Below are 143,863 nucleotides of genomic sequence, written 5' to 3'. Positions count from 1 at the left end.
ATACGTGCGCCATTGCTACTTAAAGTAGCAATGGCGCACGTATATGCGGTGCGCCACTGTAAGTTGAGAATCTATTTATAATCCAGTTTACAAATTAGTAGTGGCCCATCACTATACTAGTGCGCCACTGCTACTTTTTTAGTAGTGGAGCACCATTTTTTGGTGCGCCACTGCTAGTTAGCAGTGGCGCACTACTTTTGTGGTGCGCCACTCACACCCTTCTTACGGCTAGGCCTTTTCCTAGTAGTGTTGAAACGATGAGGACGATACTAGCAGGTCGGTCCTACATGTCATCCTCTATGAAAAATAAAAGTTTCCTTTGATGGATTTATTTTTTACCCCTAATTAATTTCTGGCTATTTCCTTTTTTTTTTTGAATCCCCTGCCGCCTTGGAAACGTTGACGATGCCGCTGCCTCATGGGTTCCGCATGTCATCCTATCTAAAGGATAAATGTTTCTTTTCTTGGATTTTTGACCCCCTGATTTTTGGCTAATTACGTTTTCTTTCGATCATGTGCCGCCTTGGAAACGATGAGACCGCTCCCGCAAAATGGTCCCACATGTCAACCTCAATGACCAATAAACAACTCCTTTCTTGGAGTTATTTTTCACACCTAATTTTTCCTATTTCCTTTTTTTTCTTTCGATCCCCTGCCGTCTTTGAAACTTAGAGGACGTTGCTGGCTTATGGGTCCCTGATGTCTACGGGTGCTTCTATTCTTGTAGACAGTGTTGGGCCTCCAAGAGCAGAGGTTTGTAGAACAGCAGCAAGTTTCCCTTAAGTGGATTACCCAAGGTTTATCGAACTCAGGGAGGAAGAGGTCAAAGATATCCCTCTCAAGCAACCCCGCAACCACAAAGCAAGAAGTCTCTTGTGTCCCCAACACACCTAATAGGTGCACTAGTTCGGCGAAGAGATAGTGAAATACAAGTGGTATGAATGAATATGAGCAAGTAGTACGGCGCCGTAAAAGCGCTTGCCGGCGTGCGCTTGATGGTAGTAATATTGCAGGAAGTAAACATGCAGTAGAACAGTAAACAAGCAGCGATTTCAGTATTTAGGAACAAGGCCTAGGGATCATACTTTCACTAGTGGACACTCTCAACATTGATCACATAACAGAATAAATAGATAAATGCTATACTCTACACCCTCTTGTTGGATGATGAACACCACTAATTGTGTAGGATTACACGAACCCTCAATGCCGGAGTTAACAAGCTCCACAATATTCAATGTTCATATTTAAATAACCTTAGAGTGCATAACAGATCAACATAACCAAACCAAGTACTAACATAGCATGCACACTGTCACCTTCACACTACGAAAGAAGGAATAGATCACATCAATACTATCATAGCAATATTTAACTTCATAATCTACAAGAGATCACAATCATAGCCTACGCCAAGTACTACAGGATGCACACACTGTCACCATTACACCGTGCAGGAGGAATAAACTACTTTAATAACATCACTAGAGTAGCACACAGATATATTGTGATACAAAACACATTGCAATCATAAAGAGATATAAATAAGCACTTCACTATGCCATTCATAATAGTGAATAAGTATTCTGTGAAATATAGCCTAAGAGACCCACACGGTGCACACACTCGTCACCTTTACACACGTGGGACAAGGAGTCTCCGGAGATCACATAAGTAAAACCCACTTGACTAGCATAATGACATCTAGATTACAAGCATCATCATATGAATCTCAATCATGTAAGGCAGCTCATGAGATTATTGTATTGAAGCACATAGGAGAGAGATTAACCACATAGCTACCGGTACAGCCCCGAGCCTCGATGGAGAACTACTCCCTCCTCATGGGAGACAGCAGCGGTGATGAAGATGGCGGCGGTGTCGATGGAGGAGCCTTCCGGGGGCACTTCCCCGTCCCGGCGGCATGCCGGAATAGAGACTCCTGTCCTCCAGATCTTGGCTTCGCGATGGCGGCGGCTCTGGAAGGTTTTCTCTGGTTTCGTCGATCGTGATAGGGTTTTCGCGACGGATACCTTAAGTAGGCGGAAGGGCAAGGTCGGTGGAGTCCTGGTGGGACCACACACTAGGCCGGCGCGGCCAGGGCTTGGGCCGCGCCGCCCTCATCGTGTCCCCACCTCGTGGCCCCACTTCGTTTCCCCTTCGGACTTCCGGAAGCTTCGTGGAAAAATAGGACCCCGGGCGTTGATTTCGTCCAATTCCGAGAATATTTCCTTACTAGGATTTCGAAACCAAAAACAGCTGAAAACGAAGAATCGGCCCTTCGGCATCTCGTCAATAGGTTAGTTCCGGAAAACGCATAATAATGACATAAAGTATGCATAAAACATGTAGATATCATCAATAATGTGGCATGGAACATAAGAAATTATCGATACGTCGGAGACGTATCAGTCCCACATGCCAGCCTCTATGAACAATAAACCTTTCCTTCGTTGGATTTATATTTGAGCCCTAATTTCTGGCTATTTGCCTTTTCCTTTGATCCCCTGCCGCCTTTAAAGCGATGAGGACGTTGCTGGCAGGTCGGTCCCACATGCCATCCTCTATGAAGAATAAATGTTTCCTTTGTTGGATTTATTTTTTACACCTAATTTATGGCTATTTCCTTTTGCTTTTGATCCCCTGCCGCCTTGCAAACATTGAGGATGCTGCTCCCTCATGGGTCCCACATGTTAGCCTGTATGAATAATAAAAGTTACCTTTCTTGGATTTATTTTTGAAATGATGAGGACGCTGTAGGCAGGTCGGACCCACATGTCATCCTCTCTGAAGAATAAAAGTTTCCTTTGTTGGATTTATTTTTGACACCTAATTTCTGGCTATTTGCCTTTTTCGATCCCCTGCTGCCTTTGAAACATAGAGGACGCTGCTGGCTCATGGGTCCCACATGTCAGACTCTATGAACAATAATATTTCTTTTCTTGGATTTTTTTTACCCCAGGATTTCTGGCTATTTGCCTTTTTCTTTCGATCCCCGACCGCCTTTGAAACGATGAGGACGCTGCTGGTGGCAAGGGATTAACTTGTCAATGCCTATGGATTATAAACTTAGGGTTTCGTGGAAAGTAGAGGGCAAGTAGATCTCGAGGGTTTCAGCCGAAAAGTTACTCGACTAAAGATTACGGTGGTTCTGTTGACAATGGATTCGATCCTTTCTTTCTCCCTCGGCTCCCATTTATATAGGAGGTGGAGCCAAGGATTTCCGTGTCGTACAAGATACAAATTACAAGAGGCTTATGGGCCTTTCCTATCTTGCTATCGTATTCCTATTATATCTCGATTTTCCTTGTACAGAGTTCTTTGGGCTTCCGAGCTTCTCGATCTTCGGGTCCATGGGCTTCTCGTCCTTTAAAGATAACCTGGGTACCTTATACGGCATGCCTATTAGGCATACCTATGTCAGTAGCCGCCGAGATTTTGTTTGAATCATAGAGTCGAGTAAAATCTCCATCATAAAACCGCAATATATTTTTACCATAATAATTATTTTACTCAATATCTATCTTAATTATAGGGATATTGGTAAATGAGGTTCGTTCGTCTAACAGATCAGGTACCAGTTAATTGCTCTTGTGGCAAACCCACATAAACCTACTTCAAGCTCGAGTCCCTGGACTCGAACCTGGGATACTGGCGTAATTCGAGATGTGCTGCTTAAGGACTTACCATTATCGAACTCCAGTTTCTTTTTATCGAGTACCCAACGCGTCCGTCAGGATTTTTCTTCACATCTGTTGATGTGGTTAAAGTGGGAGAGCGCATTCAGGTGCGATGCCACTCCACACAGGACGGATCCTGGGGTCTTACCTTCGCACTCTTTTTTCAAGTAACGGCATTCAAAGTTATAATCGCGGCGGACGCGCTCTGAGAATATTTTGTCTAGTACCTTTATTCGGCTGATGGAATACTTCATTCCTTCAAGATGATATATTTATGTCGAATAATATCTTGATCTCCCGATGGGAGTACATGACGAGTTATGTTTAACTCGAAGATGTACGGTAATTTCTTCGAGTGCAACTTTTCTATATTGTCTTTGCATACTTTTCTCTTCCTCTCTCTTTTTTTTTTATATATATCGGGTGCGCGACCAGCGCTCTCGATGGGAGTAGCCCCCGAGGCTACAGCCGATTGTTTGCACTTGGTTGTAGGCTCAACTTTTGATATCCAATCATCGAAACTTGTTGTTTCCTCTCTCTATTTATTTCATCGGGTGCGCGACCAGCGCTCCCGATGGGAGTAGCCCCCGAGGCTACAGCCGAGTGTTTGCACTTGGTTCTAGGCTCATCTTCTGTTATCTTGTCACTCTATATTTTCATTTTTACCTCTTATCAGAAACTTTGTTCAATGTCTCGGATAAGAGTAGCCCCCGAGCATGTGAATAGGTGCTTGCATCTGGACATACGCTCCCGAACTTTCTTTTGAGTAAGTATCACTTCGGCTTCCAAAGTTTTCTTCCCATTATATTCTGCCGGACCTCTCAAACTTTTCTTCAACTCTATACTTCCACATCTTCCGAAGTTTTCCCGCTATGATGTTGCTGATGGGAATAACCATGTTTCACCACCTTGGGAAGACACGGGTCCTGACCATGCACTGTTTCGTGGGCCCAAGAACTCTGCACTTCCTCCACGTCGCATAGGTGGCCCATGCACGTTCTCCGGAATTTTCGGCATGCACGCGATAACTTCCCTCAGTAAAAATTAAAGCGATAAGACCATTTTGCCCTTGGGACACGTGTAGGGTTCTGAGCTCACCATATTTCATCCAATGGTTGGACGCATCGTTTTCCTCCTATATATTGAATCTTTGTCCCTCACTTTATCCCCTTCGCTGCGCCGCCCGAATCATCTCTCTCTCTTCGCCATTTTTCCTCCTCGAGCTCCTTGCATACACATCCTTCTCCCTCCTCGTTTCTCCACCAAGTTTCCACCATGGGTCAGCTGACAAGGTATCGACTTGTCAATGCCTACGGATTGTAGACTAGGGTTTTCATGGAAGTAGAGGGCAAGTAGATATCGAGGGTTCAGTTGGAAAAGTACTCGACTGCTAGAAAACTAGGGTTACGTTGACAATGAATCGATCCTCTCTTTCTCCCTCGACTCCCCCTTATATAGGAGGTGGAGCCGAGGGTTACGTGATGTACAAGTTACAAAGACCGAGAGACTCAAACCATCGCTTAACTGGGCTTCCGGGCTTCATAAACTTCGGGTCATGGGCCTCCACTAAACCCCGAGTACCATCTTCGGTAGGCCCATTGGGGATGCCTATGTCATCAGCGCTCGAAGAAGTGCAAGAACCGCGCCCGGAACACCGAGGAACGCGTGGAGAAGGCCCAAATCTCAGGATGGGAAAGGTCGAAGTTGTCCACACATGACAAGAAGATGTTGAAGAAGATGGGCATGCTCAAGAAAGATGCCCGGAGATGAGAGCTCTCCCCATCCTCCGATCGGTTTTCGGGTAACTTTTGTTGACTTCCTTATTCGCGGCCTCTCTACTCCTATTCATGAATTTCTCCGCGGCCTCCTGTTCATCTATGGGATTCAGCTACACCAGCTGACCCCAAACTCTCTTCTACACATCTCTATATTTATCACCCTCCTTGAATATTTCCTAGGAATCCACCCTCACTGGAGCCTATGGAAACGCATATTCTACCTCCGGTGCAACAACTCAAGGAATGTCACCTACAATGTGGGTGGTGTTTGCATCTGCGTTCGCCCGGAGGCTGGATATTTCGATGTGAAGTTCGTCGACTCCATCCAAGGTTGGCGCAAAAAGTGGCTGTATATCAAGGATGAGTCTACTGCTGACCAAGAATATGGGATTGCCCCCTTTGTCACTTCCGAAGATATTCAGAGGCGTCAATCTTGGGATGCAGAAGCTTCTCCCGAAGAAAAAGCGATCACCGATGCCCTTATCGCGCGCATGCAAGGGCTTCAGAACACAGACGGAGCGAAACTGTCGGGTGTGCAAATCATTCCACACTTCCTGCACATCCGCATCCAACCTCTCCATGTCCGAAAAAATCCTATGTGGATGTATTCGGGTCCCAAAGATTCCAACAAGATTTCTGCCGAGCTTCCTTTGAAGGACTTGGAGAAACTTGTCCAACGCTTCACGTCGCTAAGCAGGAACGACGACGTCCCTTCTTCATGTCGCGTGGAGCCGTTCAGTGGTGACCACGCCCTTCCTGAAGTAAGTATCTTTCTTCGAGTTGTATTTACTACTTTTAACCATCTGTCTGTGCTTTCTTGTCTTGATGTCTATATTTTCCCTTATCGTTCTTTTTCTGCAGAAACACCAAATTCTTTCCTATCGCCCTCCTTTGCCTGAAGGAGGTGAGGTGGATGGGCGAACTATTGTTCGTGATGACTCGCAAGAGTCTTCTGTTCTTGAGAATGAACCCGCAGAATCTCAAAAAACTGCGGGTTCCTCTGACGAAGATTTGGACTCGGAGCAAACCTCTGAGTCTTCTGAGTCCGCTTCTCTTCCTCCTGCTGCTTCTCCAGAGAAGCGAAAGAGAAAAAGGAATGACGATGAAGAGGATTCCGGCTCCTCCAAACCTACCGCAACAGCTGCCGAAGAATCTTCTCCTGAGGATGAAGAAACTTTTGACCCCTACGCCATGAATGGCACCGGTAGCTCATAAGTCGATCTTTCTTGAAGTTGTCCTTTGTTTTTTCTTTTTTCTGATGTTCTATATTTTATCTTTGTGTTATACTGACAGAGCTGACGATGAAGAGGAGGAACCCGAAGCTCATGGGCCAGCGAATACTAGCACTTCCAATACGTTGGTCCTCTCTGAGGATCTTCGTGCTGAGCGAGAAACGTCGCCTCCCCCACAAGCTGATCTAGAAGCACTAGTTCCAGTGCCCAGCCCCCAAGTGCCGAACAAAAAGAAAGCAAAGATTGGGGCTGGTAAAGACCAAGAGATTGCTACCGGGAGTATGCCGAATCCTCTTTTTGACAATGTAAGTTAATTGTCCCTACTTAGTCTGATCAAACGACCTTCCACTACTGTCTTATATTTTATTTTTGTCGCCTTTTGCAGCCTTTGATAAGGGAATTCGTCGACTTTGGCTCCCGATTTGTCCGGTATCGAGATGAAGCCGCGACTTCTAGAGGTGCAGTTTTAACATTGTTTGCATGTTCGTGTGTTCTTGTATTGCTTTTGCATTTTCCCTTACTTTTTTCCTTTCAGAGTCTCTGTGCCGCACCGAAGAATGCGCCAATGACCTAGAATCCAACTCAGAGCCAGCGAGGAGGCGCGGAAGAAAGCTGAAAAGGACGCTTCGTGTGTCGAAGATTTGCGCGATAGGCTTAAAGCCGCTGAAGATGCTCTGAGCGATAAGGAGGTCAAGCAAGTTGAGCGCGAGAATACCATAGTCAAGCGCTTTGAGACGCATTCTCGCAGATTCTCAAGTACTTCTATCCTCTCTTTTGCCTTCCCCTTTTTTCTGGTAGTAGCTTTTCTCCTTTGGTGTTGATAAAGTCTTGTTTTTCTTCAGCAGGGAAGATGGGTTATCATTACACTCTGAGCCAAGAATCAGACGACCGTCTTCTTGACACTCTCGACATTCTTGAGCTAAACTACGACTTGGCATGGAAATGCTTGACTTATGCACGGGATGCACTGAAGCGCATCTTCCCCTACTTCTTCCCGAGGGAAACTCAACCCCAGATTTTCTCTCAGCTAACCCATCACTTTTTGGCGGATGAAGATCCAGCCTTGGTCTATCTCCAGGCAAGCCTGAAGATCAGAGTCGAGGGGACCATCGCTCTGGTGGCGGCCACTGGCCAAGAAGTTGATTGGGTGAAAGCTGCTGCTCCCCAAGGTTTAAACTCGAAGAGGTGGACGACCTTCGTGAAGGGCGCCAAGCTCTACTCGAAAAAACTCATCTCCTTCCTCGACCGACTTGTACTTCCTTTGTTTTTCCATTGTTATTCTTCTATAGATAGTGACACTAAGAAGGTCATCGGCTTCCGCCAGTACCGCTAAAACGGAGGTCAAGTAGACCGACTTGTACTTCCTTTGTTTTTCTTCTGTAGATAGTGACACCTTTTGCTGCTCCTAATCTCTTTGCGTGGGCTTCCTTTGAACCACCTTTTGTAAAGACTCACCTCTGTAATGTTGTTTGAATGAATGAAAAGCTATGCTTTGCCAGATAATTGATGTCGATATTTTCTTGTCTTTCAGTTAATTTTTGACAACTATTCTGGTGCTGGTCCTTTCGTTGCTTCTCCTGCTACTTCTCATTCTGCAAGAGTGCTTGTCGATGTTTCCTTGGTTGGTTCCTCGTGTCATGGTCCGATCCAGCAAGAACTTATTGAATTACAACAACAATTGCAGTCGATGAAAAAACAAACTAAACTTGCTCTGGAACAATCGTGAAAATCTTTGGATCGGGAACAGGCAGCTCTTCGTCAGGCAAAAGAATTATTTGAGCTTATAGAAATTGCGACTGCCGATGCTGCTGCAACTTCTCGACGCGAAAATTATATGTTCGATCTTATGACTGACGCAAGCCAGGATATGGCTGGTATGTGCTTCATATTGTGGTACCTTCTCTTTATGGCTTTGTTTAGTTCCTTGTCATGCTGTTAATTTATCTGTATCCTTCCTTCCAGGCGTGTTTGTTGATGCTGTTGCCGAAGAACAAAGGGTGAGCTACCGAGTCGATAATCTTCTTCGTCTTGCCAGAGCCAACGATGTTGACTTTTGGGGAGATGGCAATCGGTGTCGCTGCATTGTTCTATTCCAAGATCGTGCCACCCAAGTTCGAGATTTTCTTGACTTCTACAACAGTACCTTGGCCATGGTGTATAATGTCATGTTTCCTCAGAATCCTCAACCCGATAATCTACCTGAACTTATGAGTAAATTATGAAGGACAATCCCTATGGATCCTATTTTTTATGTACCCCTGGACACTTGCTACTGGTGGCTGTTTGATGCTTAATTAGTTTTTATGTGAGGCACTTGATGCTTAATTAGTTTTTATGTGAGGCACTTGATGCCTAACCCTAACACTTGCTACTGGTGGCTGTTTGATACCCTCCAGCATATATAATTTCCAACCAAAAATATCTTGTGAGGCACTTGGTGCTTAATTAGTTTTTATGTATTCAAAAATAAGAAGCAAATATAATACAGAACAGTAACTAGGTGCATTAGAAATACACATTAGAAATACACTAGGTACCTTATCATTTTATTTCATTTAGAAACTAAACCTAAGCATCTGCAAGCAAGCCTCTGCAAACCTAAGCCCCTAATTTCATCGATTTGGACTACAAATCAGAGAACAAATTGAAACCAGAGAAATAACAGTAGCATAAATGCAGTAGCATAGCAGTAGCATTTCAAACAATGCAGTAGCATAGCAGTAGCATTTTCATTTCATTTTCATTTATAGCAGAAGTAGCATAGCAATTTATGGCAGCATTTTTGCATTTCATTCTTGTTAAGAGCATGAGCATGAGCAAGCATTTTTGCATTTCATTCTTGTTATGAGCATGAGCATGCAACACCTACTGCCAGCAATTCATTTTGTATATCAACTAAATCAACTATAGCAACCTAGCTACCTAGGTACTGCAAGTTTATATAGCAAAACCTAGCTACTGCAAGTTTATTTCTATAGCAACCTCTAGCAAACAAACTTCCTTATTTTCTACTGCTAGCAGTTAACCTCCTTATTTGCTACTGCTAGCAAACAAACTTCCTTTTTGTTTGAAAGTAGGGGCCTAGCATATCATTCACCTACATAAATTATCCCCTGCACTACAACTTTATTTCAGTAAATAAACTCTACAATTCATTCCCAGAACTGAAAACATAAGCTCATATATTTCAATGAACCAGTGAATGAACCAGAGAATGCAATTAATAAACTCTAAAGTGTTCATCTCATCATTTTTTTTAAATGAACCAGAGAATGAACCCTAAACTAAACCAGTAGCTACTGCATCAACCCATCTTTAGCATTTAAAGAATGAACCAAAGAATGCAATTAATAAACTCTAAAGTGTTCATTTTATCATTTTTTAAATGAACCAGTAGCATTTCATTAGGCATTTAAATGAACCAGTAGCATTTCATTTTTTTAATGAACCGGTAGCATCTAAATGAGTAGCATTTCAACCAGTAGCATTTTCAAGGCAGTAGCTACTGCATCAAGGAAAATTCCTATGAACCCTAAACAAGTAGCTACTGCATCAAGGCAGTATCATTAGGCATTTTCAACCATAGCATTTCATTTAGGCATTTCCTATGAACCCTAAAACCAATAGGCATGTAACCAGGGCATCAAATTCAATTTGCTACATAGGCATCAAATTTCATTTGGGCATCAACCAGTTCATCGTGTGGCATCAAATTTCATTTGGGCAACCTAGCATCTACCAAGAACAGCACACCGTGGGAGTAGAGAGGGGATCGAAGAGGGAGGGGAAGAGGGAAGGGGAGAGGGAAGCTTACCGTGGTTGGCGCGCGGGGCAGGTGGTGGGGGTTGGTGGAGGGGATGGTGGAGGACGGTGGCGCCGACGTCCCTGGCCTGCTACGCGCGCTCCTGTCGGCGACTGCTCCTCTCGACGACAGTGGCCCGCGCGCGACGCCTCCTCCTCTTGGCGATGGTGTCGACATCTCCTCCTCTCGGCGGTGACGCCCTGCTCCTCCTCGCGGCGGCGTTCTCCTCTTCTCGCGGCAGCTCGGCGGCACGGGGGCGGGTGCAGGGTGGCGGCGCGGTTAGCTAGGTTTCGTTGGTTTGGGAATGGGGAAGAAGGAGAAAGAGTCGCGCGTGCGGTTAAGTCCGTAGTATAGCCGGACCCATCTTATTGCCGGCGCACCACCTGTTTGGTTCGCCGGGGACAATTATACCCCCCCGAACCAAACAGGTGGTGCGCCGGCAATAAGATGGGTCCGGTTATACCTGGGACTTGTCCCCCAGCCCCTGGCTGGCCATTTCCTTTTCTATTTTTATTTTTATTTTCTTCATTTCTTTATTTCTTTTCACTTTCTTTTATGTTTCTTTTCTTTTCCCACAAATCCTATACTATTTTATTTCCTTCTCTTTTCAAGATAATAACCAAGCAATATGAGTTATGCATTACAAAAAATATGAGTTATACATGCATAAAATATTGACCAACACAATTAATATTAGTTATACATAAAATATTGGCCAACACCATATGAGTTATGTATTACACAAAATATGAGTTATACATTGCAAATAAAGTTTTACATCATCGATCGAGAAGAGTGTTTCACTTTCTTCTTGCTTTTCTTGCTCGTCGTTGAATAATTTAGCCCCATGTCGTGACTTCTTATTTTGAAGGGTCGACCCGACCTCGCATCGTGGTCCTCGCTTCTTCTTGTGGTGTATGTTGTGTCTTCGTCCTTGGATTCTTCCATCATTGGGTCTCCGACCTGTCCTTCGAAGTCTTCCTCGTTGGCGACTCCATCCATTCCGACGATGGTCCTCTTGCCTCTCCTCACGATAACACGGCTAGGCCTGGATGGGTCGGTTATGAAGAAGCATTGGTGCACGTGTTCTGCCAATACCCATGGCTCATTCTGCGCGGTGGCGTTCGTGGACTTTGATTTGTTGGCTTCGGGTAGAAACATGGTGGTGAAATACCGGTCTTCTTTTGTGACGCTCTTAGCCCATCTGATACGAAACATCGGCACTTTCTCCCCGCACGTAGCTAAGCTCCCAGATTTCCTCGATCCTTCCGTAGTATCTAGTCTTTACGTCACCCGTATAGGAATCCATCGTTACCCCTAAGTTCTGGTAAACGATGTTCTTGTCTTTTTCTTCCGTGTAGAATGTGTACCCATTGATATCGTACGCTTGGTAAGTCATGATGTTGGGCGCGGGGCCATGTGACAAGGTGAATACTAGTTTATCCTCGTCACAATCCATTGGTGGGGGATTAGCATCAATGTGGTCTTTGAACCAGCGCACGAAAGAGGAGTTGTGCTCTCTGAATATTTCTGCTTCCGTCATCGGCTTGCCACTGTTCTCTATCATGGTTTTGTGCTCTTTTAACCAAGGATCGATCAAGTCAATGTGTTGTAGCGCTACTAAGTTGGCCCTGTCAAAGTCGGAAGTCCGACCAGACATGTGCACGTGCGGTTCCTTCCTTCCATTTTTGTGGCCTACTCCCTCGAAACTGCAGAGGTGCTTGTTTTGAGGCAAACCAACAGGGTCCTCGATGTCTAGATAATTCGTGCAGAAAGAGATGCACTCTTCGGTGAGCCAGCCCTAGACGATGCTTCCATCCGGATGTGACATGTTATGAACGTATCCTTTAATGACCCCATTCATTCTTTCAAACGGCATTATGTTGTGTAGGAATGCCGGCCCTAGATTAATGATATCATCCATGATATGGACCAACAGATGGACCATCACGTCAAAGAATGCAGGCGGGAAGTACATCTCAAGCTCACATAGGATCACCACGATCTCTTCCTGGAGCCTTGCAAGTTTCTTCACGCTTATCGATTTCCGAGTTATGACGTCGAAGAAGTTACAGAGCCCAGTCAGCGTAGCACGGACATGGTCATCCATTATACCACGGATTGCAACCAGAAGAATCTGCGTCATCATCACGTGATAGTCATGAGACTTCATGCCGCTGAAGTTTCGTTTCTTGGGGTCCATGTATCTTCTTATTAGCCCGGAGTAACCGAAGGGCACTCTGACTCCTAGATTGCAATTGAAAAATTGATCGACCTCAGCCGGACTAAAAGTGAAGCAGGAGGGAGGCAGTAATAGTCTGGTTGTTTAATCCTTTTGAGCTTCAGACCGCCGTCCGTCTCCTCCTCCGACTGTCCATCTTGGGTCGGCGGTATCTGAAGCTCTTCCCTGATGCCCAAAACTTTCAGGTCGTGTCTTGCTTTCGGCCCATCTTTGGTACTGTCGGGGGTGCTCCTCGACAATGCCCTCCGATTGGGGCTTAGGGTTGACGGAATCCTGTAGGCTGATACGAACCATCGGTTAACGGACAAGCGGGAAGAGCAATTTACCCAGGTTCAGGGCCCTCGATGAGGTAACACCCCTACGTCCTGCCTGTCTGATCTTGATTATGAAAATATCGGGTTACAATGGGGTGCCAAAGGTTTCGGCTATGATCTCGTCGAGAGGCTAAGTGCTACGGAGACCTAGCTCTAGACTTCTGGTGGCTAAAGTTGCTAAGATTGATTGTGTCCCTCGGCAGCCCCTCTCTTGGCCTTTATATATGAGACCAGGTCTCAAGAGATCTGTCCGGGTACGACTAGGTTTACAAAATACCTAGCTCTAAACTTTCCTTGTTCGGCTCCTCTTCGTCTTGTTCTTCAAGGAATCCTCTTCGGCACCGTCCTAGTAGCCCACCTTGCCATCGGGTATCTTCATGGGCCTCCAGTTGGGCCGCACAGGATAGGGCAATGTCGGTTACCCGAAGGGTAATGCCCACGTCAGTAGTCCCCGAGTGTCTAGCCGAAGATTTTTCGGGTAGAGACTAAAGCATGCCTCCACCAAGCATTATTCTCTCTTGATTGCTCTTCTCCATCTTGTAACAGCATCATCTTCTTTTATCGGGTGCGCGTCCAGCGCTCCTGATGGTAGTAGCCCCCGAGTCTAGGTGCGGATGCTTGCGATCCGTACGTAGACTCAAGTTGTACTACTCGAATGTCTTCTTCTGCCGAAGTTTTTCTACAGGTCTTCATAGATCACCCGATACATTTTAATCAGGGCTTGTAGTTTTCAACAAGGTTTGAACGCGTAAAGGATATTGAGTAACGTGTCCAGCTTTGCTGGTTAACTGCCGATGGCAAAACAACGTTACCCTACACAGAATCAAGTCTCCGGGCATGATCCTGAAATGTAAAAAAGGTTTTTTCGGGTGCGTGTCCAGCGCTCCCGATGGGAGTAGCCCCCGAGTCTGGGCACGAGCGCTTGTGATCGGGTGCAGACTCGAGCTGAGGATACCGTTCTTTTGTTCAAATACTTCTCCACGCCCTTCTTTCTAGAAAAATCTTCGAGTCTTCTTTTATCGGGTGCGCGTCCAGCGCTCCCGATGGGAGTAGCCCCCGAGTCTAGGTGCGGATGCTTGCAATCCGTGCGTAGACTCAAGTTGACCACTCGACAGTTTCATTTCTTCGACTCCTCAGTCAAACTTTTATGATGTCAGTGATGACTTCACCACTATCGCTGCTCTGACATGACAGGACACGACCTGTTGGGCCCATCTTATTTCTGTGTGGTCCTATTTTTAAGAAATGACCGCTTCACGTGTGCGGTTACCAAAGCGTCTCCTCGATTCCCGTGATTTGTTGGTGAAAAAGAGACTCTTTCAATAAATTTGGGACGCGTGCCCGTTCGATCCTTAGCTTTACATCTTATAATCTCTCGTTGCAAATCTTCTCCTCTTCACACTCCATCATTGCATCTTTTTCTTCCTCATTCATCTCCTGCACTCAAAACTACTGCGCCGCCGCCGCCGAATCTAGATCTCTCGTGAATCTGCAAGATGGGGAAGAAGAAGATCTCCACCCTTGCTACTAGTGCTGCGAGCAGCGGCGCCGCCGGCAAATCTTCTCCAAACCCTCCGAAAATAAAGCGCCTCCCACGCTCCTCCTCTAGCTCCGTCGCCACCAGCGCCATCGAGTTCTATTGCTGGATCCATGCTCGGCGATTGGCCTGCTTCCACCACCACGAAGCGTGATGAGAAGAAGGCTAAAAGCCTCGGATATATTCCTTCTGAAGAGGGGAATGTTATTCTACCAGGTGCGATTTCATGGCCCAATCCCCCTGCTGGCTTTACCGTGATGTTCTTATCTTTTTTGCATCGAGGTCTTTCGCTTCCTGCCCACAAATTCCTTCAGCATCTTCTCTGAGTTTACGAGATCCAACTATGGCAGTTAACTCCTAATTCAATCCTCCATCCTGCTATCTTTATTACTCTATGCGAATCATTCCTGGGCATCGAGCCACACTTTGGCCTATGGAAGAAAATCTTCTTCGTGAAAAGGTACAATAGCAGTGGCGGTTCCTTCGTCATCGGCGGAGTTGGTTTCATTGCTCGTAAAGAAGTTAATTACTTCAATTTCCCGATGAGGGAGTCTGTGCAAGGATGGAGGCTAAAGTGGTTCTATATTAGAGATTCTCCAACAGCCGAACTCCAGCTTCCTCGTTTTTCCGATGTCCTTGAAGCCAAGCCTAAACAATCTTGGAAAAATACCCTTTCTCCCGACAAAAAACTAGCAGTCAATAGGTTATTTGCCAGATTCCTTCGGATCAAGGAAGCCGATGGTCAAACCATGATAGGCACAGAGGTAGCCTCTGTGTTCTTGAGACGTAGAGTTCAGCCGATCATGGCCAGAGCCCACCCGATGTGGTTGTATTCGGGTCCCAGGGACGAGACTAGGATAAATGCTGCCGAATTATCCGAAAAAGAGCTACTTGACGAAGTTCGTCGTCTTACTCACTTCAGCCAGGAAGATTCGATCCCTCTCACATCTTCCCATGTACCTTTTGACGTTGATCACCCACCAACCGAGGTAATTTCTTTCTTTCACACTCTCATTGTGTTGTTTTTCTTGATAATCACGACTGCCATTGTGCTTACTTGTTTTACCTTCAACAGAATCTCATAAATCCTGATTACTTGCAAGACCTGCCGAACGATACTTCCGAGAGAGGAGACTCCTCAGTCCCCGTGGGATCTCATACTGAGGGAAATGCAAGTTCGGAAGCCGAACATGCTGACCCAATAAACCCTGAAGCCATCCTTATTGATCCCAAATCTGCAGCCAACGATATTAGCGACACAGCGGGATCAATGCACGATGACGACGCTGATCACGCTGCCTTTGTTGATGCAGCTGCGGAGGAGGCCGAGGCGCTGCCTTCGAAGAGGTCATCCGGCGGCTTTGCCGATGATGATGATCTTTGGGATCTGTAAGTCCTTGCTTTTTCTTCAAAACCTACGTTTTTGCCTTTGTTATCCTCTGTTTTGACTCTGTCAACTATTTACTTCTGTAGTGGAGAAGACATCATCGAGCCTCCACCCAAAAAGTCTAAAATCGGCGCTGCCCCGTCGGATCTTGCAGCTTTCGAGGCTTCGGCCCCTACTACAATCCCCGCAGCCCAAATATCGACTGCGTCTTCCCTTTCTAAGGGGAAAAATATCCCTTCAGCTGCTGCTTCCGCAAATCCTCCTTCAGGAAAACCCGTAAGTCTTTTCTTTCTTTGAATCCAATAGCTCTTCAGATAAACCTTGAGTATTCAGCCAATAAAACTTTTCCTTTAAGGACTTGCAAGTCGTTATATCTTCCTTGGAATCTTTCGCCTCCCAATACGCTTCTTTGGAGGTCGACAAGGCTCAGCTGCAGAAGGAGGTCGAGTCCTCCTCCTCGAAATTGGAAGGCGCAATTAAAATTGCTGCCGAAGCTCGTGCAGAAATTGACGCTTTGAAAGGGGAACTGGGGGAGCTAAAGAGGAGGCTGAAGGACGAAGAAACAGCCAGGCTCACTGCCGAAGCTCGGGCGATGGAGAAGGATGATCTTCTCCGCCAATCCTCTCTGGCTTTGCTCAGTAATCCTCTTTTTGTGCCCTTCTCGATTATTGCTTTTGCAAACATTGATTCTTTTGTTAATGCCTTTCTTCACACCTCATCCTTCTCAGGAGCTGCTGATATCCCTACTGAGGCTCTGGACGAGGTTCCGAACAATTCTCCGTCGAACACTCTGTCAATGACGCTTGCGTCTCATCAGCTTGTTCAGGACCTTCTTCAGAAGGGCAAGGGAGCCATGGCGCGGATCCATTTGATGATTTTCCCCAAGATTAGTCAAGATAAGACTTTGGGGTAGCTGTTCGACGCGTTTGCCGTCAACACCAAGGAGGTTATCGAGGTATTCAAACGTACTTCGCGTACCTATGGTGCCCTCCTAGCCTTCCAACTTATGATGGGTCATGGCTTCAAAGCTAATATTGAAGAGATGTCCAAGGAGCTTCCGAGGGGACCCGACGGAAAATTCGTCGATCTGAGTACCTTTAAAGCTTCGGCTCTTACATGTGCTCGCCAGCTCCTTGAGTTAGTCGAGGCAAAGAAATCATCAACAGGTCCTAGTTTATCAAACCAAACCCAAGCCCCCTGAGCCTTGTAATTTTGCTTGATCAAAACGATGTCTTGTCATAAAACTTTACGCGGTTGTAATGAACTTTATGATGGCAATGTTGCCAGCATATCCTTGCTATAATATTTGTATTCCTACGCTCCCGATGGGAGTAATTTCCAATGTTGACTCCATGTAATCCATCGCGCCTTTGAACGACATTTTGCAGGTTTACCCTGTGCCTACTTTTGTCGATGACTCCTCGGGTGCTGTCCCTGAAAGTGATCGACTCCAACGCATGAAGGACCGGATCACGCAGATGGAGAAAGATATGCGCATCACTTATGCCTTAGCTGCCATTATCAATAAGAAAAATGAGATTGCCGCAGATGCTGAGCGCTACGCGCTTACTGAACTGTACAAGGCTACCGAAAGTTTGAACTGTAAGTGCCCTGGCTCTCTTTCTCTTTGCTGTTTCATGAAAAGCACTTTCTCATCTTCTGCCGGTTCCTTTGCTAGTCGTAGCTCTGAACAAGGCTGAGGAAAGCAAGCGTATACATGAGCGTGTATACGCACTGACCCAGCTATCAACAGCAGACGAAGTTTTCTGGAGGGAACAGTCGAAGGCTTCGACTGTCGCGAAGTTCCAAGACTGGGTCCAACAGGTGCATCGATTCTTCGACAAGTGCTACAAGGGGCTGAGAGTAATATGGAAGATGATGTTTCCTTTGAACGCAGTCCCTCCCACGCTGTTGACTTTAATGTCAGAATTCAGCAATGCCAAGAAGATCCGAGACTTGGTGCAAGCTCAAGTTTTTGCGGGAGCTAGATTTACACTTGCCCCCGTTCTTGCTTGTTATCCTTCTGCAAACCTGATGTCCATCGCAAATGCAGTTGGTGATTTTCTTGCTGATCTATGAGCGCACGACTCCAGCAGTCAGAGGACTCCTTCTGCGTTGACGTTGTAGTGGACGCTGCCAAACGTCATCTCCATGTTCCCTCGCGGATCTGAAAAGGTCGAGCGAGACGAGTCGCTGTGCGGAGTGAACTCGTAGGAGCCGAATCGAATCGGACTTCCCAAGATCGGTGATGATGATGATGGCGTCGATGAAGCTGTCGACGACATGACTGGATCTGCCGATGACGGATCTTGTGCCGACAGGGTTCCCACAGACGGCGCCAATTGTCGGGGGTGCTCCTCGACAATGCCCTCCGATTGGGGCTTAGGGTTGACGGAATCCTGTAGGCTGATACGAACCATCGGTTAATAGACAAGCGGGGAGAGCAATTTACCCAGGTTCAGGGCCCTCGATGAGGTAACACCCCTACGTCCTGCCTGTCTGATCTTGATTATGAAAATATCGGGTTACAATGGGGTGCCAAAGGTTTCGGCTATGATCTCGTCGAGAGGCTAAGTGCTACGGCGACCTAGCTCTAGACTTCTGGTGGCTAAAGTTGCTAAGATTGATTGTGTCCCTCGGCAGCCCCTCTCCTGGCCTTTATATAGGAGACCAGGTCTCAAGAGATCTGTCCGGGTACGACTAGGTTTACAAAAGACCTAGCTCTAAACTTTCCTTGTTCGGCTCCTCTTCGTCTTGTTATTCAAGGAATCCTCTTCGGCACCGTCCTAGTAGCCCACCTTGACATCGGGTATCTTCATGGGCCTCCAGTTGGGCCGCACAGGATAGGGCAATGTCGGTTACCCGAAGGGTAATGCCCACGTCAGGTACGGTCCGGCATGTTGAGAAGAGTGCCAAGCAAGCTCTCGCACACGTTCTTTGTGATATGCATGACATCAAGGCAGTGAGGTGTATCGAGAATTTTCCAGTACGGCATGTCCCAAAACACGGACCTCCTTTTCCATACACCAATGAGCGGTGTCGTTGCCGTTTTCTTCTTCTCTCCAGGCTTTTGATGAATCTTTCCTGGCGCAGGGCACTCCTTCCAACCTTTCAGTAATGTATCGATCTCTTCGCCGCTCTTCTTACGTGGAGGTCCTCGGGGTTCATTTGTACAATCGAACAGATCTCCACGCTTTCTCCATGGGTCAGTCTTGTGTAGCCACCTTCGATGCCCCATGTAAACGGTTTTCGAAGAGCCGGGATCCTTACCAAGCTGCAAAACCAGCCTCTCTTCCATGCACCTAACACATGCCTTGTGTCCATGGCACACCTGGCACGAAATATAACTGTCCGAGGTAGTCCTGCACCGTCATGATCAACGCGGCTCTCAAAAGGAAATATTCTTCCTCGACGGTGTCCCATGTATCTACCCCTTCCTCCGCCCACAACGTTTCAAGCTCCTCCTTTAATAGTTCGAGATACATGTTGATATCGTTTCCTGGCTGTGTTGGCCCTTGAATTAGCATACTCATTTGTATGTAATTCCTCTTCATGCACAGCCAGGGCGGGAGGTTGTAGATCCATACAAACATGGGCCATGTGCTATGTGTGCTGCTCTGGTTTCCGAACGGATTGAATCCGTCTGTGCTCGCACCCAACCTGATGTTTCTGGGATCTACCCCGAAACTTCCGAATTCATTGTCTAATGCTTTCCACTGGCTTGCATCCGAAGGGTGTGTCAGCACTGGGTGTTCAATCCGCTCTACATCATTCAGCACTACTTCCTTTCTTTCAGCGTGCCAGCGCAGGAGCTTTGCTTCCTTGCAGTCCGCGTAGAACCGTTGCAGCCGGGGGGCGAGCGGGAAGTACCACACAACTTTCCGAGGAGCTTTCTTCTTCCCTTTCTTGTACCGTTCAACGTCACACACATGACATTTGGTCTTGTCCACGTGCTCCTTACGATACATGATACAGTCGTTGATGCATGCGTGATACTTTTCGTGGGGTAAGTCGAGAGGCCACGTGATTCTCTTGGCCTCGGCTAGACTACCAGGACACGTGTTCCCGGCAGGAAGGAGATCTTTCAAGTATTCCAGAATGTCGTCAACGCTTGTGTCCATCCATCCGTGTTCCGCCTTCATCTGCAGCACATCGAGTGCTAGTCTCAAGCGGGACTCCTCCAACCCGCGACCTGACTCGTACAACGGAGTATTCGAGCTTGTCTCCAGTTGCTCAAGCTTTGATCTTGAAGATGAGGGTCCCGCACGACTGAAGCTAGCGGCACCTCTTCGTCGTCGTCAAGGTTATTGTCCGCGTCTTCAACATTTTTGTTCATCATGATACTGATCTGCATCGTCGTGTGCGACAAACTCTTCATCGTCATCAATATCATGATGCCCTCCTTCTTGCCGGCCATTACCACATGCTGTCATCGCCCCATTGACCTCCGCGCCGTCATCACTCATCCATTGAGTGTGTCCATACATGAAACCATTAGTGAGCAGGTCCCCTGCAATTTGCCTGAATAGGGGTCAAACCATTTCCCTAGTTTGCATCTTCGACACGGACACAATACCTCCGTGAGGTTATTTTCATACATGTCGATGATCGCGTGTTTCAGATATCTCATCACGACGCTTTCACTCATCTTGATAACCATTATCGCCTGCACGGTAAGATTATATAATTGATTAGAACCATGCATTCGTCGGTAGTTGATGCGGGCTAAGCCCTAGGGTGCGCCCAATCTTCATGGTTTGACCCGGGTGAGTGTGATTGCGGAGGGGGATTCGTGGGGAAGTGGATGAACGCGAAGAACATGATACAAACACACGCACACAACACAATCGATTATCCTCGTTGGCCCAAACCACCAACTCGATAGAGGTTGCGAGAAAAGACCTTCCGGTAGAAGTCACACAAAGAGATCGACGAATCGAACCCGAGAGATCTAGAAGGGTGAAAAGACCGGAAGGTTGATAGAAGTGCAAGCAAAAGACCAAACGGTAGAAGTGCAAGCAAAAGACCAACAATCGGTAGAAGTCACCAAAGAGATCAAACGGATTCAACACGGAGGGATACAATAGATGGTTAATCTAAGGTGGGGGTTTCCCAAATCCACAAAGGGATAATAGAGGCATAAGCCAATTCATCTAAACATCATCTCTCCCTCATGAAGGTGGGGGTAGGTGCCTATCTGGCTGAGGCTCGAAAGGGCGGAAGTTCCGGCGGGGGCGGTAGTTCCGGCCATGAGGGGCGGAAGTTCCGGTCGCAGTTCTTCAGTGCGAGCATCTTCAGTCTTGGATGGAATCTGGGCGGAAGTTCCGGCGGTGGTGGGCAGAAGTTCCGGCCTGGAGCGTCCAGCTCCTCTTTCTCCTTCTCTTCCATGCTTCCGTGACATCGGTCTTGCGTCCTCGGGTCTCCATGGCATCCTCTCTTCCCTCCGTACTTGTCGTCGAGTTCCTATCATCAAGATATGACGGAGTATGAAGTAGTATATCGTCCCAAATAGGCGATTCGAGGCACGCGTAAAGGAGAATATTCACCTTTGTGTGCCGTCTTGGCGATGAAGCACATGATGCAGTGAAGACCGAAGGTCGCCCCGTATCATCTCCCCCCACTTGAAAAAGAGTCGTCCTCGACGATAACTCATCATGAACGTGTAGAGGAGGTAGATTACACCAACGCTTGAATGTCTACTTGAAAGTCATGTACCCTATCAATAGCACAAGAGAAACAAGAGAACGCTCAAAGCGTAGCCAATGTTCAATGGGTTTCGCAATATGTCCCAAGTATAAGGAGGTCACCTTAGCATAATGTCGGTGTGCTCTCATTGAGAGATCCTGTGTAGTAGATGTATGGGGTTGAACCCATTCGTTGACACTCATCCATATGTCACTTTTACCTTCACACAACAAAGACCAAGCAAAGTATGTTTGTGTGTGATATTGGAGCATATCATCGATGACATGTCCTTTCATGTTCACAACACCGTTAGCACAACACAAATTTATGAAGAATAATGCATGTGCAAGGTCAATGTGTAAGAACTCCGTATGAACTTCTTCCAAATGTGGAAACACAAAAACTCCAAATTGTGAGACGACCATGGTGTCCATCTCTTGTAGAAACCCATTTTAATTGTTGCACTCAAGGCATCAGAAAGAGAAATTGTTCAACATCCTTGAAGCAACAAGTGGAGAATTTGGCCAAAATGCATAAGTGGAAGTGTCCAAAATATCATCAACATGTGTGCACACAAACCATTGGAAAGAGAAATTGGTCCTCATATTTGGTGCCACACAAGACATATCATCCAAAAAGTTCACTAAGAAAACATTTGCACAACCGTGCTTGCCAACAAACCAAATGAAAGAGAAATTGGTCAACTTGTTTGAGGCAACACCAACGGTAAGAATCACATCATCATGCTTTCAAAAGAACCATGATAAAGAGAAATTGTTCGGCATGTTCAATGCAGAGCATGGGAAAGGTATTAGAGCCGGGTTCGATCTTGAACTTACTTGTATTATGCTCTCAAGAGCTCTCTTTGTCAACTCGTGCTCAATCGAGGTTGACATTGGCATTCTTGTACCTACACACACAATAGGCAAAGCAAAGAACGTGTGTGCATGGTATATTAACACATCATCCATCATGATGGTCCATTTCTTTTGCACATCACCATTAGCGTTAAGAAAGCATCATAATAGATATGGTGAATATGCGGGGTAAACACATGAACATGCTCATCATGGACATAGGCAAAGTCTCCAAAATTTGAGAGAGCTATGGGGGCAATCTCATTTACAAGCATATTAACATTATTGCAAACCAAGCATTGGAAAGAGCAAGTATTCAACATTTTGGTTGCATTAATGGGAGAGTATTGCAAGCATGTTACACAAAACATGTTCAAGATTTTATCATTGTTGTCGACAAACCTAGAGAAAGAGCAATTGTTCATCAAGGGTGTCACAACACAAGCATTAGCATCATCATTGCAAGCAATACATGGGAAAGAGCAATTGTTCGATATATTGCAAGCAATAGGAGAGAAATTTAAAATCTCAGAGCATGGCATGACTATATTGTCACAAGAAAGTAATTCCACATGATCAACAATGTTATCAAGCAAAGCATCACATGGAGGAATGAACGAAGCATATGACATAGCAATTGTATCATCAAGATCATGCATGCACTCATAAGTCATCATGTCCACTAGTGGGATCATGGCATCATCAACACCTATATTGTTACCTTTGTAGTCCGACTCATTTGAAGTAGGCGTTGTGGAAGTGGTAGGCTCCATGTGGCCTCCATGTTCATCTTCAAGCAAGCATGGTGTGATAGCATCATCTTCATGCACCATGTACATCTTCTTGTCCGTGATCGGCGTCTCGTCATCCATGGAACCTATTGCAACATGAGAAAACACACTAGAGGTAGAGGTTAAGTTGTTAGAATGTTAAATAGCCTCCATGGACCTATCAACTACCTCTCTCAACTCACTCGGTGTATCACTCATGTCCTCCAAATGGAAGCACTCAAACTCACATATGGGGTGGGAGTCACTCAACTCACTATCACTCACACTCAAGTGGGCTAAGTGGCTCTCATGCTCACATGGGATTGGTACCATCTCATCATTCAAGCATATAGGAGTAGGCTCGATTTTCTCATCTCCATGCGCCTCCATTGGTGAAGGGATCATCCCATGCTCACCATTCTCAACTCTATTCGCCTCCTTGGTTGAAGGGAAAATCCCATGCTCAACCTTCTCAACTCCATCGCCTCCCATGTTGACACCATTTGATGGCGCTATGGTGTTGTTGAGAGCTAGGCTCGAATCAACGTCACTCTTGACTTGGCCTTCTCACGCTCCATCTTGAAGTGTGGACTTCATAGTCGTCCTCTTCGCCATTTCCTTGCACCATTCTTTGAACACGATGGTATCTTGAAGTGTCTTGTTGGCGAATTCGGCATCCAATTGGGCAAAGTAGAGCTTGTGGGCTTGTGGTGTGGTTGCATTCCCATGTCATGTCCTTGTTGGATGTGCACACATCACAATGGAGATTGGGGCATTCCCAAAGATGATGACCGTCTTGTGTGCAACGAACGCATTGGGAGCTACGTGGTCTTGGTGGACAAATCATTGTCATGTTGGCATAAAGTTGTGTCGACCGTCCTTCATCTTGAAGTGTAGACTCCATGGTCTTCATCTTGGGGCTTGAGCTTCTTGTAGGCGCCATTGTGGTGGTGGCGGTAGGAGGGGGAAGCACCATGATAGGTGATTCCTCTTTCTTTGCACTTGCCACCATCTTCCTTGTTGATGCAGCGTCTTGTCTCGCACCATTGGAGATCTTCTCATGTGTAGGCGGTCTTGGAGATGCCATTTTGGTGGTGGCGCTAGGCTTTGTGGACACCATATGGTTGGTGTTGTTGTTCTTTGTAGCCTTGGCCACTTCATGTCGAGGCTCTCATCTTCTTGCATCATCACCATGTCTTGGGGGGTGTCGTCGAAGATCCTTGGGAGGTGTTGGTCGATGGCGAACATGAGGTGACTTGTGTCGGCGACGGTCATGTGGTGATGTATGTCGATGGTGGTCATGAGCTGGTGATGGTCGACGATGATCATGAGGCGACGTGTGTTGATGACGATCCTCGGCATGCCTAGATGATGGTTCATGTGGCTTGGCACTTTGCTTGTGGTGCCTTCTTGAGCTCGGAGGAGAGTGTCGATGGCGATCATGGCGGGGACGCTCTTGTTGTTCCAAAGGACGAGCTCGATGTAGATGATCATGTGCGTAAGCACTCTCATGGTGGCGCCGTCTTGAAGGTCCGCTACCTTCATAAGTAGTTCCATTGGCCAAGATGGGGAACTTGTAGGCACCGGTCTTGTGCAAGGTGGTGTCGAAGCTAGGTTCCACCATGGTGTCGATGTCATAGTCGAGGTAGTGCTCGGTGCGGTGCTCCATCATGGTTTCGTAGTCGTAGTCAAGGTAGTGCTCGGTGCGGTGCTCCATCAGGGTGTCGTAGTCGTAGTCGAGGTAGTGCTCCACCATGTCGTCGATGTTGTAGTCGAGCTCGGAGTGGTGGTCCTCCATGTTGTCCATGCTTGGCGAGCCATGGTCGGTGTCGAGATGCTCGATGTCGGTCGTGCCGACAATGCTTGCGGAGCCATAGTCGGTGTCGAGCTCCACATGGTCCTCCATATCCGCGGTGCTTGCGGAGCTATCACCCTCATAGTACTCCATGTCGTCCTCCGTAGGCTCATCCTCACTATACATGTTAGTCTCTAGGATTGGTGTATTTATGGTGGAAAGAGAACTACCAAAAGGTCAAAACTAGCAACAAAATCGAGAAAATGGTTCAAGTTAGAGAATAACCGATATGTACTCACACACGCACTCAAAGCACACGCAAATGGCTAAGAACTCTATATGGTGGTAGGTGAGGAAGTGGATAGCAAACGAAAAGAACCAAAGAAAATGTCTATTGTCAAATGTGGGTAAGATCCAAAGTCAAATGTCAAAAGCGGTGATCTATGTCAAGGAAACACGGAAACACACACAAGGAAGAACAATGGGGTTAGCGCGACCAAGGAAGTGAGCAAGTAACAAGATGGTCCTAACGAAGACTATTAGCTCGGTGTCACGCCAACACAAGAGAGACCGTAGCTCGGTTGCATATGAGAGAAGCAACTAGGTTTGCACAAGATGTCACTCTTCTCTTTTCTCTCTTAGTGCTTACAAGCTTTGCACTCCTTTGTATCGGTGGACACACACTCCTTTTTCTATTTCTTTTTCTCTTTTTTTCTCTATGCTTAGAAGCTTTATTTTTCTCTATGTCACACTTTTTCTTCTTTTGTGTATCTTTCTCACCGAGCTTGCTTCGGAGCTTTGCTCAACACAACGCACACACACACCCTCTCACGGTCGTGACACTTGTGCAATGCTTCGCAACACTCGGAAAGCCACTCTCAATGGGATAGGTACACAAAGAAAGAAATGGGGCTACAAGGGGTGGGGCAAGTTATACCTATTGATGTTAGGCGGTGTCAAGCACACAAACTTGCGATGATCGAGGTGGTGTCGATGATGGTGTCGAAGTTGCGCCGGAATCCGGGGTGCCAAAGGTGTCGTCGCGGTGTTGATGTAGGCGCGGAAGCGGATTAGACAACCAATGCACTCCACTGTTACCCTCCAAAACCCCCCGACGGGCGTTGGTTAAGCAACACGAAGAGCCGGGAAGCTCCCAGGGCCCCTTAGTGGATCCCTGGCACCTCGCGTCGTCCCGCAAATCTTCTGGCCAACGTCCTGGCGGTTGCTAGGGCGTGCCACCTGACCTAGACCCGATCAGGAGGGTGTTAGTGCTTCGATTTGTTCCTGCATGGTAGACACGTACACATTAAATACGAGCCCTATCGGCTCTCAGGTTTCCCTGTGGATCGGCTCAAGGAGCCGATCGCCCCATGTTTCACGTTGGATTTACAATGGCATGGGGATCCTGCTTGATCAGGACAAAGCTAAAGCGATCCACGACAGTTTAGGGTTTTCACCGCATAATCGGAACGTCCTACGTGCGATCGGGCCTAGCAGCTACGAGAGACGATGCAAACTACCCCTACGAGAGGCCTAAAAACCAACATAACGTTGATCCCCGGAACATCCCTCGTAGGGACGGTAAACAGCATCTAACGCACTACCGGATCCTCCGACCCCAGCATAAGGCCTAACTATGCAGATATTAAACTAATCCTTGCGGAGCAAGGAGCAACTATGACGGATCGGATCTACTAAGTAACGAACAAGCAAGATGATGCCCTTACGTCTGGGTAGACGTAAGGGCAGCTAGGTGTCGAGGGACGGCATTGCCACGCAGATATGCACGTGAAAGCATCAATGCAAGCCCCTAAACACCTAAGGATAAATAGTACTTGCTCGCCATCAACAAGGCTTCAAGCACGAGCAAGTACAAGGTTAACGAATAACGTGTATCGCCTAGATCGCTAGATGCGATCTAGGCAGCATGGTGCTTACCCGGGAGAAACCCTCGAAGAGAAGGGGTGGCGATGCGCCTGATTTGTGTTGGTTGAATGATGATTGTCCTCCTTTTCTGATAACCCTAGATACATATTTATAGTCCAAGGGACTTTCTAATTGAGGCATGCACTAAACCATGCACGGGCCAGACTCTATCTCTTTAATCTAAATTACACCACGATCTAATATGTTACAGATACATGGGCAACTTGGCCCAAACTCTCAGCGCAAGGCCGCTTCGAAGATGCTCCACATGTACGTCCTTCAAGCCCATCTCCACTTACGGCCCACCTCCTGATTTGGCCAAAATCGGGTGGTAACACATGCCCCCTGGTTTTGATAATGATAATTGCAAAACCATCTGTATCCTTTGAAGGGTCATGTCGTGGCAGAACCGTCGCAATTTTCTTCATGATGACGTCTTGCCTCCTCGCCTTCTCTGCACGACTTGACGGTTCTGGCACCACGTCCTCGGGAACTGCTTAGGCATTAAACCATATATTCCCCCTTTTATTCGGCCACTTCCTGTAGTCCTCTTCCTCATCCTCCTTGCACTAGCACTTCCAAAAACCCTCCTGTGCCACCATGTCTTCCTCTTCATCGGATCTTTCGCGCAGCTCCTCCCCTTCCGCGAGCCGACGCCGGAGTGGAACCCGGAGGGAGCCCATGCGGCCAACATCCGCCGCGTCATCGAGGCCGGGGACGAACCAAGCCACGACTTCTCTATCTGGTCAGAGGACGACCAGTCCCTGACCGACGGGGAGAGCGACCTCCGCTTCCTCGCCAATGAGGAAGCGGTGAAGGAAAGCGACGACGACCACCTTCCCCGGGACGGGGCCCCTCCTCCGAGGAGGAGGAGAAGGAGGAGGAGGAAGAAGATGACAGCTCCTCCGATGAGCCGCCGGCCAAGCGCCACCGCCCTTGGCCCGGAACCTCGGCGACTTCGACGATGATGACGACGACGCCGACGAGGAGGACGAAGACAACGAGGGTCCTCGCCGGTGGTCGCTACAGCAGCGACGACGAGCCGGCTGGGAGCAGTGCCGACGACGGCGATGATGACGACGACGACGAGGGCAGCAATGGCCCCTAGATAGGACCTTAGCCAGCAGTAGTAGACGGGGCAATGTACCCCCTAGGATCTCCTTTTGAGAGCAATCAGCTCTTTATGTAAGAAATCTAGTTTATCAATGAAGAATTCCCCCAACTTGATTTTGTCGACCTTCTTCATGGTAATTTAGCCGATTGCCCTTCATACTGAGCCTGCCGACTGTCAATTTGGTCGGTGCTTAATGAGCCGATGGCAGTGCATCGGACTCTCATGACAAATTCAAAGTAGATCCATCCGGACCTCCAACTCCCGGTCGAGCCACAATCGCGCAAACCCCAGAACCTGGAAATACAGATCCAACTGACCGAAATGTTGGACTTTAACGGCATCCTCATCTTCCAGATCCTCTTTGCCTTCAGGAGATCTTAGGACCGTCGTTAGAACAATTCCGCTGCTGAAGCTAATACTTTTGCGGGACAGGCACTATTCGTCCATAACTGTCCTTGTGACGCTTCATTTCTTTGCAGCCACAACTGGTCCAGAGCCCATCAACGATCGTTGGTTCCTTTCTAAGTTCCTCCCATCAACTCCAGCAATTCCCTTCTGCAATAATTCACCCTCTCTCGACGAGTTGTGATGCAGAGCAAGCCGATTTCAACCAAATCGGCTCCATAAAACAAGGAACCTTAAGGGCAAGCTGCCCCCCGAGCCTCAGTCAAGGCGAGGATAAAAGTGGACCAGCTGATGGGGCCATCATTGGCTTCCCAACTGTAGTGCTGTGTTAGCTGAATTCCACAGAATCGGCTCTCCGGATCATCGATGTTTCAGAGCGAGCTGCCCCCCGAGCTACTCCAGCTTTTCATTAAAACAAGGCAAGAACGCTTACGCTCAAGGAGCCAGCACCGGAAAGGTTTTGGAAAGATCAGCAGCTCCCTTGAATCAAGAAACCTCAATGTAGTGGCCTTTCGACCCCTCCCAGCTCCATTCCCGCGCCTTGCTGCTTTGATTGGTTCATCATCTTGAGCAAACTGATGCAGCTTCTGGTGAGAATGGTCCAGCTCCAGGAGATCATTGGATGATCATCGGCTGTTCTCATGATCCCAACCTGATCCGTAGGCTTGCGCAGGCACTGCTGATCTGGTGATGACTGCTCCATAAGGCCTCCGCTTGTAACCACTGTATCCCTTGAGTCGACGGCCATGCGTCGGCTTTGCCCCATGAGACACCTCAAACAGGATCATGACTCTTACCAGCCAACCCAGCGGGCTGGCAATCTGGTTTTGGGCATGTGTCTACAATAGATCCCTGGGCTTGTCACTCAGTTGACTTGTATGCGGAAACTGATATTTTGGCGACATCAGCACCATTCCTCAGACAAGCTGTGATGCAGGGCCAACCGATTCCGAAAAAATCGGCTTCCTATAGCGAAGGATCCTTCAGGGCAAACTCCTCCCCGAGCTTCTTCCGTCCAAGTCCTGCGCCTTGCTGATCATATTGGCTCATCATCTTTGGCAGGCTGATGCAGCTCCCGGTGAGGATGTTTTCCTGATGCTCTCCCCCATTTTGGTCGTAACATGTCGTAGCCGATCGCTTCATCATCGATCGTCCTCCCGGTCTCGTAAGAGACATGCTCCTTCGTCGGGCTCACCCTTAACCTGAACTGCATGTTTGTGCTGCTCCTGTTATTGATCAGGGTCGCGATCCCTTAAACTTACCCCACCCGATATTGCCAACACATGATCCGCTTGGAGGTTTGCTAACGGAGCCACCAACAATTCTGCTGAGGAGAGCCGCCGTCGGCTTTTAATTCTTAAGTCGATGTCTACGCATCGGCTGTGCTCAAAATTTTTGGATTTTCCATTTTTTACACCTTGAGCTGCTGGGCATTTGGTATGCATCCTCAGCTTCGTATCCTCCTGTCTCATCCATCTATGTGCCCCCCGAGCCGATTCTGTCAAGTAATTGATGGTATCGGCTCTTCATGCATCTGTTGGATCAATGCTGAACACAGACAAGGTATTTTGAGGATAATTTTGGCCGATTGCGGGAATCGGCCTCCTTTTCCGTTGCAAGGCTTTGGCGATGATTTTCAACTTCTCGGGTTTCCACTATAGCCACGTGGCATGTTGGAGATGAGATCCTCTACTTTTCATTTTTTGAGGGCCGATCTCGGGGATCGGCCTTGCCACGTATGTCCAATGTCTTGGACCTGCTACTCCGTTAGGCCGGTGGATAAAACCAACCTTACCCCATTTTTCGAGGCTTCGATACGCTCACAACCCTCTAAACTGATTCCAGAGAGCGGCTCTTGGTCATCTGCTTCCCACACGCTCATGGCAGCTAATGATATCTCGATTGAGTCATCCGCCTGAACGACTTCCACCTCATCTCCATCCCACCGTATGATGCATTGGTGCATTGTAGACGGGATGCAACAGCTTAGCATGAATCCAGTCCCTTCCCAATAGGACGACGTAATTGCTCTTGCTCGTCAACGATGAAGAACGCAATGAGGTATGGTCTTCCGGCCTACGGTAAGTTCTACATTCGAACACCTTTCGCTTCGACGCCCGGCCGTTGAAGTCGCTTAATGTGATGTTGGTCTTGATCGGATCGTCGCTCGGAATGTCCCAAACGACGTAGCATGGAATACGGCATTATGTTGACTGCCGCTCCGGTATCAACCAACATCTTGCTGACAGGCTGCCCATTGATGTAACCCCTCAAGTATAGGGCTTTCAGATGCCTGTAGCTTCTATCTCGTGGCTTTTCAAAGATAACCGGTCGTGGACCGCAGTCGAATTGAGCCACTGAAACTTCCTCGTCGCTTGGAGCACGAAACTCCGACGGGAGTATGAATACCATGTTCGCATCAGCCGATGTCTCTGCATCGGCATCAGCCGATGCCTGTGCATCGGCTTTCGCCTGTTTTGGGCACCATACTTTCTTTGGCGGGCGCGCCTTTGTCTCCAACGTTTGCTGGATTTTCGCGGCCAGATCGGGCCGTGCTCTTCTCAAAGTATACAGGTACTGTGCCTCGGCTTCTTCCAAGTTTCGCAGCCGTTGCACCCTACGCTTCTGAGAATGGCTGAGTCCATCAGGGCACCACCTCGGTCAGTGATACCTATCTTCTTCTCCATCTGACTCCTCGAAGTCTTCTTCTTGAGAGGACTCAGCTCGTTTGTTATGTGGTGGGAGGGGTCCCAGACGCTTGAACACTGAAACTTCGTTCGTCCTTCTCCTTTGCTGTGTGCATTCTGGGCAGTTCTCGATTGTTGGCAATCGGCTCATTCCTGAGTCTCAGCAATGTTTGAAGAAGGGACAGTTCCAGTGCTTATCCACGCTGTCTTGCTCCCTTGACCTCCCACTGGCGCGACGTTCGTACCCGTCGTTGTTGCCGTCATTCTGACGATACCTCCTGTTCCCCGCATCAGACCGACGATATCTTTCATCGTCTTCGTCGTAGCGCCGACGTCGGTCGTACTGCTGCTCATATTTGTTGAGGAGATGCACGGATAGGGGGCGCTGACACTGTGTGCTTCTCACCTCCTCCTCGGTTAGGTACCGTCTGTCATCATCTTGGGGCCGGTCGCATGGAACGGCCTCTTCTTTATCTTTGCCACGAGAGTGGCTACTCTCTGCTTTGTCCGCGCTGTGGCAGCTTCACCAGCCTGGCCATGTTGACATTAAAGGAGAACCCTGGCTCCCTTATGGAGTGGCTGAGATCTACTGTGTTGACGCCATGCGACGGACACGTGTTTCCTTTGAGCTTGATGTTGTGAGAACGGGTCGTCTCAAAGGAGCCGATGAGTTCGGCTTCACGGATGGCCTTCAGCTCATCGTATTTCTTCTTGTGCTCCGCAGGGAGATCCTTGTAGGTGATATGTTCCTCTGCCATCTCGGATGTCGGTGTTGACGTGGATGTTGCAGAAGAGTGTCGATGTGGATGTCAACGTGGATGTCCCACCGGGCGTGCCAGAATGTGTTACCCTCCAAAACCCCCCGACGGGCGTTGGTTAAGCAACACGAAGAGCCGGGAAGCTCCCAGGGCCGCTTAGTGGATCCCTGGCACCTCGCGTCGTCCCGCAAATCTTCCGGCCAACGTCCCGGCGGTTGCTAGGGCGTGCCACCCGACCTAGACCCGATCGGGAGGGTGTTAGTGCTTCGATTTGTTCCCGCATGGTAGACACGTACACATTAAATACGAGCCCTATCGGCTCTCGGGTTTCTCTCGTGGATCGGCTCAAGGAGCCGATCGCCCCATGTTTCACGTTGGATTTACAATGGCATGGGGATCCCGCTTGATCGAGACAAAGCTAAAGCGATCCACGACAGCTTAGGGTTTTCACCGCATAATCGGAACGTCCTACGTGCGATCGGGCCTAGCAGCCTACGAGAGACGATGCAAACTACCCCTACGAGAGGCCTAAAACCAACATAACGTTGATCCCCGAACATCCCTCGTAGGGACGGTAAACGGCATCTAACGCACTACCGGATCCTCCGACCCCAAGCATAAGGCCTAACTATGCGGATATTAAACTAATCCTTGCGGAGCAAGGAGCAACTATGACGGATCGGATCTACTAAGTAACGAACAAGCAAGATGCTGCCCTTACGTCTGGGTAGACGTAAGGGCAGCTAGGTGTCGAGGGACGGCATTGCCACGCAGATATGCACGTGAAAGCATCAATGCAAGCCCCTAAACACCTAAGGATAAATAGTACTCGCTCGCCATCAACAAGGCTTCAACACGAGCAAGTACAAGGTTAACGAATAAACGTGTCATCGCCTAGATCGCTAGATGCGATCTAGGCAAGCATGGTGCTTACCCGGGAGAAACCCTCGAAGAGAAGGGGTGGCGATGCGCCTGATTTGTGTTGGTTGAACGATGATTGTCCTCCTTTTCCGATAACCCTAGATACATATTTATAGTCCAAGGGACTTTCTAATTGAGGCATGCACTAAACCGTGCACGGGCCAGACTCTATCTCTTTAATCTAAATTACACCACGATCTAATATGTTACAGATACATGGGCAACTTGGCCCAAACTCTCAGCGCAAGGCCGCTTCGAAGATGCTCCACATGTACGTCCTTCAAGCCCATCTCCACTTACGGCCCACCTCCTGATTTGGCCAAAATCGGGTGGTAACATCCACAAGGAAATCCGAACACAAAAGTCAATGCCCGAAAAGTTGGGTCAAAACGAGCGATCGAAGTGGTCAAAATTTGAGGTCAAACGGCTCCGGAAAGTTGTCAAAAGTTGGGTCAAAGTTGGGGGTCAAAAGTTGCTGAAATTTGGGTCAAAAAGTGGTCCGGTGGAAGTTCCGGTCAAGTTCCGCCAAGTTCCGTAAATAAACAGCGTGTATCCAGGGGTTACTGCGAGCCAAACTGCTGTTTCCGGAAGTTGGGCGGAAGTTGGGCGGAAGTTCCGCTGGACCGGAAGTTCCGGTGGTTACGCCCGGAAGTTCCGGAGGTTGGGACCGGAAGTTCCGGTGGTTGGGACCGGAAGTTCCGGAAATACCAAAATTTCTGGATCTGGATCTGAATCTGGGCGAAGAACAGCACGAACTCGGGCGGAAAAATGAGGCGAAAATCGTCGGATTCGAGGGGTAAACGGTGGAATTGGACGGTGAAAATTGGAGGGATGATAGATCAACACCAATAACACAAGATCTGTGGACCAAAACCACAAAAAACACAACAAATTCTGAGATCCAAATTTGAGCTATTTTTTGGGGAAAATTTTTTGGGGAAATTTTTGGGCAAAATTGGTGGAATCGGAGGTTCAAATCCGTGGCAACCTTTGCTCTGATACCATATGATGCGGGCTAAGCCCTAGGGTGTGCCCAATCTTCACGGTTTGACCCGGGTGAGTGTGATTGCGGAGGGGGATTCGCGGGGAAGTGGATGAACGCGAAGAACATGATACAAACACACGCACACAACACAATCGGTTATCCTCGTTGGCCCGAACCACCAACTCGATAGAGGTTGCGAGAAAAGACCTTCCGGTAGAAGTCCCGCAAAGAGATCGACGAATCGATCCCGAGAGATCTAGAAGGGTGAAAAGACCGGAAGGTTGATAGAAGTGCAAGCAAAAGACCAAACGGTAGAAGTGCAAGCAAAAGACCAACAATCGGTAGAAGTCACCAAAGAGATCAAACGGATTCAACACGTAGGGATACAATAGATGGTTAATCTAAGGTGGGGGTTTCCCAAATCCACAAAGGGATAATAGAGGCATAAGCCAATTCATCTAAACATCATCTCTCCCTCATGAAGGTGGGGGTAGGTGACTATTTATAGGTAGGGGGCCGAAGGGGTAAGTTACAAGCCAAAAGGGGCTGAGATCTGGCTGAGGCTCGAAAGGGCGGAACTTCCGGTCGCTGAGGGCGGAAGTTCCGGTGGGGGCGGAAGTTCCGGCCATGAGGGGCGGAAGTTCCGGTCGCAGTTCTTCAGTGCGAGCATCTTCAGTCTTGGATGGAATCTGGGCGGAAGTTCCGGCGGTGGTGGGCGGAAGTTCCGGCCTGGAGCGTCCAGCTCCTCTTTCTCCTTCTCTTCCATGCTTCCGTGACATCGGCCTTGCGTCCTCGGGTCTCCATGGCATCCTCTCTTCCCTCCGTACTTGTCGTCGAGTTCCTATCATCAAGATATGATGGAGTATGAAGTAGTATATCGTCCCAAATAGGCGATTCGAGGCACGCGTAAAGGAGAAGATTCACCTTTGCGTGCCGTCTAGGCGATGAAGCACATGATGCGGTGAAGACCGAAGGTCGCCCCGTATCAGTAGTTTTCACGGAAAATTTTGGCATGCCCTTCCTACACGGTAGGACATAGGAGCGCCAGAAATGTGCCGAAACGGAAACTTAACGAATCAAAATTTCGGCGCAACGTTGGCAACTCATTTTCGACACCAACACACAAGACAAACACAACATATATGCCACACATGAGCTTTGCTTCAAATGGCCAATATACGTCAATTTCATTCCTCGATTTGTTCATTAATCACCTATTTGTTTGATATATTCGTCGACGAGATCGAGATGTCGCGCCGCGACCACGGCGTATGGATAGATCTAGATCTAGATTGAGCGGTCAATGCGGGATGGATAGATCTAGATCTACATAGGGATGTGAAAGATGCATGTAGGAAGGGAAGATTTGCTCAAAAAATATTGTTTTGTTTGGTCAAATTGGTCAAATTTGGGGTAGAAATGGGCAAAAAATAGCTGGGTTGGGAGAAGGCTCGGGTTTGTGTGGGAGGAGTGGAGTAATGGTAGTGGGGGGAGTGGTTGTTGGGCAGAAATAAGTTCCCAGGTTACTGCCGGCGCACCAGGACCTGGGTGCGCTGGCAGTATTAATTAAGCCGACCCGGCTTTATTTCGTGCGGGCCAGGCCCAGGACGTACTACCGGCGCACCGGGCCAGGGGCGTGCCGGCAATAGAGAAATTCCACCGACGCGCCCCTGGGCCGGTGCGCTGGCAGTACTTCCTGGGCCTGGCCCGGATGGGGGGAGCCACGGCCTCAACTTATCGCCGGCGCGTCAACCTGCCTAGTGCGCCAGCTGTGAGGCATCATCGCCGGCGCGGCGACATACTGGTGCGCCGGCACCACTTGCCACCGGCGCACCAGAAATGTGGTGCGCCGACAATGTATTCTCCATCTATAGACGTTTTCCTAGTAGTGTCATGGACTTCCCAATAAGGTAGCTCCCAAAATATAGATTTCTTCTTCCACATAGTGTTGGAGATATGCCCAAGAGGCAATAATAAAGTGGTTATTATATATCTTTGTGTTTATGATAAATGTTTGCATACCATGCTATAATTGTATTAACCGAAACATTGATACATGTGTGTTATGTAAACAACAAGGAGTCCCTAGTAAGCCTCTTGTATAACTAGCTTGTTGATTAATAGATGATCATGGTTTCGTGATCATGAACATTGGATGTTATTAATAACAAGGTTATGTAATTAGATGAATGATATAATGGACACACACCTAAATAAGCGTAGCATAAGATCACGTCATTAAGTTCATTTGCTATAAGCTTTCAATACATAGTTACCTAGTCCTTCGACCATGAGATCATATAAATCACTTATGCCGGAAGGGTACTTTAATTACATCAAACGCCACTGCGTAAATGGGTGGTTATAAAGGTGAGATTAGGTATTCGGAAAGTATGAGTTGAGGCATATGGATCAACAGTGGGATTTGTCCATCCCGATGACGGATAGATATACTCTGGGCCCTCTCGGTGGAATGTCATCTGATTAGCTTGCAAGCATGTGAATGGTTCACAAGAGATGATATGCCACGATACGAGTAAAGAGTACTTGTCAGTGACGAGGTTGAACAAGGTATCGTGATACCGATTATCGAACCTCGGACAAGTAAAATATCGCGTGACAAAAGGAATCGGTATCGTATGTAAATGGTTCAATCGATCACTAAGTTATCGTTGAATGTGTGGGAGCCATTATGGATCTCCAGATCCCGCTATTGGTTATTGGTCGGAGAGGAGTCTCAACCATGTCTGCATAGTTCACGAACCGTAGGGTGACACACTTAAGGTTTGATGTCGTTTTAAGTAGATATGGAATATGGAATGGAGCTCGAATGTCGTTCGGAGTCTCGGATGGGATCCAAGACATTACTTGGAGGTTCGGAATGGTCCGGAGAATAAGATTCATATATGGGAAGTCATTTTCTGGGGTTCGAAAAAAGTCCGGTGTTTTGACCGGAGCTTCTAGAAGGTTTTGGAAGGACCGGAATAGTCCGAAATATTATGGAAGGTTCCGGAAGTGTTCGAGACGACCCGGGCTTTCTATAGAAGTTCGCAGGGTTCCATAATAGGTGCAACCACGTTGCCTTAAGGGAAAAAGAGTCTTTCCTTAATGCAATTTCGGAATTGGCAAAAGAGTCCGAATAGGAGTAGGTTTTTGGAACCGGAAACCTGTCGGAACTCAGTCAAACATGGGGGCAGGTTTATGGACGACCCAAGGGGCTTGGCCACCTATTTAAGGGGACCAAGGGGCACCCCAAAGACACCACAAGTCGCAGCCCAAGTTCCCTCTCCCAAACCCTAGCCTCTCCCCTCCTCCTCCTTCTCCCGCAGCGCTTACGACGAAGCCCTGCCGGAGATCTCCACCACCACCGTCACCACGCCGTCGTGCTGGCGGGATTCCGAGGAGGATCTACTACATCCGCTGCCCGCTGGAACGGAGAGAAGGACGTCGTCATCAACACCGAACATTTGACCGAGTACGGAGGTGCTACCCGACTGTGGCACCGTCAAGATCTTCTACGCGCTTTCGAAAGCGGCAAGTGATCGACTACAGCAACAACGAGATCTAATCTCGTAGGCTTTGGAAATCTTCGAGGGTTAGTCTCATGATCTTCTTGTTGCTACCATCTTCTAGATTGGATCTTCGCTTGTTATTCGTTCTTGCGGTAGGAAATTTTTTGTTTTGTATGCTACGAATCCCATCAGTGGTATCAGAGCTGTGTCTATGCATAGATTGGTTGCACGAGTAGAACACAATGGTTTTGTGGGCGTTGATGCTTTGTTTTCTTTAGTTCGTGTACTTTGCATCTTGCGGCATGGTGGGATGAAGCGGCCCGGGCTAACTTTACATGACCGCGTTCATGAGACTTGCTCCACGCTCGACATGCAACTTGTATTGCATAAGTGCCTTTGCGGGTGTCTGTCTCTCCCACCATAGTGAAGATTCAATTTACTCTTTCTATTGACAACACTAGTATCACCGTTGTGGTTCATGTTCGTAGGTAGATTGGATCTTACTCGAAAAACCTAAACCACGTAAAATATGCAAACCAAATTAGAGGCGCCTAACTTGTTTTGCAGGGTTTGGTGATGTGATATGGCCATGATGTGCTGATGAATATGTATGAGATGATCATTATTGTATTGTGGCAACCGGCAGGAGCCTTATGGTTTTCTTTATATTTCATGTTGTAGTATTATTTCAAAGTAGTTGTAATAGTTGCTACACACGGTGAACAACCAAGAAGACGGCGCCATGGACCTTGACGCTACGCCGACGATGATGGAGATCATGTCCGTGCTTTGGAGATGAAGATCAAAGGCGCAAAGACTAAAGGGCCATATCATATCACATATGAATTGCATGTGATGTTAATCCTTTATGCATCTTATTTTGCTTAGAACGCGACGCGAGCATTATAAGATGATCCCTCACATTAATATCAAGATAATAAAGTGTTCTCTCCTCGTATGCACCGTTGCTACAGTTCGTCGTTTCGAAGCATCTCGTGATGATCGGATGTGATAGACTCTACGTTCACATACAACGGGTGTAAGTCATGTTTGCACACGCGGAATACTTGGGTTTGCTTGACGAGCCTAGCATGTACAGACATGGCCTCGGGACAACGGAAACCGAAAGGTTGAACACGAGTCATATGGATGATATGATCAACATGTCGATGTTCACCATTGAAGCTACATCATCTCACGTGATGATCGGTTTTGGTGTAGTGGATGTGGATCGTGTACCACTTAACAACTATGAGGGATGTTGTATTAAGTGGGAGTTCATTAGTAATTAGATTAAAACATGAACTAATTATCATGAACATAGTCTCGAATAGTATTTTGAATTAAATTTGTAGAATTGGCATCCGTTATCTACCATGCGCTAGTCTTGTAATTGAGATAGAAATACTGTTAAGTCTGACAAGAAACTTTACGGACTGGTACCGTATTGTTAAAGAATCAAGAAATGATTCAGTCCTATTGCAAACTTTTAGTCACATTGCTGATTCAAAGAACAATGGTTTCAATTAGTACCTAGAATCATCTTGTCTCCGTGAAACTTGAAGTTCAAATCTGTTTGAAAAGTAAGGAGCTGAAAATTTTGTTTTCAGAAATAAGCGATGTATGAGATATATGTGATATCTAAGACCTTGTTTCAAGGTGATAGAATATAATTTGGTGAGACTACATAAACTCATAAGTTTTATGGGAATGTATGAAGGTTGAAGACGCCAGGCGTCCCAATCCTCCAACTAATGGGGCACTAACGATATTCACATATCCATGAATTGATCGCCCTTAGTATGCACCGTTGCTAAGACTCGTCGTTTCGAAGCATCTCGTGATGATCGGGTGTTATAGATTCTACGTGTGCATACAACGGGTGCAAGTCAGATTTGCACATGCGAATACTAAGGTTAAACTTTACGAGCCTAGCATGTACGTGACATGGTCTCGGAAAGTCGTCATGATATGATGGATAAAATTATGAGTGAAATTGTTCATCATATTACAAAGTTACTAATAGTGAAATCTGGAACACTTGTCATATGATGATCAACTTCAAAGTAAGAACCTCAAGGTTATTGGTATTTGAACAATGGACCTAGAAGTTATTGAAGGTGAAGTGTTTTCTGAGAATGAGGAAAACTAAAAGAGAAACTACAAAAGATATTTTGGCAGAAAGAAAGAAAAGACTAGAAAGTCTAGCTCAGGTGTATATAAATGATATAATGTTATGAATGTATTCCTAGTTTGGTCACACAATGAAATTCTTGGATATCTGTACCATATTGGTTGGTATGAAGTGTCATACAAAACAACGCAATACAAGAATACAATGGCCTAAGTGACTGACAAGGAATATGATAGGAATGCACGTCTGGAACAAAAATAAAGTGTTATTATGTTCATCGTTGGCATTCTATCTAGCCCTTAGAATTTATAATAAAGAACTTAATAATTGTTATTTTGCTCTAGTCAAATGAAAACAATGAGTTGTTCAAATTATGACATTACTCCATGTACGATGGATAAGTTATTATAGATCTTAATGGTGAAACACACATGCATAACACTGACGCTAAAATGCCATAAGGCAAATGATTTGAATTCCACTTATCTGTGGAACCGCCATTTAGGTCATGTTAGAAAGGAACGCATGAAGGAACTCCATGCAAATGGATTTTTGGAGTCATTCGATTTTTGAATCGTCTGGCGCTTGCAAATCTTTTCTAAAGAGAATGACTGAAATACCGTTCATAGGCCAAGAGTTGAACGGGCAACTAACTTAGTGGAAACATATATGATGATGTATGTGGTTCACTAGGCATAGTTGTGTGCGGGAGATTCTTCTACTTCATGAAAACTTCCAACAATGAATTGAGTATATATATATATATATATTCGATAAGGAAGAAGTTTGAAACATTTGAATGGATTCAAATAAATTTCAGCATGAAGTGGAAATCATCGTAATAGAAAAGTCAAATATCTATGATTGGATCATGGGGAAAATATTTGAATTATGAGTTTTAGCGAACATCTAAGAGAGTTATGAAATTGTTCTACAACTCACGTTTCTTGGAGTATCATAGTGATGATATAGTATCCGAGAGACGTATCCAAACCTTGTTGGGTTAATGATGAGATAAAATAAAATGATGCCATTATATTTTTGTGGATTATGCTTTAGAGACTACCGCTTTTACACTAAATAGAGCATCATCATGATCCGTTGAAAATGACACCATACAAGTTATGGCATGGGTATAAACCCTAATAGCCCTTTCTTAAAATTTTGGTATAAGTAAATAAGTTTACAACCAAAACCGGATGAATGTCTTTGTTGTTATCCCAGAATTGGGAATTCTTTCCACTATAAAGTGAAAGACAAAAGTGTTTGTTAATGTTACTTGCTTATTTCCAAGAGATTGTTTTCTAGCGAAGTATTTGAGTGGGAGGACAATAGAACTTGATAAGGTTTATGAACCTGAGCATAATGATCAGAGTAGCGCAGCATCGGAAATGGTTCCGGAAGCGGTCACGACGATCATAGCTCCCATGACTACAAAGTGTTTTAGCCATGGAGATCGAAGTACCTATTGAACCTTGTAGGTATGGTTTACTTTGTGATCAAATAAATGATTTGTGGACAAAGGATTGATTTTGAACAATGATAAACCAACTACATACAAAGAAGTTATGATGGGCCCTGACTCCATTAAAATGGCTATGCGCCATGAAATCCAAGATAGATGAATACTTTTTGAAAGTAAATAGATCTATAAAATTGATGGACTTGGATGGAATATCCTTGAAGAAGCACGACTTGTCGAAAAGTTGTTTACGACAAAGTTCAAAGAGTTGACTACGATAAGATTAGATCTTCCGTAGCAATGCTTATAGTCTATGTGGATTATTCTAGTAATCGCTACATATTTCTTTTATGAGATATGATAGTAGGATGGCAGAAATACATTCACCAGAAGTATGTATGAAGGATGTATACTAGATACAAACCAAAGAGTTTTGCTAGTCCGTGAAATACTACATAAGTATACAAACTTCAATTGGATGAAGTGAGTATCGCGGAGTTGGAATCTTCACCGGATGAAATAGTCAAAGAGTTTTTGATTTCATCAGAAACGATGAAGATGCTTGCATTTGCAAGAAATTAAGTGGGAGCGCTGAGACATATTTATAATACTTTATGTAGATGACATATCGTTGATTATAAATGATGTAATTATATACTTGATGTGAATAAAAAGTATCATTGAGAATTAACTTCAAATGAAAGAATATGGACTGAAACATATTTAGTGTCAAGATCTATGAAGATAGATTGAAACACATAATAAGTTTAAGTCAAAGTACATATAATGAGTATTGCAGTAGTTCAATATAAAAATATTAAGAAGGTGTTCTTTTTCATGTGAAGGTTTAACAAGACTTGAGTGTATTTGACACTCAATAAGTAAAAATACATGAGTGATTTTAGATCACGATTAATATGTACACAATCAGATATCCTGTGCTCTAAAGTGTTATGAGCATGTACCAGAATGATTCATGTGATGATCATTGGACGACAGTAAGAATATCCTTGAGTACTTTAGAAGAACCAAGGATATATATAATTTTGTAGGGGGTAATGACAAACAAATCGCTGTAAAGTGTTGCACCGATATTAGTTTGGTCACATATAAAAATGAATTTCAAATCTCAATTAGGCTAAGTGTTGTTTAAAAGGTAGCACAATGCTAGATTTAGAAGAGTTCTAAATATTGTGACGGATTCTACAAACGAAGGCAGAGTATGTCATTGTTTTGACAATGAGTGAGGATGTTTAAGTCGAGGAGTTCTTTGAGAACTTGGTGTAGTTCCGATAGTGTCAGAACTTTGAAGCTATATTGTGTGTGACAATATTAGTGACATATTTCAGACCGTGGAATTAAGGTTCCACCAGAAGACCGAACATATACGATTAATGCCGACTCATTTGGAAAATGAGTGATGCGTTGAGACGAAAATGAATTGCAAAATACATACATTTCTGAGCGTGTCAGATCCGTTGACTAAAACTTCTCCCGTGAGCAAAACACGATAAAGCACCAGAAGGCCAGGGTGTTATATCTTTACAAATGTAAACTAGATTATTGACTCTAGTGCAAGTGGGAGACTGTTGGAGATATGCCCAAGAGGCAATAATAAAGTGGTTATTATATATCTTTGTGTTTATGATAAATGGTTGCATACCATGCTATAATTGTATTAACCGAAACATTGATACATGTGTGTTATGTAAACAACAAGGAGTCCCTAGTAAGCCTCTTGTATAACTAGCTTGTTGATTAATAGATGATCATGGTTTCGTGATCATGAACATTGGATGTTATTAATAACAAGGTTATGTCATTAGATGAATGATATAATGGACACACACCCAAATAAGCGTAGCATAAGATCACGTCATTAAGTTCATTTGCTATAAGCTTTCAATACATAGTTACCTAGTCCTTCGACCATGAGATCATATAAATCACTTATGCCGGAAGGGTACTTTGATTACATCAAATGCCACTGCGTAAATGGGTGGTTATAAAGGTGGTATTAGGTATTCGGAAAGTATGAGTTGAGGCATATGGATCAACAAGTGGGATTTGTCCATCCCGATGACCGGATAGATATACTCTGGGCCCTCTCGGTGGAATGTCATCTGATTAGCTTGCAAGCATGTGAATGGTTCACAAGAGATGATATGCCACGGTACGAGTAAAGAGTACTTGTCAGTGACGAGGTTGAACAAGGTATCATGATACCGATTATCGAACCTCGGACAAGTAAAATATCGCGTGACAAAAGGAATCGGTATCGTATGTAAATGGTTCAATCGATCACTAAGTTATCGTTGAATGTGTGGGAGCCATTATGGATCTCCAGATCCCGCTATTGGTTATTGGTCGGAGAGGAGTCTCAACCATGTCTGCATAGTTCACGAACCGTAGGGTGACACACTTAAGGTTTGATGTCGTTTTAAGTAGATATGGAATATGGAATGGAGCTCGAATGTTGTTCGGAGTCTCGGATGGGATCCAAGACATCACTTGGAGGTTCGGAATGGTCCGGAGAATAAGATTCATATATGGGAAGTCATTTTCCGGGGTTCGGAAAAAGTCCGGTGTTTTGACCGGAGCTTCTAGAAGGTTTTGGAAGGACCTGAATAGTCCGAAATATTATGGAAGGTTCCGAAAGTGTCCAGGACGACCCGGGCTTTCTATGGAAGTTCGGAGGGTTCCATAATAGGTGCAACCACGTTGCCTTAAGGGAAAAAGAGTCTTTCCTTAATGCAATTTCGGAATTGGCAAAAGAGTCCGAATAGGAGTAGGTTTTTGGAACCGGAAACCTGTCGGAACTCAGTCAAACTTGGGGGCAGGTTTATGGACGACCCAAGGGGCTTGGCCACCTATTTAAGGGGACCAAGGGGCACCCCAAAGACACCACAAGTCGCAGCCCAAGTTCCCTCTCCCAAACCCTAGCCTCTCCCCTCCTCTTCCTTCTCCTGCAGCGCTTACGGTGAAGCCCTGCCGGAGATCTCCACCACCACCGTCACCACGCCGTCGTGCTGGCGGGATTCCGAGGAGGATCTACTACATCCGCTGCCCGCTGGAACGGGGAGAAGGACGTCGTCATCAACACCGAACGTGTGACCGAGTACGGAGGTGCTGCCCGACTGTGGCACGTCAAGATCTTCTACGCGCTTTCGAAAGTGGCAAGTGATCGACTACATCAACAACGAGATCTAATCTCGTAGGCTTTGGAAATCTTCGAGGGTTAGTCTCATGATCTTCTCGTTGCTACCATCTTCTAGATTGGATCTTGGCTTGTTATTCGTTCTTGCGGTAGGAAATTTTTTGTTTTCTATGCTACGAATCCCATCACATAGGTGCGCGCTTATCAGCGCCGTTAGGAATAGGTTGGTTGCCAGGACCCTTTCCAAAGATTACTTTTAAATCCTTGACCATACCAAATACTTCAGCACCAGTACGGGTGACATGCTTCGACCGGGGTTCTACCTTGCCATCGAAATGCTTACCTTTTTTCCTTAAGGGATGCTTTTGCGGAAGAAAACGACGATTGTAGGGGTACACATTCTTCCTACATTTTTCAAGATATATACTTTCTGTCTAATCCAAACAGTGTGTGCATGCATTGTATCCCTTGTTTGACTGTCCTGAAATGTTACTTAGAGCAGGTCAATCATTGATGGTTATGAAAAGCAACGCTCGTAGGTCAAATTCCTCTTGTTTGTGCTCATCCCACACACGTACACCTGGTTTGGCCCACAGCTCTAAAAGTTCATCAACTAATGGCCTTAGGTACACATGAATGTCGTTGCCGGGTTGCTTCGGACCATGGATGAGCAGCGACATCATAATGAACTTCTGCTTCATGCACAACCAAGGAGGAAGCTTGTAGATACATAGAGTCACGGGCCAGGTGTTGTGACTGCAGCTCTGCTCCCCAAAAGGATTCATGCCATCTGTACATAAGTTTCTTGCGTCATCTGCAAAGTCCGGGAACTCTCTCTCGATTTTTCTCCACTGCCGACCATCAGCGGGGTGCCTCAACTTCTCGTCTTTCTTACGGTCTTCCATGTGCCATCGCAACAACTTGGCAAGCTATTTGTTTCTGAACGGACGTTTCAACTGTGGTATTATAGGAGCATACCACAGCACCTTCGCAGGAACCCTCTTTCTGCGTGGCTCGCCCTCAGTATCACCAGGGTCATCTTTTCTGATCTTATACCGCAATGTAGTGCATAACAGGCATTTATCCATATTCTCGTACTCCTCACCGCGGTAGAGGATGAAATCATTAGGGCATGCATGTATCTTCTGCACGTCTAATCCTAGAGGGCACACAAACTTCTTTGCTTCGTCCGTACATGCAATTCATTCTTTCTTGGAAGATCTTCTTCATTATTAGCAGCAACTTTTATAATGCCGAGTCAGCCACACCGCTCTTTGCCTTCCACTTCAGCAATTCTAGTGTGTTGCCTAGCTTCTTCTGGCCATCTTCACAAGTTGGGTACAACAATTTGTTGTGGTCCTGTAACATCTGCTCGAACTGCAACCGCTCCTTTTCTGTATCGCAGCCTCGCCGTGCATCAGAAATGACCCGACCAAAATCATCAGCGAGCTCATCTGGTTCCTTTTCTTTACCCTGACCTTCTTCATTGTCTTCTATTGCCGTATCATCGTACTCAGGGAACATAGATCGGTAGTCATCATCGTTCTCTTCTTCATCGCCGTCTTCCATCATAACCCCTCTTTCTCCGTGCTTCGTCCAAACATTATAGCCAGACATGAAACCGGAATGAAGCAGGTGGCTCTGAATGACTCTTGAGGAAGTGTGATCCTTCACATTCTGACAATCAACACATGGACAATACATAAAACCATCACCATGCTTGTTCATCTCGGCCGCATCGCGAAAAGAATGCACGCCTTTTCTGTAAGCGGGTGTGCGTCGGTCACCGTACATCCATGGATGGCTCATCTGCATAAAACAACTGTATATCAAACACAATCACGATCCTAAAGTTAGTACCCCACGGTCTAAACGATAAAATAGTTGCTAACCTTGTAGGACAAATGGAAATTAAGAGGAGGAAATCTTAAGTGTGGCTCGGGCACCTCATATCATGCTTGTCTTCTATGAACTCGAGTGTGGTATCGCTCTAAAACACATTTCAACAAACACCTCTAGTGCATACTAGCAAAAAAAAAAAGACAAGCACAAAGCCACACTCCTCCACCAGAAAAAAACAAGAGAGTGGGGAGGGGGCTGCCATATGCCCATATATATATAGGTCTCATCCATATGTCCCGGTTTGAGATACAAACCGAGACTAAAGGGGTAGCACCTGGCCGAAGCGGGCCGCAGAACCCTTTAGTCCCGCTTTGTATCTCAAATCGGGACCTACGGGTCCTAACGAACCGGGACTAAGGTGCCATACGCTTGAGCGTTTTCGGGACGATGTGGCCAGGCCTTGGGTCCCGGCCCAGGACACGGCCGGAACAAAAAGTGCCTGACCAAAGGCCTAATTTCTACTAGTGCGACCTAGCTAGCTTCCGGCCATCGCATTCCCTCGCCTGCCACCACCCATGCGAGTGGAGAGATGAGTATATCTGATATAGTAAAACACACAAGAATTTGCTAAATTACAAAAGAAAATAGTTTAATAACACTTAGAAATTGTATAGCTCCGCTAATTAGACAATGTAAGAAAATTATGAAGCAGCAAATCAGAGATTGCCAAGCCACGAATTGCTTGCACTTGAAGGGGGCAAGCTCCATGGATTCTGCAGGCGGTTGGGCATGTCGCCGTCGACCTCTCCGTGGTCCTATCCACCGTCGTGCAAGACAATGGCTCCTCCAAGGTTTGAATATCATCCACACAACGTGGTTTGGTTGGGGATGGTTGTGACATCACCGAGAGCGAGGGAGGTCTCAACGGCGTTAGAGCAATTCCAATAGTGCAGCCGGGTGCTGGCTATAAAGTCAGCTATAGTTAGCTTATAGCTAACTTGTACAATAGTTGGCTTTAAGGATTGATAACTTTATGTGTAAAAGGCCCACCACACATACTCACAAAGTCGTCTAGGAAGACGCGCAAGAGCTGACTCTTGCATGAGAGCCCATCTCTCTTCTCTCTCCACTTCTCTCTCATCCACCTAAGCAAAACAACACTATTTTAATTCTTATAGCCAGCTGAGTCAGCCTTATTGTACTTGCTCTTAGCCGCATTTGTCGCCTACGGCACAAAGCCCGGTGGAGAACCGTTTCTGGCCATGCAGAACTCGTGCACGTGGCTGAGCATGCCGTGTGCGCACAACACTGCGCGGGCCGGCGCATAGGTCACGGCCCAATTTGGGCTGTCGCCAGTGAGGACGGCAATGAGGTGCACACGAGGGTGGTGCTAACAATGGAGCCGTCGATCTTCGAGGCGTTCCTTCATTTCATCTACACGGATTGCCTGCCTGAGAACTGGAAAGGCGGCGAAACTTCAGCGACACAGCAGCACCTGCTCGTTGCCACCGATCGTTACGGAGTGGACATGCTGAAGTTCATCCGTGAGACTAGGTTACTGAAACTATCGAGGTCGAATCGGTGGCGACAACACTAGCCTTTGCGGAGCAGCACGGCTGCTCGCAGCTGGGAGCCTGGGACGTGCTTGCATCGGCTTCATGGCATCATCGCCCGACATGCTTGGCGCCGTCATGAGAACGGATGGTTTCAGGCATCTCCTGGCGAGCTGCCCGTTGGTCATGGAGCAGATCCTGGACAAGGTGTCCCGCGTCTGGTGTGGTAATTCTCGCTAAGAAAGTAGTAAGAAGCTGTGACACTGCGGTGGCTCAATATATGCCTCATGGAGTAGAACAAAACAACGGTGATAAGATGTTGTGGTAGCTGTAGCATAATTATTTGCGAGCTCCCCGTGCTCTTTTTGTGCATTTTGAACTGCTATCAGCATATGCCGTATCGCTCTCACGCAAACAGCCATGACAGAACCCGATCTTATACTGTTACCAGTATATGCCGTACTGCTCTCATTTTTGACTTGACCAAACAAACCAAAAGGGTGCGTGGGGGAACGCGGCGATTTTAAAGGCGCCGGTATGTACAGGTGTGGAATCCGCCGTCCGCCTCTCTATGAGATGAGCGCCCTGGTTCCGAATATTTTACTCCGTAGCTTTTCCCAGTTCAGCTAAGATACCTTTTCATCTGTATACGTTTTACAAAAGCTGATACATACATGCGGTCCCTACCTAGGCTCCTCAAAATATCAGGCATCCCCACCTTGCGCGTGACTGTCTCCGTCTCTCCCGATTCAGATTCTGGAATAACGGCGGCCGATGCGTGAGCTTCATATGGACGGCACGGACGCACGGTGGCGGCCGACATGACGGAGCCGCGCAGGAGAACGACCTCCGTCGGTGCGGCGAGGCGGCAGCTCCAACGACGGCGCCGTGCAAGGAGCACGAGCTCACGCGCGCTCGATTAGCCATCTCAGTGGCAACCACGTCTGGCTCCGGCGAGCCTGTCGGCTGGACGACGGCGAAGTGCAAGGGGGCACCTGCGATCTTGTCCTCCTCGATACGACGCTCATGATGAGCTCCCAGTTGAGGGATCTAGCATCACAAGATCTGCATCCCTCTACCACGGCTGTCCTGTACCTATGCCGGAATCATCCGCCCCAGCGGCAACAGCCTCTCGAGTTAAGGTGTGGGAGTTGAAATTTTGTGTGTGGTATAGACGGCAGATTATTAGTAGGGAAGGGTGCGTGTGGGGAATTTTAGATTCTCTTTGTTCATCCTATGATGTTGGGGATTTCCAATTTTTTCAGTTCATCTTCTAATGTTCCATTATATTTTTCATGAAGTTCAATAGGACTTTATTGAATTTAGCTGGAATACCAGTTTTGGACTTGTATGAACTCGAGTGAAAACCGAGATGAATCCCGTGTGAAACTCTATATGTGACCAGGTGTAACAACAAAGTACGAAAATTTTAAAAGTTTCTCCGTTATGTATGTTATGATGATTCAGTTTCGTGTGAAGTATTCAGCGAGGTAGTAGCTATTTGATGTGTACTAGGAAATATCTAGAACGGGTGGATTTTGTGAAGAATGATCCATTTTATAAATTTGAATTGATTTTTTATTTACCTATGAAATTTTGCAACTATTTCTTGAAACCATGGATATTATAGAAACATATTAAAAAAACAAAACTAAATGAATGGCACGTTGAAAACTAACATAAACTTAGTACATGGACATAACTTATTTGAAACCTCAGAAGTTGTTGTGAAATAATTCTGAACATATTGGAAACTTGTGCGATACATCGATGAAACCCATATAAGTTATATGAAATATCACAGAAAATATAGTGAAACATGAAACCTTTGTTAAACAAAGATGAAAAATACTGGAAATTTAGTGAAACATCGGCGAAAACCATATGAAATTCAGAAATGTGAAGCAATTGAAACTTTCTCATACATTCAGATGAACAGGAAGTGAAACATACTACATCCTTTTCAAACTCATATGAAACAAAGGGTGATCTTACATTTGATATCAAAAAATATTGAAATACCCTCCATACTTTTGTAACTAATATGGTAAACTTGTGAAACACATTCAAACGGGCCATGCATTATTGAATTATTTGTGAAACATTTGGAACTTGGATCTTAGTTTCATACCAAAATAGTGAAACACTCTCCATCCTTTTGTAACCAATATGGTGAAATTTTGAAATATATTCAAATTGGCCATACATTATTTAATTATTTGTGAAACATTTGGAACCTAGATCTTACATTAATACCAAAAAAACTGACACACTCCCATCTATTCCAAACTGATGTGAAACATGCCCATCCAAGTGAAACACTCCCATCTATTTCAAAATGATGTGGAACACTAGCAGGATTCCATGCTCAATTTGCTTAAAGCCCATGCATTGTTCAATTGTGTGTGAAACATCTGGAACCTAGATCTAAAAGGGAAGCACCCTCCATTATTTTCAAACTAATGTGAAACATGCCCATCCATGTGAAACACTAGAAGGATTCAATGGTCAACATGTGAAACACATTCATAAAGCCCATGATTTATTGAATCATTTATGAAACACTAGCTTAATTGTGAAGTGAAACAACTATATAATTAAATGTGAAAGAATAACGATAAATCATGAAAACATCCATACACTTTATATATTGCTGAACTAATGAAAAACATAAAAAACCAATAATTATTGAAATAAATGTGAACCAATTTAAACTTGGTTTGCAATGACCAAGGTAGGACTTGTCCATGATATATTATTTTCTCGGGTCGAACCTTTCGAATGCTTTGTGAAACCCTGGTGAAGACAACCAAAAGGGTTAGTGAAACATTATGGAACCCATATCACTTCTTTGAAACTATAATGAGAACATGAAACTCAAGTTAAACCTTGGAGAAAAACATAAGAAGATCGTGTGAAACAAAAACAAAACTCAAATTAAAACTTAAAAAGTTAAATCAAGCAAATATAACTGACTATCCAAAATGGAAGTTAGCCAGTATCACAGGCAAACGTCGCATAGATCGAACAATTAAATCCTTAAACTTTCTTCCGCGAAGATTTGCACATGTTATAAAAATAATTAAAACATTTTCACAAATGTTTCTAAAAGGTTTTATAAATTATTGAACTATTAACCGTGTTTTCACAAAGTTATCACTAATCTAACATGAAGAGAAAAGAGTAAACGATAAGAGAACCACTTGTACACGTGTGTCACACATATGTAACACCTTTTTGAAATTATAAAAGGATTTCATGGTCAACTTGTGAAACAAATTCCTATAGCCCATGCGTTATTGCATTATTTGTGAAATACTAGCTTAATTGTGAAGTGAAACAACTATATAATTAAATGTGAAACAATAGCGATAAATCATGGAAACATTCATATGCTTTATGTATTGATCAACTTGTGAAACACATGCAAACAAATAATTAATTATATATTAAAAGAAATGAGAACCAATTGAAACTTCTATCGTACATTGAGGTTAAAAAAAGTGAAACAACCTCCACCCTTGTCAAAGTTATATGAAACAAACAATGATATTACATTTGATGCAGAAAAGGTGAAATACCCTCCATCACTTTGGAAATTATATGGTGAACTTGTGAAACACTACAAAGATTATATGGTCCACTTGTCAAACACATTTGTGTAGCCATGCATTAATAATTTGTTTGTGGAACAATTGGAACCTAGATCTTACACTAATACAACAAAAAATGAAACACACTCAATCCATTTCAAACTAATGTGAAACATACCCATCCAAGTGAAACAATAGAGTGCATGATTCCAAGGTCAACTTGTGAAACTCATTCCTATAGCCCATGCATTCTTGAATTCTGTGTGAAACACTAGCTTAATTGTTAAACTAAAACAACTAGATTATTAAATGTGAAAAATAAACAAAAATATAGAAACATTCATATACTTTATATATTTCTGAACTTGTGAAATACATAAAAACAAACCTTTCTTTATTGAAATAAATGTGAAGCAATTGAAACTTTTATCGTACATTTAGATGGACAAAAATGAAACAAACTACATCCTTTTGAAACTTATATGAAACAAAGGATGATCTTACATATGATGCCACAATAGTAAAATTCCCTCCACCTTTTTGTAAATAATATCGTGAACTTGTGAAACACACTCAAATTAGCCATGAATTATTGATTTTTTATGAAATATTTGGAACCTAGATCATAGTTTAGTACCAAAAAAGTGAAACAATCTCCTTCCATTTAAAATTAATGTGAAACATGCCCATCGAAGTGAAACACTAGAAGGATTCTATGGTTCACTTGTCAAACATATTCCTGTAGCCCATGCATTATCGAATTCTTTGTGGAACAATTGGAACCTAGATCTTACGCTGATACAAAAAGTGAAACACCCTCAATCCATTTCAAACTAATGTGAAACATCGACATCCAAGTGAAACAATAGAATTCATGATTGCGATGTCAACTTGTGAAACTCATTCCTATAGCCCATGCGTTATTGAATTCTTTTGTGACACTCTAGATTTTTTTGTACATTGAGATGAACAAAAAGTGAAACAACGTACATCCTTTTCAAAACTATATGAAACGGACGATGATCCTACATTTGATGCCAAAAATAGTGAAACCCTCCATCCTATTGTAACTAATATGGTGAACTTGTGAAACACTAGAAGGATTCCATGCTCAATTTGTGAAGCACGTTCTTAAAGCCCATGCATTGTTGAATTATGTGTGAAAAATTTGGAACCTTGATCAAAAAAGTGAAACACCCACGATTTTTTTTTTCAAACTAATGTGAAACATGCTGATTCAAGTGAAACACTAGAAGGATTCCATGGTCAACCTGTGAGACACATTCCTAAAGCCCATGCATTATTCAATTATTTGTGAAACACTAGATTAATTGTGAATTGAAACAACTAGATAATTAAATGTGAAAGAATAGCAAGAAGTCATGAATACATTTATATTCTTTATATATTTCTCAACTCGTAAAAAACATAAAAAACATTGATTATTGAAATAAATGCGAACCAATTGAAACTTGGTTTGGAACCACCAAGGTAGGACTAATATGGTGAACTTATGAAACACATTGAAATGGGACATGCATTATTGAATTATTTGTGAAACATCTGGAACCCTTCTTAGTTTGATACCAAAAAAAGTGAAACACCCTCAATCCATTTAAACATAATGTGAAACATGCTCGTTAAAGTGAAACACAAGAAGGATTATGCGGTTCACTTGTGAAACATATTCCTATAGCTCATGAATTATTGAATTATTTGTGGAACAAATGGAACCAAGATGGTGAACTTTTGAAACACATTTAAATTGTCCATACATTATTGAATTATTTTTGAAACATTTGGAACCAAGATCTTACATTGATTCCAAAAAACTGAGACACTCCCATCTATTCCAAACTGATGTGAAACATGCCCATCGTCCAAGTGAAACACTCCCATCTATTTCAAAATGATGTGAAACACTAGCAGGATTCCATTCTCAATTTGCTTAAAGCCCATGCATTGTTGAATTGTGTGTGAAACGTTTGGAACCTAGATCGAAAAGGGAAGCACCCTCCCTTATTTTCAAACTAATGTGAAACATGCCCATCCATGTGAAACACTAGAAGGATTCCATGGTCAACATTTGAAACACATTCCTAAAGCCCATGAATTATTGAATTATTTATGAAACACTAGCTTAATTCTGAAGTGAAACAACTAGATAATTAAATGTGAAAGAATAAAAAATCATGAAAAGATCCATATTCTTTTTGAAACACTAGAAGGATTCTACATTGAGATGAACAAAAAGTGAAACAACGTACATCCTTCTCAAAACTATATGAAACGAACGATGATCCTACATTTGATGCCAAAAATAGTGAAACCCTCCATCCTTTTGTAACTAATATGGTGAATTTGTGAAACACTAGAAGGATTCAATGGTCATATGTGAACATGTTCTTAAAGACCATACAATATTGAATTATTTGAGAAACATTTGGACCTTGATCGAAAAAGTGAAACACCCACGATTATTTTCAAACTAATGTGAAACATGCCCATCCAATTGAAATAGTAGAAGAATTCCATGGTCAACTTGTAAACCACATTCTTAAAGCCCATCCATTATTGAATTATTTGTGAAACACTAGCTTAATTGTGAAGTGAAACAACTAGATAATTAAATGTTAAAGAATAGCGATCAGTCATGAAAACATTTATATCCTTTATATATTGCTCAACTTGTGAAAAACATAAAACAAACCATTAATTATTGAAACAAAATGTGAACCAATTAAAACTTGGTTTGGAACAACCAAGGTACGACTCAACTTGTGAAAAACATAAAACAAACCATGATATATTATTTTCTAGGTTCGAACCTTTCTGGTCCTTTGTGAAACCCTGGAGAAGCCAACCAAAAGCTTTAGTGAAACATCGTGGAACCCATATCACTTCTTTGAAACCTCTTTAAAACTATAGTGAAAACATGAAACTCATGTTAAACCTTGGTGAAACACACAAGAAGCTCGAGTGAAACAACAATAAAACCCAAACGAAAACTCTAGAATTTCAATCAAGCAAACATAACTGACTATGAGAAATGGAAGTTAACCACTATCACACACAAAAACCGCATATATCGAAACACTAATTCATTAAAATTTGCTTTTATGAAGATTCACACATGTTCCCAAGAAAGTACGATATTTCCACAAATGTTTCAAAAAAGTTTTATAAAGTATTGAACTATTGATCATTTTCACAAAGTTATCACAAATCTGACATGGAGAAAAAAGAGTTAAAACCATAGCAAACCACAAGTACGTGTGTCGCACACATATGTAACACCTTTGTGGAACCTTAGTGAAACTGGAGCAAAAACATAAACTGACACATGCGAAACAAGTGTGAACACATCCGAGAAATGTAATAATTCCGACACATGGGCAACACCTTAGTGAAGCCCAAGTGAAACGGGACGAGACTTTAAAAACTGAGATAAAACTTATTTGATTGTTAGCCTTGCAGGTATTTTATTTTGCAAACTCTTAATTTTTAGGCGAATAAGTATATATTATCTCATGAATACATGGTAAACTTGTTAGTAGTAGCACTGGCCACTTGCTAGTGAAGGAGTGGTATAAATAAATTAAGAAAACTTATAGTGAGACGCAGGTCCGTCCTTTACAGTTAAACACTTCAAACAAATACTTTCTTCTCCATATTGGGTGCACAAGTTTGATCGATGTCGACAAAATCGAGAGAGTGGGTCAGAGTCCAGCGAGCTCAAAAGGAGAGACGTAGACACTGGCATCATGTGATTAAGGAACTTAATTGTTGCTTAGTGACTACACTAAGTTAGTTGCATGCTTTAGCCTATATACTGCCAGAGTAATCATTTGAATATGCTGGTCAGAAGGATGCCTGCAGAAAACAGAAAATAGGCGCAATGGAAGAGCACGAGAGCAAGAAAATTCAGTGGTATCCTCGCTTCAAAGATGTTGAGAAAAACAAAAACATATGTACTTTCAACACCAGTTTATCTGGTTCGATTTGGCAAGCTGCTAAGATAATGCTAACTAAAAGGAGTCATTATGTGATATTCCCGTGGCGAGCTCACACATGCTAGTAGTGGACTAGTGGTGAGTCGTCGGCCTTCTGCTCTAGAACCGTCAGGTTGTTGGCGGCGAGGTCGTGCAACTGTCAGGGTTGCGCGTGGTCGCCGAGATACATGGCGAAGGACCACTTTTTGGGCGGCGTCGGTGGGGCAGAGCTGGACTGGCAGCATCGCGCAGAGGAGGAAGGCGACGCCGCCAAGGAATCCATGGATCTCACGCCGCCGAGTCTCGCGGATGGTTGAGGCGCAGGATGGGGCGCCCGCGGCGGCCGACCGCGAAGTTCGAGTACGTGTTGCAAGAGAAGACACGGGCGGCGTTCTGGAAAGGGGGGACGGTAGCACGAGCGCGTCGGCGTCACCGATGGCAGCGACATGGAAATATGGGAGAGAACAGGATAAGGGATCTGGGATCTCAAGGAAGAAGAAGGAGTGAAAAATATTGGTCTCTTCCATCGTGGGTGGGGTCCACAGCACATGCTGATGGGACCTAGTGAGGTAGAGATACGCGCGGGGTGGGTATTGAAGACACGCACTGGAGAGTTATACAACAACGACTGCGGGACGGGCGAACGAATCTAAAAGCAAACGAATGGTGGATTCGACGCCGGCACCTACCGGCGCCGGTAAAAAGGAGTTTTCGGTGCGTGGGGTGCATCGTCGCTCAGGCTTGCAAGTCGGGTGGGAGTTCGGTGGGTCAGGTGTAGGGTTTCAGGCGGCATCTCCCATAAGCATGCAAAAGTATTATTTAGTTCAAATTAGACTAATTTATTTAAAAAGTTACTACCAACTCAACAAGTTTTGACTATGAAACGAGACAGATTGGGTGCCGCTTTGCAACCCTAGCCAGGCGCCACAATAGGACACGCCTAGTTGTAAAAAATGTGGACCTAGTCGGTCATAGTTGAGGAAATATTAATTAAACGGGGTAAAATGTCACACATGTAAGACTTAACATGGATAAATTATGACAGAATAAAACTGCCATAAATATACAAACAAAGACTAAAGTGAAATTCACTGGATACTTTCTCATATGCTACACCAATACACCATAATAGTCAATACAAACTTGTACTAATTACTTTTTACTGAATATCACATCCAACAAGGAGTGTATGGAAAAGATGCTTCAATAAGTCCACGTGGGCCTGCAATATCACTATAATATTTTGGGCCTAAGTTACCGAGGACTTCAACCTTGGAGGTGCTTAAATGGTACGCCAATCCTCTGTTCAACTTGCTACTCAAGAAGACGATTTGTTTGAAAGGATGAAATGCAAGGATCGAAATATAATTGGACCCGCCTTTGTCAGCTGTGTCTTCAATGTCCAGAGCATCATTATCGGAGTTCCATTCAAGATCATCGTCTATTAATGTGGACTCACGATTGTTGTAGAGTTTCCTATACTTCTCTTCATTGTAGTTAACATCCTGAAAGATCCATGGCCCGTGAAGTTGTTGATCTTCGTTTAGACATGGTACCAGTGGCTTGATGTCTTTGTCGTGCTCTAAAACCCACTTGGCGCATCCGCTCGATTCGTCAAGGATCCATACCTGAAGTTGGAGAGAATATATACTTCTTCTGGGTAGTGATGCATAATATACCCCCTTTTCCGATTTTCCTAGAAGGCAATTTCCGCAACTCTCAGGTTCAAAACTTCTCGGTGTTTTAATTACCTGGTACGTGTTATTTGATAAACACAACCTGCAAGAAATCATATATTATTAGCCAACGTACCAATAAATAAATCTAGAAAAACAGAAACATCTCAGGATGACGGGAAACCAAGAAAAAGTAAGGAGCTACCTCATAACAAAAGAATTTGCGCAGTGTACATAAAGTGCACCACGCCAGTAGACGCCGTATCGCTTGTCCTCTAAATAGTCGTCCGTTGCCAAGTGAGCCACGGTCCCCGCAGCCTCCCCTTCTCTTACAAACTGCCTCTCCTCCCACCGTCCAGTCGTCGAAGAGAAGACTCGTAGTGGCCACTCCGACGGTGGCCACTCGGACTCTAACATTGTCGGGTCAATCTCGACATCGGGTTCCTCAAACGGTTCCATGTCGAGCTCGACGTAAGGAACCTGAGGTACTAGGAACACCTGGTAGTGAGACGACGCCGCGGGGTCGAACACAAGGTAGGCCTCGTCGGGGAAGCACTCCAACCCTGGACTCGGCGGCGGCCGGGGCGGCAAGGGCGCCGCCCACCCCGTGGCCGGGTTAGCCACGTAGTTGTACAGCAAGAGAAGACCATTGCAGTGATCCATCGTTCGGTAGACGACGAGCCTCTCTCTAATCCCGAGGCCTTCCGAGGGCGGCGGACGGCAGAAGAACTCGGAGTACGTCAGCTCGTTGAAGTTGATGAAGATGCCCGCTAATGTGTGAGGGAGGAGCTCGGCGCGGAGGATGCGGCGAGCGTCGATGATGGCCAGCCACGCCTTGCACGCGCGCCGGCACACGGCGAGGTCGCGTGGAGCGAGACGGCCGAGGACGGCGGCGAGCACGTCGTCGGGCAGCAGCCGCGTCTGGTCGCCCTGCTGCTCCATGGATCGATCGATCGATCTCTCCAGTAATCGGTTTGTGTGGCCGAACGCTCTAGTCTGCAAGTTCGTTCTTGGGCTGTGGGCTCTTATAGCGGCCGGATCCCAATCCGAGTCGGAGCAACGGAGGGCCGCACATGGGCCGAAAGCGAGAGAACGAAACGGCCCATGAAGAACCACTAGACTACGCGAAGGAAAGCTAGCCGAACGGCCAGACAAAGCCCACCTAGCTGCTTCCCCTAAACCCCGAACCCGAAGAAGAATGGCGCAGTGTCTCCGGGGCAAGGGCGGCGCCGCCGCCGCCACCGTCGGGGACGCGCTCCGCAAGGCGGCCCCGTGGCGGCGGGCGGCCTCGGCGTCGTACCACCACACGATCCAGGCGGTGCCGCGGGAGACGGCCGGCCCGCGCGCCGCGGCGCGCGAGCGCCGCAACGGCAACGTCCCGGCCGTGCTGCTCAGCCTCGCCGGCTCCGGGCCCGGAGAAGGGGTCGCGCACCGCAAGCTCCTGACCACCGACAGGAAGCAGCTCGGGGAGATGCTCAAGCAGTCGCCCTACTTCCTCTCCACCCCGGTCCGCCTCCAGGTCCGCGCCGGCGAGCGGTCCACCGCCGTCGTGCACTCCGGCACCGTCCTCCCAATCAAGGTATACCCTACGTTTCTCGCCTTTCTGTCGGTTGCATCCATTTGCTGAGCATGCATCCAGGATCTGCATTTTCCCGGTCTTTCCTGGTGACTCACCTTATGTTCGACAGAATGCGCGTTACTGTAATTGCTGGTTGCTAGGTAGGGTATTCATATACACTGTGTACTTCCTGTACTGCCATAGCAGAAATTGCTCCTTTCACTGCGTGGGTAGTCAAACAGCCACTCCCTTTTCATCTATCTGTCTTCTGATCATAGTATAGTTCGGTTTTACAAGTTATCCTGTGGCAAGATTTTATCAGTTCTTTTTTATGGTACTTGTTTCCTGCTCATAAATGTACTTCTATGTTGAGAAATCTCTTGTGAAGAGTAGCTTTTCAGAAATGGGTTGGGTCTACAGTGGGAGGAGGTTCATACCATTGCCATATAGTGCATTGTCTCTGATCTTTGTGCTCTTGTGTATGCAGGTGCAGACAGATGAAACAACAGGGAATATATTGAACCTGGTGATGGTGGAAGCAAATGAGGGAACAATGCTCAAGGTGAATTTGCCTGTAGTGTTCAAAGGGGAGGATGTCTGCCCTGGATTAAAGAAAGGTATCCCCTTTCTCTTTTCTAGTTTTTAGCAACATCCTTTCGTGTACTCGCTAGTGATGAACCGATGATAGCTAAGAATTTAAGATGGCATAGGACCCTAAGCTTGTACACTTGTCTATCACTGAAACACATGCTAAGAACAACCATTTTGGTGGTTATGCCGAAATACAATTGGTGTGCGAATCATATTAGTTATGATAGTAAGCACTTGGTGTGCATGGTATGATTTAATCCTATTTTATATAGCACGATAACCTAGCAAAGCGCAGTCTGGCCGTATTTAGCTCAACCAAATGCACTATTTCCTGTTGTCTGAACATATGTGTGTGAACCACTGTTCCACTGGAAATTGCTTAAGCATGAATAAGTACAAATGTCTGTTCTCAATTTCTATTCCCTCTGTCCATAAAAGGATAACCTAGTAAGTCGCAGTCTGGCCGTTTTTAGCTCAACCAAATGGACTATTTCCTGTTGTCTGAACATATGTGTGTGCACCACTGTTCCACTCGAAATTGCTTAAGTATGAATAAGTACAAATGTCTGGTCTCATTTTCTACTCCCTCCGTCTCTAAGACATCCTTTTATGGACAGAGTTAGTACATTTTTCTTCTTCCTTAAGATGTTCACCTTATAAATGCTAAATTAGTCCTCCTTTTCCAAATGTATATAGAGCTTAAGGCATTAAGATGGCGCAGTATGCATGCTTGTGACCTTTTTTAGTACTCCCTCCGTCTATAAATAGATGTCTGAGGTTTGACTAAATCTGGATGTATCTAGACACTAAATAGCGTCTAGATACATCCAAATTTAGAGAAATCTCAGACATCTATTTATGGACAGAGGTAGTACTTTTTAATGAAAATAAGGGCATTGAAATACTATTAAGAATTTTTGTTAATAACATTACCAGTTAAAAAATCTGAATATTTTCTGTATACCAGCAGTCAAAGTTTCAAAACTCTGGGTGCATGCTTCTGTTTGACTTTTTTTTAATAAATGGATCGATTTCTCCACATAAAATTCAGACAGACAGTCTTTGTGATTCTGGACAGTGAGGAATGACTATGAAAGTTTGGTACTGTAGTAACCATTATTTTCAGTGGGTACTACAGCAGTTCTGTTAGAGCTTATTAAAAACAAATGTTGAACAGCACGAAGTTCCATAACAACATATTACTAGTCTTTTGGCATTCTAATAACATAGTATGCTTTTAGGTTTTGTTTTGTTTTTATTACAACAATGATTGACTTATCGTGTATTTCTACTATTTACTACGCTTCAACCATGGTTATGTGCTCCTCACCTGTCATGTGGCATTGTTTGTATCGAGTCCTCTCAACTAAAGAAGCAACCGTGTCTATGCTACTTCTGCAATGACATATCACATTTAATGTGCCCTGAATTTTCTTCTAATTAGGAAAGTCATGTTGGTTTATTAGAGAGACAATTTTCTGTTACTCAACTTCCACTGGCCTGAATGCCAACTTCAGTTATCTTATATTCCTTCAGAAGCAGTAAGCTGGCTTCTTGAAAAGCTTGGTGGTTTGGGGTCAATGCAACACCTCATCGCAAAGGTTGAACAGCACAAAGTTCCTAGCCTCACACTCCTCACTATGAGTTGGTTCGGAGTTTGCATAGAAGATACTGCATTAGCAACCTGGTTTTGATATTATAGACTTACAGCGGGTCTACGCTTACACTCAAGATCCCGCGAGCAATATCTTTTACTTTTTAAGCTGTAGGTTGAGGTTAGTACCAAAGCGAAAGTAGCTGAAAACTGAAAGACCCCGCCCCCTCCTGCGAACATAAAGGTTCCTTACCTGTAGAGGTACAAACAAATGATTTAGATATGCCTAGGTAGGAAGCCCATGATTTTTCAAGAAGATAGCCCAAGCACCAAAGTCCACCTTCCCGTTACCGAAAATCACATCATTTGTCAGGTGTCATGCCCAACAACTTACATCACATAGGGGAGTCCTATGTCTTCAAAGCTTACAATGGGCCTACTCTTATGCTCAATCACATCAATTTTTTGTACTAACATTTTTGTGGTATACTCGGTAGTGATGAACTGCTGATAACTAAGAGTTGAAGATGACATAGGAGCCTAAGCGTCTGCATTTTTCCATACTCAAACACATGCTAAGAATAGGCATCTCGATAGATATGCCAAAAATACCGGGACGTATTCAGGGGGCTAGCAGGGGCGACGCCCCCCCCCCCCCTCTAACGATGTCGTCGTACTTACTATTGATTATTCAGATCGCTAACAATGTCTGATAACCACGGTGCTTTCCTCACCCCCCCCCCCCGCCAGAACCTAGTCTACTAATTCCCATAGTTAGGATAAATGTCCAGTTTATTCAAATTAGCGCAATAGAAACTAATTAGAAAATATTCAATTGTCAATTACTTTGTGTTTGTGTAGACATGAAGAGGATATTAATTGGGAACATGATTGTTAATTAGCTTTTGTATCAACTTTAGATTATGTCTTCTAAGATTTATTATGCTCCTGTTCTCCCCACCCCCACCCCACAAATGTCTGGTTCCTGACTCCGTCCCTTCATGTGCATGTGAATTATATTAGGTATGGTAGTAAGAACTTGGTGTGCATAGTAGGATTTGAGCCTTTTTTATATAGCACCATAACCCGGTGAAGCACAATTTGGCCATATTTAGCTTAAAAAATTGATTATTTCCTATTGCCTGAACAAGTGAACATATAAACCAATATTCCACTGGAAATTGCTTATGTATGAATAAGTACAAACGTCTGGTCTCCTGTGTAATCTACACTTTTTGTTTCTTCGCTGTGATGTTGGCGCATTACGCACACTCAGTGACCTTTTTAGTATGTATTGTTGAAGATGTTGAAAATATAAAGGTATTGAAGTACTACTGACAAAATTTTGTTAATAACATTACCAGTTAAAAAATCTGAATATTTTCTGTACACCAGCAGTCAAAGTTTTTAAAGTCTGGCTGCATGCTTCTGTTTGACATGTTTTTCTTCATATAAATGGATCAATTCCTCTACATAAAATTCAAATAGACGCTTTCTTTGTTATTCTTGACAGTGAGGAATGACTATGTAAGTTGATAAGAACTAGTATTAGGAAAATGAATGTTGAACTGCACGATAGTTCCATAACAATGTATGACTATCCTGTAAACATTCTAACAACGTAGTATGTTTGTTAATTTTTTTATTATAACAGGGACACATGTATTCTCTACTATTTACTAGGCATCATTGCATTGACCGTCATTATGTTGTACCGACCTGTCACGTGGCACTGTATCGAACCCTCTTACCTAAGGAAGCAACCATGACTTTGGTACTTCTGTAATGATACATCACATTAAATATGCTTCTAGTTACGAAGACAAGGTTGGTTTATTAGAGAGACAAGTTTCCGTTACTCAACTTTCACCGGCCTAAATACCAACTTCAGTTAGCTTATATTCTTTCAGAAGCACTAAGCTGGCTTCTTGAAAAAGCTTGGTGAGAGGAGCCTAGCTGACGCTCCTCATTATGAATGTGGTTCAAAGTTTGAATAGGAGCCATACGTATTGTAAACTTACAGCGGCTCTACGCTTATGCTCAAGATCCCATTAGTATTAAAGTTAGCACCAAACTGAAAAGTACTTGTGGAAAACTGAAACCCCCCACCCCCTCCTGTGAACATAAAGTATCCTTTACCCTCAGAGATACAGCCGATCGATTTAGATTAGCCAAGGTAGGAAGCCTCATAATTTTGCAAGAATTTAGCCGAAGCACCAAGGGATGCCTTCCCGTTGCCAAAAACCGCATTATTTAGTTGTAGTGCCCAGCATCTTACAGCACATAGTCTCGCCCTTATGTCTTCAAAGCATACCATTCTTAGTTTGTGCAAACGTGTGGCTCTATGCTTATGCTCAAGATCTCCTGAGTATACCTTTCATTATATAAGCAGTAGGTTATTGCCAAACTGGCAGTAGTGCAAGAAAACATGCGAGAAAGCATTCAGCTCATACACACCTGTGTAAGACAAATATAACAAATTATACCAGACTATTATGGCATGTTCAATATATGCAGCACTCCTTACCTTTTTTGTGTAGATCGACTGTGTAGCTCTTGCTTTGTTGTTTTTAATACTCCCTCCGTCCATAAAAGGATGTCGGATACACTAAAGAGTGTCTAGATACATCCAAATTTAGACAAACTTGCGGCATCCTTTAATGGACGGAGATAGTATAATTTTCTATTGATGTGTTACACTTCTCTGCTATGCTTGACCTAACTCTCGAATTTGATCGAAAAAGCAGGTGGGTTCTTGCAGAAAATAAGGACCAGCTTGGTGTATCTGTGCCCCGCTGAGCACATCCCTCCAAAAATCGAGGTGGACCTGACAAATCTTGACATTGGGGATAGAGTATTAATGCAGGACATCCCCGTACATCCGTCTCTCAAGTTACTGAGTAAGAACGAGACGATGCCAGTCTGCAAGGTCCTATCCTCAAAGCCAGCTGAGTAGGAGCCTGTTCAACCATCTAGAGCTGGAGACATGTACCTACCATGGGTGGTACAGCGGCCTGAGAATTTAATCCCTCTCTCTCTGGGTTGTCTGGGTTGATTTCAGCACATCTCTTGGCTAGGTTCCAGTTTGCCAGTAGTAGATTCAGACAAGTTTATTGTATTACGAACGAAGAACAGGCTGAAGAGAACAGTCCCATGATCCATCTTGGCTGTAATGCCGTAAAATAATATATCTTGGCTTTCTCAGTTCAGTTACGTATACAAGACATTCTTGTAGGTTATTGGTTGTTGTGGCCTGGGTGAATTTGACACACCTGGCTGATGATTTCGGGGTGGCTGTGATGCTCCTCTTGTTGCCAATCATTCCTGTTTACAGCTCTTGGTCATGATAGATCTTTGCATGTATTGAATGCTTGATGCGTGAACTACTAGAGGTCTGGAGTGGAAAGGCCAGTCGCTCTGTCATCTAGATCATTGATGGGTGTCGTTGTTTCTTCATTTCCAGTACGGTGCTTTGCTACGCAGCCTAGCATACGCGCACCTTTTCACATTTATCTGGTCCTGGGATGCGAATTAAATGGGCTGGGTTTGGTTCTCCAGCAGGCCAGGTCCAGCTTCACGATCGGTACCTCCACTCACCGACCATGTGTGCCCTTCTGGGCCTGGCATTTGGACCACTGCATGTTGTGGTCTAGCCGAGCTTCTCTTGAGACTCTAGGGTATCTCCCCTCTTGAACATGAAGCATCCTCACGATTGACATGTGAAAACGTAGCCGAGCCACCTGGGACAATGGGAGCGTGTTTGGTAGCCTGAAACGATTCTTATGCTACCAGGTATGGTCATGCGCATACGACCTTTAGGCCACGTTATGCACTTTGTTTGGTAGGCTGAGTTGCATCATTATGATTAAAATCACCCGGTTGAATGGTTGCCTTCATGCAAGCACAAATGGCTACGACGGTTTCGATCAACTTTTCTCTCTTCTAGTGACCTAACACACAACAATTAAGAAAATAAGGTAGTAGTTCACGGTGGCGGTCCTAACCATCCTAGGCTTCTGGCCGGTGACACAGCTTATTTTGACAAAAATTTTGGTGAAAATTTGACATGGCTTACAGTGTGCCCATGCTTGATGAAAATCTTGGATCCACCAATGGTAATACATCCATTCATGCTTAGCTATAATGGGTACTTAATTCAATTCAATTCCTAGCCAATACGAATGTCAGCTCATCAGTTTCGTTCCTAGCTACTACGAATAGTTGTTTATCATCACATGCCTCTGGTAAAATGAGGCGGTTCATCAAAAGGGAAGTTAATGAGGAGTTCAGTCCTCCTCCTCCTCCTCACATGGTGGCGTTACCTCTATTATCCCACATTGTGTTTTCCGCTCCATCTTGTTCTTCCAATCTTTATTGGTTTTTTTCCACACCATGGCTACTCTCAACTTTATCAGGCTCAACCTTCTCCAGGAAAACCTCATCTAAACCCCAACCTAAGATCTAGTTGCGAAGAATACAGCAAGCAAGAATCAACTTACTTGGGTGTCGTAAGGGTGGAATGGTTTCTGGTCAAGGGTCTTGAATCTATTTTGCAATGCAACAAATGTTCTCTCAATGCCGACTTTAAGGCTAGTATATGAGATTGAACAATTCCATGGCATTCTATGGTAATGTTTCTTGCAGAAAACTCGTTCAGATGGTACCTACTTTTCTGAAGGTTTGTAAAATCACTGCTCGGTATGCATGCATATCTAGTATCACCTAGGTAGAACTTACCATCAGAGATATTTGACCCATCAAGTATAGACGTGCTGTCAGCAAGAATCCTTGCATCATTAGCAAACCCTTTCGAACCAGCTAGCACATATGTGAACTTGAGATTGAAATCATCAAAAGACATCACATCATGGCTGGTGCAGTGTTTCATTCCCCTATATGTTGAAGAGTATGATTTTGGCACTCTAAGAATCACATGAGTACCATCGATAGCGTCAATACAATCATGTCAATACACGAACACAAAGTTATGTTTCTTACTACAGTAGTTGTTTGATGGAAAGGAACTAGAGTATTAGTGCTCACCCTGAAATATGACCACCTTATGTAGCTATTTTTATTTTTATTTTATATTAGGAGGCGTGCAATCAATTGGTGGCTTGATCATCTCTCATCTGAGATCTCCAATTGCATACAAGACTTCTTTGAGATAGCGAGAAATAATATCTTTGGATCTCCTAAAACGCTATGGATCATTCTAAACATCTGGTTCTGACGCACACCATAAAAAAATATAGTAAGTTGCTCTTCCACAAGTTGGATGCTATCTTCCGACAATCCTCTCTCCCCGAATCTTTTGGCAAGTTCAAAGAACGGTTTCTTCTCATCCGAAGTATTTGGGCAGACTCTACATCATTGGAGTTGTAGGGTAGAAGGAATCCGCCGGTGAGGTAGATCCACGTCTCCGCCGCCGTCAGTATCAAAAGGGGAAATGGGGATTTTTGGTTGGCACAAATGCGGGGAACGGAGGAGGTGACACCGAGCTTTGCCGCAAAACGCAGCGAAAATTTCACGGTTTCCAATCAATCGGAGGAGGTGTCCGATGTAGCTGACTTGTTTGGAGGGGATGGGAGCTACCTAACCTAACACGCGTAGATGTCCCATATAGCCTGCACGAACTATTTGGTGCGAGCCTGTTATGGAGTTCCAGATAGAATTAGGTCTTTTCGATGATGACAGTGCCCTGGCGTTAAAATCCGTGGGGATAAACAGGAAGAGTGCATGCTTTGTCTTCTTGGACGAGTCCAATGATTAACATGGCACTGAAACCTTGAACGGTTGGAATTTATCGTCAAACAATCTCCACAAAAGCCTCGGTCAGATCTCGATCAACCAGCACCGTGCAGCGGGGAGGGAGGGCGCGCGGTCAGGCAGGACAGACAAAAGGGTGGTGGCGAGGAACGCGAGACAATTCCGACGACGACTCTCGCCTCGGCAGGCGCGCGCGCGATCGAGGTTGGTGCTAGCTAGTAGCTTGGCAATAACTCCAAATCAGGCCAGGGGCAACGACAATTCAGGCAGGCAGGCAGGGGTTTAGGGTCCCCGCCGGCCGGTCTGTGCTAGCTAGATCGATCGGCTACGCGCCTCTGCATTCAAGATTCATCGGATTTCTCCAGCGCGCGGCAGCAGCGAGCCTACGTACGTACTGCTGATGGGGTACGTACGAAGAATTTCAACCTGGGTTTCTTCACCGGTCGCGGTCGGTCGAGCTCCTGCCCCCACCCACGTCCCAGCTTGAAGATGGGATCTAGCTAGCTAGTGGGGGAGGGGTGGCGGCACTGCCGCTGTGGGCGGTGGCCGGCCAGCGGCAGAGCTTCTCCAAGTCTCGATCAGGTGGCCCTTGGCCCCTCGAAACACCATTGATCTATTTCTCATGCAAGTACTGGTGGTTAAGGTGCCAATAAGCTTCTCTACTGGTGATAATTTTGTCTGCTTGAGGATTCAGAACCTCAGGTAGACTTGGAACCTCCTACCATAGTTCTTCGTCGAAGCTACGGTGACACTAGCGATGAATGAGAACGTTAACACTTGCTACAAGAGGAAGGGGAAGAGGGCGGGTAGTTGCAGGTTTTTGTTTGTTTGTTTGGGTTGCAGGTGTCTATGCCGTTTTAGACGAAAAACTATTCAAAGTAGTCCACAACGAGTAACCATTAGATACGTTCGAAATAGTCCAGCTTAGAAATAGTACTAGCTATTCTTAGGGTCAACGGATGCTCTCTTCATTTTACTTTCCATCGCTGTAAATCGATCGATCCGTGCACACTACTACTACTACTTACCTGATGTGTGGTACCTGATGCATGCTGCTCTCTCTGCTGCTATCATAGATCATTGGCAATGACAATTAATCGATTTCTGATACTGTGCCGCGCTGCATGCGTTTGCACCAGCCTTTTCTTGCTTCTCAGCTCAGCTCTGAGGAATTCTGATGGCTACAGTAGGTACGATCACAGCTGAAGGCTTTACATGGGGACAGCTGCTTTAATTTGGTTGCACGTACGCAACACATAACTTGCAATTGTCGACACACATGGCATGGCCACGTACGGCCCGGTCTGAGAAATGTGCATGCATGAATAGCCTTAGCTGGCTGTGTATTATCTATTATGAGTATCATGTTTCTAGTATTTGTTTATTTTTAGGTTGGGGATGGGGCTCATGGGTTTGTATATATGGGATCACTAAACAATCAAACACCGCATGAGATATCTTAATTGTTAGATTCAGTGACTAGGGTTTTTTTTTTGGCGAAATTCTGTGACTAGGTTGGTGAGATGATGAGAAGCAGTCTGCCATAGTAGTTGTTAGCAAATTATGCATTGATTTCAGCACAATTCATCAAAGCCCATCTCTAATTAACAAAACCATTTTCAGCCCTCTCTCCATAGTGCATGATACTATCTCCCCATGTTGCACATATAGTTGCATCATAGTTATCATGTGTTTATTTATTTAATTTGGTTGTGAACTTGCGTACAAATACCTATTTGCCATTAAAGTTTCTCGTCGGTGAGCTATGATACGCTATCTTGTCATGACACTAGTACCATCTCTTTCTCATTGACTACAATGCCGCATCATCTACGTGCTACTTTGTACTCCTTATGTTGAACCTCCTTACGTGTTACTTGGTACACCACATAGTTGTATCATAGTTATCATAGTGTTTATTCATTTATCTATTGAATCTCAGTACCACAAGATACTTGCCATAACATCTGCATTGGGAGAGGCCTCATACTCCATATGTTCAAAAATATAAGAAGTATAATTTAGTCAAAAACTGCTTAAAAAATAAACATCTCTAATACCAAATCAATATATCCAACATTAAATGTTTTCACATGTATTTATTTGATCTTATAAATATGAGTAAAACGCTTCGGGGGTCACGAAGTTGCCACCAATGAGCGTATTAGTCACAAACTGGGAAAATGACAAGTATTGGTCACGAAGTTGCAGAATTGTGCCTCGTTAGTCTTTCCGTCGGGACAACCGTTAAGTTGATGACGTGGCGCCGTTAGTTGTCACGTGAAACGCACGTGCGGCCGGCCCGTAGCTAAAAATCTGACAGAAATTATTGTAATATTGTAAAATCAATATAAAAATATCTATAGGCCTAAATTTAGCAAATAATATACCGTTGGATTCAGAAAAAGGACTAGAACACATTGGTACTGTTGGTTTGCACTTTTGCAAAACTTACAGATATTAAAATTTTAATGAGTGTTTATGGTGTTTTTTACATGATTTAAATTAATTTGAATGCGTTTAATATTAAACCAATACCAAATGACTCATATTGAAATTGCCCATCCACTAGTAGAATTTTGAAACTAAAGCTATTTTCATCATATTTTTACTGTTGTGTTAATATGCCTATTTCAAATCATATAAAAACGCATTCAAATTTTTATTGTTGTGTTAATATGCCTAAAGCTTTAGTTTCAAAATTCCACTAGTGGATGGGAAATTTCAATATGAGTCATTTGGTATTGGTTTAATATTAAACTCATTCAAATTAATTTAAATCATGTAAAAAACACCATAAACACTCATTAAAATTTGAATATCTGTAAGTTTTGCAAAAGTGCAAACCAACAGTACCAATGTGTTCTACTCCTTTTTCTGAATCCAACGGTATATTATTTGCTAAATTTAGGCCTATAGATATTTTTATATTGATTTTACAATATTACAATAATTTCTGTCAGATTTTTAGCTACGGGCCGGCCGCACGAGCGTTTCACGTGACAACTAACGGCGCCACGTCATCAACTGAACGGTCGTCCTGACGGAAAGACTAACGAGACACAATTCTGCAACTTCGTGACCAATACTTGTCATTTTCCCAGTTCGTGACTAATACGCTCATCGGTGGCAACTTCGTGACCCCCGAAGCGTTTTACTCTATAAATATTGTCTTTTCATATATATTTGGACAAACTTATTAAGCATTAAAATTTGAATTGATGTGATTTTCTTGAAAAGAAGGTAATAATCATTAATGGCATGTCCGCTGCAGTGTTGTACAATATTAGTATATGTTGGATGCGAAGACAAAGAAAGTTCAGAAGAATACACTTACATTTTTTTTTGTTGCAAAGACCGCATTTTCTTTTCTATTACTTCCATCCATAAATATAAGATGTTTTGGTCGGCTAAATTAGCCCACCAAAACATCTTATATTCCGGTACAGAGGTAGTAATCCGGCTGTGTGCATCTTAGCTATGCAAAGACCGGGTGTAATATGGTTAAACCTTTTAACTAATAAAGCCCTTTAGAAAAAAATAGAGGTAGTAGCACATATAATATCTTCTTTAAGGGTAAGCGAGGTAATCTCTTAATGCCTAAGGGATTATTTTTCCATTCTATCCTATATTCCCACGTTATCCTCTACCAACACATTTAATTAACTTTTGAACATAGTATGTTTTTTTGACGATTTCAACAGAGTTGCTACGTTGTGCGAACATCACATGCATGACCAAAGCCATGTGTTGGTATGTGCCTTCTTTTTGGCACTTTGAACATAGTATGTTTATGACATACAAGTACTATAAATGTTCACTTTACTACATTTTATAGAATAACATTTTCAAATGTGGCTTGCCAAGAAAAGGAAATTACGGTGATCTAAATGCCGAACACTGACAAAACCGCAATTATACATCATCAAGTTATGCATTTTCTGTGCTATTCTCGAATAAAACAATTTTCATGAATTTTTTTTGGTCTATTGGTTCAAGGTGTTTTTGGCACTTTTTTTTTATTCTCACTGGTCATCACACATGAGAAGTTTGCAGCAGGGTAATTAGTAGAAGAGGGATTTTAATTTCAAGAAATTACTATGTAGACACTCCACTTTATAAAGGGTTGAGGAGTGGGTCATGTGTATTGGTGAATGAAGGGCGACTTTCTAATGAGAGGGATCTGAGTATCTCTGACTAGCTATCACTAGGCTGGATTGTGGCGAGAGCCTAGAGGGGGTATACTGTATACACACACATGCATGGAGAGAAGCGCGAAACATTGATTCCACGTTGCATGGTGATGATTTCAGCAACATGGGGTATGCATGCATAGCTAGACAATATCTCTGCAACTAGCTAGCTTGTTAATTTGTATTTTTCTTTAAAAAGGATTCACCAATAGATCGAATCATGGCATGCATAAGAGCTGTGCTTGTGATACAATAAGTAATTATTATCGTTATGATGAAATGAGTTCCACAGTTACCCTCTCTATGCATAGCATCATAAGCACGAGTATACGCAATGGTGGATTCATACAGTGTAAACTATACGAGAAAATGGTAAATGGCTAACTGACTATCTAGTTGAGAACTTCAGATAATGTTTTTTACACAAAAACTTACCGGTTCAAAAAATATATTCTAGAACCAAACAGAAGCTATAGTAAAACTTTATGATTAGAAACAAATCCGCCCAGAACTGAAGAGAAAACATGTAGCCACTACTACACTAAACTGAAAAGAATAACGCAGAAGAATTGAAGTCATTTGATGCCTTTATTCTGAACTTTCTGGTCTAGTTTTTTATGCTTGCTGACTGTGCCCCGGGCTGCGTGCTTCACCATTTGCCCCCCATTGCACACACACCTTGCATGCAGGTTTCACTGTCTCACTCTGATCTCTGTCTACCTCTACCTCCGTTCATAAGTTTCCCTTTGCTGCCTCTGTTTCTGGCCTGCATTTATTTGGCTGCCAATCTTGTGAGGGATAAAAGCAGCTGATGAAGAGCCTGCCAAAGCATATTTCCAGGAGTATGATTTGTCAGTGTGACTGAATTCGATAAGGGTACGTTCAGGAGTTATGCATATGCGTATGTCAAAATCTCTGAGATGTGTGCAGAGCAGGTGTGTGTGGTTGTGGGGGTGTCACAGCTACAGCCTGCCCGAGAAACTCAGAGAGAGATCATTGTTTGGTACAGTGATGACAAGCCACTATTTTGCATGCACTCAAACATTTATTTAAGACAATGTATCTATCTTAAAGAAATACAGTTTCTCCTTTGATAATTGACCTATTTTTAATTTGACAAAACCAAAGAACCTAGATATATGTCAAGCTTGTCGAAACAGCAAGTCCAAAATCAGTCCTACAGCCAAAATAATGTTTTATAAATAAGAGCATCTCCAGCCGCGTCCCCCAAACCGTCCCCCAAACCGCGCCGGATCGAGCGTTTGGGGGACGTGTTTTGTTCGTGCCGCGTTTGGGGGACGTCGCTCCCCAGCCGTCTCCCCCAAACGTCGCCCCCAAACATTTAAAATAATTTTTCTTGGCATTTTTATTTCAATTTCCACAAACTAATACATAATTGGGAACGTGGTTTTCCACAAACTAATACATTGTTTGAACCATGGTGGACACAAATATAAAATATTGCAAATAAACTAAACCTAACTAGGCCGTGCATCGGCGGTTTCCTGTGTTCGCTGCTAAGAAACAACACTACAGGGCACACCCAGTCACCTAAACTGGAAAATCCAGCGGGAGGATGGTGCCCTTGTTGGTTCTACCGATGAGGCGAACAGCAGTAAAACCTCCGTGCACGTATTCGCTGCGAAGAAGCAACACTCAGCCGTCCTCCGAGTCGGTGCTGTCGTCGTGGGAGTCCCTGTCGACGTGGTAGTCCCGGCGGCAGCGACTCTCGTCGAAGACCTTGATGCTCATGTCCCTGTTGCCGAGGTAGGAGAACACGAGGATGAAGCCGGCTTGGAGGATGTGGTGGCGCGCGAACTTCTCCCAGCCGATGTTGAGGTACATCTTGCCGCGCCCGTCGTAGATCACGTCGACGATCCACCGGCGTAGCCGCACGAATGCTCCCGCAGATGCATCGTGCGCGGGCGTACGCCGCCGACGTACTCGGCGAAGGAGTCCGGCAGCCTCTGGATGCCGCGCGGATCGCCCTTGAGGACGTGGACGAACTCGAACAGGACGTCCGGCTCCACGTCCGGCTCCGACGATGACGACGGCGCGGGAGGCGACGGCGATCGTTCAGCTATGCCGCGGCCACGACCACGACCACGACCACGGCCGCGGCCGCGAGGTCGGCCTCCGCCTCTACCAGACATGGCGACGAGTCTTGTTGAGAGATGGTGGCGGCTAGGGTTTGGGAGAGAGGCGCTAGGGTTTGTGTGTGAGAGGGACGACGAGAGGCGCCCCTTTTATAGGCCGGAGAGGGGCGGATGAGCGGTGGCGCTCATTAACGCCGGCACGCAGCAGCTAGGCGCGACGGGACGCGTCGCCGCGCCCTCTCGCGGGAACCGCACCGTCGCTGCGGGAACCGCACCGTCGCTGAGCGCCAATAACTTCCGTCGCGAGGTAGGCGACGGTTAGGTTAAAATTAATTGTGCCGCCGACGGGTCGGCCCCGCCACTCCCCGCCTCGCTGCTGTGTCCGGCGTCCCCGGTGCGTCCCCGTGGGACGGGGACGGGCTCGGGGCGCCGGACACCGTATAGGGGCGCGCCGGACAAAAAAGGGCTTTGGGGGACGCGGCTGGAACGCTTTTTTGGTCCGGCGCGCCCCAAATCCCTTTGGGGGACGCTTTGGGGGACGCGACTGGAGATGCTCTAAGGGAAATGGAAATTCAGATGTTATTTTAAACATGGCAACTTCCTCCTGCATTCTCTCCCTAGTTCCTGTAATTTTCTGACTTAATTAAGCACATAGCTCTGCGAAATTTACACACAAATATTTTGCATAGATAACTTATGCTAGATTTTTTGCACCAAGACACAATGGGAGCATTTTTAATCGACACTAGGACGGTCTTCAGGATTACAAACTCTATAGGGTAGCTATATGCTAAACTTCTTGCTTACTTTGAAAACTAATTTGACATGCATATTCTTCCACTACACATTGGGGGCCATCCTAGTTTCATCACAAAAAATGCAGCCATCTTCTAGATCGAGTTGACTAGTACAAGTGATGTGCAAGTCAGAGCAGTAGTTTTTAGAATAGGTGCCAGCTAGTATCGATCGTTGGAGTTAGCAAACAAGTAAACAAAGTAATTGGCACACACAACCACACAATTTAACAAGTCGACCTCCATGCTTCATTATAACCATTATTCCATCATGAACCATGAACGTTGCCATCATTATCATTTCAGAATCCAGAAACACATCTTAATTTCCGCTCTCTTTATGCACTGATCGATTAAGTAATCGTTTCGAGATGAACCAAAACTGTTTACAAGTAATCCAAACACAAACCGCAAGAGACTGTTTCAAAACTAGCACTATGGACGAAGAAGAATACCTTGAGCAAGATCACCAGCTTGTCCGCCTCCGGGAGCCATTGGAAATGCTTTCCGGGAGCCGCCAGTTCGATATCACATGATCAAGAAGACTGAAAAGACTCGTACGTGTGACCAACAAATGAAGTGCTTGAAAGAAACAAACAATGGGGGAAAAAAAAAAGCTAGGGGGAAATGTTCGATCGAGACACTGCGCGCGACGGGTAAGGCAGGCGGTGGGAGTACGATCAGGCCGAGGGCGGGGCGCCCCCGCTCCCCTCGTCGCTGCCGTCCGTGTGCTGCTGCCGATGCTGCTGGTGCTGGGACATGTCGACGTGGGAGTGTCCCGAGGACTGCGGCGGCGGGGACTGCTGGTCCGTGCGGAAGGTCGTGAGGGCGGACGGCGCCGGCTGCTGCTGCTGCTGGATGAGGAACTGCGCCGGCGCGCCGCCGTACGCGGCGGGGTTGGCGGAGCCCGGGCCCGGAGGCACGATCGCGACCGTGGGCACGCCCTGCGGCGGCGCGTAGCCCTGGCGCATCATCATCATGTCCTGCTGGTGCTGGTGCTGTCCCCGCGTGGCGGCCTCGACGGCGGCCGCCATGTGCTGCGCGTCGACGATCTGCTGCTGGTGGTGGAGCTGGTTGTTGTACTGGTTGTGGTGGTGCGGCACCTGCTGCTGCACGAGCATCTGCTGCTGGTGCTGGGGGTGGAGGCCCATGGCGGCGTACTGCGCCTGCGCGAGCGCGGCGGCGTTGGGGACGGGGACGACGGGCGCGTAGGCGGCGTTGCCGATGTACCCCGCGAGCTCCTTGCGCGCGTTGGCGATCTCCTCGCGCGTCTGCCTGATCCTGTGCTGCAGGATGGAGATGTAGGCGACGCAGCCGTAGACGGGGTCCTGCAGGCGCGCCTCGGCCTCGTAGGCGAGCGAGTTGACGGCGTCCTCCCGCTGCGAGGCGTTGAGCTCGTTGAGGAGCTTGGAGACGTTGCTGGCGCCGAAGACCTTGTGCACGTTGGCGAACTTGGAGGGCTGGTCCGGCGGGAAGTAGGGCGCGAAGACGCACCCCTGCGTGCACTTGCGGCGGAGCAGCTTGCAGGCCGCGCACGGCGAGCTCGACGACGACATCTCCTCCGCCTTCTTCCCCGGTGAGATGGAGGAGGGAGGATCGAGAGATGGATCGAAGAAACCCTAGCGGCTCCGCGCTTCCGTCTCTATCTTGTCTACTGCTGCTGCTGTGGTTAACAGAAAAAAGATAAACGCGGATCAGATTAGATTAGATATCCTGCTAACAGAAACGCGAATTAAACGCGGAAGAAGAATGTACTAGAGACAGGGTTAGCTTGCGGTATTAATACGCCGCTATCTCTCTCGGTAAATAAAGCGCCCGACTGGTAGTGCATGAATGAATGATGAGAGATGGCTGGCGACGCGCGCGCGCGAACACGCAGTGTGCATACCCGCGGTATGCGAACGGCCGGAGACGATTGATTCTCCGGCGGCGGCGGGAGGGCGAGGGGATCAGATCCGTACGGTGGCGTCGCGGCGTCGGGCGGACGGATCTTGCGGGCGCACGGTGATGGCGGCGCCGCTCGACGGGAAGATCAGCCGGCACCAATGCCGCGGCCGCCGCTGCTGCTGGTGCTCCTGCATCACAAGAACACGCACAACAAACGCCGATGTTAGGCTTCTTGGATCAAGCATAGCAACAGAACGCAATGAAACAAAGAAACCAGGCGATCGCGATAGCAGAAAAGAAAACAAAGAGAGTGGCCGGAGAAAGAAAATCAATGCGATTGAGAATCTCGTCCTGGCTCCGGGTTTCTTGTTTTCAGGGCGGGGCGGGGCGGGGCGGGGATGATGGGGGAGCGAATATAGAAATGGGGGGAGGCGCACGCACCTCGTCCGGTGCGGTGTGGACTTGGATCTCGGCGATGGATTTGCGCCGGGTTGGGGGGAGGAGGAGGCGGAGGCCGGGTGGTGGTGGTGTACAGGAGAGGGGAAGACTGCGCAGATCCCGAGGACAGAGAGAGAGAAAGGAATTGTTTAGAGATCCTCTCCTCTCTCTCTCTCTCGTGCCTCGCTCGCTTGCCTTCCAGAAACGAATTTTTACTATTGCGGGAGGGGAGGAAGGAATTATAAGATGGGCGAATCTGGGATTTATGGTGTGCGTGCGACAACAAAAGTTTGGTGCCATCCCTTTCTCGCCTACTAGGAATAAGTCGGCAAAGGACCTGTGTTTTCTTTCTCATCTCATTAATTAAACAAACTCATGTACACATACGATGCGGTACTGAATTCGGTACGGAGTAACAGAATTTCCGGAGTACTGTAACAAACATTTTTAGTACTACCTCCATCATAAAATGTGTTGCATATGTATGAAAAAAGTATCAACATCTGCAATACCAAACCTACTATACTATAAGAACCGACATGAAATCTATTTTTTTTATGATGTATGTGTCAGATATTGTAAGGATTGATATGTTTTCCTTTATACATGGTCAAACCCTACAAAGTATGACTTCGATAAAGAGAAATTTATACAACACATTTAGGGAGGGGAAGTACTGAAATAAATATGTATCTTATTCTAGAGCATATTCGATGACGCTTCTACCACATCATCCACAACTCGTATCACATAGAAAGAGCGCATGCTATGGATGTTGTTCTAGAGCTCGGGGTAGGGAAGATTTCCACTGCGTCGAGCTTTGGGAAGGCACCGGGCCTACCTTGATCAGGCAGGGGTCAACGGATCTAGCGCCGAGGGGGCTTCGACAAGCCATATTCTTCGCCGATGCGGTGATATCAATGCCTCAAAATATATTTTTGTTTATTCTTAGATATTTTTTATGTTACATGTGTGTTTCTTCACATGCTGCAAACTCGTTGTTTTCCCGCAAACACACGAGCGAGATGTTCGCATCTACAACAAATGTTGACCTCGTGATGAAAATGTTTTTGTATGTTTGCAAGCATTTGGGCACCATGCTTACATCATGTGGCTATTCTTTCATTAGTTTTTTTTAGGACCATTGAGGATTTGCTACGTACCTGTATGTGTTTTCCGCATTGCTATTTTTGAAAGTTTATGATGTTATTTGTATAGTTTTGACATCACCGCTAAATACATGATGTAAGCATGGTGCCATGGATGTTGGTCTGGAGCTGCTCATTAGGGAAGATGTAAGCATGTCCTGTAGAAAGACCATCATGCCATGGATGTTGGTCTGGAGCTCATGTCCCGTAGAAAGACCACATGTCATGGATGTTGGTCTGGAGCTCATTAGGGGAGATTTCCACTACGTCGAGCTTTGGGAAGGCATCGGGGCTACCATGAACATGCACGGGTCAACAGATCTAGCGCCGAGGGGGCTTCGACTAGCCATATTCTTCGCTGATGCGGTGACGCTAATGCCTCAAAATATATTTTGTTTAGAAAAAAAGTTATGTTATATGTGTGTTTTTTCACATGCTGCAAGCTCATTGTTTTCCCGCAAACACACGAGCGAGATGTTGCAATAATTATTGATGTCTACAACAAATGTTGCGCTCATGATGAATTTTTTTTCGTTCGTTTGCAAGCATTTGACCACCATGCTTACATCATGTGGCTATTCTTTTACGAGTTTTTTTAGGACCATTGAGGATTTGTTGTGTACCTATATGTGTTTTCCGCATTGCTATTTTTGAAATGTTATGTTGTTACTTGTACAATTTTGACATCACCGCGTGAATAAACGTTGTGACTATGTTGCAACCTTACGAAAGAATGCTACGGGTGGATGGGTAAGGGGTATACCGCAACGGTTATGTGAATCAAAACTTTAGTCAGATTGGATGGTGGACAACGGGATCGAATTTCCTATCCGCCCAGCCAATGCCTAGCATCAGGTCATCAGGTAAATCTTTATCTAGTCTACATTTACCAGCTTGAATCATTTTAGGAGGTGCATAACGCCATGTCCCAAAGGTACAAGCCACCTATGAAAAATAAAATAAAAATAGATTTTTACTTAGCAGGTGTGTAAGAGACTCCGTTTTTAACTTCAAAGCTAAAATCAGTGTAAAAGTCTACACCAAAAAGAAAACCCTATGTTAGAGCTATTCCCTTCAAAGCACGTGGCCTCCTATTCGGTTAATTTCATCTCCTGTCTCCTCTCACCACACCTTCCCGCCTCGACAAATCCGAGGATTTTTGGGTTCCCCGGGGCTCCCGCCACCTTCTGTTGCCCAGAGGAATGAAAGAGTGATCGTGCAAATCTGTTATTTTCACTTCTTTAAGATGATTTTTTTCTCATTGTGGTTTCAGGTTACCGTGGACGGCCAAGTTTGATTCAATCCCAGGTCAATGTTAATTGGCGCAAGCTAGCTTAGATTAGATCTCGTTCGATTAGAAACGAGTTTTATTTAACATGTCGATTAGAAACGAGTTATTTTGCAGCAAGCACGATCGTTCTCTTTTACCTACCATAATGATTTGATTTGAGTTTTTAAATCAAGGATGATTTTTTTGCGAAATTTCACTGATTTATTAATAATCATAAATAGCAGTACAAATAGACCAAAAAGTAATAAAAATACAAGTAGGTTTTTAGTTATTGAGTTCAGTTAAAAGCAAGCGATTTTTTTAGTAATAATTTGTTTCCCATTAATTCTACAAATAATACTCGATTTTGATTTTTTTTAAAAATAATACACCGTTGGGTTAGTGTTTCCCGATTAGCATGCAGGCACATGCGGCCTAGGGGCAGTCGGGTTCCTCTACCCCGACTAGTACTAATCGGTTTGATTAGTACTAATCGGGTTCCCCTAACCCGACGGTGTATTATTTTAAAAATAAAATAAAATTGAGTATTATTTATAGAATTAATGGGAAAAATATTATTAAAAAAATCGCTAAAAGCAACCTGTCTTCTTTGCGCCTCAGACAGCATTCCCGTCCAGTTAAATCGAAGTGCGCACGAAAATTATATTGAGGAACCGGTAGACCTGATACGCGTCAACACCAGCTTGAATTCTACGATTGGACAAGGAAGGAAGCAAATCAGCCAGGAATTCGATCTGTCACCCGTTACAAGCATCCGTGTTGGACATGATCTAAAGAGAAAATAATTACTAACATGATACGTACAGAATTGCGTATCCCAGCAGTCTTCTTTACTTGACCAAAGTTACAAGAAATTGTGATTGCCGAACCCCGAGTCATATGTTAGGGTTGTTGTTAGATTCGTATGTGTCATACATCCAGGAAATAGTGTCAGGTGCTACCTGTCACTGCCGAAGCTGGGGTCAGTGTCACGTATGATATTGTCTGATGTAGGTTCGATTTATGTCATCATACATCATCATCATTGCCGATATGACAAGTTGGCTTCATACGTGTGCAAGCCTTGACAGTGAGTTAGACAGTAATTTTGTCTTGACTTGTTTGCATAATTGCACAAAGAAATCTTTAGTATAACCCTGTTGATGGTAGTTCAACTACAGGTGATAGATATGGCAATCAAATGATGGTTCCCATCGATCGATTACTTGCGATTTATCTTGCTAGCCGAGGAAATCAGTGGCTCTTTGCTCTCCGCTCAGATCTTCGGAATAAGAACAATATTGGATATACTTGCTCAACTATATATTTTTGAAATTTAAAACCATGGAAAAATATTTGTAAAACCACAATAAACATGTACCAAAACATCATGAAATATATGTACATACATAGGAAAAGTTGTGTAGCACTGAAATTTATCTGAAATATGAAACTATGTATTGAAAAACTATGTAAATACCTCGAAGGTCATGTGAAAGAATAAATATATTATACAAGAGATATGTTTTGAGATACTCCCTCCTTTACAGCAATAAGGCATATAAATTCATTCAAAATTAAACGTGTTCAAAGTTTAATCAAGTTTGTAGATAAAAATATGAACATCTACAATACTAAATCAATTTTAATAGATAAGCTATAGAATTGCATTGTGTTTATTACTTATTATGAATATTAATATTTTTATATACATTTAATCAAACTTACTGAATTCTGAAATTTAACTTTTTAAAGGAAATTCTGACTTTTTAACTAAATTATATATTTTGGAGAGGAGGAAGTGAGACATCAGACATCCCTTCGTGGCCATAGAAATGATGAAAGTCCGGACGGCAGTTTTTTTTAAAGCTTTTTTTTTAGTTTTTTTTTTAGCTAAAGTCCCGAGGCGATTTACACAAAAATAACCCAAAAGTGGAAGAAAAGCACAGACTGACCCTCCGGCGAAACTATTTCACCAATCTAACCCTTTTGTGTGGCGCCCCTCCCACGGGCGCCACACGTGCCCATGTGGCTCCCCTCCTGCCGGCGCCACACACCCAGCCGACGTGGCCCCATCGACGCCGAGCTCGGTGCGCCCGTCCGACGTGGCAGCATGTGTGGCGCCCCTCCCAACGGCGCCACACATGCACTTGGAATCCCCCAAAACATACCGTGGGACAAATCCTCCGGGACTTAGCCGTTTTGCGAGGCTCGATGTGTGGCGCCGATGACACGGGCGCCACACTAGCCTGTGTGGCGCCGATGCCACGGGCGCCACACATCCACTTAAGTGTGGCGCCCGCGCCCGCGCCCAGCCCGACCCTCTCTTTCTCTTCTTTCTCTCCTCTCTTTCTCACCCCCAACCGCCGCCGCCGGCCGCCTCTCCGCCGCCCCCCACCAAATCCTCCACGGATTGGACAGATCTGGCCGGCCAAATCCATCCCCATACAATCCTCAAGGTATTCCCCTTCGTTCCCCTTCGATTCATCCAAGATTTGCTCCGGTTTAATTCGTTCCCCTTCGATTCATCCTAGATTGGAAATGTTGGTTGTGTTTGAACCATAGATTTGTATGCATGTGTGTTGAACCATAGATTTGAACCATAGATTTGTTGAAACCATAGATTGTATGCATGTGTTTGAACCATAGATGTTAAATTTTGTTAGATTGTATGCATTGTATCCAAAGATGTTTGAAATGGCTATGTATGTGTTGAAATGGGTATGTAAGTGTTGAATGTATGTATCCTAGATTTGTGGAGGAACCCTAGGCATCAAATTTCATGAATGTGTATTTGTAGGAATAACTCATATGGTGTTCTATCCATAGATATGAATGTATGTGTGTATGGAACCTTATGTATGTATGTGGTGAAAGACATGTATGTGTTGATGTATTTGGATATGAACTCTCGTGTGATGTATTTGGATATGAACTCTCGTGTATTTGGATATTCTCATGTATATGTTGCTCATTTTTGTTAGTGGAATGACTCATAACATGGTTGTGTAAACATGTAGGATGGTGTGGCTTCTGGATGAAGAGTACAACAGGGAGCACCGGGCTGTTCATATGACGGAGAGGGAAACGGATCTTCACCCTTTGAAGATTCGTTACCATGGCACATCGGATATACCTTATGACGAGAGGTACACGGAGTTCATCCGGCCTACCGGTCTTATGCCGTTCATATCCCTTGTAAGCCGTGGGGGCCACACATGAACCCCTCGGCACTCACCGCCCTTGTCGACCGGTGGAGGCCGGAGACTCACACCTTCCACTTGAGGGCCGGCGAGATGGCCCCTACTCTCCAGGATGTTTCCATGATCCTTGCACTACCTATTCAAGGCGAGCCACTGTGTATGAACACAGCTTCTGATGGGTGGCGCCAGCAGATGGAGGGGCTTATTGGCAGGGCTCCTCCGGCGCCAAGCAAATCCAAAGCCGAGAGTTCCCGCCGGCGCGTCTTTCGAATGGATCAGGACTAACTTTGGAGAATGCCCGATAGAGGCCGACGAGGACACTCGGAGGACGTACGCCCGCGTGTACTTATGGCACATGATTTCCGGGACTCTCTTTCTCGACAGTGGGGGTAAGCTGGCCCATTGGTGTTGGCCGAAGGCGCTTACGGTGTTGGACGACCGGTGGAGTTGGGGAACAGCGGCACTTGCCTACCTCTACCGGCAGGTGATGATTTGTTCTATGTACTATTTTCCTATAGTAGTGCGCTACACAAAGTAGTAACCAAATATCTTATGTACGCAGTTGGACGAAGCTTGTCGCAGGACTGGGAGCAAGACTGGGAGCGGCGGTATTGGTGGATGCATGCTCCTACTTTCCGTATGGAGCTGGGACCGCCTATCAGTTGGGCGTCCCAGGGTACTCAACGAGACGCCATGGCCTTATTTTCCTCACTTTCCTGATCGGGAGCCCACTTGGGCATACCTTTGGGACAATGTCTCGGAGATGACGAGCGATCCAATGGTCATGTACAGGCAGTACACTGCGGAGTTGGACACTCTTACCGCTGAAGCGGGTAACCGATCACCGCGGAGTTGCAATCCTAGTTTTGATTGATTCTACCGGCATGTTCTAAATAATTGTATGCTGCAGGTGGAATGGGAGCCATATGGTAGCTACTACCATATTGGCGCGGGGATGGCTGACCCGAACCCCAAGTGCACGGAGGAGGCGCGGTTCGGCGTATGCGCTCGCTCACTCATATGCATGTGGCTTGTTGAACACCACCAGCCGCAAAGAGTGATGAGACAGGTTTGGGCTGTATCGGAGTACCCACCAATGTGGCAAGACACGGACAAGGCGCTTCATAGGTAAACTTCCGGAATCATGCGATGGAAGATTCTTGATAGAAGAGGTACAAACTAACTTGTTGATTCTTGCAGGCTTGATAGGCAGCGGCAGAGGAAGATCACAAATTGGCCAGTCCATCATAGCGGCCACATCGCAGCGTTCCAACACTGCTTGGAAGCGGCACGGAATGCTGGCCCTGAGCAGACTGTGCCTCACGACTTCACCGCTTTCAACAACTACCTCGAGTGGTTCCATCAGAACACGCGTATCGAGTTAGTTAAGCACGCGTATGCTGAGGACATCTTGGACGACCCCATCCAGTTCGATGAGGTTGGGCAAAGCCAGCACGACACTTTTGCTCGCAGAGGGAGATCGACTTCTATTGCTTCCGAGCTGAACTTCGTGGTAATGGATTCTCTCACTAACTAGTACATCATCTAGATTGCCATGTGCTCACTTAAATTGTGTATGCTATGTTTGTCACAGCGGGAGGAGATCCAAAAAACCGCTGAGGAGTGCGAGACTATGTGGGACCAGAGCCACAGAGATGAAAAGCCTGTCGGACCGTTGCGGAATTTCATTAAGGTATGATCACCAACTTTGAATGTACACTATTATGTTCTGGTGGCTTTGTAACCATGAGTTCCATGACGCAGAACACTGCACGAAAGATGCGGCGGTTAGCGAACTTGCTAGGTTGCCGCGAAGGCGAAATCCCTACATCCTCCTCTTCTGAAGAACATGTATGGACTATTTTATTGCTGTGAAACATGTTCTTACTAATTTCAACTTTTGTAATCTCATGTGTTCATGTTTGTGAAGATTCCTCCTGAGGACGACCTAATTCTGAGTCAAGGCGTACTTCCGAAGCGTACCTCCAAGCAACGGTCAGCTTACCAGTTGAAGCCAAGGGGCAAGGCTCCAAACCGGTACACTCCGGAAGATTATGTCAACCGAGGAAAGAAGGTTGTCACTGAGGAGGATGACGGGCCGCCGCGGAGATCAGCTATGTCGAGGATGAGGAACGACGAGCCGTTCTCTTCAGACGAGGAGGAGGAGGAGGAGGAGGAGGAGGAGGAGGAGGAGCGAGGAGCAGCAGAGCGAGGAGCAGCAGCGGGAGCAGCCAAGGCAGCGGACGAAGAGGATGGCCGTCCGGAAGCAGCCCACGAGGACGGCACGTCGAGAACGCTACTAGGATGTGCTACGTGTTGTTGTGAACTCTATATTCATAAGTATCGATTTGTGAACCCTATGTCATTTCGAACCATGGTCCGTAATGCTACTTGTTGTTTGAATCTACGTGCTACAATGTGACCTATGAAGTGTTATATGTGTATGTCATGAAATTGCTACTTGTTGTGTCCAATGTTGTACTCGTGAACTCGTTGGAGTTTGGTAGGATTTTTCATGTTTTCAACACAAGTCCATGTGTGGCGCCCTTCCCACTGGCGCCACAAGTGCTAGTGTGGCGCCCGTGGCATCGGCGCCACACATGCCAACTTATATGAACCAATTGGTCGAAAACATCCAGGGGCTCCGGACGATAAGTCCTTAGCCGTTTTCGCGAGCCTCTATGTGTGGCGCCCGTGGCATCGGCGCCACACAGGCTAGTGTGGCGCCGTGGCATCGGCGCCACACATCGAGCCTCGCAAAACGGCTAAGTCCCGGAGGATTTGTCCCACGAGTATGTTTTGGGGGATTCCAAGTGCATGTGTGGCGCCGTTGGGAGGGGCGCCACACATGCTCGCCACGTCCGGACGGGCGCACCAGCTCAGCGTCGATGGGGCCACGTCGGCTGGGTGTGTGGCGCCGGTAGGAGGGGAGCCACATGGGCACGTGTGGCGCCCGTGGGAGGGGCGCCACACAAAAAGGTTAGATTGGTGAAATAGTTTCGCCGGAGGGTCAGTTTGTGCTTTTCTTCCACTGTTGGGTTATTTTTGTGTAAATCGCCGTCCCGACGACAGTAGCGACACCATATTCTGGCCCAAATAAGGCAAAAGGCCCATCAGCCTCGCACTCCAAAAGTCCAAATCGACCATTCACTCCCCCAGGCCGGGACACATGCTGCGCTCCCTCGCCGCCGCCGCGCGTTGGCCGGCGGCCGCCGCTCGTCGACGCCTCCTCCACCTTGGAAGAGGCGTCGGCCCTGGAGAAGAGGTCGAGAGCGTGGCTTACCGCATGTCGATGCTGCGGGCTCCTCCTGTCGTGCGGAAGAGCGCGATTATTTCCCCTAACTCGTGCAGCCTCATCGGCCGCCTCGACGCGCCGGTGCGGCCTTACCGCGACAGCTCCGAAGAGGAACCGAGGGCTTACACCTTCCTCTCCGTTACTCCCTCGTCCTCGTCCTCATCGAGCTCTTACGGCTTCAGGTTAAGTCGCCCTCCCGTACTCCCCACCCCACCTCCCCCAAATAGGTTGCTGTTTTCTTTTGATCGCGCTAGCTGGTTCCGTGCTGAATGTTAAGGTCTTAACGAAGAAAATGTGGTAGGATTATTTACCTTGCGTGATCGTGTTGGTTTAGATTTTGCTGGTGTTACGTCTTTGCCAGATTAATTGTGTTCCTGGTCTCGACTCTTGAGGTAATATACGATGGATCCATGTATTGTTTGATTTGTAATTTTTTTTTTATGTTTCTACTAGGAATATTTATCTGTATTTCCTGTTACTGTAGAAGTTAGTGTGCTTGACTTAAGGATTATATCTTCTACTAGTCATGGTTTGTCGGCTATATGGGTGGTAGATATAGTGGTCAAAGGCTCAAATCCACTGTTATACCGGTTGTAGCTTGTAATAGAGGGAGTTTCCAGTGGTGCAGAGTTTCATGTACAAAATAGCGGAATATTTAAAACACTGGTTGTGTCGATCAAAATCTCATGGGGAAAATGTTCATCCTTTTTGATAACCTCCCATCTTTTGGAGCTCGAGATGACTTCCATGCTTGTATTTTCATAAAGCCTGGAAGCAATAGATATACATAATGTTTATGACCATTTCATCTCATGATTATTGTAATTTTTGTTGAATGAAACTAAAGTTTCTATTACCATACTCACGGTGTAAACAACTTGAACAGGGTGACACTGCAGTTGGACGGCAATCTGGCAAATGTATGCCTGAAGCATTTGAAGCACAATGACCTTGTATATGTATCTGGTTTCCTGAACTCTTATGCTAAATTCAGTGAAACTGGTGAACGGGATATCTACTATAAGGTTAGTAAGTGGTTTTCAACTTCTTATGAACATATGATAATGATTGATGATTTACCACCCTGTTATACAGTTATATGTATGGGATCATGTAGCAGATTAGTTTGGTGCTCTTACCATTAGTGGTTCCTCCTAGCTGTGATTTGTATGTGTTCCTATATCCTGCCTCTTATGATATACTCCTATGGTCCTTCCACCATCTTTGATCTTATATGAACATATAAATTTATATGCACATCTATAACCACAAAGTTGTTAGCATTTTTTTCATGTTGTTATGTATATTGCTGGTCTTGAAAATATTTCTTTTGTGCATTATATCTTCTGTGACCTTTTAATTAGAGCTCTATCATTGCATAGATTCACGTCAAGGAGCTAAATTATGTTCTCGATCACAACAAGAAGGAGGTGGATGATAAAGACGCAGGAGATCCTACATCTACCTCATCTGCCAGTAGTATGCTTCTGGTTTGACTGTGTATTTCGGTTACATATTCTAGTTTTTAAATCTCCTCCTGTCTTCTGTTGCATCAACTAGCTGAAATACTTGAAGAAAACAAGTACAAAGACCGGCTTCGCTTGTGGCAAGTCTTCTTTGCCAGCCCTTACGAGTGGTGGGACAACCGGCAACACAAACGATATGTCACGAGCCCTGATTTCAAACACAAGGACACTCATGAGAAGCTATGGCTTCAACCAGATGATCCTCCTTGGGTAAGAAAACAGATTGAATTGATTGATCAGCAAACAGCAGAGATTGGTCACAGGGATGGCAGAGGGCGCTTGACAAACCCTAGATGGAACGCTCAAGATTTCGACTACTCTGATGACTGGCAGGATGATGAGCAAGAAACACGGCGTCAGGCCAATGGATGACTGATTTCTGCAAGATGACTGACAAGGCCGGTATCCTGCACTAGTTGCCTTGCTTGACTGTAAAACTGACTAAAGTGTGTGTATATGGATGGTAGAGAAATCGATCACTAGAATTTTCAGACGATTTGGAACTGGTCCTACTGGGTGAATAGTGTGGGTTGTGCTTCATGTACGTGTCGTGCTGACATGGAGCAAATTTGCGAGTCTTCAATTTGTTTGCACATACATGTCGTGCTGACATGGAGCAAATTTGTGAGTCGCACCAATTTGCGGTTATGGAATTTGTGTTGGATCTTCAATTTGTTCGTACATACAGGTGCATTTCCAAGAGTCCATCACTGTCTACTCTACTGAATCAGTTTGGTCCTGTAGTTGCTGTAAAGCAGCCTCAGGTTTAGTCCTGCAGTTGCTGTTTCGAAGTTGAAGCATTCCGACCTTCTGCCATCTCTGTCCTTGTTGGCTTACTCTGGCCGTTGCTCACAAATAATGAGGTCCATGTGCACACAACCAAAGTGATCTGGTTTCAGTGTATGGAACACATGAATTTTACAAGAAGCTGTTCTGGTCACCGCAACAACTTTGGAAACTCCATTCTTGCAAATGGAGTCTTTTTTTTTCATCGATACCGTAGAACTGCATGACACAAGCATCATCAATCCGCAGCAACTATAAGCCTAAAAATTAAGTTGATAATGAACTCTTAATAACATCAGCCAATAAGTTTGTAAACTATCCTCGTTTAAAAATAAATATATATACAGACAGCTTGAGAAGAGGTAAAAGAATGTGACTCTCTTTACACTTTCCGAACTATTAAGCATTGAATCAGATTCCAAAACAACAATATACAGTGACGGCTAATTGCTGTATGTCCTATGACATGAACCATTTGCAGGGTCTTGTGGATCCTGAAATTTGTTGTTCCTTGTGTCAGGAAAAGGTTAAAAAAAACATCTAGAGGACTGCTGGGTCTCTATATCGCTTGAAAATAGTCTCAATGTCATCAACAACTTGCGACGGCAGAGGCCGTGGAGCACTGATAAATGCATCTATGTTCTCCTTCAGCTGATCCATGGTGGTAGCTCCGATGATGGTGCTAGCTGTGAATGGGCGGTCACGGACAAAGCCTAGGGCAAGCTGGACCGGGGTTAGCCCATGCTTCTTCGCAACCTTGATGTATTCCTTCGTTGCTTCCTGTGCAAATTAAACAAAATAAAAGTAAATAAAAATGAACTCACCAGAATTTTAACTGTTAATCTTACTTGTAGTGTTCCAGTGTATATAGTATACTTGAGCCAAAGGCGAGTTGTAACGCTGCATGTATCCGGGGAAGAGATTTAGCCTGAAACTCTTGGCATCACCAACGCTGGCATCAAGATACTTTCCAGTGAGAACACCGCTGCCCAGTGGGGAGTAGGCAAGCAGACCGATGTTACAGTTATTTGGGTGGCAAACTTCAGCAAGATCAACTATGACAAATGAAAAAACAAGCAACTGAAGTTTCCAACTGAAAGATAATTAATAGATCAATGGTTACCATCTTTATCACCTTCGAAGTTGCATCTCACAAGTAGGCTATAACCATTTTCGATGCTCACAATCTTCGGGAGTCCTTGAAGCTTTGCAGCCTGTACAAACTGCATTACTCCATACGAGGTTTCATTGGAAACACCGATGTATCGTACCTAGCACACAGACCAACAGTGAATTAAGCAAGGGTCACCAATATACTGTTCTTGGCTGTCTTTTGCATTTCTGAGTGAACTACTAAAACGTAAGCATGATTTTCAAAAAATCTACAAAATAAAAGTACACAAATTATATTGAAAGATGACCAAGATTTCCTTAATTTCCAACTACGTTTATCCTTTTCTAGCCAATCAATACCGTGTCACTTCTGTGTTTGTTTGGAATATGTCCTAAATAAATAGTATTACCTTTCCCTCATCAATTAGTTCCTGAAGAGCTTTCAGTTGATCCTCAAATGGGACGCTTGGCCTCCATTTGGTTGAATTATAACTGAATTCACCATATAGTGCCACATACCTATCTGGCCTGAAGACATAAAACAAACCTTTGGAGCAAGAGTTGTCTTTTTGTCTTGTAAAAAAGTTAAACTAACACATATAAATATGAAAAATACTCCTATCTGAAAATTTGTATGTGGTAATGTGAATACTTGAAGAAATAACACAATTACACTTAAATAAAGCATGTGTGCTGATAATGATTGTATGTGAATCAATCTGGAACAACATAAACAATTTCCTTGAGCAGGAATTATCTTCAAAGTATACACTAACCAGTGTACGTGAAGCAAATCAATGTAGTCTGTAGATAATCGTGAAAGGCTCTTTTCGACACTTTCCTTTATATTGGCAGCATCAACACGCACCACTTCTGCGTTGTCTCGAAGAAAAGTGCGATCTGAATAACCAGAAATTTTGGTTGCCAAAATTACCTGGATGGAAAATACAAAGCGGGCAGGCACCATGTTTTCAGTGACACCATTCTAACATACTTTTTCAAGTGGGAAATTAAGAAATTCTATCCGTAGTAAAACTTAAATATATTCTTCAACATATTGCAAGGGTTATAGACTACTTGTAGTATTAATGTCAATATCGATCATAGACACTACTATCAACTTGAAGGAAGAAATACATTGTAAGATATTCAGATCGTTCATCACGTACAAGTAGCAGCATGTTTTTTTAATTTTGTGCGGAAAGTAGCAACATGTTTGAGCAAGCAATGACAAATGCATTCAGAAATTGAAAGTAAATTATGGGACTAGTATTTAGTATACCTTATCTCGTGGCTTAGATTTCATCCACCTGCCTATATATAGATCAGTCCTCCCTTGAGTCTCTTTCCTGGGTTGAATTGGGTACTAAATGACAGGGGGAAAAAAGCAAGATTGTGGTTGAGAATTGAGATCAGATAAAATTGGAATTAACATCAGAAGATAAGACAATGGTTGAAGGAAAAGGACTGTGTACTGACAATTTCTGCGGTGTCAAGTATGTTGATGCCCTGATCAAAAGAATAAGAGAGCATATCATGTGATTCCTTCTCTGTGCTTTGTTCTCCAAAAGTCATCTGAAGGAAGCAAAAGAACAGCCTAGGATGTAACAAAAATGTGAAAACAACAACAGAACATAAAATTTAGCCATGCATGTACTGTTCCAAGTGTTAACTCGCTGATAAAGAGATCTGAATCTCCCAGCTTCCTGTACTGCAACTTTGGCGGTTCCTGCGACGACCGAACTTGGCTGCAGGTGCGTCTCCTGTGCCATCTTCGATATTTATGGGCAGCCAATACTGATGAGGTATTCCTATAGGATGCAGAGACTGCATCGAACGTGGACAGGGCCATTTGTTGCATATATTGTTGTTGAAAGAACTTTGTTGCATATACTGAAAGTTCCTGCTTTTGCACATTCCAACAAACATATCAAGAAATACACATTGGCCCAAAACTGATGCAAAAACAGTTCTAGTTTCTGACTAATATATAGATCTTGTCTTTGCTCAAAGAAACTTGACATATGAATTTTAGTAGTATATTACTAGCAATGTCCATGTGTAATCCACATCACAAATGAATTTTTTTTTCCATAGCCTGATGAATTCATTACTCGAAAAACTAGTAGTACTACAATGGATGCAGTGTTAATAATTTAAATAGTATTAACATGCTGAAGCAAAAGAAAGTTATGCCGATTAGCTATGCTCATTATTGGACTAAGCATGTATGGTTCAAGTGTAAGGGCCAACTTCAAATTTCAGACCTCCCACCCCATACTCATTACTCTACTCAGTATTTGTGACTACTATATTCCAAGTTGTCTCAGTTTTTATTGCTGAATTTCTGTCATATTTTTTAAGCCTTTGGATTGAGACCTAACCATCCCCATCTTTCTTCATGTTTACCTATACTATAGACTCAAAATTACAGCAAAGCTTGGCTAAAACGGCACTGTTTCCAAACCGCAAAGGGAGAAAACCCAAGGGCCAAGAGAAGGAGAAATGGAATTTACCCTGGTGCCGTTTGCTGTTCGGCTGCGCGTCTCCCCAGGCCGGCAACACAGTTCTTCAGTTCGCCGCGGAGCAAAACGAAGCACGGCGCGAGGACGCTACGACTAGGAAGATTGCAGGGGGGTTTAGCTAGGGGAGAAAGCTCACGAATGGTGAGGACCATGCAGGTGTGCGATGCTACTATGAATGTTGATTTGGTTCGCAAAAAAGAAAAGAAGAAAAAGGAAAGTCAGTCTGCACGTGATGCGGATTGACAAGCTGCGACAGGGCACATTTTCTTGGGAAGATTGGTGGGAGCCAAAATGGCCAACGTCCGAGAACGACGTATGGGAACGCACCAAAAGAAAAAAAAGAAAATGCGCTCCCGGCCGGGTGTTCCTACCCCTGAAAATGTGTATGTCGGCTCTTTTAGAACCGCACGTACGAACATGAGCTACACGAGGAGCAATGGATATTATCATGCATGGATCTGGCAGGTGATCGTTTTCTCTTGCATGTACGATCAGGGTGATCTGAGTTTTCTTCCAGCGATAAACTGATGAAAACATAATAAAATGCACGAGTCTGCAAATCCAACTGTAGGGTTTCTAGAAATATGCAGGGATTGTATCTGCCAAATGGTTGCAAGCTGGGGATTGGGGATGATTGGGCTGTAGACTGTAGTAGGAGGGGGACGGAAAAAAGACAAAGAGAAGAACAAACGGAATTCCTTGTAATTGGTCCTTGGCTGTTCGCCTGCACGTTTCTTCAGTTCATCGGCGAACAGAACGAAGGACGGCACGCGCGAGGGAGGGGAGGAGAGCTCATGAATGCGGATGGGCAAACCTGGGACAGGGCAAGTCTGTGGCAAAGGTTTGTTGAAAGCGAGAACAGGCCAACGTCTGAGTACGACGTATTGGGAACGGGCCAACAAAATATGCTGAAAATGTATGACAGGTGTTTCAGAACCGCGCGTACGAAAATGGAATGAACTAGCAACAACTGAAATTATGGGTCTATCAGATTCAGATGATCCCTCACTCCTCACGGATAGTACATTAGGTCGCTTTCTTCTACGTTCTCCATGTTGTAAGTTCATCTCTTAATGTCTTAGTTAGCGATTCTCTTTTGCGGAAAATTGGATGGTGACTTTTTTTTGGGGGGAAATTAGATTGCGACTAATACTGAATAGGTGAACATGTGACGAACATGATACATCTTGTACAACGGGAAATTTCTTAAGCACGAAGATATTATCCTTTAAGAAAAGGAAAAATAACAATCTCCTTTTCTCTTTGTCCACAAAAATCAAAAGGCTTGCATCACAATGTTATATACACTCCTATCTTCTGTTCAGCTGCTTATGAAGCACGAGGTATGAATGACTAACCCGTTATGCTCAACTCTCAGTATAAAGATTTACAGCACCAAGTTTAGCGAACTGAGATTATTAATTAGAGTTTTTACTAGCTCAAAAGTCCCATCAAGATGGTTCAAGCCAAAGAGTTTACACTCGCCTCTGCATAACATAATGCACGTAAGAAATAAAGTTTGAACTAAGCTCTTATTTGTATGATGACTGAAGATACATTATAAGGTGTATGAGATCCAATCCGTAGATTTCGTTGTCATCTTTGCTGGCTAAAAACCTCCTTAGCCAACCAATCCCCTAGGATGCATGCCTCATGAAAAGATCTTACTCACGAAAAATATTGCCAACACATGGGAGTTGATATAAATTCGATGCAACCTAAATGATAAACATGCTGCACAATCAGATTTGCATTCAAAGAAGATATGCTTAATTGTTGCACCATCATAACAAAAACAACATTGGTTGACACAGTGACCCCTCCATGCCAGTCTCCCCCCAACAACACACGCACACGCACGCACGCGCGCGCCCGCACATTTAAAAAAAACTTGACAATCGATTTTGTCATGCCATATAAATTATGAAAGTATAAAACTTCAGTGATATACTTTTTGTAGCGTATTACTTATATATTAATAATCAAATTTTTGGTTAAGTTTTTTCTTAAAATACGTGAAAGCCTTATAAACCAATACATGGAAGTACCGTGTTGCCCATGCTACACTTATCAACATGACACTGATTTAATTACCCGACTGTCTAGGCTACAATTACTACCTAAAACTTACACATTCATCACTGTAGTAGTTCTTTGTTGCCCATGTTAAAATTATAAACACAAAACTGATTTAGTTAATCAGTTGTGTAGGCTACAGTTAGCATCATCATATGACTAGTGTAGTTACCTACTATGTTCAGGGTAAATTTAACTGATCACTATTGTAGTTACCCTATTGCGGATGCCACAACTATCAACACATCACTGATTTGGGAAGTTGGCATCTACCCTCCATTCTCAAATAAGTGTACTTCTACTTAGGCTGGCAAGCGGCAGGGGGTGCGAGACCTAAGTTTTGGCTAATCATGGGTTAATTCTGACTTGATTCGTAGCTCGTTTTGTCTTGATTTGGCCTTTACGGGACAAAAGTGGGATCCTGCTTGCCACCCTACTTCTACCTCTTGTACTAAGACAAATTATTTAAACTTTGATCAACTTTATCGGAAAAAGGTAGCAACACATATAACATTAAGTCGGTATGATATGAAAGTACATGTCAAGAAGGACCTAGTGATACTAAATTGGTGCCATAAATGTTATTACTTTTTTATAAAGTTAATCAAACTTGACAATATTTGATTTAGGAAGAAAGCAAGAAGTACACTTATTTCATGCAAGTATATCCACAATTCATATGTGATTCTCGATAGCAAGCCACGCAAAATACATGCATTCAGATGGCGCACAGAGTAATTACAGAAAACCGTCATAAACATTGCTGCATCATGAATGGGCCTTTGATCCGAGAGCACGTCGTCCGGCAGCGGGTCCATCGCCACAATCTCTCCCTAACCCCTTGGTGATCGAGCGATCGCAGGAGTCAGATTGGGTTTGGATTAGAGTCAGATTGGATTGGGTATACATCGACGGTAACCGTGGAACCGTGGTACATCCCGTCCCTGCCAAGGCTTAGCAGGGCAACATTGCGGCAGACATGAACACCACCAAACCACTGCAGCAGTAGCAGAGCAACATAGTACTAGTCAGAATAATGTCAACAAACAGAACTGATAGCTTGATAAATTTTCCCTTTTCTTGAAAGTTCAGAGAGCAATTAGCTACTGATATATAGCCCCATTCCTTGCTTCATGACTCTATATGTATATGTAATAATCAAGAATACAAACATATTACAAAACAAAAACAAATATATGCTTGCAGCTATGTGTTACACACACATTTATGGTTTATGTTTCAATGTGGTATAAACACAAAAAGAATTTGGCATAATCTCTGTCCGCTTGCTTGATCTATATATTGCATAACAAAATCAACATCTAGATGATTGCTGGATCTTTGTATTTCTTGAAAAGAGTCTCGATGTCATCTAGAACTTGCGGTGGCAGAGGCCGCGGAGCGCTGGTAAATGCATCGATGTTCTCCTTTAACTGATCCATGGTGGTTGCTCCGATGATGCTGCTAGCCGTGAAAGGACGGTCGCGCACAAAGCTGAGGGCAAGCTGCACTGGGGTTAGCCCATGCTTCTTGGCAAGCTTGACATATTCGCCAGTTGCTTCCTGTGGAGAAAATGCAACAGAAGTAAACCAGGATGAACCCAGGCTATCAAGCCCACATAGAAATCGGAGGCAAACAAAAGTTAATCATGAATTGTTAGTCAATAGTCGTAGTGTCAGATCATACTTTAGCCAACGATACGTTGTAGCGCTCCATGTAACCAGGGAATAGATTCAGCCTGCTCCTCTTTGCATCACCAGAGTTTCCATCCAGATACTTTCCACTGAGAACACCGCCAGCCAATGGAGAGTAGGCAAGCAGCCCAACATTGCAGTTATTTGGGTGGCAGACTTCGACAAGATCAACTGTGACAAAATAAAGCATGCAGGTGTCAGATCCAGCATATCAGATACACACAGCTCTACAATCTGAGCCCATCACCTCAATAATATACAGAATACAAAACGTATTAACAACAGAAATATAATATCCCCTCCGTCTCATGAAACTTGTCTTAAATTTGTCAAAATTTGGATGTATCTACATACTAAATAGTGTCTAGATACACTTAAATTTAGACAAAGTTAAGACAAGTTTCATAGGATGGAGGGAGTACAATCTTAAGGAACCCTTTCTATTCTTGTTAGTTATATCTAATCAAGCAGGAAAGAAATTAGTTGTCAGAAAATATTTATCAACAGTTTGTATTTATTTGACATAATAAGCAACTGATTTTTCAGACTAAGGTAAAAACATATCTCAGTTAATTCAAGAACTAAGGGCATGACAAACAGTTGTATGAATCAAGTGAAGAGATCAATGACATCTGTTTCACCTTCGAAGCGGCATCTCACAATTAGACTATAACTGTTCTGGATGCTCACAATCTTTGGAAGTCCTAGAAGTTTTGCAGCATGTACAAACTCCATTACTCCGTATGAGGTTTCATTGGAAACACCGATATAGCGTACCTAGAACAGACATTAAAAGTGAAATCATCATCTGTTAACAATCTAGCACTTTCGACTGCAGTTAGAATATGCCGTGACTGAAGTACTCAAATGTGCCTCTAAATATACAGCATGCTCATAAGCTAGTTTTGGAGACAAGGCATTAAGCCCCGTTTTCATTGGAAGTCTAACTGGCAGAATTCTTACACAAAGGTTCACACCAGGGACACCAGCTCACAAGAGGAGCCTAAACAAGATCTGTTCAGACTAGAAGCGACAATGACAGCAAACAAAAACTGAAATACTACTAACTGAACAATCTATGCAACTCCAGTAGGAACTATGCACTCCGGAATAATTCTATAGCTATTATTACTCAAAAAAAAACTCATTGTTTAACAAAATATAAGCACCAACTATTCCAAAAAAAAGCACCACGTTCTGTTGAAAGATAGCAAACATGTTGTGGTTCTCCACACCAATAGGATCTTGTGTTAGTTATAGATTGCATTTTGTTTGTCTGTTTTCTTGGCGTGTATAATGTAACTATGTAATTTAAACCCTTTTCTTCTACACAAAATGGCATGCATTTTCATACATGTTTGGAAAAAAACACAATTTAGCCTTCTCATGACAAAAATAAAATCTCTATCCCCTTTTCTTGTTATATCAGCTAAATGGAAACAATACCTTTCCTTCATCAATTAGTTCCTGGAAAGCTTTCAATTGGTCCTCAAACGGAACACTTGGCCTCCATTTGGTTGAATCATAGCTGAATCCACCGAATATTGGCACATATCTATCAGGCCTGAAGACATACAACAAACCTTTGGATCCAGGGTTGATTTTCTTGGAACGTAAAACGAAAAGAAATATATCAATATACCCAAAATAGTTCCTGTCTGATGAATTTGATAAACAAAAGTTGGAAAATGTGTACATAAAGTAAACAAGTGATAACCTGAAACAGGTAATCTAATGAGTATTGGTGCCTTCCGAAAAGGACTGCGTGCTTTGAAGCATGAAAAAGATGTCCATATTATGCTGAGCAAGAAAAATCTTCAAAATGAAGAACTAACCAGTGTATCTGAAGCAAATCGATGTAGTCTGTAGATAAGCGTTTAAGGCTCTTTTCAACACTTTCCTTGATATTGGCGGCATCGACACGCAGCACTTCTGTATTGTCCCGAAGATATGAAGATCGCTCTGAATAACCAGAAACTTTGGTGGCTAGAATTATCTGGATATACAGAATCAAAAAGTACAGGTGTCATGTTTCAGTGGCACTATACAAACGTGCCATTAAAAATGGAAATTTTGCTGTCTGTTGATGGCAAAGCCTGAGCCATATTTTATTTTCAACATATTTGTTTGTTATGATGCTCTCTAAGAAATTCAGTGTAACACATACAAATCATAAGAAATTCATGTATACATAGCAAAAAAAAAGTTAAACAGAGCAGAATGGATGCCTATGTAATTATTGGTAATCCCAGCAGCTGCCATGATCTGAACAACTAATCGCAAATGGGTTTAGAGTGACATGAGAAACAATTGGGGTACCTTGTCTCGTGGTTTGGATTGCATCCAACTGCCAATATATAAATCGGTCCTCCCTTGAGTATCCTTGCTGGTTGGAACTGGGTACTAAAGACATGAAAAGGGAGCCACAAATAAAACTAGATCGATCGTTCATGGATGTCTTCGTTGATAGCTGAACCAAACTTGAGAGGATAATCAAATCGAATTAACAAAGGGAAGGGAAGAATACAATACATGGTTATGAACTGACCATTTCAGCAGTGTCAATGATATTGATGCCTTGATCAAGAGAATAAGAAAGCATCTCATGCGCTTCCTTCTCCGTGTTTTGCTCTCCAAAAGTCATCTAAATGACAGAAGAATTAGCCTGGCGTGTAAAGGAAATGCAACAGTATCAACATCATCTTTTTTTTCCTGCAGCTATGCACATACTGTTCCAAGGGTAATCTCGCTGACAAGAAGGTCTGAATCTCCCAGCTTATTATACTTCATCCCTGCTTGCGCCTGTGCTCGAACTTGACTGCGCACGCGTCTCCCATGCCATCTCTGAGACCGTCGGGCAGTCAGCCCCGATACGGTACTGCTATAGGATGAGGAGGGGGTAGCGACCAACGCAGACAGCGCCATCTGTTGCATACTGAAACTCCTGTTCTTCCACAGTCCAGCAAACAAGCAATTTCTTTGTTAGCGTCTGAACACTAGGTAAAAGGAAAATCTGATCACTGCATTTCTACACTATGCACACCCAAACTCTTGCTTGTACTAGTTAAGTTACATGATCCGGTAAGGTCCACTAAATTGGGGAACTCGAAAAGATAAAATGCAGGACTCGTAAAATATACTGGAGTACTATTTGGGATTCCTGCCCCCCAATAACTACTACTTCTCAGTTATTTCAATTTCAGAAATACGTGAAGTATTGTAGACTACAACATGTGGGGACGGTTTAAAACTTCAGCATGATTTGCTCTAGTCGGAAAGGATAACCCCGGGGAGGAAGAAGAAACGGAAAAATGTTGTACTACCTGTTTTTAGGTCGCTGCCTCGCGAGTTGAGTTCAACGCTGAGCAAAACGAAGGCCGGTCAGGGGGAGAGCCGGAGCTCACGAATGGCGCGAAATTAGGATGCCCTGCCCGCGGCTGCGGGAGAGGACGGCGGGCAGAGACGAGGACTCTTTGCGAAGGGGGTTGGTTTGCCCGGATTCCCGTCCGGGGTGACGGATGGATGAGGTGGCCGACCCGCGACGGCGCAGACCTCTGTGTGGGTGTGTGATGACTGCGTGTGCCAAAGATTCGTGGAAGCGGAAGGAACAGCCAAGCCAAAGTCCAAAGAACGGACCAAAGATTTCTCATTTCAGTCTGTAAACAATGCCGGACCCGTTTGCGCCGGCCCAGTCAAGCATTTTTCAGAGGACCAATTAAGCCATCACTCATCAAGAGACACATATTTAAAATAGAATATCTCATCTCAATGGCATCAAAGTGGCAACATCGGCACCACCGGTTAACACTTGCTGTTTGCAGATGATTGCCTGCTGTTTCTTGTGGTGTGTTTTGGTGGTTTCGGCGGAGGCGGGTTCGTCTTCGGCCAGGCGGGGCGCGGCCTCGGGGCCGGCGTGGTAGTTGGAGCTGTGGCTCCGGTCTTTCGCCTCCGCCTGTTGCGTTGAAGTGTGGTGTCGACCTGGCTGGTCGTCGACCCGTGTGGAGCGCAGCCTCGGGGCTGGCGTGTGGTGTCGTGTTGTACGGTTTTTGGGCCAGTTTTCCTCATAAACGGATCAACTCTTTTCTCCTATATCAATGAAAGGCAAAGCTTTTGCCCCGTTTCAAAAAAATAATATTATCGTGCATCTGGTCAGAAGATAAACAAGGAAAAGTCATCTATTTATTTCACAAAAGGGTGTCCTCAGAACCTGCGTAATGTGATAAAGAGTATATTGGATGTTAACAAGGAAGCTCTCAATGAAAGATACCTGGGTATGCCGACGCACGTTGGGACTTCTAGATCCGACACCTTCAAATTTCTGAAAGATAGAGTGTGGGGTAAGGTGAAGGGTTGGCTGGAGAAAATTATGTCTGCGGGAGGGAAGGAAGTTCTGATCAAATCTGTTGCACAGGCAATTCCCATTTTCTTTATGTCATGTTTTCGCTTACCTAGAGGTTTATGTGAGCACTTAAACTCGCTAATCCGGCAATTTTGGTGGGGTAGTAAGGATGGAAAAAAGGAAGGCGAGCTGGGTCTCTTGGAATGTGATGACCAGACCAAAATATCTTGGAGGGCTTGGTTTTAAGGATTTGGAGATTTTTAACCTTTGTCTTCTTGCTCGCCAGGTATGGAGGTTATTGCATGAGCCAAATTCTCTGAGTGCCAGGATTCTGAAGTCTGTATACTTTCCGAACACGACTTTTCTTGATGCAGAACTTGGCACTCACCCATCGCAAATTTGGCGATTTATCTTGGATGGTAGAGAAATTTTAAAGCAAGGAATTGTGAGGAGAATTGGTGATGGGCAGATGATGACCCACAAGTATAGGGGATCGCAATAGTCTTCGCGGGAAGTAAAACCCAATTTATTGATTCGACATAAGGGGAGACAAAGAATACTTGAAAGCCTTAACAGCGGAGTTGTCAATTCAGCTGCACCTGGAAACAGACTTGCTCGCAAGAGTTTATCGGTAGTAACGGTTTTATAGTAGTAGCAGTAGTAAAATAACGAGCGGCGAGTAACAAAGACAGCGAGTAGTGATTATAGTAAACGAGCAGGATTAAAATACGTAGGCACGGGGACGGATGAACGGGCGTTGCATGGATGAGAGAAACTCATGTAACAGTCAAAGCGAGGGCATTTGCGGATAATAATAAAACGGTATCCAAGTACTAATCAATCAATAGGCATGTGTTCCAATTATAGTCGTACGTGCTCGCAATGAGAAACTTGCACAACATCTTTTGTCCTACCAGCTCGGTGGCAGCCGGGCCTCAAGGGAATCTCTCGGATATTAAGGTACTCCTTTTAATAGAGCACCGGAGCAAAGCATTAACACTCCGTGAACACATGTGATCCTCACATCACTACCATCCCCTCCGGTTGTCCCGATTTACGTCACTTCGGGGCCATTGGTTCCGGACAGCGACATGTGTATACAACATGCAGGTAAGATCATAAACAACGAATATCTTCATGAATCAATAACATGTTTAGATCTGAGATCATGGCACTCGGGCCCTAGTGACAAGCATTAAGCATAACAAGTTGCAACAATATCATAAAAGTAACATCTACGGATACTAAGCACTATGCCCTAACAATCTTATGACTATTACATGACCAATCTCATCCAATCCCTACCATCCCCTTCGGCCTACGGCGGGGGAATTACTCACACATGGATGGGGGAAACATGGCTGGTCGATGGAGAGGCGTCGGTGGTGATGATGGCGATGATATCCTCCAATTCCCCGTCCGGCGGAGTGCCGGAACGGAGACTTCGGCTCCCGAGACGGAGTTTCGCGATGTGGCGGCGTTACGGAGGGTTTACGGCGACTTCGACTTCTCCCCGTGCGTTTTTAGGTCGAAGGCAATAAGTAGTCCGAAGGAGGGCGTCGGAGGCCGGCCGAGGGGCCACACGCTAGGGCCGCGCGCCCCCTCCTGGACCGCGCCGCCCTAGGGTGTGGGGCCCTCGGGCCTCCACCGACTTGCCCTTCGGCTCCGTGAGTTTTACGGGAAAATAGGGCCTTCGTCAAAATCCCGAGGTTTTTCCCGAAAGTTGAATTTACGCACAAAAACGAGACACCGGAACGGTTCTGCTGAAAACGAGCGTTAATCCGTGTTAGTTGCATCCAAAGTACACAAATTAGAGGCAAAACAATAGCAAAAGTGTTCGGGAAAGTAGATACGTTTTGGACGTATCAACTCCCCCAAGCTTAACTTATTGCTTGTCCTCAAGCAATTCGATTAACAAGCGAGCGATAAAAGAACTTTCACGAACACATTTGCTCATATGATGTATATATTCTCATGCTATGGCTAACACTTAGGCAGTTCATAATAAGATACATGCAAATAAGATCATCCAATAGCTATGTCAATCATGGAAAGGTACCAACAATTAATAATAAGCATCATGAATCATGTATATAAGCGAGGATTGCAATGTTCATAAATGAGTATGATAGAGTGGTATCTCGCTTGCCCATATTTGATCGACAAAACATAAATGCTCAGGGCACCTCTCGAAGTTCATAGAAAGACTAGAAATAGTGATTTTCAAAGATAAAAGCATCAAAGTTATACCACAATCAATCATATTTTGAGACAAGCATATTACACTAAGAATGACGAGTTGTGCTCTCAAGAAAGTGCTCAAAGAAAGGATGGAGACACAACATAAAAGTAAAAGATTGACCCTTCGCGAGAGGGAAGCGAGGGATTAACATGCGCTAGAGCTTTTCATTTGTAAAGCGAGGAGTAAAATTATTTTGAGAAGTGTTTGTTGTTGTCAACGAATGGTAATGGGTACACCAACTACCTCGCCAACCGGACTTTGAAGAGCGGCTCCCATGAAGGACGTTATCTCTACCGGCAAGGTAGATCATCCCTCTTCTCTTTTGTTTACACACGTATTTTAGTTTTATTATGGGTGACACTCCCCCCAACCTTTGCTTACACAAGCCATGGCTAACCGAATCCTCGGGTGCCTTCCATCAATCACATACCATGGAGGAGTGTCTATTTGCAAAATTAAGTTGCTTACTCGATGAATCGAAGCAAAACATGTGAAGAGAATTATTAGTGAAAGTTGATTAATCGGGTCGGGAACCCCATTGCCGACTCTTTTTGCAAAATTATTGGATAAGCGGATGTGCCACTAGTCCATATGAAAGTCCGTCAAGAGTAAATGACAAGGTTGAAAGTTAAACACCACATACTTCCTCATGAGCTATGAAACATTAACACAAATTGAGAAGCATTTTTGAAGGTTTAAAGGTAGCGCATGAGAATTTACTTAGAATGGTTTGAAATGCCATGCATAGGTATTTATGGTGGACACTCTGGAATAACTTGGTTTTCATGTGTTTGGAGGCACGAGCAGCATTCCCGCTCAGTACAAGTGAAGGCTAGCAAAAGACTAGGGAGCGACAAATCAAGAGAGCAATAACTGTCATAATCATGCTTTCGGCAAAATAAATTAAGCGAGGCATAAAAGTGATACAAGAACTACGAAGCAATGTAAATCATTGAGTCTTAATTGACTCTTGTTCAGTCATATGCATGCGTGAGCATGTGCCAAGTTAATTCAAACGAATTATTCGAGAGGAGGATACCACAATATCATACCTATCTATGAATAAAACAATGCAAGCAAACATCCATGACATGCTACTCATATTAATGAATTGGAGCTAAACATGAGAGATCATGAACTACTAGACTTTCTTAAATGACATATACCTCACATGAACCAACTAAGCATGCTCACATGGATGAGTATATGTACAAAAATGAAAACAAATAGAGTTCATACCAGCCTCTCACCACAATCAGATTGTCGTAGATCGTCATTATTGTCTTTTCACTTGTGTAGCTTGGATAATATGAAATGAAAACCACGCTCCAGCCACCGAAGACCATTGAACTCATAATGAACTTTACAAAACCAAAGAAGAACAGCAAATATTTTTGGTGTTTTCGAATTTGAGAACAAGAATAAAAGTAAACAAGCAAACAAGCAAACAAAGCAAAATCTTTTTGGGTTTTCTTATAGCAAACTAGCAATAGCAAATAAAGCGAAACAAATGCAAGAAACCAAAATAAACAAGTGGTGAAGAGAAACAACAGAAATATTTTTGGTCTTTTTGTGTTTTGGGAAAGAAACAAAGCAAAAACAAGAAATAGCAAACTAAGAGAAACACAGAAAAGCGAGATGGCAGAAATCTGCCAAAACCTGACAGCAGTACAGAAATAGATTTTTACAAAAATATTCCGTTGCTCAGCTCGAAAAGTGTTCAACTAATGAAAGTTAGATAACAACCTGGGGAACATGTACAAAAATTGGCAGCTCAAAATAACGTTCTGGCTGTGCGCACGAATTTTTCTAGTAACAGTCCAGAATCTGTTTTCAGGCAGCACTTCCCCAAATATCATCTCCCTCTCATTAGAAAACCACTCAAAGAGACTAAACAAGTATGTACAAGTATCCAGCAACCATAATATGCAAAGAATGAGTGATGCCGGTATACCTCCCCCCAAGCTTAGGCTTTTGGCCTAAGTGGAGTTCAACCCCATGGTGCCCATGAAGAAGCACCCTCGTAGTATGAAGATGGATCATATTCCGGGTATGTGCTAGAAGAAGCACCCGGATACGTGACGGTGTAGTCGTAGGAGGGCTCGGCGTCCTCGGAGTCATGCTTGTTGGTGGAAGTTGTGTATCTTCAGCTTCTCATCCACCTCCTCCTTAGAGCGCGACCATGGTTTCTGTTGATGCTTGAACAAATCTGGTTGGGGCAAAGGGACTTCCCTCTCTTCCCCGTCAGCAAACAACACTCTATAAACAATATTATCTAACCTAGAGTCAGCTGTAACAAATTGATGACTCTTCATAGCAGCAATATTAAGCCTCATAGGAGTTATTTTCACATCATTAGGGTCAAGAGGAAGCTCTAAATATGCTAAAACGCGCGAAGCAATAATTCCTCCAAATATGGGCCCCTTGTTAGACAAGCGGCGAGCAACAAGAGTACCAAGATGATAAGGTGTTTCCCCAGTGAGCGCAGCAATTAAGAAACCAAGGTGATAGCTAGATATGTTGCTAGTGTTCTCCCTACCAAGAATGCTAGTACCAATGTAATAAGCAAAATACTTAATGGCGGGGAGTTGAATGTTTCTTATCTTGCCACGCTGAATGGTGCGACAATCATCATTGGTAATCCCTCGATAGAGCTCCAATAATTCCCTTGGGTTGTCCTCGATCTTCCTTGCTTGTACCTACGGGGACAATACCCAATGCGAGCACAAAAAATTTCCAACTTCATAGTAATAGGTTTACCATAGATCTTGAATGAAATTGTTGGGTGAAAGTGCTTATTGTTGAACTTGAAGCTCTCCACAAAGATTTTAGTGAGCGTGTAGTATTGCTCACTCTCATCTCCCACATAGGTGGTCAAACTTGCCCTACCGACGAGGGTAAAGAAATCATCCAACAACCCTGCATTACTCAAAAAGTCATAGCATGGAAAGGATGCGGCGTTGGGGACTCCATTGTCCTCCTCGGGTGCGAAGCTTGGTGCGATGAGATCCTCATTGTAGGATGGCCTGCATCGGGTGGATGACCTAGAGGGCCTCCCCGTGCTTGTTGTCTCCCCTTGGAACACTTCTCCAAAGTTAAAGTTGTCCATCCCCCTTTTCTGAAATTTTTCAACAAACAATATAAAACTTGATTTGGTGACATATAATTGAGGGAAACTACCATAGGAACTTGCTAGAGTACTAATCATGCATCAAAACTAGTTTCTACCACTTAGAACAAGCATGCAAGCTCACTAAACATGTTACCTACAGCGAGCAAAATATGCAAGATATACTCCACCAAACAAAATTCTACTTGGAGGGTTGGAGGAGTCACATACCGAAAAGCAAATGTGCCAAATTTCGGACGAAATGCTGGGCTGAGCAAAGAGATCGAGAAATGCTGGAGTTCTTGGGCAAAAACACGAGTGAGAGGAAGGCTGGTGTCGATTTTTTCGGGAGAGAGAAGAGTGTGGGAGGAAGAGATGCTAAAGTGGGGTAAAGGGGGCCCACACACCGGGGTGGCGCGCCCCCTTGCTGGCCGCGCCGGCATGTGGGGTGCCACCGCAGGGTGCCCCACGGTCATCCCAGGTGCTCCCGGGTGCCTCGTCGAAAAATAGGACCAACGGTATAATTTTTGTGAATTTTTGAAAACTTTGAAAAATGCACATTTACGGGTGTTAAATTTATTATTGTCGGGCCAGAAAAAGATTTTGAAATCTCTAATTAACTAAGGAACTTTGCAAAATAAAAGTGCTACAGCAAGTAGATCAAGTGGAGGAAGAAAGAAATGTTGTTTACCTCCTCTATGCATATAAAAAGTATTTGTTAACAAGGTTGATCAAGTCTTGCCACCAAATAAATTTTACATAGCATATGAATAAATAAACCTCAAATCAATCATGTTACCTTGAATTGTATTGATATGGATCCAATCATAAGAGTTTGATATTCTTCTTTAGGCTCATATATAGGACAATCGATAGTTCCCACTTTGATAGTTCTCACATTAGAAATTGTATTAACTCCACATGCTTTTTCAATCCTCTTGGGGAAATAGACGGTGTGCTCCCTATCATCAACATTAAAAGTGACTTTTCCTTTATTGCAATCAATAACGAGCACCTACGGTATTAAGAAAGGGTCTCCCAAGAATAATGGACATATTATCATCTTCAGGCATTTCCAACACAACAAAATCAGTTAATATCAAGCAGTTATTAGTAACTTGAACAGGAACATCCTCACATATACCAACAGGAATAGCACTAGATTTATCAGCCATTTGCAGAGATATATCAGTCGGTATCAACTTATCTAAATAAAGTCTCTTATAAAGAGAAAAAGGCATAACACTAACTCCGGCTCCCAAGTCACATAGAGCGAGTTTTAACATAATTATTCTTAATAGAACAAGGAATAGTAGGTATACCAGGTCGCCCAACTTCTTTGGAACTTTGCCATTGAAAGAGTAATTAGCAAGCATAGTGGAAATTTCCTCATTGGGGATTTTCCTTTTGTTAGTAACAATATCTTTCATATACTTTGAATAAGGAGGCAATTTAATAGCATCGAGTCAAAGGGATTTGCAAGAATAAAGGTTTCATCCAATCACAAAATTTATTATAGTGTTCTTCTTCCTTTGATTTTAGTTTCTTAGCGAGGAAAAGGCATTTGCTTTTGCACCCATGGTTCCCTTTCATTACCATGTTTCTTAGCAATAAAATCTTCTTTAGTATACTTTTTATTTTTATCTTGCTTTTCGGGTTCATCTTCAACCTCTTCTTTATCGGGAGTATTATTCTTATCATTATCTTTATCATGTTCATTACCACTTTCGGTTTCAGCATCGAAATAGAAATACTATTAGGATCATTAACGGGTTCGGAGGATTCTACAACATTCTTATGTTTCTTTTTCTTTTTCTTAGATGGAGCACTAGTTTTAGTTCGTTGAGAATCTTGTTCAACTCTTTTGGGATGTCCCTCGGGATATAGAGGATCCTGAGTAGAAACACCACCTCTAGTTGTTACTTCATAAGCATGTTTTTCTTTAGCATTATTTCCCAACAAGTCATTTTGAACTTTAGTGAGTTGATCAATTTGAGTTTGAACCATATGAAAATGTTTAACAAGCATCTTAACATCATTGGAGGTTCTCTCCACAATATCATGCAATTCACTAATAGCTCGAGAATTTTCCATTAAATGATTCTCTACTCTCATATTAAAATTTTCTTTCTTAACAATATAATTATCAAACTCATCTAAGCATTGTGCAGGAGGTTTTGAATACGGAATATCTTCTCTAGTAAAGCGTTGAAGGGAGTTTACCTCAATCATGGATGAAGGGGGATTATCTCACATATATCTTCTATAGGAGGTAAATTCTTCACATCTTCGAGGTTTAATACCCTTCTCCTTAAGAGACTTCTTAGCTTCCCTCATATCTTCATCATTTAATTTAATCATACCCCTCTTCTTCGAGTATCGGTTTTGGGGTTGGTTCAGGTGTAGTCCAATCATCATGATTCCGGCCTATTTTAGCCAATAATTCTTCGGCGTCGTCCGGAGTTCTTTCCTGAAAACACAACCAGCACAACTATCCGGGTATGCCCTAGACTCAATGGTTAGTCCACTATAAAATATATCAAGTAAATCATGCTTTTCCAAATCATGGTCAGGCCGAGCTCTAATAAGAGAGCAAAATCTCGCCCAAGCCTCAGGCAATTTCTCTCCATCTTCCTGGTCAAAATTATAAATTCTCTGCAAAGCAATATGTTGAGCACTAGCAGGAAAGTATTTCCGGAAGAAAACATCAAGCAATTCTTTTGGACTTTTAATAGAATTAGGTGGCAAACTATTATACCAAGTTTTAGCGTCATCCTTTAATGAGAATGGAAAGATTTTAGCAACAAAGTAAGTACGCTTCTTAACATCATCGGAAAACAAGCTACTCGAGTAGATAACTCAATCATGTGTTCAACAACACTTTCTTTTTCAGTACCACAAAAGGGTGTTTTCTCAACAATAGCTATATGAGATAGATCAAGAGAAAAATCATAATCTTTATCCTTAATGTTTATAGGAGATGTGGCAAATTTAGGATCGAGAGACAGTTTATATCTAACGAGTATGTTACGCAAGCAACTTTTTAATTTTTCTTGCATCAGTAGTAGCATTGCATTTTTCAATAAAATCATCATCAAGTTCCACATAATCTTCATCAAGATCATCACTAGAGTATTCAACAGACTCAGGTGAATTAACAGGTGTAACAGAATTTTCATTAGGAGTTTCAGTATTTTCAATTTGTCTAGACCTAGCAATTGTAGCATCTAGAAAAGATCCTAACGAACCATCATTATCAAGCACAATAGAAGCATCATCACAATTATAAGAGGAATTTTCAGATTCGGCGAAGTACCAGCATTTGAAGCTTGTGGTGGTGAAACAAGTTTACTTATCACGGATGGTGAATCAAGAGCAGCGAGAGGTACTCGAGTTGTACCTTTTCTTGTAGTGGATGGTAATATGGCGACCTTAGTATCGCGAGGTTTACCCATGATGGAGAATTTGCAGCGAACAATATCAATCCAAGTGAACTTCCAAATAAAGCTATGCTCCCCGGCAACGGCGCCGAGAAAATAGTCTTGATGACCCACAAGTATAGGGGATCGCAACGGTCTTCGCGGGAAGTAAAACCCAATTTATTGATTCGACACAAGGGGAGACAAAGAATACTTGAAAGCCTTAACGAGCGGAGTTGTCAATTCAGCTGCACACTGGAAACGGACTTGCTCGCAAGAGTTTATCGATAGTAACGAGTTTTATAGTAGTAGCGATAGTAAAATAACAGCAGCAGAGTAACAAAGACAGCAGTAGTGATTATAGTAAACAGCAGGATTAAAATACTGTAGGCACGGGGACGGATGAACGGGCGTTGCATGGATAAGAGAAACTCATGTAACAGTCAAAGCAGGGGTATTTGCAGATAATAATAAAACGGTATCCAAGTACTAATCAATCAATAGGCATGTGTTCCAATTATAGTCGTACGTGCTCGCAATGAGAAACTTGCACAACATCTTTTGTCCTACCAGCCGGTGGCAGTCGGGCCTCAAGGGAATCTACTGGATATTAAGGTACTCCTTTTAATAGAGTACCGGAGCAAAGCATTAACACTCCGTGAACACATGTGATCCTCACATCACTACCATCCCCTCCGGTTGTCCCGATTTCGTCACTTCGGGGCCATTGGTTCCGGACAGACGACATGTGTATACAACTTGCGGGTAAGATCATAAACAACGAATATCTTCATGAATCAATAACATGTTCAGATCTGAGATCATGGCACTCGGGCCCTAGTGACAAGCATTAAGCATAACAAGTTGCAACAATATCATAAAAGTAACATCTACGGATACTAAGCACTATGCCCTAACAATCTTATGACTATTACATGACCAATCTCATCCAATCCCTACCATCCCCTTCAGCCTACAGCGGGGGAATTACTCACACATGGATGGGGGAAACATGGCTGGTCGATGGAGAGGCGTCGGTGGTGATGATGGCGATGATCTCCTCCAATTCCCCGTCCCGGCGGAGTGCCAGAACGGAGACTTCTGGCTCCCGAGACGGAGTTTCGCGATGTGGCGGCGTTCTGGAGGGTTTCTGGCGACTTCGACTTCTCCCCGTGCGTTTTTAGGTCGAAGGCAATAAGTAGTCCGAAGGAGGGCGTCGGAGGCCGGCCGAGGGGGCCACACGCTAGGGCCGCGCGCCCCCCTCCTGGACCGCGCCGCCCTAGGGTGTGGGGCCCTCGGGCCTCCACCTGACTTGCCCTTCTGGCTCCGTGAGTTTTCTGGGAAAATAGGGCCTTCTGTCAAAATCCCGAGGTTTTTCCTGAAAGTTGAATTTACGCACAAAAACGAGACACCAGAACAGTTCTGCTGAAAACAGCGTTAGTCCATGTTAGTTGCATCCAAAGTACACAAATTAGAGGCAAAACAATAGCAAAAGTGTTCGGGAAAGTAGATACGTTTTGGACGTATCAGCAGAGCACAAGAATATGGTCAGGCTCCCTCGACAGGACAGATTACGTCCAATTGTGTCCTTATTGGCTGATCCGCCTATTATGGTTTCTGCGTTGATCGATCCGTCTTTGGCTTCATGGAAGGAGGATCTAGTTCGCCAATATTTTCTCCCTGTTGATGCTGAAACTATCTTAAGCATACCCCTATGCACTAGGCGACAGTCTGATTTTTGGGCGTGGAATTATGAAGCAAAGGGATCCTTTACGGTTAGATCAGCCTACCGTATGATTGTTAACAAGAAGATCAGCCGAGAAGATTACTATGAGGGTAACGCAGGATCTTCGAATGTTGAGGATGAGCAGAAGAGTTGGAGCTCCCTATGGAATACAAAGGTACCATCGAAAATTCGTGTATTCTTGTGGAGGTTGGCCCGCCAGTCCCTCCCTACGGCGGATTTGCTACATCACAGAAATATGTCTAGATCCCCCACTTGCCTGTTGTGTGGTGCTACGGATTCATGGCGGCATTCTTTACTCGACTACAACATGTCTCGAAGTGTTTGGGCATTATCTGATGGCGTGATGGTTGAGCACCTGATGTCATGTGAGGAGGGCAATGCGAAGAGATGGCTGTTTCATATGATAGAGACATTACCCCATGATCAGGTTGCGAGGATCACGGTTACACTATGGGCTATTTGGACGTCAAGGAGGAAAGCCATCCATGAGGAGATATTCCAGAGTCCCCTATCGACTTTTGTCTTTATAAATGTATTTCTGAGTGAGCTCAAGCAAATTCATAAACCCACTGCAGGTCAAGGTGATCTAACCAAAACCCTCAGGGAACCTAAGTGGATTCCTCCACCATCCAGTATGGTCAAGATAAATGTGGATGCAGGAGTTTCGAAGACTGGGAACAGAGGTGTAGCTGCAGCTTTCTGCCGTGATTCGGCAGGAAATTATCTGGGATCGTCAGCGGTGATCTACGCTGGTATAACCGACCCATAGGTACTAGAGACTCTGGCTTGTCGTGAGGCATTATCACTGGCGAATGATCTGGTTCAATCAAGAATCCTTGTTGCTTCGGATTGTAAACCGGTGGTAAACGACATTGTGGAAGGTACTATGAGCAAATACGGAGCCATTGTCTTGGAGATTAGAGGGCGGGCTGCACATATGAATGAGTGCAAGTTCGTTTTTGAAGGAAGAGCCTCGAACTTTGAGGCTCACAACCTAGATAGATTTATGCTTTCTTTTGGAGTAGGCCGGTATGTATGGCTGGGCACTCCGTATGATGCAAACATCCCTGTAAACATTCTTGCAAATTAATAAAGTCTAGCAGGTTGTCTCAAAAAAATTTAAATAGAATATCTTCTTTTAACATTAGTACAGTGGAGAGTATTACTAATGTAACTTATATATGATTTCATCCATTGTATTATTTATTATATTCTAGATTCTTTAAGTCTCTTTGCCATTGATGTAATTCCTCCAGCAAAATTTCACTAATGCCGCCTCTCGGGAGCGCGTGTTACTATTCCATTCTCTGGAGCACAATCCAAGAATGAAAGGTCAACATTTTGAACTCTGCTAAATCCATGCCAGAAACCTATCCAGAGGCATTTCTTTTGACTCCACATACGTCGAAAAATACGTGTTAGGAATCACACTAAACCGGTATAATTTATTATGTTGTAGATTTATCATATCTTGGGTATATGATATTATGATAATTTAGCTTAGCTATCACCTTAATCTCATTTATTTATTTATTATCCAGGGATGGAGCTGCCTCAATGGCATTGGTGTCAGCTGACCCCAATGAAAAAGCGCAAACCCTTCACTAATTAATACTAACTCATGCTCATTTATAGAGTCTGACCCCAGTGTTATAGAGAGGATATATATATGACACCATCGACATTTGTTTCTAGATTCGTTCCTGTTATTATCATGTCATGTCACCAAAATGTCTTAGGATGTGTGATATTACTACCTATGTTACTTCTATGAGTAGTCTAAAAGCATCTCCATTAGTTTTTCTCTTGTGAAGTGAGCATCCCAATAGCTAACCCATAATCTTTGTAGTTTTTCCAAAACTCCCAAAATTTGCATTGTGTGTGGGACCCATGTGTCCATACTCCATAGATTAATTTTTTCTCCTCTCTTATTTCTTCCTAACCCTTCTTCTCCGGTCCAACACCACCTACTCCCAACGCATCCGTTCCCGCCCCTTGCCGGACAATCCTCGTACCCCTCCTTGCCTCCCTGATGTCTACGCACGCTTCTATTCCTGTAGACAGTGTTGGGCCTCCAAGAGCAGAGATTTGTAGAACAGCAGCAAGTTTCCCTTAAGTGAATCACCCAAGGTTTATCGAACTCAGGGAGGAAGAGGTCAAAGATATCCCTCTCAAGCAACCTCCGCAATCACGATACAAGAAGTCTCTTGTATCCCCAACACACCTAATACACTTGTCAGATGTATAGGTGCACTAGTTCGGCGAAGAGATAGTGAAATACAAGTAATATGGATGTATATGAGTGGTAATAGCAATCTGAATAAAATATGGCAGCGAGTAAACATGCAGCAGAACAGTAAGTAAACGGAGATTCGATGTTCGGAAATAAGGCCTAGGGATCATACTTTCACTAGTGGACACTCTCAACATTGATCACATAATAAAACCACTCTACACTCTCTTGTTGGATGATGAACACCATTAATTGTGTAGGGCTACAAGAGCACCTCAATGCCGGAGTTAACAAGCTCCACAACATTCGATGTTCATATTTAAATAACCTTAGAGTGCATGATAGACCAACGCAATTATACCGAGTACTAACATAGCATGCACACTTGTCACCATCAAGCTATGAAAGGGGGAATAGATCACATCAATACTATCATAGTAATAGTTAACTTCATAATCTACAAGAGATCACAATCATAGCTTATACCAAGTACTACATGATGCACACACTGTCAACGTTACATCATGGAGGAGTGATACGTCTCCAACGTATCGATAATTTCTTATGTTCCATGCTACATTATTGATGATATCTACATGTTTTTGATACGTCTCCGACGTATCGATAATTTCTTATGTTCTATGCCATATTATTGATGATACCTACATGTTTTATGCACACTTTATGTCATATTCGTGCATTTTCTGGAACTAACCTATTAACAAGATGCCGAAGTGCCGATTGCTCGTTTTCACGTCTGTTTTTGGTTTCGAAATCCTAGTAAGGAAATATTCTCGGAATTGGACGAAATCAAAGCCCAGGGGCCTATTTTTCCACGAAGCTTCCGTAAGTCCGAAGACGAGACGAAGAGGGGCCACGGGGTGGCCAAACCCTAGGGCGGCGCGGCCCCACCCCCGGCCGCGCCGGCCTATGGTGTGGGCCCCCGTGCCGCCTCTTGACTTGCCCTTCCGCCTACTTAAAGCCTCCGTGACGAAACCCCCGACACCGAGAGCCACGATACGGAAAACCTTACCGAGACGCCGCCGCCGCCGATCCCATCTCGGGGGATCCGAGAGATCGCCTCCGGCACCCTGCCGGAGAGGGGAATCATCTCCGGAGGACTCTACACCGCCATGGTCGCCTCCGGAGTGATGAGTGAGTAGTTCACCCCCGGACTATGGGTCCATAGCAGTAGCTAGATGGTTGTCTTCTCCTCATTGTGCTTCATTGTTGGATCTTGTGAGCTGCCTAACATGATCAAGATCATCTATCCGTAATTCTATATGTTGTGTTTGTCGGGATCCGATGGATAGAGAATACCATGTCATGTTAATTATCAAGTTATTACATATGTGTTGTTTATGATCTTGCATGCTCTCTGTTTCTAGTAGAGGCTCTGGCCAAGTTTTTACTTTTAACTCCAAGAGGGAGTACTTATGCTCGATAGTGGGTTCATGCCTGCATTGACACCTGGACGATGACGAGTAAAGTTCTAAGGTTGTGTTGTGCTCGTTGCCACTAGGGATAAAACATTGGCGCTATGTCCGAGGATGTAGTTGTTGATTACATTACGCACCATACTTAATGCAATTGTCCGTTGTTAGCAACTTAATATCGGAGGGGTTCGGATGATAACCTGAAGGTGGACTTTTTAGGCATAGATGCGATTGGATGGCGGTCTATGTACTTTGTCGTAATGCCCAATTAAATCTCACTATACTTATCATGTCATGTATGTGCATTGTTATGCCCTCTCTATTTGTCAATTGCCCGATCTGTAATTTGTTCACCCAACATGCTTTTATCTTATGGGAGAGACACCTCTAGTGAACTGTGGACCCCGGTCCATTCTTTAATACTCGAAATACAAATCTGTCGCAATACTTGTTTTTACTATTTTCTCTCGCAAACAATCATCTTCCACACAATACGGTTAATCCTTTGTTACAGACAAGCCGGTGAGATTGACAACCTCACTCGTTTCGTTGGGGCAAAGTACTTTGGTTGTGTTGTGCAGGTTCCACGTTGGCGCCGGAATCTCCGGTGTTGCGCCGCACTACATCCCGCCGCCATCAACCTTCAACGTGCTTCTTGGCTCCTCCTGGTTCGATAAACCTTGGTTTCTTTCGAGGGAAAACTTGCTGCTGTGCGCATCATACCTTCCTCTTGGGGTTGCCCAACGAACGTGTGAAATACACGCCCAAGCTCTTTTTCTGGCGCCGTTGCCGGGGAGATCAAGACACGCTGCAAGGGGAGTCTCCACTTCTCAATCTCTTTACTTTGTTTTTGTCTTGCTTTATTTTATTTACTACTTTGTTGGCTGCACTTATATCAAAACACAAAAAAATTAGTTGCTAGCTTTACCTTATTTACTGTCTTGCACTCTATATCAAAAACACAAAAAAGTTAGTTACTTGTTTTACTTTACTTAATATCATGCATGTTTTTATTTCACTAGTTAAGCATAATGGAAAACAACAAAAATATGAGAGATCTTTATGAACTTTATCTTGAATTAGGACATGATGTGTTTGAAGAGAGAATTAAAAAACCCATGGAACTTTATATGCATGCTAATGGGAATGTTATTACTATGGATGCTTTGAACACCATTGTTGCTAATACTATGGAAAATTCTAAGCTTGGGGAAGCTGGCTCGATGAGCATGATCTTTTTAGTCCCCCAAGCATTGAGGAGAAAATTTTCTTTTATGATTACAATATGCCTCCTATATATGATGATAGCCACTTTGTTGAATTTGCTCCCACTACAATTAATAAAATTGATTATGCTTACGTGGAGAGTAATAATTTTATGCATGAGACTCATGATAAGAATGCTTTATGTGATAGTTACATTGTTGAGTTTGCTCATGATGCTACTGAAAATTATTATGAGAGAGGAAAATATGGTTGTAGAAATTTTCATGTTACTAAAATGCCTCTCTATGTGCTGAAATTTTTGAAGCTACACTTGTTTTATCTTCCTATGCTTGTTACTTTGCTCTTCATGAACTTGTTTATTTACAAAATTCCTTTTCATAGGAAGCATGTTAGGCTTAAATGTGTTTTGAATTTGCCTCTTGATGCTCTCTTTTGCTTCAACTACTATTTCTTGCGAGTGCATCATAAAACTGCTGAGCCCATCTTAATGGCTATAAAGAAAGAACTTCTTGGGAGATAACCCATGTGTTATTTTGCTACAGTACTTTGTTTTATATTTGAGTCTTGGAAGTTGTTTACTACTGTAGCAACCTCTCCTTATCTTAGTTTTATGTTTTGTTGTGCCAAGTAAAGTCTTTGATAGAAAAGTAAGTACTAGATTTGGATTACTGCGCAGTTTCAGAATTCTTTGCTGTCACTAATCTGGGTCTATCTCCCTGTAGGTAGCTCATAAAATTACGCCAATTTACGAGCATGATCCTCAGATATGTACGCAACTTTCATTCAATTTGAGCATTTTCGTTTGAGCAAGTCTGGTGGCCTAATAAAATCCATCTTTACGGATCTGTTCTGTTTTGACAGATTCTGTCTTTTATTTCGCATTGCCTCTTTTGCTATGTTGGATGAATTTCTTTGATCCATTAATGTCCAAGTAGCTTTATGCAATGTCAGAAGTGTTAAGAATGATTGTGTCACCTCTGAACATGTGAATTTTTATTATGCACTAACCCTCTAATGAGTTGTTTCGAGTTTGGTGTGGAGGAAGTTTTCAAGGATCAAGTGAGGAGTATGATGCAATATGATCAAGGAGAGTGAAAGCTCTAAGCTTGGGGATGCCCCGGTGGTTCACCCTCGCATATATTAAGAAGACTCAAGCGTCTAAGCTTGGGGATGCCCAAGGCATCCCCTTCTTCATCGACAACATTATCGGGTTCCTCCCCGAAACTATATTTTTATTCGGCCACATCTTATGTACTTTGCTTGGAGCGTCGGTTTGTTTTTGTTTTTTTGTTTTGTTTGAATAAAATGGATCCTAGCATTCACTTTATGGGAGAGAGACACGCTCCGTTGTTGCATATGGACAAATATGTCCTTAGGCTCTACTCATAGTATTCATGGCGAAGTTTCTCCTTCGTTAAATTGTTATATGGTTGGAATTGGAAAATGCTACATGTAGTAACTCTAAAATGTCTTGGATAATTTGATACTTGGCAATTGTTGTGCTCATGTTTAAGCTCTTGCATCATATACTTTGCACCCATTAATGAAGAAATACTTAGAGCTTGCTAATTTGGTTTGCATATTTGGTTTCTCTAGAGTCTAGATAACATCTAGTATTGAGTTTTGAACAACAAGGAAGACGGTATGGAGTCTTATAATGTTTACCATATGTCTTTTATGTGAGTTTTTGCTGTACCGTTCATCCTTGTGTTTGTTTCAAATAACCTTGCTAGCCTAAACCTTGTATCGAGAGGGAATACTTCTCATGCATCCAAAATCCTTGAGCCAACCACTATGCCATTTGTGTCCACCATACCTACCTACTACATGGTATTTATCCGCCATTCCAAAGTAAATTGCTTGAGTGCTACCTTTAAAACTCCATCATTCACCTTTGCAATATATAGCTCATGGGACAAATAGCTTAAAAACTATTGTGGTATTGAATATGTACTTATGCACTTTATCTCTTATTAAGTTGCTTGTTGAGCGGTAACCATGTTTCTGGGGACGCCATCAACTATTGTTGGATATCATGTGAGTTGCTATGCATGTCCGTCTTGTCTGAAGCAAGAGAGATCTACCACCTTCATGGTTGGAGCATGCATATTGTTAGAGAAGAACTTTGGGCCGCTAACTAAAGCCATGATTCATGGTGGAGGTTTCGAGTTTGGACACATATCCTCAATCTCATATGAGAATAATAATTGTTGCCACATGCTTATGCATAAAAGAGGAGTCCATTATCTCGTTGTCCATGTTGTCCCGGTATGGATGTCTAAGTTGAGAATAATCAAAAGCGAGAAATCCAAAATGCGAGCTTTCTCCTTAGACCTTTGTACAGAGCGGCATGGAGGTACCCCATTGTGACACTTGGTCAAAACATGTGCATTGCAAAGATCCGGTAGTCCAAGTTAATTAGGACAAGGTGCGGGCACTATTAGTATACTATGCATGAGACTTGCAACTTGTAAGATATAACTTTCATAACTCACATGCTTTATTACTACCGTTGACAAAATTGTTTCATGTTTTCAAAATAAAAGCTCTAGCACAAATATAGCAATCGATGCTTTCCTCTTTGAAGGACCATTCTCTTTACTTTTATGTTGAGTCAGTTCACCTATTTCTCTCCACCTCAAGAAGCAAACACTTGTGTGAACCGTGCATTGATTCCTACATACTTGCATATTGTACTTGTTATATTACTCTATGTTGACTATTATCCATGAGATATACATGTTACAAGTTGAAAGCAACCGCTGAAACTTAATCTTCCATTGTGTGTCTTCAATACCTTTACTTTGATTTATTGCTTTATGAGTTAACTCTTATGCAAGACTTATTAATACTTGTCTTGAAGTACTATTCATGAAAAGTCTTTGCTTTATGATTCACTTGTTTACTCATGTCATCACCATTGTTTCGATCGCTGCATCCACTACATATGTTTACAAATAGTATGATCAAGGTTATGATGGCATATCACTTCGTAAATTATCTTTGTTATCGTTTTACCTGCTCGGGACGAGCGTAACTAAGCTTGGGGATGCTTGATACGTCTCCGACGTATCGATAATTTCTTATGTTCTATGCCATATTATTGATGATACCTACATGTTTTATGCACACTTTATGTCATATTCGTGCATTTTCCGGAACTAACCTATTAACAAGATGCCGAAGTGCCGCTTCTTGTTCTGCTCGTTTTTGGTTTCGAAATCCTAGTAAGGAAATATTCTCGGAATTGGACGAAATCAAAGCCCGAGGGCCTATTTTTCCACGAAGCTTCCGGAAGTCCGAAGACGAGACGAAGAGGGGCCACGGGGTGGCCAAACCCTAGGGCGGTGCGGCCCCACCCCGGCCGCGCCGGCCTATGGTGTGGGCCCCCGTGCCGCCTCTTGACTTGCCCTTCCGCCTACTTAAAGCCTCCGTGACGAAACCCCCGCACCGAGAGCCACGATACGGAAAACCTCACCGAGACGCCGCCGCCGCCGATCCCATCTCGGGGATCCAGGAGATCGCCTCCGGCACCTGCCGGGAGAGGGGAATCATCTCCCGGAGGACTCTACACCGCCATGGTCGCCTCCGGAGTGATGAGTGAGTAGTTCACCCCCGGACTATGGGTCCATAGCAGTAGCTAGATGGTTGTCTTCTCCTCATTGTGCTTCATTGTTGGATCTTGTGAGCTGCCTAACATGATCAAGATCATCTATCTGTAATTCTATATGTTGTGTTTGTCGGGATCCGATGGATAGAGAATACCATGTCATGTTAATTATCAAGTTATTACATATGTGTTGTTTATGATCTTGCATGCTCTCTGTTTCTAGTAGAGGCTCTGGCCAAGTTTTTACTTTTAACTCCAAGAGGGAGTACTTATGCTCGATAGTGGGTTCATGCTCGCATTGACACCGGGACAATGTGATGAAAGTTCTAAGGTTGTGTTGTGTCTGTTGCCACTAGGGATAAAACATTGGCGCTATGTCCGAGGATGTAGTTGTTGATTACATTACGCACCATACTTAATGCAATTGTCACGTTGTTAGCAACTTAATACTGGAGGGGTTCGGATGATAACCTGAAGGTGGACTTTTTAGGCATAGATGCGGTTGGATGGCGGTCTATGTACTTTGTCGTAATGCCCAATTAAATCTCACTATACTTATCATGTCATGTATGTGCATTGTTATGCCCTCTCTATTTGTCAATTGCCCGACTGTAATTTGTTCACCCAACATGCTTTTATCTTATGGGAGAGACACCTCTAGTGAACTGTGGACCCCGGTCCATTCTTTAATACTTGAAATACAAATCTGTCGCAATACTTGTTTTTACTATTTTCTCTGCAAACAATCATCTTCCACACAATACGGTTAATCCTTTGTTACAGCAAGCCGGTGAGATTGACAACCTCACCTGTTTCGTTGGGGCAAAGTACTTTGGTTGTGTTGTGCGAGTTCCACGTTGGCGCCGGAATCTCCGGTGTTGCGCCGCACTACATCCCGCCGCCATCAACCTTCAACGTGCTTCTTGGCTCCTCCTGGTTCGATAAACCTTGGTTTCTTTCTGAGGGAAAACTTGCTGCTGTGCGCATCATACCTTCCTCTTGGGGTTGCCCAACGAACGTGTGAAATACACGCCATCAGTTTTATGCACACTTTATGTCATATTCGTGCATTTTCTGGAACTAACCTATTAACAAGATGCCGAAGAGCCGATTCTTGTTTCTCGCTGTTTTTGGTTTCGTAAATCCTAGTAACGAAATATTCTCGGAATTGGACGAAATCAACGCCCGGGGTCCTATTTTGCCATGAAGCTTCCGGAAGACCGAAGGAGAGTTGAAGTGGGGCCACGAGGTGGCGAAACACCGAGGCGGCGCGGCCTGGGCCCCGGCCGTGCCGACCTATGGTGTGGGCCCTCGTGCCGCCTCTTCACCCGCCCTTCCGCCTACAAATAGCCTCCGTCGCGAAACCCCGCATCGAGAGCCACGATACGGAAAACCTTACCGAGACGCCGCCGCCGCCAATCCCATCTCGGGGGATTCTGGAGATCTCCTCCGGCACCTCGCCGGAGAGGGGATTCATCTCCCGGAGGACTCTTCACCGCCATGGTCGCCTCCGGAGTGATGAGTGAGTAGTTCACCCCTGGACTATGGGTCCATAGCAGTAGCTAGATGGTTGTCTTCTCCTCATTGTGCTTCATTGTTGGATCTTGTGAGCTGCCTAACATGATCAAGATCATCTATCTGTAATACCATATGTTGTGTTTGTCGGGATCCGATGGATAGAGAATACTATGTTATGTTAATTATCAAGTTATTACCTATGTGTTGTTTATGATCTTGCATGCTCTCCGTTATTAGTAGAGGCTCTGGCCAAGTTTTTGCTCTTAACTCCAAGAGGGAGTATTTATGCTCGATAGTGGGTTCATGCCTCCATTAAATCTGGGACAGGTGACGTAAAGTTTTAAGGTTGTGGATGTCTGTTGCCACTAGGGATAAAATATTGATGCTATGTCTAAGGATGTAGTTATTGATTACATTACGCACCATACTTAATGCAATTGTCCGTTGTTTTGCAACTTAATACCGGAAGGGGTTCGGATGATAACCTCGAAGGTGGACTTTTTAGGCATAGATGCATGATGGATAGCGGTCTATGTACTTTGTCGTAATGCCCAATTAAATCTCACTATATTTATCATGTCATGTATGTGCATTGTTATGCCCTCTCTATTTGTCAATTGCCCGATCGTAATTTGTTCACCCAACATGCTTTTATCTTATGGGAGAGACACCTCTAGTGAACTGTGGACCCCGGTCCTATTCTTTACATCGCATACAATCTATCGCAATACTTGTTTTACTATTTTCTGCAAACAATCATCATCCACACTATACATCTAATCCTTTGTTACGAGCAAGCCGGTGAGATTGACAACCTCACCTTGTTTCGTTGGGGCAAAGTACTTTGGTTGTGTTGTGCAGGTTCCACGTTGGCGCTGGAATCTCCGGTGTTGCGCCGCACTACATCCCGCCGCCATCAACCTTCAACGTGCTTCCCGACTCCTACTGGTTCGATTAAACCTTGGTTTCTTACTGAGGGAAACTTGCCGCTGTGCGCATCACACCTTCCTCTTGGGGTTCCCAACGGACGTGTCAACTACACGCATCAAGGAGGAATACACTACTTTAATAACATCACTAGAGTAGCACATAGATGATATTCAACTAGATCACAAAGAGAGAGATGAACCACATAGCTACGGTAGAGCCCTCAGCCCCGGGGGAGAACTACTCCCTCCTCATCATGGAGACAGCGATGGCGATGAAGATAGCGGTGGTGTCGATGGAGATGACTCCGGGGGCAATTCCCCGTCCCGGCAAGGTGCCGGAACAGAGACTTCTGTCCCCCGAATTGGAGTTTCGCGATGGCGGCGGCTCTGGAAGGTTTTCTGGTGTTTCGTCAATCCGTCTCGATGTTTTAGGTCAGTGAGCTTTAAATAGGCGAAGAGGCGGGGTCGGAGGGGCCACGGGGCCTCCTCACACTAGGGGGGCGCGCCCCCCTGGGCCGCGCCGCCCACACATGTGGGGCCCCCAGGGCTCCCCTCTGGTCCCCCTTTGACTTTCTGGAAGGTTCCAGGAAAAATAAGATGTTGGGCATTGATTTCGTCCGATTCCGAGAATATTTCCTTTGTAGGATTTCCGAAACCAAAACAGCAGAAAACGAGCAAGCGGCACTTCGGCATCTCGTCAATAGGTTAGTTCCGGAAAACGCATCAAAACGATATAAAGTGTGAACAAAACACGTAGATATTGTCATAAAACAAGCATGGAACATCAGAAATTATAGATACGTTTGGGACGTATCACTCCCCTCCCCTCTTCATTTCCCAAGAACCACCACCGCCTGCTGACGAGATGATCGTAGGTCGTGGAGACGAGTAGGCGAGTGAGGATATGGCGCCGAAGTAGTACACCAATTACATAACTCAAGATATTTTATTTTGGTACTAAAATTGCACTTTCGATTCTAAAATAAATCTCATCGTTAACTGAAATAAGCTTCAGTTAGTGCTCTTAAGTCTCAATAACCAGTTGATTGGTTTTCTGTTGGCTCCCGTGATTTTGTTGAATTATTAAACAAACGTAAGTACAGTATATATCTAGTGGAGTCTTGCATTTGTCATTCATTGATTTCGCCACACCTTAAATTTATCTCTGCCTCCGTTACTGCTAATACTAACTAGGCACGTGTGCACCAGTTGGATTAGGCGTCAATAAAAGGCTTTTGTTTCTTTTAAAAGGGCGATATCAGTGACTAGGTAAGACGAAGCTGAACTCTCCACGTTAGTGCTTAACGGGGGAAGACGTCAAAAGCACCATATGAAAGACCCCTTAAGCAAGCCTCAGTCGTGATTTTAAGGAATAACTGAACCTCCTTTACAAGTTCAACAGCGACATATTACCGCAGCTGCACACTGAGCCAACGTACACGACTAGTAGGGTTCTGCTAGTGGGCATCAAATTCGGCCGAACATTTCCGAGTCCAATAATTTTGATTCAGAGCGAACATATGTTCACGTCTTAGAGATGACGTTTAGAAGATTTAGGATGTGTTTGGGTGCTCGTGCAATCTTTTATTGCCTCCGGTGATTCAAAAATCGTGCGTTTGGTAGTATCTTGGACTATATTTGTATGTCACAAGTTTTAAAGAGCAAAAGTTGTCTCCTTATTGCGCCAAGCATGCAGCCCTGTACACAACTTTGGATCTAATTTACTTCATCTCAATCCTGCTCTAATCAACATAAAGGTGCATAAGCTTTGCATGGAAAAAATACGCAACATTGTGATTCCATTTGCATGACGGGTTTCAGTTTCGCTACGTTGTGTTCTGGAGCTTTTCTTAGATGAATTTTGTTAAATTCATCGCACACCATTAACCCTTTAAAACTTGCCTTGAGGAGAAACTTCATCTCTCCGTTTCACAGACAACTTGCATGTTTTAAGTTTTTGTAAACGAGTAGATGTATATTTCCTAATACGAAGAAGATTTACAAGTACATGTACCTACCTAGACACGGAACACTAACAATTCCCATTACACATTATAATCAAACGCCACGCCTATTTCGTGTCTACGCTCTACACGAGCGACTGAACAAAATATAGAAGATGACTTATACTTGTCGAACTAAATCGTGGCTCCGTAAAAAAATCTCTCTAGATTTAAAAGAAAGGTCTGAGCAACGAAAGACGATGTTATGCTCTTCCTTTCCGAGACACACACAAGTCACCGGGCATAGAAACCGATACTCGTAATTCTTGAACTCGAACCTGTATATGGTAAACCTGAAAAAAATGGGAAGGTGTTTCGAACACCCGAACTTATTCAGAAATTTATTTCCTGAACACGCATAGCGTGACACGCAAACACCCAGCCCCTGTTCTGTGGGCCCTTGAATCGAGCCACTCGGTCCAAAATGCAAGGCGGCAAACCAAACCGACCTTGCCTAATTTAACCATCTACTGCTACACTAGCCGACGGCTCGTGTCGAAAGGACCAAACAAACGCCCTGCTCGTGCTCACTTATCGGCACAGCCTAAATCGATCTGAGCCGTTGAACGTATACGACGGACCACCTAATCACCGCCCGATGGCCTTGGATGCGGCCGGCCCGACTTACCGACACGGAGCCCCATTCCGGTATCTCCACGCGGCACGCTCTCCAACCCCTGCCTCCAGATATTTCCCCCACCACCCTACGCCTACGCCACCGTCCTACCGCACCGCTGCCATCCCGGTCCCACCGCATCGGGTCCACACGCCATTGACCAGTGCCGTTTCCCGTGCACATCGTCGGAACTTTCGTGCCGTAAAACAGATATTCCCCCGACTACACGGCCGACATGCGGGGCCCAGATCGCGTCGGCCCACTTGTCGGTTTCTTCCACAGGGTCGTCTTCCCCGCGCGCTGGACAGGATAGCTCGCCTCGCTACGCTAGGTGCTGCTAAGCAGAGAGTGGAGAGAGAAAATATTAAAGAACGCCCACAGGAGAAGAAACCAGAGAAGGGAAGGTTTTATTGTAAATAAATAAAGGCAGCGTGCGCGGTGGGAGTTCACAGGCGACGCGACAGAAAAAAAGGGGGAGAGATCACGAGGTGGGCTTCCTCCTCCGCCCAATCCCCAACCAAAACCGAATCAATCCACCCTCTTTTCAAGCTCTCAGCGAGCTGCGCTAAAAGCGAAGCTCTTCTTGGATCACGAGAGGCCCGCCCGCGCGCGCGGGAGCTCGAGCCACCCAGCCTGGGATCGAGCGAGCAAGCGAGCTTAGCTTCCAGAGGAGGCACGCCGGCGGTGGGGATGGACCGGGCGGCGCTGACGGTCGGGCCGGGCATGGACATGCCCATAATGCACGACGGCGACCGCTACGAGCTCGTCAAGGACATAGGCTCCGGCAACTTCGGGGTCGCGCGACTCATGCGCAACCGCGCCGACGGGCAGCTCGTCGCCGTCAAGTACATCGACAGAGGGGAGAAGGTACGGTTACTTACCCAGCTGTCTCTTCTTCTTCCTCGTCCGCGGAATTGCAATTTTAGAACCTAATGTTCTTATGTTGCCTGCTCTGCAGATTGACGAGAACGTGCAGCGCGAGATCATCAACCACCGCTCCCTGCGCCACCCCAACATCATCCGATTCAAGGAGGTCATCCTCACGCCCACGCACCTCGCCATCGTCATGGAGTACGCGTCCGGAGGGGAGCTGTTCGAGCGCATCTGCACAGCCGGAAGGTTCAGCGAGGACGAGGTACGTCCGGCCGGCCACCCTCCTCTCCCTCCCTTCGTTCCTGCTCGCCTCATCGATCACCACCACGGCGGTTTACGTTTCCGTGTATACGCCGGCTGCTGCTGATTGCTACCGCTAACCGTTGAAACATCTTCTGACTTTTCTCCAGGCGCGTTTCTTCTTCCAGCAACTGCTGTCTGGAGTCAGCTACTGCCACTCCATGGTAGTACACTCTTTTCCATTTTCTTCTGGTACAGCTAGCTGCAGGGGGGAGTGTACAAGTTGTTGCTGTAGCTAACTGAAACTGTTTCCTCTCTTTTTTCGGCAGCAAGTATGCCATCGTGACTTGAAGCTGGAGAACACCCTGCTGGACGGGAGCACGGCTCCTCGCCTCAAGATATGCGACTTTGGCTATTCAAAGGTAGCACTACTCACTCAGTCCATAATTACCTTGCGTTCTGCACTTTGTAAAGTTTGACCAAATGTTTAGGAAAAAAAATATCAATATCTTCATTCTACATTATAAAATTTATTGTCTTAGCCTTGTCGTAAAGTATATGCAATCGATATTATGAATGCTGATATTTTTTCTTCTATTCTTGGTTGAACTTTATAAAATTTTGACTTTCACTACACCTAGAATCGCGAGGTAATTGTGAATAAAAGGACAACTTGCTTCTCTGTTCCGGTTGGTAATTTTCAGTAATTCAAAATTTCACTCTGCTAAAATGCCAAATTGGGAGTGAAGCGCTGCTTCTCACTGTAGTTTTAATGCAGGGAATTTGTCTCATCCTGAATCGGTCTGTAACTATGCTCATATTTGCTTTGTGTGTTTCTGCAGTCTTCGGTTCTTCATTCGCAGCCGAAATCAACTGTTGGAACACCGGCATACATTGCTCCTGAGGTTCTTCTCAAGAAGGAATATGATGGAAAGGTATGGGATTCAAACTTACCACTTCTCATATCCTGAACCTGTTGTAATTGTCCACTATATGCTCATGCCCTTTTTGTGCACTTGAGCAACCATATTCATATAATTGTATCGCAAAGTATCTCAATTTGGTTCATACTATAGTTTGTAATGTTAAGTACCAACAACTGATTCTTTGTTCCTCGATGAAGATTGCTGATGTGTGGTCATGCGGAGTAACGCTTTACGTTATGCTAGTTGGTGCATATCCCTTTGAGGATCCTGACGAGCCTAAGAACTTCAGGAAGACAATTCAGGTTTCCATTCCAGCCATCTTATCTGATTGCCCGTCTCCATTCTGACCACAAAACTAATGAGCATGATTTTTCAGAGGATATTGAGCGTGCAGTACTCGATTCCAGATTACGTCCACATATCTACCGAGTGCCGAGATCTTATTTCTAAGATTTTTGTTGGCAACCCGGCTACTGTGAGTACTTCTTCAGCTGAGTGTTGTTTTGAGTCGCTATATATTCCATACTGTTGTTCTCTTTGAGATAAAATAACTCTTCTTTGGACATGCAGAGAATCACAATCCCCGAGATAAGGAACCATCCATGGTTCTTGAAGAATCTCCCAGCCGACCTAGTGGATGATAGCACAATGAGCAACCAATACGAGGAGCCTGAGCAGCCGATGCAGAGCATGGACGAGATCATGCAGATCCTGGCAGAGGCCACCATACCGGCAGCCGGTTCTCGAATCAACCAGTTCTTGAACGATGGTCTTGACCTCGACGATGACATGGACGACCTTGATTCAGACGCTGACCTTGATGTGGAGAGCAGCGGGGAGATAGTATACGCTATGTGAAGGTGCGGAAACTCTCGAAGTAGCAGTGTTTACAATCAGTTTGCCTGCGAGATGACCAAAGATACTCAACACACTCAAGATGAATATATGTATTTCCAGTGTTCTACAGCGGTTTACCTTGTTGGATGTAATCATGCATGTTTGCTGTAATGCTGTGCGGTAATCTAGTTAGTTTGAGAAATCGCATAGTTTCTGGAACAGTGTGTATCTGTGATCCCGTGTCGGGAACCTAGTTATATTATCTCACCATGTTTGTAGTTTGTACTATGTATAGGCAAATAAGAGACTCCAGTTTGATCAGTTCTTTCCGCAACCTGATATTTCCAGCATGGTGTCTCAGTGATCTATGTGAAGTGAGACCTGAGACAACTTTCATCCTTCGGTTCAGATGAGTTTGTGTGCATCGTGGCTCTTGCTGTGATTCAGTGTATATAGGGTGTGAGATGTGTGCACGCAAACAACTTGAACAGTTTCCTGGAGAAGTCCCAATAGTGCAGGGAGTGGTGTTTTGGCAACCAGGACCATATGCTCCCGGTTTTTAAATTTTTATTTTAAATACACTTTTAGAATATTGAAAAGTTCGGATATAAAATTTAATGGGTACATCTCGAAGTTCTACACGTTTACAAAGTGGTTCCACGGAAAACCGATATTTTTACTGTCGTGTGTAAAAAAGACAAATTTTGGTGCAAAAAAAACGATAGTGTACGTGACTTTTTTTTGTCTTTTTCACACAAGTCATAAAAAATATTAGTTTTTTGCAAAACTTGATGTCCGTACGTAGAATGTCAATACATAAGCGCGGAAATTTTTGTTTAACTTTTTTTTGACATTTCAAAATGTTTTTCCGGTGACAGAAGCAAATGCTCCCATGTGAGTAGTACTTAGTAATTTCACAAATAAAGGCTTCGACAGTCAACTTGTGCTTACTTTATTTTGCAATTTCGAGGATTGCATATTAGTAGTACAGTATCTGATTTCAGCTTGCCTTGGGCGCCATCTGGCCTTTCTCTCCCCAGTCAAAACTCAAAAGGACACATGGCCGATAACAACAGGGCCACGGGATAACGATGTCGCTCTCAGCACAGCAGCTTGTCAACCAAACTCAAACAACACAATCTAGATTGACGCCAAATTAAACAAATGCCCTTATTCATACTTCGTCAAGAAGCGCCTGCCGTCATGCCCATCTCATGTTTCAAACAGCTCAAAGCACACAAATCCGCAATACTCCTGGATTATTGTCATTCTACAATCTTTCGTACATCAAGCAAGGCATTATTCGAAAAAAAACATACATTGAATATATTACACAGGCAGCATGACCAAACGTTGAAACCCTTAACTTCTATGTGTCAGAAAGGGTTGCAGCCGACACAAGCTATTCAGAGCAAAACACATTACGAAGACACGAGAGGATTGGCCACATGACCAATGAAAAGCACCACACCAGTCATGTCTTCTCTGATAACGAAGAGGAAAGGATGATCTGCAACGAAATCCATCTTCACGGGCTCTACTGGCAGTGACCGAAGTGTGATCACTGCAGCAGTTGCTGCAGCAGCCTCGGTTCCTTCTTCGTTCACTTCGACAAACGACTTGTGGAAGATAGATGAGACGTACAAGCTCTTTGCCAACGGCGAATCCACCATTTCTGAAAGATCTGCTTCTGCGCTGAATGGCAGCTGGAGACCCAAACCTTTGAGCAAATCCGACGCTTCAAATCCAAATGATATCTTGAACTTGGGGAGCTTGAATTGCCCCACTGGAACCTTCTGTGTTGGGATATGCTTCTCCATGAAATCTGGTTCGGTGCTCAACTTGTTGGCCAAGTTCGAGAGACCATCTTGTGCTTCAGGAAGAAGAATGTACATGGAGAATTGCCTCTTGTCCCCACCTTGCTGATAAGGGAGCTTAAGTACCTTCAAGCTGTCAGATGCCAAAAGATATTGCTTCTTTGTGGTGGTCATGAATGGTACTTGAACTGAGCTCCCATCAAGAAGGTGGAACTTGTCATCTTTTGTCTTAGATGCATCAAACTTCTCATTCCAAGCTCCTTTGAAATAAAGGGCATTCCCAAGAATCAGTCTAGTGGTATTGTCAACAGAACCTGCAGGAAGGATCTCCTTGATGAGACCTGTTGTGATTTTCTCAACCCACGAGTTCACTTGACCAGCAACTTCAGCAGCCTGGATCAAGGCAAAATATATCAATACTTAGCACAACTGGAAAAAACATTTGACGAAAGCAAAGAAAGGAAGAGAGTATTAAAAAAAGGCCAAATGGTAGATATTATAGTTCCCCCAAACTTTTGACCACCAGAAATTATTTCCTTGCTAACAAGACTGAGAATCCAAGATAGCATACTAACATTTTCATAAAGCAATTCCGCACTCCCTCCAATTCATATAACTTGTCGCAAGAATGAAAAAAATATGTCTAGATACATCTATATTAGAGACAATTAATATGAATCGGCGGGAGTAGTAAAATTTGCATACCACTGATAAAAGATAGACAGTATTTTATAGAGAAAAGATAAGACAGTTTACATGAGTATACTGATTTAAAGGGTCATGGTACCATCTTGAAGTAACACAATGCACTACCACTACTGATCTTTCGACATTTCTAATGATTAGTTGATTTTTTGTACATCTTACAAATGGAATTCCCATAATGGCAACAAATGAAAATCACATAAGGAACTTGGCCACAACATCTCAACATGATACAGAAACCGCAGCTCCTATTTGAAAACATACAAATATGGGTCCACAAATTTGGAAGGCCGTAGACATTCCGAATGATCTAAAGGCTGTGTGCATCAGTTTGATGCAGATGCCAGGGGTATATCCTCCATTTCGAAAAAGAAAAATCTGACATACGTACTAGGATGAAGACCCTAAAAGTATAAATATAACCAAATTCCTCAGCCTTCAAGAGCACACTGAAATTTACACTTCTTACAAGATACTTTGCTCACAAAAGTAACAGTCTGGCTATCCCTAAATCACACTGGTGCAAGGTCCAACGTAAATAAGGTAAACTCCAAACACATCAGTTCACAAGAGCAGAAGAGCTAAATATAGAGAAGCGCCCCAAACTATATGCCTATACGTACTAAAAGAAACATCCCATAAAGAGTAGTACTTCCAAAGTTCCATTAATTTGTACACTTAAATAGTTAAGTTTGACAAACTGGCAAGGTATTATTAATATGTTCATCACATATTCAAGCTACAAAGAGAAGGAAACTGCACAAGCTTGAACGAACTGTCGACCATTCAGTCCAACCTATTGCAATCTACCAAAACAACCTAAAGACTGGAGGCTTCGGCACTGCTCTATAGCTGCACAACAGTACTAAAGCTCCTAGAGTTCAGAAAAATTGAATAGAAATCAACACTAAATTACAAATCTACAATGGTTACAGATTTACAGAAATGCCAACATATATTAGTCTCTACATCACAGCAGCACGCCGAACTGTAGAAAAAGAATGAACAAACAGGCAGCCAGAGATATCCTCAGATAAAAAAAGCTAGCGATGTCCACAGATTATGAACAAATCTCTGATTTTTTTTCTGGTGGAACTAGCTAGGCGAGCTAGGAAGGGGATCACCTTATTTTGGAAGTCCACGGACTGTGTCTCGGCCTTGTACTTGCCCACAGCGAGATCCTTGAAGGCAGGCTTGAGCTGGAGCGACGCGTCGACAAAGACGCCGTTGGCGAAGGCGACGCGCGGGCCGCCGGCGGCGGAAGCGTCAGCGAGCACGACCTGCACCACCTGCTCGGAGAGCGCGTGGAGGCCGTCAGCCTGCCCTGGACCTGCGGCCCCGAGCGTGGCGGCGAGCTGGTCGCGGGTGGCGCCGCCAGCGCCGGCGGCGACGAGGCTGAGCGCGACGTGGAGGGAGAGCGGGGAGAAGGCCGTGTTGCCGGAAGGGCCCTTTGAGTCGGAGGATGAGGAGATGGCGGAGGCGAGGCGGAAGGCGAAGCGGGTCTGGTGCTCGATGGAGAGGCGGATGTCGGTGGTCGCCATGGCGGAGGTGGTGGTTCGCCGGACTGGAGAAGAGGGGATGAACTGGAAGTGAAGGTTGAAGGAGTTGAGGGTGTTCCGTGGCTATTTCACGGGTGCCTGAGAAAGAGTAGAAATAGGGGTAGACAAAGAAAGGGATTGTTTGTGTATTACATCTAGAGATGAAGGGTAATTTTATAAAGATGACAACGGAAAGGCAGGAGGCCGCGTGTTCTGTCTCGCAGGATCCGGGGACAGGTCGTGGGCAGTTTTTTTTCGAAGGATAAGGAAAACGTATGTGCTTTAGACTAGTCATAGTGGAAAGTAACATAGAGCAGTAACATGTACATATTACTACTCTATGTTACTACCTTTATAATGGTTAGTAACATTAAAGTAGTATCATATATGTCTTCATTAATTAGTTTATAGACTCATCGTATCTTGAGAAGTGTGATGTTACAGTAACTAGCTATGTTACTCCATCCTCCTCTCTCCTCATTAACTCACTACCACATAAGCAAATTTGCTGAGTTGGACACTTAGTTACTAGTGAAGTTACTCCCACTATGAGTAGTCTTATTAATCAACCCGTACTATACTAAACCTCAACCTCTTCGTTTTTTCTTAGAATTTTAAACTTTTTTTTTATTAACTGTTAGCTGACACGGAAGAATTCTATTATGAGCTCCAAGAGGCTGCGTCTAAAACAAACTTCATCAGACGGATCTTAAGATTCACGAAGTCACCACAAACGTCTCATCGTCGGTGGGAATACCATCTCCTACTAAGAATATTCCGTCTTTAATGAGATATCAAAGTGTCAAACCTGAGATTTGAACTTTGGCAGGCTAGGGTACCACTGTTCTCCTAACTACCTAACCACAGGTTGGTTCTCTCCTCATTTGTATTTTATCTGATAATCTACTTATGTACTCAATTGTGCAGTTATAGCTCTACGTTGGGGAATGAGAGCCTTAGATGATCAAAGCACGTGCTCGTATGGTCGTGGAGAGCTTTTATTTTATTTGTCTTCCCTATCTTCTCCTTTTCTTCCTCTCTACAACCGTTTATTTCTCCATTGATTTCCTTCAGCCCTCCATGAGATCCCGTGGGCCGTGGCTGATCTTCACCGATCTCCATTCCTGAGCTTCTCCCTTTCTGAGATCCCATGCCCCTGCCGTGGTCTTGGGTCTTCTTTTCTCCCATCGGAACATTCTTTTGAGAACCCATGTGCCACTTTGTCGTTACCCATGCATGTCGCTGCCTGATGGTCTGCTCGCTCTCCTCTCCCTGCTGCAGTTTGGTAACCCGGCTGCCGGGGACGACGGCCCCAAGGACGGCGACACACCATACAATTCTGCGGCCTATGGGGCCGTGTACAACATCTGCACCGGGGAGCGGCAACGTGAGTGCGCAGACGTGCGGGGACCCGCCTCGCAGTGATGGGCAGATGGGACCCCGAGACCTTTGAACCCGTGTCAGACGTCCACGTGCTGGACGCCGCCACCGGCGTGGGCGTGTGGCGGCGGTGCAAGCCGATGCGGTCGATGCAGTCGTTCTTCGCGTGCGCTGAGGCGGGTGACAAGATCTACATCGCCAGCGGTCACGACAAGATGAAGAACGCGCTCAAGACAGCCAAGGTGTCCGATGGTTACGACCAACTCCCGGACATGTCGGAGGTTTCAGACTGATTGGCCGAATTAGAGTGGTACCCCTGGCTCGCTGCCATTGTTGCGGTCTCCCTCCAGGCGTATGTGCAGCTTGGCCGGTTCGAAGAGGTCTTGGTCGCCGTGTGGGAGCTCTCCGTGCGCGCCACCGGCGTGCTCGCACTCACGGAGGGCGCCGTCACAAGATGTGAAGCGCTTGCCTCGGGGTTTCGACCGCAGACCTGACGGCGACATACACTGCAATCTCCACCTCTGTCCATCAATATGAAGTCCGTGGGACGTGCCTTCCTAGAGATGGACGTCGCCGGGCCAGAACCCGGCCACCTGGTATGTTTGCAATTCATCTACCACCGTCAGCGGAGCTTCTCTCTCCCTTAATTACACTAGTAGAAAACCTCTCATACATCTAAGACTTTAATACCGGTTCCCTTACGAACCGGTATTAAAGGTGGCATTTGTACCGGTTCGGACGCTCAGACGGGCGAGCAGCATTCGTACCGGTTCGTTACGAGCTTTCGTATCGGTTCGTGTTAGGAACCGGTACGAAAGGTCTTCGGCCGTAATAGCAGGTGAGGGTGGGGCCGGGGTTGGAACTTTGGTACCGGTTTGTGTTAGCAACCGGTACTAAAGGGTGCCTCATATGCTCACCTGCCCCTCCCCGCCCCGATCCATTTCATTTTTTCATCTCTCTCACATTTCTAAAACTTTTGCACCTCTCACACTCCAACAAATTTTCATTTTTTCTCCACCATTTTAACAAGATTAACGGCATGCATCTATCCAAGGGTTAGCAATATCATCCTTTCTTCCGGCGTTCCTAATTTAGCTCATTTCTTTGGTAGTTTAACTCGTACTATTTTTCTAGTGCTAGCAAGGTGTTTGATGAAATGCCTAAGTTAGGGATTTTACTTTTTTTATAATCAATTTGAGCTGAAATTATGGTATATTTTGTAGGTTTTAATTAGTATCATCCCCGTCCTCACCGCCGTCGATCGCTAGCGTCGTCCCCTAGCCGGCACCGTACAACCTCGGTGAGCCTCTTCTTTTTTATAAAAAAACTTAGTTTTATGTGATGAACTTGAATATTAATTAAGTTGGTCACTCATATATCCATGATGTTGTGTACTTAATGATTTTTGATATACATATAAAATGCAGATGAGTCGACAATGGATGTACGGTGACCGGGTCCATCCCGAGTTCATTATCGGCATGCATTATTTTCTCAACGTGGTCGAGGCAAACGAGCGATCGAATGGTTTCATGTATTGTCCATGTAGTTCCTGTAAGAATATGAAGGATTACTCTACCTCGAAGACCCTTCACGTCCACCTGCTGGAGAATGGTTTCATGCCCAGCTATAATTGTTGGACCAAGCACGGAGAAAGAGGGGTTATATTGGAAGACAACGAAGAAGAAGAGGATAGTGACAACTATCCCTTATTCACCGAAGACGGTGGTAGTAGAATGGGGGAAGACGAAGTCTGAAGAAGAGCTCATTTTCGATGAGCCGATTTTTGATGACCCGGATGACGATTTGGGTCGGGCCATTCTTGATGCGAAGATGAACTCGCGGAAATGAAAAGGAGAGGTTGAAGTTGGAGAAAATGTTAGAGGATCACAACAAACTGTTGTACCCAAATTGCGAAAATGGTCGGAAAAGCCGGGTACCACGCTGGAATTGTCTGCAGATGGAAGGCGAGAGAATGGTACTTCGACAAGGGATTTGAAAAGTTGCTGAAAATAATAAAGAAGATGCTTCCGGGGAGAACGTGTTGCCCTCTAGCACGTACGAAGCAAAGAAGGTTGTCTCGCCCTCTAGGATTAGAGGTGCAGAAGATACATGCATGCATCAATGACTACATCCTCTACCGCGGGAGTACGAGAATTTGAATGCATGCCCGGTATGTAGTGCATTGAGGTATAAGATCGGGCGAGATGACCCTGGCGATGTTGAGGGTGAGTCCACCCCCGTGAAGAGGGTTCCTGCGAAGGTGATGTGGTATGCTCCTATAATACCACGGTTGAAACGTTTGTTCCGGAACAAAGAGCATGCCAAGTTGTTGCGATGGCACAAAGAGGACCGTAAGAAAGATGTGATGCTTGAGACACCCCGCTGACGGGTCGCAGTGGAGAAAAATCGACGAGAGTTCAAGTCATTTTCGGATGACGCAAGGAACTTAAGATTTGGTCTAAGTACGGATGGCTTTAATCCTTTCGGGGAGCAGAGCTCCAGTCATAGCACCTGGCCGGTGACTCTATGTATCTATAACCTTCCTCCTTGGTTGTGCATGAAGCGGAAGTTCATTATGATGCCGGTGCTCATCCAGGGCCCGAAGCAACCCGAGCAACGACATTGATGTGTACCCGAGGCCATTGGTTGAAGAACTTTTAGAGTTGTGGCGTGACGAAGGTGTACCTGTGTGGGATGAGCACGAACAAAAGGAATTTAACCTACGAGCGTTGTTATTTGTAACCATCAATGATTGGCCTCGCTCTTGGTAACATTTCACGGCAGTCAAACAAGGGATACAATGCATGCACACACTGTTTAGGTGAGACCGATAGTATTTATTTGGGAAACAAGAATGTGTACCGGGGCATCGTCGATTTCTTCCAAAACAACATCACGTAAGAAAGAGAGGAAAGCATTTCGGAGGTGAGGCGGATAACCGAACCAAGCCTACCCGCCCTAATGGGGAAGTTATATATGATATGGTCAAGGATTTAGAAGTGATCTTTGGAAAGGGTCCCGGCGGACAATCTGTTCCGCATGATGTTGACGGACACGTACCCATGTGGAAGAAGAAGTCGATATTTTGGGAGCTACCCTACTGGAAATTCTTAGAGGTTCACTCTGCAATCGACGTGATGCACGTGACGAAAAATCTTTGCGTGAACCTGCTAAACTTCTTGGGCGTGTATGGGAAGACAAAAGATACACCGGATGCACGGCAGGACCAGCAAAGTATCCACGAAGGAAACAACCTCGAATCCAGAGAAGTATCAAGGTCCCGCCGGCTATGCTCTTACCAAAGAGGAGAAGGAGATCTTTTTGAAGTCCCGAGTACCATCAAGGTCCCGTCCGGCTTCTCGTCGAATATAAAGGGAATAATAAACATGTCGGAGAAAAAGTTTCAAAACCTAAAGTCTCATGACTGCCACGTGATTATGACACAATTACTTCCGGTTGCATTGAGGGGCTTCTGCGGAAAATGTTCGAGTACCCATTGTGAAGCTATGTGCGTTCCTCAATGCAATTTCTCGAAGGTGATCAATCCACTTACTCTACAAAATTTACGTGAAGGATGTGGTCCAATGTCTAGTCAGCTTCGAGTTGGTGTTCCCACCATCCTTCTTCAATATTATGACACATCTCCTAGTTCACCCGGTCGAAGAGATTGGCGTTCTCGGTCCTGTATTTCTACACAACATGTTCCCCTTTGAGAGATTCATGGGAGTCTTAAAGAAGTACGTTCATAACCGTGCTAGGCCGAAGGAAGCATCTCCAAGGGCTATGGAACAGAGGAGGTCATTGAGTTTTGTGTTGACTTTATTCCCGACCTTAAGCCGATCGGTGTTCCCGAATCGCGCTATGAGGGGAGACTGCGTGGAAAAGGCATGCTAGGAAAGAAATCAGCAACGTGTATGGACGGACATTCTTTCACTCAAGCACACTACACGGTTCTACTTAATTCCATCTTGGTGGCTCCGTACAAAGAGGAACACAAGGAGATCTTACGCTCTAAATACCCGGAGCAACGTGAAGATTGGATTGATGGAGAACACATGAAGACTTTCGGCGGTTGGTTGCAAACACGTCTCATGAATGTCACCGATGACGAGCAGCTGTACTTGTTGGCCAAGCAACCATCTTCTACTATATCGACTTTTCAAGGGTACGAGATTAATGGGAACACATTTTACACTTTGGCCCAAGACAAAAAGAGCACCAACCAAAACAATGGTGTCCGCTTTGATGCGAGAAGATGGCAATGGGAACAAGGTCACATATTATGGGTACATAGAGGAGATATGGGAACTTGACTATGGACCTAATTTCAAGGTCCCTTTGTTCCGGTGTAAATGGTTCAACTCTGAAAGACGAGTGCAGGTAGACCCGCGATGACGGAATGACTACGAGTGGATTTCAAGAATCTTGGGTACGACACCGAACCATTCGTCCTAGCCGGTGAAGTGGCTCGAGGTTTTTATGTGAAGGATATGTCTAGAAAACCGAAAAAAAGAAAAGAAAGGCAAGAGGACACATCATACGATGAGCCAAAGCGGCACATAGTTCTTTCAGGAAAAAGAAACATCGTGGGAGTAGAGGACAAGACAGACATGTCGGAAGATTATAATAAGTTTGACGATATTCCACCCTTCAAGGTAAAAATTGACCCAAGCATCATCTTAAACAATGAAGATTGTCCATGGTTGCGTCGCGATGAAGAAGAAAGGGAAACGAGCGAAGAAAACTCAGAAGACTAGCTAGCTACATATAGGGATCATAACTTGTGTATCTCAATATGGAAATCACTTTTGTGTAATGATGTTACTGTATGTAAGATATTAACAATGGAGATGGTTGGCTTGTTTTACTACCGGTTATCCTGCCGACAGCTTTAGTACCGGTTGCACCCACCAACCGGTACTAAAGGTTACCCACGCGTCCTTATCCCACCGATCTGTCTTCCCGCCTATTTTCTTCCCGCGCTTTCCACCGGTTCCCGACAAATATAAGAATGAAGATCCAGTATTCGATGATAATCTAGTGAAGATAAAAGATCACTGGGCCGCATTTAAGGAGTATAAGCAATCGTCTACTTTTGTGTCCCGATCGAAGAAAAATACCGAAAATGCTGCAAAGAAGAAACTTCCGCATCATTTGGGGTCGGTGGCTACAAGAGTGCCATTCCGAAGTGGAGAGCGTTTGAGAATAAACCGATGGATCATGGAATCACTCCACGAGACATGGGACCGGCCCGAACGGTCCAAGTTATGGCTGTTCGCTCATGGGGCGGGGTTGGACCCAAAGACAGGGTTGATCATTGCGAAGGGAAAATGGAAGGACAAAATTGAGGCAATTGTACCGAAGCTTGTAGATGCAATTGACAAGGTCGAAAGGGAGAGTACATTCCCGATCGAGAGAATGACGAGCCGACACTCGCTGCGGGGAACCCCGAACATGTTGGACGGGTACGAGCTCGCCCGAGTCTCACCATGAAGGAAGCGTGGCCGGACGGCCGCGACACTTATAGAAGCCGTTCGCGAAAGAAGAAGAAGGACGCCGACATTGTAACGGAGTTGTTATCTAGGGTGGAGGCTCTTGAGAGAAATCGGAGGGCACTCGATCAGCCGGCTGTTTCTACGGGATCCACAAGCCGATGCTGCCCCATCTCGCCGAAGAAGCGGTGTCGGTTCCTCGCATCTTGACGGATGTGGAGGAAGCTACCCCGTGGATTATGTCACGGAGAAGACAGATTGCGAGCTACATATGTTAATCGGGACCGCGTACGTTAAGGTGGCGGTCGGCTATGTGTACCCAAGTGAAGATGGAGCAATGCACCATCATATGCCCATTCCACTCGGTTGTGTTCGTGTCGGGGTGGATGAAGTTGTTTCGGGTTTTGAAAAAGTGGAGCTTGATATTCCTAGAGGTGAAGATGAGAGGACACCGGCCGATGTCAAGCACGGTTTCGCCCTATGGCCGAAGAAGTACGTCGTCCTTTTGCAAAGGCCACCGACTCCTACACATGAGCAACAAATGCCATCGACTCCTCCCGGTGGCAGTCCCGGTGAGCAGCCAAGTCCACACCTACCCGAGAGGGACCCCGGCGTGAGTCCACCATCTCGAGATCCTCCGCGTAAGACAGCGTCCGTTAAGCGGAACGGTACGCCGCCTAGGAAGAAAGCTAGAAAGGAGAAAAACTGCCGCCTACCGAGAAGTTACCTTGGGAAAAAACTCCGAGAGGAAAACGCGGAGGCCGTTCGGGCCGAGGTGAAGAAATTTTTTGCACCGAAAGTGCCGGAGATACCTTTCGAGAAGACACTAGATCGGGAGAAAGTTGTGCGTACCGTTGAGAATCTATATGACCTCGTACCATCGCCGCCATCCGACTATAGGCGTTCTATTGAAAGGTCGTATGACAAGATGATCGAGGCGACAAAACCCGTTAAATCGGGTATCGGGGAGATAAAAGGGATACACCAAGTCTACCAGCTCGGACAACAACCCGTTCAATCGGTCGAGCCTCTCAAGGTGTTTGACGGGAAGGCCGTTCAAAGTTCTCGACAAGACACAACCGATTACGCCTTGGCTGAACAAGCATATCAATTTGTTCAAGGGAAAGATTTGGTCGAGAATCTCGAGAAGCTACCAACACGTATGCGTAGCTTGCATTCGTGGTACCTTAATGCCTCAAAGGAAGGGATCGAGACTATCATGGTGCGAGTTAGGGAAGAGCACTACTTCCAGTGAATACTTGTGTGAACGTTGACTTCAACGAGCTTTTCCAGTTATACAATCTCCGGGCCCTCGACAAATCTATCATCAGTTCCTATTGTCTGTAAGTGATTTATTTAATTTGAGAAGTCTTTAGCTCAGCTCGTTCATTGTCTGCAGATTATAATCCTTTGTGCGCTATATTATGCAGATCGAAGATACTCGAATGCAAAAGGGATGAAATCACGAACATTGGGTTCATTGATCCGCACACAATGCATGTTAAAACCATAGAATATCCCGTCTATAACAAGGATACACCGGAGACTTTGCTAAGGTTTTTGAAGCGACAACGTGACAAAAACCTAATAATTTGGCCTTACAACTTCCAAGTGAGTCTTACTCGTCTTATAACACATTATATTTTGCTCACCGTATGTCAAAATTTTAACTAATGCCTTATATATATGACACTACATATTTAAACGTGCGTAGGTTTCACTTTATTCTTCTCGTCATCAATATGCAAACTGGAGAAGTTGAAGTCTTTGACTCACTAAGCAAAGAACCGGAACTATACTTGTCTTGTTATTTAATGCTCAAAAGGTAATTTTAATTGTTATCGGTTTGTTTCGTTAATTTCCTGCTATGAACTAATTGATAACTCTTTTATGCATTTTCTTTTGTCGGGCAACGTATGGGCAACTTTCATCAAGGAAGATACGTCCCATGAATGGCCACAGTAGGCTGCGATGGAAGGCGAAAGTAAGTAGTACTACCTAGGTCCACACAACTTTAATTATCATACTTGACTATTGTTTGATTGACTTATATTCTTGTAAAGAAATGCCCGCAACAACCACAAGGGACTCGATCTCTCGTGGATTCTACGTTTGCGAGTACATCCACGGAATTGTCAGCGAGAGAATTAATAATGCAAGAAATAAAGAGGTACGAAAACAATATTCACAAATTTGTTTTCTTATCATAAGTTGTGCTGAGTTTCAGTAATAGTTGTTTCATTCTGGTTTGAATATATATATACACACACATATCTCATGTACTCATTTGTATCTTATTCTTTTATAGTTGGCAACAAAGCGGAACAAGCTCTCAATCGATGACCGCTTCATAGCAATAGCCGAGGAATTGGCGGGATTCTTCCTTCAGGACGTCATACCACCATTCGCAGAGTTCCACTATGAATGAAGATGTACATGTTACATATATAGTTGACTCGAAGAGTACCACTATGCTACATGTAATATATAGAGTACGGCTCGGAGAGTACCACTACTATGCATGAAGATCGATCTTCATGCATAGTGCTTCTTAATTTGCGATCTTATGCAATTACATGTGTGTTATATTATATGCACCAACTTGCTATGCATCATATTGATCTTCATGTACTTCAATAAACCCAAACGCGTTTCGGTGCATCGACGCGATATGAAACAAACCGATATCCCTAAACCCCTCCAAAAACCCTAAAACTTCAATTCTTCGCCGCGGCGAGATTCGGGCAAATTCCTCGCCGCGGGGGAACCTTTGGTACCGGTTCGTATTACCAACCGGTACCAAAGATCCTTAGCCCCGAGCTCTCCCGGTGGCCCACGTGGAGGCCCCTTTTATACCGGTTCGTAAGCAACCGGTACGAAAGGGGGGGGGGCTTTAGTGCCGAATAATTTGTACCGGTTGCAAAACCGGTACGAATGCCCCTCTGGAACCGGTACGCATGAGAGATTTTCTACTAGTGTTACCATCCATCTTTATTTTTTATACATCAAGATAAGTGTGTCTTGTATGGTTCTTGCATGTTACGTGTCCAACGAATTGATTGTTCCGCACTTGGGCGATGTCCATGAGCAGCAAGCAGAGAATAGGGAGAGAGGAGATTTTGCTTTCAAATTTGGTTCTACCATTTTTTCTACATTGTGATTATGTGTGATGTAGATCTGTTGTTTGTGTCAGAGCATAAATTAAAATTATTGCTTCTTCAGAAGTTTTTGATGAATTTGTGTCTTTTCCCCCTAAGCTTGAATATGTAACACTATCTTTGTGCCTGACTGTTGTCTAATTTGCAACTTCTAGCCATCTTTTTCTTCAGATATGTTGTAAAGATATGTTGTTAGCGATGGAAGTTAATAACTGCCGATAACCCGTCCCTCTTGGTTTAAAGTGACCATGTGATAAAGGAGCTCCCAACAGATCTACCTTGGTTGATGCCCGATCTTTCACAGCGAGAATCTGGGGTAGTAAATCCTCCCAACAACGCGATGAACGCAGCCTGGAGAAGAGGGAACGAATCCAGCAAGCAACGGATCGATCAAACAATACGCCTCAAGCCTGAGCTAGACAATCCTTGATGAACACAAGAACCTTCGCAGCGGATAATATAGATAAACGGCAGCGCTGTACCCCCGGAGGGATGATACACGTGAACACACGCAATGGAAAAAACCCTAATCTTAGACTAAACTTGTTCTGTCCTAAACCCTAGCCATCCCACCTCCTTATATGAGGGAAAGTGGCCGGCCAGCCTTGCTAGGCTGGGGCGCCCCACATGGGCCCTGACCTGGTTTGGTCTGGACATGCCCAAAACCAAACACAACACTAATTTAACCCTAATTGGCCCACCACATGACCTGGCTACATTATTTCCTAACATAGAATGAATGACACAACCTTAGACTTAATTATTACATGGCGTAGGTCGTCCTAGCGTGTCATTCCCGAATCCTCGATGGCGTACCACCTAGCTTGGTGGAGTCATGAAATTGGGCTCCACATAGGCCTCCGTGCCCATATCATCCTCCCCCCTTCAAGAAGTGTTGTCCCCAACGCGCGAGGGTCTTCTGGAAAAGGTGACGTGATATGAACATGGCACGTCCTCGCCGTCCTCAAGTTTTGTTTGCCTTCCGCACCACATCCTCCCTCGCGGCCTGCTTGACTTGACACAGCACTTGGCGCCTCCTTTCTTCTCCACATGAACTTGATTGTTCGGCACTTGGGCGATGTCCATGAGCAGCAAGCAGAGAACAGGGAGAGAAGAGATTTTGCTTTCAAATTTGGTTCTACCATTTTTTCTACATTGTGATTATGTGTGATGTAGATCTGCTGTTTGTGTCAGAGCATAAATTGAAATTATTGCTTCTTCAGAAGTTTTTGATGAATTTGTGTCTTTTCCCCCTAAGCTTGAATATGTAACACTATCTCGGTGCCTGACTGTTGTCTAATTTGCAACTTCTAGCCATCTTTTTCTTCAGATATGTTGCTAACGATGGAAGTGAATAAATGCTGATAACCCGTCCCTCATGGTCTAAAGTGACCATGGTTGCAGGCCAGGTTATTTATCATTTCAGCTCCATATTCTTCTTCCCGGTTTAGAGTTCAGTTTTGTTAGGCTGTGATTTTGGGTTTTGGTTTCTGTAGAATATTCAATGCCGAGGTGGCTGTGGTGGACATAAACTGAATTCAAGACTCTCTCTTGGTCTATGCAGATGAAAGGAAACCTAAAGATTGACAAGGCCATTAGGTGGTGAGAGAAGGAGACACATTCAAACACGAGGGAGTTTGAGTCTGTGCAAGACCTCACCGATTACATGCGCAACGCCGGCGACAAGCTTATTATTGTCGACTTCTTCTCCCCACTGCCATGTTGGCAGTTGTGCTCTCCACCCCAAGGTTTGTATTATATGTGACCTGAATTACTTACGCTGAATATGGATTATGATAAATTTTACTTCATGGGTTCATACATAAATTTGCAGGGTCCTTTGATGGATATATCACTGATCTTTTATTCTTCTTTGATATACAGGTTACAAAGTTATTTCCATGTGTTCTGAGAGTAGTTCATATATGTATGACATCCACTCATGTGTTGCGAAAACATTCAAGTCAAGCTCAAGGACTGCCAGGTTGCAGATTGCTAAACTTTTCTTAGTACTTCCTTCTGCTTGCTTCAAGCTACTGTTTATTAAGAGAGATATTAGGATTACAGTTCAGTGTATTGGTTTTAAGAAAGGACATATAAACATAGATTCTGATTGCTTGAAGCTACTGTCAATAACCTGAATGTACATAGTGGGTGTGAACTTCTAATTCACAACAACAAAAAGTTGCAAATTTAGACTATCCAACAAAACTGAGCAAGACCCTCTTCATGTTTGCAGGACCTTCAGGACAGCGGTAGTAGCACGACTGAACCAAAAAGCTCAATAAGCCTGACAAGAATTTCCAGACGTACTGGACGACACGGCTAGACGACTAGTGTCATCTTGGAAATACCTTATTTTATGATCATCTGTCTGCTTGAGTGTGATCATCAGGCACCAGGTCTGCCTTCTTCTCTGCTAGTTTTATGTACCTTAAATGATTGCAATTTGCTGAAACTACTTCTGTTCCGAGAGAGAAGATACGAGTATCGACTTACGAATGATTGTCGTAGATAATTAGGGTTCAAAATAGAATGATTTTCTATACCTTCATTTGGATGTGTGTTATCGGGTTTGCATGTTGGTCCTGTGATATTTATACTGAATCTGAACATGCAATGTTTTATTGGCTGGCAACACACCACACCAAAGGAATTGTGTTTGCGGCTATCTACTAATCCCCTGGCATGTCAGTTTCATTTGCATAAAATCTGGCACTAGAAGTGATTCTTATAGCAAAAGGTGACATACACTTCATTCTTATACCAGTTAACTATACTGCAAAAATGCAGGTTCAATACAATTTGTCTTCCTGATGCAATTCGATAGATGCAATTCGAAGGCACATCACGCCCACGCTGAATTGGGCAAAGACTCACACAAAAGCGCTAAATAATACGCATCAGTGGACACAATATATATTTTCTCCTGGATACAAAAAGATAGCGGAATGTGATGATTGGAGACTGGTCAATATGTGTAGGCATGCCGACATAGTTGTTTTGGAGAGATTCATTATGCACACCAAGTTTATTCTTCACCTCCTTGAGCCCTTCTTGACAGCCATTACTAACGAAGATATTGGACTTCCCCAAATTAATTATGCAACCTGATCCATCAGAAAATGTATTCAGAGTAAGATGTAGGGCATCAACACTTTTCTTATCACTTCGCACAAATAAGATATTGTCATCTGCAAGCACTAGATGTGATATAGAAGGACCAAGTCTACCATCTCTAATACCTTGTAGCTTTCATTTGGCCTCCTGTTTTTGTTGAAGACAAGACAAACCTTCTGTGCACAACATGAAAATATAGGGTTGATGGGGTCACCTTGATGAATCCCTCTCGAGGGAACCGCAGGCTCAGTCAGTTCACCATTTACACGGACTGCATATAGTGTCAAAGTAGCACATCTCATAACTACACATATCCATGTATTAGCGAACCACAGTTTTGCAAGACAACAATGTAGATAGCTCCACTCTACACAGTCATAGGCTTTCATCATATCAATTTTAGAGCGAAAAAGGTCATCTTGGCTTTTTGTTGTCTCATGGTATGAAGACATTCAAAGGCAATCAGTGCATTGTCCGTAATCAATCTTCCCGGAACAAACACACTTTTGCTCTTAGACACAACTTCAGGTAAAATCAATTTTAGTCTAGTAGCTAGAATCTTTGGGGAAACCTTATAAAGCACATTACACAAACTGATCGAAAGGAAGTTCTTGAGATGTTTAGGGTTAGTGGTTTTCGGACTTAGTACAATAACATGATCGCAAAAATCTTTTCTAATGGCCTCACCTGCAAGAAAACTTCAAACTGCAGCACAAACCTCGTCCTTAAGAAACTCCCAATGGGTCTGATAGAAGAGCGTTCTAAAACCATTAGGTCCCAGTGCTTTAATAGAGCCTATTTAGAATAAAGATGTCTTGATTTCCTCATATGTATACTCTTTACATAAAGTCTCATTCATCTCATTAATAACTTTCTGAGGTATAGCACAAAGAAGAACATTACTGGAAGGACATGTTTCTGATGTAAACAGGTGGTCATAATTTCTACACCATACCTTTAATCTTTGTTGTATCAGGTCGAACCATCCTCCCTA

The 143,863-nt window shown here is 44.5% G+C and overlaps 8 protein-coding genes across 10 annotated transcripts; 3 read left to right on the top strand and 5 right to left on the bottom strand.

Moving 5' to 3' along the window:
* Nucleotides 1-56,276: 56,276 nt before the first annotated feature.
* On the bottom strand, nt 56,277-57,738 carry LOC124696834. Its single transcript, XM_047229494.1, has 2 exons — nt 57,002-57,738; nt 56,277-56,899 (listed from the first exon to the last, which is right to left on the bottom strand). The coding sequence occupies exons 1-2, from the start codon at nt 57,736-57,738 to the stop codon at nt 56,290-56,292; spliced, it is 1,347 nt and encodes a 448-aa protein (XP_047085450.1). The 3' UTR covers nt 56,277-56,289.
* A 256-nt stretch (nt 57,739-57,994) lies between these two features.
* Nucleotides 57,995-63,743, top strand: LOC124699843 (50S ribosomal protein L25-like). Its single transcript, XM_047232078.1, has 3 exons — nt 57,995-58,375; nt 58,842-58,971; nt 63,287-63,743. Exons 1-3 carry the CDS (start codon nt 57,995-57,997, stop codon nt 63,493-63,495), a joined length of 720 nt encoding a protein of 239 aa, XP_047088034.1. The 3' UTR covers nt 63,496-63,743.
* A 10,328-nt stretch (nt 63,744-74,071) lies between these two features.
* Nucleotides 74,072-79,633, bottom strand: LOC124696833 (protein ASYMMETRIC LEAVES 2-like). The gene is made up of 2 exons (XM_047229493.1): nt 79,604-79,633; nt 74,072-74,947 (listed from the first exon to the last, which is right to left on the bottom strand). Exon 2 carries the CDS (start codon nt 74,945-74,947, stop codon nt 74,072-74,074), a length of 876 nt encoding a protein of 291 aa, XP_047085449.1. The 5' UTR covers nt 79,604-79,633.
* A 4,873-nt stretch (nt 79,634-84,506) lies between these two features.
* LOC124699842 (protein OSB1, mitochondrial-like) lies at nt 84,507-86,806 on the top strand. The gene is made up of 4 exons (XM_047232077.1): nt 84,507-84,814; nt 85,519-85,657; nt 86,015-86,111; nt 86,193-86,806. The coding sequence occupies exons 1-4, from the start codon at nt 84,507-84,509 to the stop codon at nt 86,528-86,530; spliced, it is 882 nt and encodes a 293-aa protein (XP_047088033.1). The 3' UTR covers nt 86,531-86,806.
* A 441-nt stretch (nt 86,807-87,247) lies between these two features.
* LOC124703696 (protein tas-like) lies at nt 87,248-90,757 on the bottom strand. Of its 2 annotated transcripts, none has more exons than XM_047235920.1 (9): nt 90,574-90,757; nt 89,715-89,963; nt 89,537-89,632; nt 89,340-89,423; nt 88,834-88,991; nt 88,468-88,585; nt 88,080-88,215; nt 87,821-87,999; nt 87,248-87,724 (listed from the first exon to the last, which is right to left on the bottom strand). In XM_047235920.1, exons 2-9 carry the CDS (start codon nt 89,916-89,918, stop codon nt 87,485-87,487), a joined length of 1,215 nt encoding a protein of 404 aa, XP_047091876.1. In that variant the 5' UTR covers nt 89,919-89,963; nt 90,574-90,757; the 3' UTR covers nt 87,248-87,484. The 2 variants fall into 2 exon arrangements, with proteins under 2 accessions (XP_047091876.1, XP_047091875.1); XM_047235919.1 differs by having other exon boundaries at nt 89,715-89,960.
* Nucleotides 90,758-93,692: 2,935 nt separating this feature from the next.
* On the bottom strand, nt 93,693-97,703 carry LOC124703695 (protein tas-like). Of its 2 annotated transcripts, none has more exons than XM_047235917.1 (9): nt 97,676-97,703; nt 97,083-97,301; nt 96,901-96,996; nt 96,672-96,755; nt 96,188-96,348; nt 95,799-95,916; nt 94,994-95,129; nt 94,345-94,523; nt 93,693-94,220 (listed from the first exon to the last, which is right to left on the bottom strand). In XM_047235917.1, exons 2-9 carry the CDS (start codon nt 97,284-97,286, stop codon nt 93,981-93,983), a joined length of 1,218 nt encoding a protein of 405 aa, XP_047091873.1. In that variant the 5' UTR covers nt 97,287-97,301; nt 97,676-97,703; the 3' UTR covers nt 93,693-93,980. The 2 variants fall into 2 exon arrangements, with proteins under 2 accessions (XP_047091873.1, XP_047091872.1); XM_047235916.1 differs by having other exon boundaries at nt 97,083-97,296; nt 97,676-97,697.
* A 25,747-nt stretch (nt 97,704-123,450) lies between these two features.
* Nucleotides 123,451-125,738, top strand: LOC124703694 (serine/threonine-protein kinase SAPK10). Its single transcript, XM_047235915.1, has 8 exons — nt 123,451-123,647; nt 123,739-123,915; nt 124,064-124,117; nt 124,223-124,315; nt 124,736-124,828; nt 125,017-125,121; nt 125,196-125,294; nt 125,390-125,738. Exons 1-8 carry the CDS (start codon nt 123,471-123,473, stop codon nt 125,675-125,677), a joined length of 1,086 nt encoding a protein of 361 aa, XP_047091871.1. The 5' UTR covers nt 123,451-123,470; the 3' UTR covers nt 125,678-125,738.
* Nucleotides 125,739-127,077: 1,339 nt separating this feature from the next.
* Nucleotides 127,078-129,806, bottom strand: LOC124699841 (serpin-ZX-like). The gene is made up of 2 exons (XM_047232076.1): nt 129,303-129,806; nt 127,078-127,866 (listed from the first exon to the last, which is right to left on the bottom strand). The coding sequence occupies exons 1-2, from the start codon at nt 129,717-129,719 to the stop codon at nt 127,078-127,080; spliced, it is 1,206 nt and encodes a 401-aa protein (XP_047088032.1). The 5' UTR covers nt 129,720-129,806.
* Nucleotides 129,807-143,863: the final 14,057 nt, after the last annotated feature.

The sequence above is a fragment of the Lolium rigidum genome, chromosome 3 (assembly GCF_022539505.1).
Source record: "Lolium rigidum isolate FL_2022 chromosome 3, APGP_CSIRO_Lrig_0.1, whole genome shotgun sequence".
Lineage (NCBI taxonomy): Eukaryota > Viridiplantae > Streptophyta > Magnoliopsida > Poales > Poaceae > Lolium > Lolium rigidum.
This window is presented reverse-complemented; position numbering and strand designations above follow the sequence as displayed.

What these genes read in the sequence shown, in the direction of transcription:
- LOC124696834 (XM_047229494.1), bottom strand. Translation starts at nt 57,738, where the DNA reads ATGGAGCAGCAGGGCGACCAGACGCGGCTGCTGCCCGACGACGTGCTC. An exon ending in GCAAATTCTTTTGTTATGAG is followed by an intron (nt 56,900 to 57,001) that starts GTAGCTCCTTAC and finishes GATTTCTTGCAG; the next exon opens with GTTGTGTTTATCAAATAACA.
- LOC124699843 (XM_047232078.1), top strand. Translation starts at nt 57,995, where the DNA reads ATGGCGCAGTGTCTCCGGGGCAAGGGCGGCGCCGCCGCCGCCACCGTC. An exon ending in GCACCGTCCTCCCAATCAAG is followed by an intron (nt 58,376 to 58,841) that starts GTATACCCTACG and finishes TTGTGTATGCAG; the next exon opens with GTGCAGACAGATGAAACAAC. An exon ending in CTGCCCTGGATTAAAGAAAG is followed by an intron (nt 58,972 to 63,286) that starts GTATCCCCTTTC and finishes TCGAAAAAGCAG; the next exon opens with GTGGGTTCTTGCAGAAAATA.
- LOC124696833 (XM_047229493.1), bottom strand. Translation starts at nt 74,947, where the DNA reads ATGTCGTCGTCGAGCTCGCCGTGCGCGGCCTGCAAGCTGCTCCGCCGC.
- LOC124699842 (XM_047232077.1), top strand. Translation starts at nt 84,507, where the DNA reads ATGCTGCGCTCCCTCGCCGCCGCCGCGCGTTGGCCGGCGGCCGCCGCT. An exon ending in TCGAGCTCTTACGGCTTCAG is followed by an intron (nt 84,815 to 85,518) that starts GTTAAGTCGCCC and finishes CAACTTGAACAG; the next exon opens with GGTGACACTGCAGTTGGACG. An exon ending in AACGGGATATCTACTATAAG is followed by an intron (nt 85,658 to 86,014) that starts GTTAGTAAGTGG and finishes ATCATTGCATAG; the next exon opens with ATTCACGTCAAGGAGCTAAA.
- LOC124703696 (XM_047235920.1), bottom strand. Translation starts at nt 89,918, where the DNA reads ATGCAACAAATGGCCCTGTCCACGTTCGATGCAGTCTCTGCATCCTAT. An exon ending in AATCTAAGCCACGAGATAAG is followed by an intron (nt 88,992 to 89,339) that starts GTATACTAAATA and finishes TTTTCCATCCAG; the next exon opens with GTAATTTTGGCAACCAAAAT. An exon ending in TGTGAGATGCAACTTCGAAG is followed by an intron (nt 88,000 to 88,079) that starts GTGATAAAGATG and finishes CATTTGTCATAG; the next exon opens with TTGATCTTGCTGAAGTTTGC.
- LOC124703695 (XM_047235917.1), bottom strand. Translation starts at nt 97,286, where the DNA reads ATGCAACAGATGGCGCTGTCTGCGTTGGTCGCTACCCCCTCCTCATCC. An exon ending in AACTAATTGATGAAGGAAAG is followed by an intron (nt 95,130 to 95,798) that starts GTATTGTTTCCA and finishes TGTCTGTTCTAG; the next exon opens with GTACGCTATATCGGTGTTTC. An exon ending in ACAACGTATCGTTGGCTAAA is followed by an intron (nt 94,221 to 94,344) that starts GTATGATCTGAC and finishes TTTTCTCCACAG; the next exon opens with GAAGCAACTGGCGAATATGT.
- LOC124703694 (XM_047235915.1), top strand. Translation starts at nt 123,471, where the DNA reads ATGGACCGGGCGGCGCTGACGGTCGGGCCGGGCATGGACATGCCCATA. An exon ending in ACATCGACAGAGGGGAGAAG is followed by an intron (nt 123,648 to 123,738) that starts GTACGGTTACTT and finishes CCTGCTCTGCAG; the next exon opens with ATTGACGAGAACGTGCAGCG. An exon ending in GCGACTTTGGCTATTCAAAG is followed by an intron (nt 124,316 to 124,735) that starts GTAGCACTACTC and finishes GTGTTTCTGCAG; the next exon opens with TCTTCGGTTCTTCATTCGCA.
- LOC124699841 (XM_047232076.1), bottom strand. Translation starts at nt 129,719, where the DNA reads ATGGCGACCACCGACATCCGCCTCTCCATCGAGCACCAGACCCGCTTC. An exon ending in CCGTGGACTTCCAAAATAAG is followed by an intron (nt 127,867 to 129,302) that starts GTGATCCCCTTC and finishes GCCTTGATCCAG; the next exon opens with GCTGCTGAAGTTGCTGGTCA.